Consider the following 137,856-nt stretch of genomic DNA (forward strand, 5'->3'; position numbering starts at 1 on the left):
CTAGTGGATCAGTGGAACAGGTAAAGTTCACAGGACAAAACAGTCAATGATAATAACAATCTAGTGTTAGACAAACCCAAAGACCCCAGCTTTTGGGATAAGAATTCATTTGACAAAAACTTCTGGGAAAACTGGAAATTAGGATGGCAGAAATTAGGCTTGGACCCACACCTAACACTGTATACCAAGATAAGATCAAAATGGATCCATGACCTAGGCATAAAGAACCAGATTATAAATAAATTGGAGGAACATAGGATAGTTTATCTCTCAGACTTGTGGAGGAGGAAGAAATTTGTGACCAAAGATGAACTAGAGACCATTACTGATCACAGAATAGAAAATTTCGATTATATCAAATTAAAAAGCCTTTGTACAAACAAGACTAATGCAAACAAGATTAGAAGGGAAGCAACAAACTGGGAAAACATCTTCACAGTTAAAGGTTCTGATAAAGGCCTCATTTCCAAAATATATAGAGAACTGACTCAAATTTATAAGAAATCAAGCCATTCTCCAATTGATAAATGGTCAAAGGATATGAACAGACAATTTTCAGAGGATGAAATTGAAACTATTACCACTCACATGAAAGAGTGTTCCAAATCATTATTGATCAGAGAAATGCAAATTAAGACAACTCTGAGATATCACCACACACCTGTCAGATTGGCTAGAATGACAGGGAAAGAAAAGATAATGGGGAATGTTGGAGGGGATGTGGGAAAATTGGGACACTGATGCATTGTTGGTGGACTTGTGAACACATCCAGCCATTCTGGAGAACAATCTGGAACTATGCTCAGAAAGTTATCAAACTGTGCATCCCCTTTGATCCAGCAGTGTTTCTACTGGGCTTAGACCCCAAAGAGATACTAAAGAAGGGAAAGGGACCTGTATGTGCCAAAATGTTTGTAGCAGCCCTGTTTGTAGTGGCTAGAAGCTGGAAATTGAATGGATGCCCATCAATTGGAGAATGGCTGGGTAAATTGTGGTATATGAATGTTATGGAATATTATTGTTCTGTAAGAAATGACCAGCAGGAGGAATACAGAGAGGCCTAGAGAGACCTACGTGGACTGATGCTAAGTGAGATGAGCAGAACCAGGAGATCATTAGATACCTCAACAACGATACTGTTTGAGGATGTATTCTGATGGAAGTGGATTTCTTCGATAAAGAGAGCTTTAATTGATCAAAGATGGACAGAAGCAGCTCCACCCAGAGAAAGAACACTGGGAAATGAATATAAACTGCTTGCATTTTGGTTTTTCTTCCCGGGTTATTTCTACCTTCTGAATGCAATTCTCCCTGTGCAACAAGAAAACTGTTCGGTTCTGCACACATATATTGTATCTAGGATATACTGCAACCCATTCAACATGTAAAGGACTGCTTGCCATCTAGGGGAGGGGGTGGAGAGAGGGAGGGAGGGGAAAAATCGGAACAGAAGTGAATGCAAGGGATAATGCTGTAAAAATTACCCTGGTATGGGTTCTGTCAATAAAAAGTTATAATTTAAAAAAAATAAAGTTGGAGCTGCTCAGAGCTCCCACTGGTCTTGGCGATCTCGGAGCTGCTCCCCCTGCCCTTCCCTGGGCACCCCGGCTCCGACACGAGCTGCCTTCTCAGAGCCCTGAAACCCACTGGCTCCGGGTCCTGACGCCGCTCAGGTTACTCCTTTCTCCCAAACTCGGGCAGTGCAGTCCGGCCCTTTCTTCCCCTCCTTTTCCAGCTCCTTCCTGCTAGTGAGAATCACACCCAAGGTAGGCTCTCCTGCAGAAGACAGAGATAGACAGAGACACAAAGAGAGATAGACAGAGACAGACACACAAGAGAGACAGAGACAGGGAGTCCGACACACGGACAGAGACAGAGACACCGACAGAGACAGAGAGACACGGACAGACAGACAGCTCCCTGGAGAGGCCCCCTGCCCCATCCCGCCCCGCGGCCTGTGCCCCTCGCAGTGCGCTCGGAGCTTTCCCCCAGAAGCAGAACAGGGACTCGAGGCCGTTCCCTTGGAGATCAGGGGCGGCTGCCTGTTGGAGGGAATTACTGACCCTGGGTCTCCCAAAGATGGGTTTGGGGGAGGCAGGCGCGACGTCTGGGTAAACTGGGCTAGTAAAGGAAACGAGGGGGGAGGGGCGCAGGGCTCTGTCTGCTTTTGCTTCTTAACCTTCCAGAGGAAACCCCAGGTCAGACTGAGGGCGCTGAGGCAGGATGGGCCAGAGTGGCGAGCCCCAGACTGGGGAGGCCGGAGGAAGAAGGGCCTGGTGCCCCGGGTGCTCCAGGTGGGGTGCTCCAGGTGCTCCAGGTGCTCCAGGTTCTCCGTGTCCCTGGCTCTAGGAAGAGTAGAGTGGGAATGGCTAAGCCTGTGCTCCGAGTGCCTTTCCGAAGCCTGGGGAGAGCAGAGAAGGGGCTGTAGGATCAGAGCGGGGCTGAAGGGCCCAGCCCCTGCCCTGGCCCACCTCCCCAGACAGGAAGGGAATGAAGCGCTGATGAGACCAGGGAGCTAAGTCCCTGCCAGGATTCATCTAGACCCCATAATCTTTTTTTTCTTTTTTTAATAAAAGTTTTTTTATTTTCAAAAAACATGCATAGAGAATTTTTTCTTTAATTAAAAGCTTTTAAATTTCTTTATTTAATTAAATTTATTTATTTATTTAACTAAAGCTTTTTATTTTCAAAATATCGACATGGATCATTTCCCACGTTGGCTCTCGCCAAGCCTTTTGTTCTAAGTTTTTCTCCTGCCCTCCCCTAGAGGCGGAGTCATCCAATATATGTTAGGCCTGGGCAAGTCCCCCATAGGCTTCCACATTTATCGCACAGCACAAGAAAAATCAGATCAAAAAGGGAAAAAATGAAAAAGGAAACAAAATGCAGTGAACACCAAAAAGAGTGAGAAGGCTGTTGTGCTCCCACGGTCCCCCCTGGGAGCGGACGGCTCTCCCCTCAGTGCCGTGCTCCCCGCCGGCCCCCACGGTCCCCCCTGGGAGCGGACGGCTCTCCCCTCGGTGCCGTGCTCCCCGCCGGCCCCCACGGTCCCCCCTGGGAGCGGACGGCTCTCTCCGCCACGGGACCATGGGAACTACCCTGGATCCTCATCGTTGGAGAGCCACGTCCCTTAGAACTGGTCCGGGGATGACCTTGCTATTGGGGACAGTGACCCCTGGTCCTGCTCATTCCCTCAGTCTCCGCTCCTGGGAGTGTCCCCGGGCCCAGGGTGTCTCACAGAACATTGTTCTGCCGCCCCCACGGACCGGCAGCCACCCAGTTTCCAGTTTTCCACATGTGGGAGCCCCCCGATTCTTAATGTGGGGTTGCTGCCCCCTGTGGGGTCTTGTGGGGGTTCTTATTGGTAAAGGTTTACTGTGTCTCCTTTATCTACTGATATATTTGGGGTCCCCCGGATTTCTCAGGCCAAAAAGGGCCTTTCTCGCAGCCTCTGCTTTTGATCTGATTTTTCTTTCACAAAATGACCACTGGAAATATGTCCCCAGTGCTTGCCCACATAGAGCCTCCGCGGGCCCCACGGGAGGGGGGGGGGTGCTAAGGGAGGGGAAGAGCAAAGGGAACACCAAATCTTGCAAAAATGACGCTGGAAAATGGTCGTTGGTGTGATTGCCAAAGTCAGATGGTGTCGGAGCAAACCGAGAAGCGCAGTCCGGCAGGGGTTTCCAAAGTGGGGGGGGGGCGGTGGTCCCCGGGGGCCGCGGGCTTTTGGCAGGAGCAGCTGGGCCCAAAGCGGGGAGGGTGGGGCCGGAGCCAGGAAAACCTGGGGTCAGATCCAACCGCCCCCTCCCGGGGGTGATCCTGGGCCAGCCGGCAGCAAAAGAGGGAGACTAGTGGTCCCCGGGCCGGGGAGGAGGGGAGCAGCTTCTGGACCCTCTGGGCTCTCCCCAGGGGGACCCTCTCCTCCCATCCGAAAGCCCAGGGGGCCGCCAGGGCCCTCCGCCGTCCGCAGGGCCCTCTCCTTCCTGGGCTGGGGTCTGGGCCCCTGAGGCCCCGGGACAGGAAGTGGCCGGCGCCGCCGGGCCCTGGGGCCCTCTCTGGGTCTCCACTTCCTCTTCTCTCAAACGTGGGGGACGCGGATGACCTCAAAGGGCCCTGCAGGGGCTGTGGTGCCGTGATCTATGGACGCTCTCTGATCCATGATCGATGGGCCTGGGCCGGCACAAAGGAAGCCCGGCCCGTGTTTCCATTGAAATCGATACCGTGCTGGAAGGGGAGAAATCAAGGGGATTGATGTTGGGGCCGGCCGGGAGGGAGGGAGGAGCCGGGGGCTGCAGATTTTTCAGAAGGAGAGGAGACAGCTGGTGCCCCGGCAGCTGACCCGAGCCGGGCCTGGCTTTGGGCAGGAAGATGGATGGCTGACCTGCCCTCCCGGGGCCGGCCCTCCCCAGCCCAAGCCGCCCGGCTTCCCAAGGACCGCCAGCCTCCCGGAGAACATGATTTTTCAGAGAGGAAGAGGAATGGGTCGTAAAAGTGTCCGGGGCCCCCGCCGCCTCTGAAATATGAGCGGGGAGCGGGCGGCCGAGGCACCAGGGAGGCTGGCCGGGCTGCTGGGAATGGCGAGCATTTGGCCGACCGTTCGGGGCCAGTGACCTGCCCCGCTGAGATCCCGGCCGGGGGCGGGGGGAGGAGGAGGCTGCGGCTTCGGACAGATGCTCTGAGGCTTCAGGGGGCACGGGGCGGGGGTGGGGGGCTCCTGCCCCTGAAGCTTGTGAGCTCGGCCCTTGGTCCATAGGCAGGGGGATGGGGGCTGTTCCCCACCGAGCCCCCCAAGGTCGGCGGGGCCGGCAGTGCTCCCCGTCTGTGCTCCTGCCAGGGAAAGGCTTACCCGCAGAGCTCAGGCCCAGGCCCAGGCCGGAGGTGACGGCGGTCCCGGCCCAGCTAAGGGCCCCTGGGCCCCTCCGGCCTTCCCCAAGCTTTCCCAGCTCCTCAGGAGCAGCTGTGGTCCCGGTTGGGACGGCCTGAACGGCCCCTTCTTTCCTACTTTGTGGGGCCCACATCTGGCCTCCTGGGGATGGGGGCAGAGAGACCCGAGAGCCCGGGGGATCCTCCGAGAGGAGGCTCAGGCCCGCGGGGCCTCGGCTGAGGGAGGACGGTGGTCAGTCTGGACGGAGGCCCGGAGGTGGGGGAGGGGCTGCCCCCAGAAAGCCAGCGGGGCCCCAGCTGCACGTACACTAGGAACGGGAAGAGGGGCCGAGGGCTGGGGAGCCGGGGTTCATCTTCGGGGGGAGAGGGAGCCCCGGGACTCGGGAGCAGGGCAGCCACACGGTCCCGACTGGGACCTCAGGCCTCCGAGGAGCTTCTCTGTGTTTGCTGGGCCAGGGTCGGACGATGGGGTGGAGGCCAGGAGGGATGGAAGCGGGGCAGGCAGCAAAGGCCGGGGCGGCTCCGAACGCCGTCGAGGGGAGCAACCGGGGAGACTCGGCTTGCGTAAATGGGGGGCTGTCTTCCCAGCGATACCCGAGATGGGCCCAATGGCCTCGGGGGGGGGGGTCAGCACCCGGGGGGGAGCCAGGGAGCCTGGACACGGGATGCAAGCGGGCCAGCGCCGCCCCTTCTGTTGGCTCCCTCTCCCTCTCCCGCCCTGTTTCCCCTTTGGGTCCAATTTTTCTTTCACAACATGACAAATAGGGAAATGTGTCCAAAAGGCCCCCGCGTGGCCCCCCTATATCGGGCTGCCTGCTCTCTTGGGGACGGGGAGACGGGAACTCGAAATCTGACAAAAATAAGCGTGGAAAACGATCTTGGCACATATTGGGGAAACTAAACACCGAGGAAAAAGGGGCTGTGGGGGCTGAGGGGGAAGGCAGATCCCGGGGGGGGGGACAAGCGGGTGCCTTCCGTTGGAGGACCACTGGGCATGAGACGGCAGGAAGTGGGGCACGCTGGGACCTCCCAGGAAGAGGGGAGGGCAACGTGCTGACCCCTAGCTCAGGGAAGACGGAGCCTGGGGAGAAGTGTAGGGTCATGAGGACGGGGAACGCCACATACAACTCCACAGGTCCTCAGTTTACAATGAAGGAAAATTTTTTTTTCCCCAAGGAAATGCTAAATGAACTGGTACAAGGTCCACAGATCCCAAAGTGAAGAGTTAAATTGGGCTGTAAACCTGGTTCATTTAGGTCCAAATAATCAATGTTCCAAATACAACACGGGGAAAGACCCCCAAAAAGAATCTGGGGTCTCAGCAGACCTCAAGCTCAGTTGGGATCAGCCCTGTGATAAAACCACCGTCAGTTAGAGTGCTCGGGGCACGGAGGGGGGCCTCCCGCCCTCGGCTCCGGCCGGCACTGGCCGGCACTTCTGGGAGGAATTCTGAGGGCTCAGAGGCGGGGCCAAGGGCCCCAAGCCCGGTGAGAGCCCGAAGGTTGGGGCCTGTCTGCCCCTGGAACTGGGACTGGGGGGAGGGGGAGGAGGGGGCGGAAGCCAGCTTCTTCCTGCCCTTCGAGGCTGCCCTGGTCAGCACTACGGTCGTGCCCGCTTTGTGCCCTCCTGGGGGCACCGAGGCAGAGCCCCCACCCTGGGAGGGGAGGAGGAAGGGAGAACAAAGAAAGAGAAAGAGCCGAGCCACCTCCAAGGGGGGTCAGAGCTCATTCCTCTGAGGGGAGGGGGCGCTGCGAGACGGGAGGGGGTCTCTGCGAGACGGGAGGGGCCGCTGTGAGACGGGAGGGGCCTCTGTGAGACGGGAGGGGCCGCTGTGAGACGGGAGGGGGTCTCTGTGAGACGGGAGGGGGCGCTGTGAGACGGGAGGGGGCACTGTGAGACGGGAGGGGGCGCTGCAAGACGGGAGGGGGTCTCTGTGAGACGGGAGGGGCCGCTGTGAGACGGGAGGGGGCGCTGTGAGACGGGAGGGGCCTCTGTGAGACGGGAGGGGGCGCTGTGAGACGGGAGGGGGCACTGCCAGACGGGAGGGGGCACTGTGAGACGGGAGAGGGCATCTATGAGACGGGAGGGGGCGCTGCGAGACGGGAGGGGGCGCTGTGAGACGGGAGGGGCCGTGCTGGGGGAGGAAAGGCTTTCCTGTCAGAGGTGCGGAAAGAAGCCTGGGGTCTGCGCCAGCCTGAGGGGTGGTAAAGGCTAAGGGAGGGGCCCTGAAGGTTGAGAAGGGGGTGGCCTTCAGCCCTCTCAGGCCTCTGAGGAGCTTCTCTGGTGTTTGCTGGGCCAAGGCCGGGGGGCCTGGGTGAGACCTGTGCCTTGGGAAGGGGGCTTGGCCAGAGAGGAGGGGCCGGGCTCGGGGTCCAGGCTTGAGGCGAAGAGGGGCCGCCCTGGCCCGTGGCTGGGTGAGCGCAGGGAGCCGGTGGCTAAGGAGCCTTGGTGCTCTTGGCAGGGCTCGGGCTTGGGCAGTGTTGGAGTTCTTGGTCTTTAAAATACAATGATGGTTCTCTCTGGGAGAGCAGGTTTCTTGGGGGGGTTTTCTGGAGGCAGCCTTAGTTTCAGTTCAGAGTAATAATCACCCAAACGCAGCCCAGCGCTAAAAATGCAAACGTTTATTTTCTCCTTCCGAAGTAGCCGGTTAGTTGAGGCCGCTCCCTGCTTGGTTCCAAGAGCTCTGGCAGCTTGTCCTTTGCTTCTGCCTCTGCTTTCTTCAGCCTCCAGAGCCGGCACCAAGGTGGAAGATGGAATGAATCTCTCTTGCCTCCGAGAGAGGGCTTGTGGCTCTCAATGTCCCAGAGTGCTCTGTGTCTGTCCCAGAGTGCTCCTCTCCAGTCTAATTCATCTGAACTCCCCTGACTGGGCTTAGATATGACTCTTCTGAGAGAGTGGGATTGTGTGGAACTAAGCCCCAAAGTTGTCACACAAAGCCCTTTGATCCAGCAGTGTTTCTATAGGGCTTATACCCCAAAGAGATACTAAAGAAGGGAAAGGGACCTGCATGTGCCAAAATGTCTGTGGCAGCCCTGTTTGTAGTGGCTAGAAGCTGGAAAATGAATGGATGCCCATCAGTGGGAGAATGGCTGGGTAAATTGTGGTATATGAACGTTATGGAATATTATTGTTCGGTAAGAAATGACCAGCAGGATGAACACAGAGAGGCCTAGAGAGACCTACGTGGACTGATGCTAAGTGAAATGAGCAGAACCAGGAGATCATTATATATCTCAACAATGATACTGTTTGAGGATGTATTCTGAGGGAAGTGGATCTCTTCCATAAAGAGAGCTTTAATTGATCAAAGATGGACAGAAGCAGCTACACCCAGAGAAAGAACACTGGGAAGTGAATATAAACTGCTTGCATTTTTGTTTTTCTTCCCGGGTTATTTATACCTTCTGAATCCCATTCTCCCTGTGCAACAAGAGAACTGTTCGGTTCTGCACACGTATACTGTATCCAGGATATACTGTAACCTATTCAACATGTAAAGGACTGTTTGCCATCTAGGGGAAGGGAAAAATCGGAACAGAAGCGAGTGCAAGGGATAATGTAAAAAATTATCCTGGCATGGATTCTGTCAATCAAAAGTTATTTAAAAAAAAAAAGAGAATGGGATTGTGGGATATCTCCCAGAGGGCTCTCTGGCCCTAAGAGCTTCAGGGGAGGTGTGAATTCACAAAGTTACAAAGTTTACTTTGTGACTCTCCCATACATGTGAACTCCAATGAGTAAAGGTGCAAACACAAGCCTTGTATCAATTAGTTGTACTTAGTACCTGGTTTTAGGTTCTGGCCCAAAACATCTTCTTGTAGGATCAGATCAGTGATACCGAACCAGGCTAAATTAGGTCATTATTGTCTCTATCAACTCTAATGACTTAACAGTTTGTAAAGATTCCAAGAGGGAGGCCCGAGGGGGCGGGGCTCAAGCTGTGAGTCCCAGGGTCGGGGGATCCCATAAGCCACGTGCCTCTGTTTCCTCAGCTGTAAAACGAGGGGGGTCGGCCTCTGGGATCCCCATCGTTTCTGAATCGGTGATCTCTGGGTAATTTTGAGACTCCTGGGTGAGGGAGGGTGGCGGCACCCCAACAGGGGAAGGACGTGTCCCAGACAGGGTCCCCCAAAGACAGTGCGGGGCTGCCCCCTTCTAGCCCCCTCCCCCTCCCTGATCTAACCTCACTCTGCTTCTGTTTGAAGGGGTCGAGGAGGGGGTGGACACGTGATCTCACTGCGAGGAGCGCCCCAGCTCCCAGACACCTGCCGGCCACAGCTCACTGGGCGGGCTCTGGGCTCTGCCGGCCAAGGTCCCGTGCCACAGGCGGCACGTGGGGCAGAGCGGCGGGAGCTTTGAGAACCGTGGAGTCCCTGAGCCCCCGCACCCCAACTTGGCAGCCCAGGAATCGGCTCCGGGACTCCGAAAGGCTCTAGGAAAGCCTGAGAGGGTCGGTGGCTCCATCTGGGAGCATCAGGCTGGTCTGGTGGAGCCTCAAAGGAGATGGATTTTGAAAGCCCCCCCCCCCCACAGCCCTTCCCCCTCCCCACAGGGCAGCCCCCATGCAGGGAGGAGGGATGCTGAGGAGCTGCTCAGCTCTGGGGGGGGCTGGCAGGGAGAGCGTGGGGGGGGCGTGGGAAGCACCCCATAGGGGAGGGCCTTCCGTGGGGGGGGGCATGCTGGGCCTTTCTTGGTGTTTTCTCCCAAAAGCAGCTGAATGTGCTTGAGCAGAGGAGAGCATGAGGTCTCAGTTTCCCCATCTGTCCCATGAGCCATCTCAAAGCCCCTTTCTGCTCCAGACTTTGTCCCTCCCGTGGAGCCGAGGGGTCAAGGGGGCCAGGGCTGCCACACCCCCACTTCCAGGGGGAGACCCTTTGAGGCAGAGAGATGGGAAGACTCCCCTAGGCCCTGGTACACAGTAAGCACTTACTAAATGCTTGTTGACTGACTGGCCCTCCCCCAAATCAGCTGCCCCGGGATGAGGGTGGAGGTTGTGTGTTGCTCCATGGGAGGCAGGCAACACGTGTGGGGGGGTAACTCTCTCCCTGGCCGTCTTCCCCTCAGAGGCTCCGTTTGCTGGCCGGTTGCCTCAGCTTGTTTCTCTGGGTTTTTTCCATCTGTCTGTCACCGACTCTCAGGACCTGCTTCTGGCTCTGCCCGGCATTCGCTGCCAGTCTCTCTCTGTCCGACAACTTTTTTGTCTTTCTGTGGGTCTGTGGCGGCCTGAAGGGGGAGCCCAGCTAGGGATAGGTAAGTGACAGTCCCTCTGGCCTCTGCTCCGGGGAGCAGATGCCCATCCCCCCATCCTGAGCCCCTATTCTCCCATCTTGATCCTCCTATCCTTCCCTCATCCTGACCCTACTGTCCTTCCTTCATCCTGAACCCCATTTTGAGCCCCACCCCCATCCTGAGTTCTAGACCCCCCCAAACCCTTTCATCCTGAACCCCATTTTGAGCCCCACTCCCTTGTCCTGAGCCCATTCCCTCTGTTCTGAGTCCCCACCCCCTCAAGCCCCCAACTCTTCCTCATCCCGAGGATTTAGGGGAGTCTGTGTGAGGGACACTGATGAGGATGGGGAAAGGTCTCATGAGCCGCCGCTGAAGGTCGGGGAATGTTTATTTAGCCTGGAGAAGACTAAGGGCAGAGAGAAAAGAACCAGGCATTTATTAAGCACCTTCTGTGTGTGAGGGACAGTTAAACACTTCTCAACCCGATCCCTTTGGATCCTGCTCCGGCCCTGGGGCGATGTCCTCCTCCTCCTCCTGCCTTTCCAGCTGAGGAAACAGGTCATGGAGCTAAAGGGTCTGAAGGAAGCCTCTGACTTCAGGTTTTCTGGATTTTTGACCTTGCTCTGTGACTGTGGCGCCACCTTGTGGCTGTGTCGGAGGGAATGTCGGAAGGGGAGAAGTCGGGCTCAGTCGGGCTCAGTCGGGCCCAGCGCTTGCCCGGGCTCGACAGGGACGACAGCTCCTCCCCGTGGGTTGGGGGCGCCAAACTTGCCCCCCGGGAAATCCTTCCTGGAGCCTCGGTGCCTTCTGTCCATTCCTCCTCTCCTCCAACCCACCTCTTTCAGCCCCCCGTCCGTGTTATTTCCCCCCATTAAAATGCTGTGTTTGAAGGACTGAGTTCGCGTTGCTGGTGTTTGTGCCCCTTCGCTTGGCGCGGGCCCGGCTCGTTGTGGTTCCGTCCTTTCAGACTCCTCAAGGCCCCGTTTGAGTTTCCTGGGCAGGCGGTTTGCTACCCGCTTCCCCAGTTTTACAGATGAGGAAACTGAGGCAGCCCCGGCCTGAGGGACGTGCCCAGGGCCACCAGCCAGGAAGGGTCTGAGGAGAGATTCGGATCCTGGCCTAGCCCCCTCCCGCTGCACCGGCCCGCTGCCTGGCACCCGCCCCTCGCCCGCCCCAGTGCCCAGACCTCCTTCTGTCCGTCGCTTGGGAGCCCTGGCCCTGGGAAAGGCCGCGCTTCCCCGGAGCTGGCCGGGACTAGTTCGGTGCGGACATGGGAAGGATGAACCGGAGACTTGGGCCTTTTGAACTGAGTCAGGGCATTTCTCCCGGGCCAGAATGGGGGGAAAAGCTTGATTGTCTTTTAACTGCTGCGGAGGAGGGCAAAAGGTGGGCATCCGGTGCAAGGGCCTCGGGGCCAGGAGCGGGGGCTGGAGCAGGGAAAGCTGGGGAGGGCTGGAGAGCGCAGGGAGGAACCGGGGCCCAGAGGGGCAGCGACAGGCAGGAGGGAAGGGGCTGGGGGTCAGGAGGAGCTTGTTGAGGGTCGTTGATGCTGTGAGAAAGGTGAGCTCAGGAGAGAACGGGGAGCTTCAAGGTCACCGAGGGAAACTTGGATTAAGAGCAAGAACTAGGGTGGGGGAGTCATGAGCCCCCCCTTCACTCAGGAACTTCGGGGGCCCAAAAGTGACGTGACCTTTCACTCAGGAAGTGAGTGGTGAGACTGCAGGGAGGTCAGTGAGAGGGCTGAGGGAAGGATCGGGGAGGGGACATTCAGCATGGGGGAGGGATGAGGGGGTTCAGGATGAAAGAGGGAAGGAGGATGGGGAAGCTGGGGCTCGGGATGAGGCTCAGGATGAGGGAGAGGGGGATAGGGGCTCAGTCTGGGGGGGGAGGCTCTGGATGAGGGAGGGAGGGGGGATGGGGAAGGCTGGGGCTCGGGGCTCGGGAGGGATGAGGGGGATGGAGGAGGCTGGGGCTCGGGATGAGGGGGGAGGGGGGAGGGATGAGGGATGCGGCAGCGGGGCGCGGGGCTGGGGCCGCCCGCGGGGCGAGCGCCCCTCCTGGGCCACAGGCACAGCTGCTGCTCTCGGGGCCAGCCCGGATTGCAGAGCTGAGCAGCGTCGCCACCGCGGGCGCGGGGAGGGGGCGGGGGCGGAGGCGGAGAAGCGCCTCCCTCCGCTCTCGCCGCGGCCCTGGGGCCCGGCCCCCGCCCCCGCGGCCGCCGCTCAGTCCCGAGTCCGGAGTGAGCTCGCTGACAGGTGACAGGTCCCGGCGCCAGGGAGGGAGCCTTCGGGCAGCCCGGGGATGGGAGGGCCGGGCGGGAAGGGCGGCGGGAGGGAGGAGGGAGGAGGGAAGGGGGAGGAGGGAGGGGGAGCGGAGCCGGTTCTGCCGCAGACGGTCCGTCAGTCCCGGCTCGCTCGCTGACTGGCTCGGGGAGGGCTCCGGCCGCCGCCAGCCCCAGGCTCGGGAGGCCTGGGAGGGAGGGACTGAGGCCCGGAGCGGACGCCGGACCCCGGGGACCAGGGGGTGGGTGGGCTTCTTGGGGGGAGACCGGCCTTCCCTCCCCCACTGCCCCCCAGCTGGGGCGGTTAGGGGCTTGGCTGCTCCTTCCCTGCCCAGGCGTCTGTGAGTGAGTGTGAGTGTGTGTTTGTGTGTTTGTGTGCCGGCTGCCCCGGGATGTCCCTGTGTCAAGGAGGGCGTCTGTGAGTGTTCCGAGTGCGCTGCGTGGGGAGGGGAAGCTCGGGGTCGCCGCGGGGAGGGGGGAGGGCACTCCTTGTGTTGTGTCCGAGCGCGGCCGCTGAGGGATTGCGCCTGTCAGGGCCTGGGGACCGAGGGTGTCTGGGAGGACATGGCCTGGGTTTGAAGATGTCATTGTGAGGGATGAGAGGGGAGGGGAAGAGTGTGCGTGTGTGTGTCTAGGGATGTCATCAGTGGGTCTGAGTGGGGCTTTGTGTCCCAGATATGGAGACTATTGTGTCATCGTGGGCTTGGGGGTGTCCGTGTGTATCTGATGATGTTTGTGTGTGTGTGTGTGTGTGTGTGTGTGTGTGTGAGTCTGAGTGTGTGGAGAGAGGGAGGGAGGGGGAATAACAGACTCCAGAATAGCGACAAGCCCCCCCACTGCCGGGAAGGCACAGGACTGCAAAGTCCTCTGGCAGCCGAGCTTGGAGGGGGGAGGTGGGAGCAAGAGGGAAGTGGGAGGGATGGCAGTGGCCATGCTGCAGGCCCGGGGTGGCCAGGCAGGGCTGGCTCATCCCTGGACAGGAGAACTGTAGCAATGATCTCAGTGAGCACTGAGGAGGCCAGGAGGGGCCACAGGCCGGCCGAGGCTCCGAAGGGAGGGCAAGATTGCAGGGAAGAAGGGGAGAAGCCCAGAAGCCGGGGGCCCCCTTGGGGCCAGGGCCCCGCCCCGGTCCCCAGTGTGAATTCTGATTTGTGTTCCCTTTCCTTCTCCCCTCTGCTCCCCCTCCCGCTCTTACAGGGCTGCCCCGGCCAGTCCTCGGCTCCACGTCTGACCCCAGCCGGCACCACGGAGGGCCCTCAGGAAGCCCGGGTGACCCCGTCCTGCCCCCTGGACGGGGCCTTCTGGATCCCCCGGCCTCCCGGCGCCCCCCCCAAGGGCTGCTTTGCCTGCGTGTCCAAGCCCCCGGCCCTGCAGCCCTCGGCGGCCGGCTCGGCCGCCGCGCAGGGCCCGGCCCCCAGCCTGTGTCCCATGGAGGCCAAGAGTTGCAAGGCCGACAGCGTCCGGACCGGCACGGGCTCGGGGCCCGGCAAGCACTCGGCTGAGAAAAAGACCATGACCAACCCCACCACGGTCATCGAGATCTACCCTGACACCACCGAGGTCAACGACTATTATCTCTGGTCCATCTTCAACTTCGTCTACCTCAACTTCTGCTGCTTGGGCTTCATCGCTCTGGCCTACTCCCTGAAGGTGGGTGAGACCCCTCTGCGCCGGGCTGGACCGCAGGGAGGCTGGGAGGGACTGGGCGGCACTGGGGCCTCCCCAACCGGGAGTGGCTGGGACGGGGCTAGCCTGCACCCAGAATGGGGGCTAGCCTGTGCCAAGAAGGGGGCTACCCAGAATGGGGGCTAGCCTGCACCAAGATGGGAGCTAACCTGCGCCCACAACGGGCCCCAGCTCTCCCCTAGGCCCCGGGCCAGGGACCCCTCTTCAGCTTACTCTAGGCCATGATCCCGGACCGTAACTCAGGGCTTCCTGCCTGATTCAGGCCGAGCCAGGGGTAGAGCTGGGCCCAGGAAGGGACGCTCAGGGCTCAGCACCACGGTGGACAAGACCATCTCCCTTCCCCCCATCCCAGGGTCGGGACAAATGCTGTCTCTGGCTTCTTGCTGTCTCAGGAGGGGGGAGGCCCTGATCCCTTCTTCCAGGGCTCCACTCCCCAAGGGGAGGGCAGCTGCCAGCAAAAGGGCTGTCTCTGTACCTTGGGCCAGTGAGAAACCAGGGGCCTACACAGGGATCACTACTTTCCTTCGACAGGCAGCAGGGGGACAGAGGGGGTGACTCTCGGAGACTGGGGGGGCTTGGGGCCCAGAGCCCGGGGTGTCAGAGCCAGGAGGGGCCTTCCACCCAGCCCCTCTCATCTAAGGAGCTGACATGTGAAGAAAGGGCCCTTCACGAGCTGGTCCCTAAGCACTGGAGGCTGAGTCTGGGCCGGGGCAGGGCTGACTGCAGTGGTCAAGCAAGCTTGGTTGGCCACCTGCAGAGGATTTTCTGGCAAAGGAAGGAAGGGAGTGTCCGGGGCAAGCAGGACCAGAAGCCTGAGCTTGGCGAGCCCCCGGATGCCTCCAGCTCCGGCCGGAGCGTGGCCAGCAGAGGGGTCCGTTGCTCTGAGGGGGACATTTGGTCATCTGGCCAAGGGAGCGGGAGCCTCGTGGGCTGAGCCGCAGGCAGTCACAGGGTGGGAGCCAGCAGCCTTTGGGAGGAAAGGGAAGCTCAGGAGGAGAAGTAGCGCGATCCGGGCAGGCAGAGAGGAAGCAGCAGGAAGTAGCTGGTGGCCGGGCCCAGGCCTGCGAGGGCCAGGGCCGGCTTTTGCCTGGGAAGCTGTGGCCGCCGTCACTGTCTCAAAGGGCAGATCGAATGTGATCCAGAGCACAGAGCTCGGCGCCCACGGGGCCTGGGAAGAGCCTCCTGGCCCGGTCGTCCCGGGCTCAGACACTGTCTCCCTCCGCCCATCCCCCGGCTCTCATCCCTCTCAGAGACGGGGGACCCACATGCCTTGGCTCAGGACAAGCTAGCTCATCACTTTCCCCAGAACTCTACTGCCCCGCTTGCCAGTTCAGCTCCATTTCCCTTCCTCCCCCTCCCATGACTCTGTGTGTGTGTGAGTGTGTGTATGTGTGTGTGTGTGTGTAAATGTGAATATGTGTGTATGTGAGTGCGTGTGAGTGTGTGTGTAAGTGTGTGTGAGTGAATGTGTGTATGTGTGTGTGAGTGTGTGTGTGAGTGTGTGTGGGTGAATGTGTGTGTATGTGAGTGCATGTGTAAGTGTGAGTGTGTATGAGTAAATGTGTGTGAGTGTGAGTGTGTAAGTGTGTGTGAGTGAGTGTGTATGAGTGTGAGTGAATGTGTGTATATGTGTATGTGAGTGTGTGTGTGTGTGTGTGTGTATGTGAGTGTGTACATGAGTGAGAGTGAGTGTGTGTGTGTGTGTAGCAGATGGGCACTGGAAGGAAGGGAGGGGAGTACTGGGGGAGAAAGGAGCTAGCGGTAAAATCTGGGGGAGCGGGGGCCAGAGGCCCATCTCCTTGCATCCCCCTCCTCTGCTCCCCTCAGCTTCTCCTGTCCCCAGGCGGCCAGTTCCCAGCATCCTCAGTTTGCTCAGACCTCCCCTCCCCTCCATGCCGGCCCCCATGCCAGTCCTGGCTCCTCCTCTGCCCGGGCCAGCCCCGCGGTTGGGGAGAATCATTCCCTGCTTTCTCCCATGCCCACTGCCAGGGTCTGCTTCGATCCTTGGCCCTGAAGCACAAAGCTCCCAGTGCGGGCAGTGCCCCTGGTAGCCGGTTTCTGTCTCCGACTTGCTGTGTGACCTTGGATAAATCAGGGCTCTCCTCTGGCTGCAAGCATTCCCATCTCTGAAATGAGATGGTTGGGTCAGGGTCTGATGCTCTGCTTCTCAGCTTCCCGGGGGAGCCCCCCAACCCAGATCCTTAAGGGGGCAGCTTCCAGAGGGCCCTGAGGGAGCTCCTGTCAGGAAGAGGACCAGGGCCCAGGAGCTGCCCTTCCTTCTCCAAGGACTGTGCCAGGCGCGCTGGCTCTGGCCGGGCAGGGTCCATCTGCTGGGCCGGGCACAGGTGGCCTGGCAGCCGGCTTGTAGCTAGGTCACAGATTTCTGGTCAGTGCCCGATCAGGGACGAGAAGGGGAGGCACAAGGTTAGTGCTTGCTTAGCGTGGGAGCTGCCCCTCTGGGCTCGTGCCCTGCCCAGGGGAAAACCTGGCTTGATTCGGTAAAAAGCCTTGTGTTTGGAGGCCAGTTCTCCCTCCCTTCTGGCCCCCCGAGTGACCCTTGGCCAGTGCCCCCTGTTCTCCGAGTCTCCATTTTCCCATTCGTAGGACTGGGTGGTCTTTCCTGGGGAGGCCTCCCATGCCCAGTCCCGACTCCGTGTCCCGGGCAAGCCCCCTTCTCTTCTCCGGCCCTCAGGTCCCACTCCTGGGGAACGGCCCGGTTTCGGGGCTCAGGGAATAATAGCCGGGGGCTAACCTAGCCAGGGTCACTGTGGGCTGTTCTCTGGCGCCATCTCGTGGCCAGAGGAGCCCACACCCCTGCCGGCAGGGAGAGCTGTCCAGCCCGCACTTTGCTGAAGCGCCAGAGGCAGCCCCAGCCAAGTGAGCTGGGTCCCGGGACTGGTCTGGTTCCGGTAGGACGCGGGCCCATCCCCACGAGCCCCTGCCCGGGCTTCGGTTGGCTGTCTGCAGACAGGATCGGGAACAGTCCTCGAGCTGCCTCTGCTCCCATCACCACTTTGCACAAAGGGACCGCGGCTCGGGCAAATGGGGGCGGTGAGCCAGGAAGCATCAGAGGCCCCTGGGGATGGACCAGGAGCTGGCCTTGACCGGCTCGGCCCCGGTGGGCGGAAGTAGGGAGCCACAGGGCAGATGGGATCGAGGTAAGAAAAAGCTCCTAGATGCTCGTTCTCAGAACCCCCTCGGGCATCGTGGGTACGCCGTCTCCAGTCTCTCGCCACTGTGGCCGACCAGGAAGTATCCCTTCCTTCACACGGACGGAATTCCCTCTGACTGTTGGTGTAGGGGGAGCTGCAGGAGTTGTGGGGGGAGCTGCCCGGCAGAGTGGATAGAGCAGGACCTTAGGCTGCCCCCAACACTTGCCAGCTCTTTGACACTGAGCAAGCTACTTTAGCATTGCCTGCCTCAGTTTTCCCATCTGTAAAATGGGAGCTGGGCTGACTAACAGCACTGGCGTGCACAACCATCCGGCATGGCTGGGAGGATCACATGAAATCATGTACGTGTAGAGCTAGAGACATGTGAGTTCTTTCTAGAAAGACTAGAGAGAGCTACAAGTATTTGGTCTCCAGAAGCCAGACTAGGGAGAGAATACAGAAAGGGACCCTACTGAGGATCTCCCGAGTCAAAATCAGGGCCCTAGGAGTGGCAGATGGGCACTGTCCCTTGGGCTCTGAATGAGAGGAACGGGTAGCTCTCGGCTGCTCTTTAGCACCCTCCCCCCCTAACGAGGGGTCCTGCCATTCCAGAAGGCCCTGCTAAGATGCAGAGCTGATTCTTCCCTCCCTCCATCTCTCGTTGAGTCTGCAGCCCCAGCATGACTGCTTGGTGGAGGAGATGTGGACCAGGTGATCTTGATTCTCAGCCCTGCTGGAGCTGATGGGGGCTAGTCAGGGCAGCAAAGCCCCTTGTGTGACCTTGGGAGGCTCCCCCCCCCCAGCCTCAGGTTTTTTTATCTGTAAAATAAAGGGATTGAAACTGTGAAATCTACAGTACATGGGTCCTATGATCCTATATGGGGGAGGGGGCTCTGGGGAGAGGGCTCTAGGGAGGGCTGGGATTAGACCAACTCAAGAAACCTGCTCTAAGGGCCAAGATGGCCAGCTGGGAGGGGGGATCTTAGCAGCCCCTGCCTCCAAACCCTCCATTTTGACAGATGGTGAAGGGCAGGTAGAGGAAGGGCTCGCCCCAGGCTTCACAGCTAGTCAGAAGCAGGGCAAGGGCCACACACCAGGCTGGGCCCCACAACACGACGACTCTGGGCTCTGGGAGCCTGCTCCCTCAAGAGCCAGCAAAGCCTATTTGGAAAGAGGAAAAGAACAAGGCAGGCAGCCTGTCCCGGGCCGCGGGGGTCGGGGTGGGGGGTAAAGGCTGTGGCAAGTCAAGCATGGGCGACAGCAGAGTGGAGAGAGGGAGAGGGAGCGATGGACAGACAGGCAGACACACAGGCAGATGGGTGGACAGACTGACAGTCGAGCAGATGGGTGGATGAACAGACGGACTGATGGATGGACGCATAGACAGGGAGAAAGATGGACGGAAAGGCGGGCAGAAAGATGGGTGGGTAGGCAGATAGATGGACAGACAGACGGAGGGGTGGGCAGCCAGTTGGCTTGATAGGCAGACAGTGGATGACAGACAGAGGCAGACAGGCAGGTAGATTGCCGGGGAGGGCCGAGCTTGCAGCCCCAGGATGGCCCTGTGGGGGGGGTCATGGGGGCAGCCCTGGCTGGACCTCCTTCCCGGCCCACCTTCCAGGGGTCTCAATCCTTCTTTCTTGGCTTCAGGTTCGAGACAAGAAGCTACTGAACGACCTGAATGGGGCCGTGGAGGACGCCAAGACGGCTCGCCTCTTCAACATCACCAGCTCCGCTCTGGCCGCTTTCTGCCTGGTCCTCATCTTCATTTTCCTGCGGTACCCCCTCAATGACTACTGAGGGGGGAGGGAAGCCCCGGCACCCCGCCCCCCCATCCCGCTGAACTGTCAGGGGGAGAAGAGCGTTTGGCTTGGACGTTTTTACAGGGGAATTAATCATTTAAAATATTTATTTTCAATATAAAGGGAGGGGAGGGAGCCAGAGAAGGACAGGGGGGAAGCCAGGGTGGGGCTGCCAAGGCCGGCCGAGTCCTGGCCGGACACCACGATGGAGTGGGAAGCGGGAGAAGGGGATGAGTGGGGCCCTAGGGGGCCCTGCTTCTGTCCCACACGCTAGACAAGGCCCTCCCCACCCAGGGCCTCGCCCCCAGACCCACCTTCTCCTTGGGTTCGCTTCAGCTACACCCGCAACCCCGTCAATCAGCGGCCTGGCCTGTCAGCACCCCCAGCCCCGCATCCCCCCGCCCCCGCCTAAGGGCACAGCCCCAAGCACCCGGCAGAGCTGCCCCGGGGCAGGGCAGGATGGGGGTCATTGCTTGGGGCCGTCGCCCCGCTTAGAGCTGCCGAGATCCGGTGACTTTGCTGTGAACCACCTCTGCCCGGCCGCCGGAAGCCCGATTTCTAAGGTTGGGACCGCGGAGGAAGGCCCTGGAGAGGCCGGGCTCCCCCCCTCCCCGGGCTTCGGAACGCCTCCAGGGAACCAGATGGATGTGCTTGGGAGGGGAGGACGCAGGGCATGGTCCCATCCCATTGCTTAGGAAACAGGTTCTCAGACAGGGGAGGGGCTTTGCCAGCTCCCCTCCCCCCCATGTCAATCACCAGTGAGAAACCAAGGACTGCCAGAGGGATCCTTCCCCACGTGCTCGGGCAGAATGGCCCCGCCCTCAGGGAGGGGCAGAGGGGCGGGGCCCAGACTCACCTGGAGAGGAAGGAGGCGGGACGGCTGTTGTGAGGAACCTTACTATACTCAAACACTGTGACTTGAAATTCTGTGTGAGTGTGTGTCTGTGTCTCCGTGTGTGTGAGTGTGAGTGTGTCCCCGTTCACACCTGCTCCTGTGCTGCTGCCCGGCCGGCTCCTCCCTCAGGCTGGCTCCCCGGCTCCGGGAGCTCGCCCTCTTCTCGCGGGCTGTTGCTGAGCGGCGCTGGGGCTTTCCCCGCTCTGCCCACTTGTTGGCAGGATGGCTTTGGACTAGTCCTTGGCCTCCCAGGCTGAGGTCGCGGGCTGGGTCTGCCAGCCCTTCCTGCCGCCTGAGTGAATATTGAAGCGGAGAGAGAGCTCACGGCTAAAGAAAAGCAAGCCCCGAGGCTCTGGGGAGAGCCGAGGCAGAGGCAGCTGGCAGACCCTCCCCCTCCCCCAATCTACCTGCCCCCTCCCCCCCACGCCCCTGCTGGGACTTTGGCTGGTCCGGAAGGAGAGTCTCGGGGCGACTGTAGGGAAAGGGGCTGAAGTTCAAGGGAATAGGAAGAGCCTCTGACCGCCGGGGACCGCCGGGGAGACGCGTGTGGGACTGAACCGAGGGGGCCGGCCTCCAGAGCAGAGGCCAGCCTTCCTCTAGGGACAAACAGCACAGAAAGGACCCGGGGCCGCTGAGCCGAGTCCCACGGGGTTTGTGGCAGCAGCCCCACAGCTGGAGCCAGAGCAGCCCGCGGTTCTGGGAGTTCGGAGGCCATGGGCGTCCACAGCAGCACTGGCACCCGGAGCCCCGGGTCCAGGACCTGCCCGGGCTTGGCCACTTGGATCAGGGCTGAGGGAGCGGGTAGGGACGCTTTTCGCTGAATTGGCACGCCCCTGGTACCCTCGGTCTCCGGACACACTTCCCAGTGGGCAAACAGTAGCCCCGAGTCACTCCCTTCCCTCTTCCTAAGGCAGCTCTCCCAGCTAGGTCCCGGCCTTGCCTTTGGCCCGGGCTGGGCCCCCGCTGCCTCTTCATCCAGCTCCCACCACTGCCATGTTCCAAAGGGCCTTTTGTTCTGGTCATGTTCATAGGTCTCTCCTATTCTGAGAGATTTCCTCAATTCCGGGTCTGGGAGGGGCACAGCTCCTGCTCCTGCCTTCCTGGGGTGACCCACCTCTGAGCTAGGAGCTGGGGCACCTGGCTTTGGTTACCCATGTGACCATGGTCAGTTCTTTCCCCTTCTGGGCCTCAGTTTCCCCATTTGATCCCTCATTTCCCCATGCCAGGCTCAGGATGAAGGAGGAAGGAGCAGAGAGGAGAGGAGAGGACAAGGCCCCGGTACTCCCATTTGTGAGTTCTGAGCCATCAGGACCATGGGTGGATGTTAGGCAGGGCCTGAGCTAGTACAGCGACTCTGGGGCTCTTCAAGGGGCTCGGGGTCCAGGATCAGGAGTCTATTTTCCCATCTCTGAATCCCACTGAGCCCCAGCAGCATCTAGGGAAGTTGCTGCAGCGGCCCAAGGGCTAGAGGGGGCCATGATTCCTGCCTTTCTTCAAGGCTGAGCTCAGGGGTCATCTGCTCTAGGTCGTGTGCTGGTGAAGGTGAGCACTTCCTGTCTGGATTCTCCCAGCTGTCCCTGAGGCGAGGGGCTTCCTGTGCGCTCTCCACTCCCACTCTCCCTTGTAACTTGTCTAAGCCTTGAGTTCCCTCCTCCCCCTGTGCTCCTCGCTGACAGAACCTGTGAACTTTATCTGTCTGTCATTTATCCTCTTGCCCAGCTCAGGGCCTTGCACACACTCGGTGACTAATAAATGTTTGTCTAACTGAACGGAATGGAGCTTTTCTGTCCCATAGTGGAGGCAGTGAACAGCATAAGCCTGGAGTTCTGCAGGCCCTGAGCATGTCTTGGCACAGTCTTGCCCTGAGCATGTCTCGAAACAGGGCAGGTATAGACAGAGCACCGACCCGGCTTGTTCAGGCTGCAAAGGGCTGCCTGCCCGCTCCAGCCAGAATCCTGCGCCTCTGTCTCACCTCACCTGCTTGGTCCAGCTCCTGCCAGTCCCTTCCTGAGAGGGGCTTGTGGACAGGATCCATCCTGGTTGACACCTGGCTCCATCCCAGGGAAGTGCTGGTACTGAAGATTGGTTTCCCATCGCCCTGTCCCCACCCCTACACCATTGTCTCTGGGCTTTGACCCAGCACCTGGGGCCAGAGGAAGTTAGGGGTCATTGGAATTTAGTCTGTGGGGGCTCCTGTGGGTCTTTTATCTAGTTACCTTCTTGGGGGGGGGGTAAAAGAAGGACGAATGAGCCAAATTCTGAGGGTCTCTAGAACTAAAGAGAGCGACTGAGCCTGGGTCCCAGAATCCAAGAGCGTGGCCAGACAGGAACACTCCTGTGCTTGTTCTGTTTGTCTGAGTGGGTGCAGCCCTTGCTGGGGAAATGAGGAAGGAGCATAGGGGAGAGACCTGCTGCCTGCAGAGCTACTTGCTGCCCAGCCCTTCTTGGGGTTTCATTGTTACCTGAAGAGAAACTGTTGCTTCTTTGTCTGCCTCAGGGAAGAGTGGAAAGAGTGTTTGCTCTTAGGCCTTGGCAGGCTGGAAGTTTTTCTTCTTGGCCTACTAGCCTATTGGAGCTGTGACTTGGGCCCATTCATAGTTTGAGGGATCCTAGGCCCTGGGCTAGAGAAGCCATGACCTCCTTCTCTGGAGAGGTGACTTTGCCTCCCCTTTCCTTTCTTCTTCCCTCCCTGCTTTCCCTTTTCTGGTTGCTATGATTAGCCTTTCTAAGACACCTGCCCTAGGAGAGCAGAGGCACAGGCCCACAGCTGATGGGGAAATCTTCCAGGTTTTCCCCATTCCCAATGGTGCTGGCACTTGGTCTGAGGTGGGGGGTCTGTTGAAAACATTCCAGAAAAGAGCTTTTCTTCCTCCCCTTTTTGGGGCTCTACCAAACTGAAGAAGCAGGTGCGCTCTCTTAGCCACGGCCATTCTCCTCTGTATGACCATATATTCTCAGTGGGGCTTCTCTTCCCAACTGATAGTTGATGTAAAGAGATTTTCTCTCTTTCTAGATAATGGACAAAATTTTCAGGGAACAGTTTTTGCATTCTGCAAACAGGGGTCACTGCATATATATGAAAGACTGCCTGCTTCTTTGGATTTCCTTTTTTTTTTTCTGCTTGATTTTTGATGGTTTTTTCCTGAAGGTTTACAATAGTTTTCTTTACCTATCCTATCCGTCACAGGTTTTGTTATCAGTACAATAACAGTCATCTTCTTGATGAAAAATTTGGTGAAATGCAAACCCCCAAACTAACTTTCTGTCTCTCTCTGTCCTTCTGGGTCAGTCTCTTGTCTCTCAGTTTCTGTGTCTCTGTGTGTCCTTTTCTTGTCTAACACAATATGTGCATTTCCCCCAAACATGGTAAGTAGGCCTGTATCCTGACACCAAGGAGGGCAGCACAATTAGTCGCCTGGAAGAGAGTCTCAGACTGTTCCCCAACACATGGAGAGCCAACACCCGAATGGATGTAACCAGATCTAGTTCAGCAGAAATCAGGAGAAAGTACAGACCTTCCTGAAGTGCTGATACTCAAGAGCACTCCTTCTAGGTGGAGGGAGTATGGCTTCTTTGTGGTTGTCCAGGGGCTGCGTCTGCTCAGGGAATGCAAGAGCATTTGGATCAGTTGGAGAATTGGGAGGCCATTCCTCTACCTGCATCCTTCTAAAGCCCAGGCTGACTGGACAAAGGCAGGCAGGAGATATTGGGGCAGCCTCTTAAGCCATTGAGAGTTTTCCTTGGAAAATGGAGGCCCAACTCCTTCGAAGTCAAGTGCTGTGTGCCTGGAATGGGCTCTAAAAGTTTGAGCTCTTCTCCCTTGGAGAAGTCACTCAGTGTTGATCGAAGGCAAGAGGAATGTGGCAAAGGAACCAGTTCTGGGGCCAGTGCCCCCCATATCCCACTGTGACAGACCAAGAGCCCCAGATGTACCTGCCTATGAAAAGGGCTGACTAAGTGCTCAGAGCACAGACTGCAGATTGCCCCAAGAGATTTGTGAAGGAAAGCAAGATATTTTCAGGGTTAAGGATAATGTTTATTGAAACAAAATGATTTCCCTGGTTTCCAGGGACAGCCAAAGGAGCCCAAAATAAGCAAAGAGACCCTTTGGAGGAGAAAGTTGGGGAGTCCAGGAATGAAGGCTGTTGGGAGGCAACTCAGCAATCTGCAATGATGGCCCCACATTTGGGGGCAGGGCAGATGATCCTTGGAGATGACCTAGAGGTTCCCCGGGGGGTCTGCATGGTTTGCTGGGCAGCCCTTTGCCGGTTGTTCTTGGCAGGGTGATGTCTCCTTGGCTAAGGAGGTGGGAGAGCATATGAAGGATGGGAGGATGAGGATATGGAGTGCTCCTGTGGCAGGGCTGTTTCCTGGCTAAGAAAGGAGATCAGGAAATCCCAGACTCAGGGTTCCCTGATGGTCCTGGGGTCTAGGTCATCAGCAAGGATGCTGAGACAGGAGCTGTGGGTGGGAGCTGGGAGTGGAGGAGGTGTCTTGTTGAGGCAGGGCAAATTTTCCTCACGGTTGAATGGAGAGGGGATTATGGGAGCCTCAGATCTTACACTGGCAGCAAATCTTACACTGGACTAGCAGCAGCAGGGCTTGCAACAGCTGGACTGGCAACAGCTGGGCTTACAGCAGCTGGACTGGCAGCAGCTGGATTGGCTGCAGCAGGGCTTGCAGCAGCTGGACTGGCAACAACCCCCACAGCCTCCACCACAGCTGGAACAGGAGCAAACAGGCACACAGCAGCAGACAGGCTTGCAGCAGCTGGACTGACAGCAGCTGGATTGGCTACAGCAGGGCTTGCAGCAGCTGGACTGGCAACAACCCCCACAGCCTCCACCACAGCTAGAGCAGGAGCAAGCAGGCACACAGCAGCAGACAGGCTTGCAGCAGCTGGACTGGCAGCAGCTGGATTGACTACAGCAGGGCTTGCAGCAGCTGGACTGACAGCAGCCCCCACAGCTGGAGCCACAGCCTCCTTTGCTGCCTCCACCACAGCTGGAGCAGGAACAGGCTGGCACACAGCAGCAGACAGGTTTGCAGCAGCAAACGGGCACACAACAGCTGGAGCCACAGCCTCCCTTGCAGCCTCCACAGCTGGAGCCACAGCCTCCCTTGCAGCCTCCACCACAGCTAGAGGACGAGCATGCTGGCACACAGCAGCACACAGGTTTGCAGCAGCAGACGGGCACACAGCAGCTGGAGCCACAGCCCCCACAGCTGGAGCCACAGCCTCCTGAACAGCCACAGCAGCTCATGATGCTGAGAGATTGGAAGAGATTGGTGTCCACAGGGGAGGAAGGTCTCAAGAGAGAGAGGAGTCAGTGGGTTGTGGTAGCCCCTCTCTGCTCCCGGCTTTTATACTGTGGTGCAGCTGCACTATCAATAACAAAGGACACGTGCTCACTTCCTCCTTAAAGTTTACAGCTATCCCTTGTAGCTGTCCTTAATTTGGTTGCTAGTCTTTAGGCTATAGACTGCCCTAGGCTCTAGCCCAAATAGGCTTTAATTTCTTAAAAAAACCAAAAACTCATTTAATCTTTTTTCTTTTTAATTTTGAGTTCCAATTCTCTCCTTCCCTACCAGCCTATCCTTTACTCACCGAGAAGACAAGTAATATATCAATTATATATGTGAAATACAAAACAATTGGCATATTAGCCTTATTTTTTTTAAGTAAGAAAAATAGAGTAAGACGATTATACAAGTTCCAATTCTTTGTCACCACTAGGAGAGTTGCTACACATATTTTTACACATGTCTTTTTCCTTTTCTTTTTTTATTGAAGTTTTTTATTTTCAACATTTGACCGTTGAAAAACTTTGTGTTCTAATGTCCCCTCCTTACCCCCACCCCCTCCCCTAGATTACATTGGCATATAATCCAATATATGTAAAACATGGTAAAATATATGTTAAATCCAAAATAGGCATACATATTTATACAATTCTCTTGCTGCACAAGAAAAATCAAATCAAATTTTAAAAAATGAGAAAGAAAATAAAATATAAGCAAACAACAAAAAGAGTGAAAATACTATGTAGTGATCCACATTCAGTTACCACAGTTCTCTCTCTGGTGTAGATGGCTCTCTTCATCACAAGATCACTGAAACTGGCCTGAATTATTTCATTGTTGAAAAGAGCTGTGTCCTGGTTCTGCTCACTTCCCTCAGCATCAGTTCCTGTATGTCCCCCCAGGCCTCTCTGAAATCATCCTGTTGGTCATTTCTTACAGAACAATAATATTCCATAACATTCACATATCATAACTTATTCTCCAATTGATGGGCATCCCCTCAGTTTCCAGTTTCTTGCCACTAGAAAAGGGCTGCCACAATATTTTTGCATATGTGGGTCACTTTCCCTCCTTTAAGATCTCTTTGGAATACAGGCCCAGTAGAAACACTTCTGGATCAAAGAGACTACACAGTTTTATAACGTTTTGGGCATAGTTCTAAATTGCTCTCTAGAATGGTTGGATCCATTCACAATTCCACCAACAATGCATTAGTATTCAGTTTTCCCACATCCCCTCCAATATTTGTCATTATTTTTTCCTGTCATCTTAGCCAATCTGAGAGATGTGTAGTGATATCTCAAAGTTGTCTTAATTTTCATTTCTCTGATCAATAGTGATTAAGAACACCTTTACACACGACTAAAATGGTTTCAACTTCTTCATCTGAAATTTGTCTGTTCATTCTTTTTTCTTTTCTTTTGACCTTTTTGAGATATAGACCTAGTAATGGTATTGCTGTGTCAAAGAGTATGCACAATTTGCTATTCCTTTGAGCTTAGTTCCAAAACTAAGTGCAACAGTGCATTAGTGTACCTATTTTTCCCTCATCCCCTCTAGCATTTGTCATTTCTGATAGATTTGAGATAATATCTCAGGGTGATTTGCTTTGCACTTATCCAATGAATAAACATAAAAGCATTTTTTTTCATATGACTATAGCTTTAATTTCTTCCAAAAATTACCTGTTCATGTCCTTTACCATTTATCAATGTGGGAAGGGCTCTTAATTTTATAAGTTTTACTCAGTTCTATATTCAACATATATTTGAGAAATTAAGTCTTTTAAAAATATTAAGTGTTTTATTTTTTCTGGTTATATATGTATTTTAATTTTTTAAAATCCACATTTCCTTATGAATCATGTTGGGAGAGAAAACTCAGAACAAAAGAGAAAAACCACAAGAGAGAAAAAACAGAAAAAAGAAATGAACAAAGCATGTGTTGATTTACAATCAGTCTCCATAGTGGCATTTTCTATCCGAAGTTTATTGGAATTGCCTTGCATCACTGAAACACTGAGAAGAACCAAGTCTTTCATAGTCAATCATCACACAATCTTGCTGTTACTATATACAATGTGTTGGAATACATGGGAGAGCTGCTGAAATACACGGGAGCCATTTGACAATGGCTGCTGGAGATCCATCCCAGAATGGATCCCATCTTGTGAGAGGATGATACAAGGAGACTGAGAGGCCATTGCTGCAGAGAAGCCTCTCTGACTGAGAGGCCATGCATTATCTGATCTCCCTCCTCCTCCCCCCTCTGCCTCCAATTTATTTCATTCCCAGTCCACAACACCTGTGTCAGCAAAGGCTCCTCTGCAACTCCTTCAGACACTATGATCCACAGCTGTGGAATCTCTCAGAGAATTGACTGTCCCTTAACACAATGGATTCCTGGTTCTGCTTATTTTGCTCAGAATCAGTTCATGTAACTCTTTCCAGGCCTTTCTAAAATCAGCTTGTTCATCATTTTTTATAGAATAATAATATTCCATTATCTTCATACACCACAACTCGTTCAGTCATCCCCCAACTGATGGACATCTACTTATTTATCAATTCTTTGTTACCACAAAAAAAAAAAAACTGTTTCAAACATTTTTGCATCTGTGGGTCCTTTTCTCTCCTTTATGATTTACTTGGGAAACAGACCCAGTAGTAACACTACTGGATCAAAGGATATGTACAGTTTTATACCTCTTTGGGCACAGTTCCAAGTTTTTCTCCAGAATGGTTGGATCAGCAAAATGAGGTCTTCATGAGAGAAACTTGCTGTAAAAAGTACGATCTTATTTCATTGTCCATGGCGCCTTTTAGCAAAATGTAGTTTCCCTAACTATCCCTTTTAATTAGACCTATTTTTGCTTTTGTTTTGTCTTAGGTCATTATCACTATCTCTGCTTATTGGGTTTTTGTTTTTTCAGCTGAAGCATAATAGATGTGCTTCAGCACTTTATTTTAATTCTGTGTGTCTCTATGTAAACCCCGTTTAAATGCCTTAATAGTGGTCAAATTCATAGGAATTACATATATCATGTTCCCATATAATAATATAAACAGTGTAACTTTGAGTCCCTTGTGATTTCTCTTTATTTTTTACTTTTTTATTCTTCTCTTGAGTCTTGTGATTTAATGTCAGATTTTCTATTCAGCTTTACTTCATTAAATATCCATTTCCCCCTGAAGGATTACTCTCAGTTTTACTTGGTAGGTGATTCTTTATTGTAATCCTAGCTCCTTTATCCTCTGGAATATCATATTTCAAGCCTCTATTTCCTTTACGCAGACTGTGTATGTGTAATAAAGTAGAAGATGTATTTAAAATAATATAGAAGAATCTTATGTAATTCTAACTGTGGTTCTATGACATTTGGAGTATTTCTTTCTGGCTGGTTAAAATATTTTCTTTTTGATCTGGGAACTCTGGAACTCTTCATTTTGGTATCTGTGAATTCTTTCCATTTTTATTTTACTCTCTGATTCTGTTTTGTCAGGACAGTTTTCCTTGATAATTTCTTGAAATTTGTTGTCTAATCACTTTTTCTCTTTTTAAAATCATAGATTTCAAGTAGCCCAATAATTTTAAAATTATCTCTCCTTGATCTATTTTCTAGGTCAGTTATTTTTTCCATTAAACTATTGAACATTTTCTTCATCTTTTTATTCATTTGATTTTGTTTTATTGTTTCTTGATGTCTCATGGAGGCAATATCACCCACTTGCTTAATTCTAATTTTTAAGAAGGAAATTTCATTTTATTTTAGCTTTGGGTTGTGTGTGTGTGTGTGTGTGTGTGTGTGTGTGTGTGTGTGTAGCAATTGTGACTTGCCCAGGGTCACACAGCTATAAGTGTTAAGTGTCTACGACCAGATTTAAATTCAGGTCCTCCTGACTTCAGGGTCAGTATTCTATCCAAAAAATGTTCTTTGGTGAGATTTTTTTCCAATATTTGATTGTTCCAGTTAGATATAATTTAAAAAAACATTTATATTTTCAAATTTTGAGTTTCTCTCTCCTTCTTTTCCCAGCTCATTGAGTAGGCAAGCAATTTTATATAACATATATACTATGCAGTCATGTAAAACACATTTATATAGTAATGTGTGAAAGAAAACAACCCCAACCCCCCCCCAATAAAAATATAATTTAAAAAAATCTGCTTAAGCATAGATTCTGGGAAGATGGCAGACTAGGTTGGTAAATTTCAGACTCTCCTGATTCCTCCCCAAATAGAACAAATTTATGCCTCAGGATGGAGGTTCATGAAAATAGACTCATATGAAAAATCAAGAAAACTAGGTACAGAACAGGGGTCCTTCAGATATAACCTGAGAATATCCCAAGAAGAAAGATCCAGGACTGGGATTAACCTGTCCTAAATGCAACACCTCTGGGCTAGTTTCCCAGAAACACCAAGTGGGGAGCCCCTGGGTGAGCTGGATGTGACTGGAACTTTAGGAGGAACTTTCAACTCCTGAACTTTTTGTGGAGTTAGGATCTGAGTCTGGGAAGACTGAGGGAATCTCAGCTAATTCAGAACACCAGGCCCAGCTGTGCTTCTGAGACAGCTGTGCTGTCTTGGATGAGAGGGAACCAGCACACTGCTGAGTGCAGAGGCAATGGGGCACACTGCTGGGTGCAGACATTTGCTGGAGGTTGGAGTTCTTGGTTTGGAGTTCCTGGCCAGAGGGAAGAGCTAAAGAGTAAAGAGGGAAGTGGTCAGAGGACTCCCCCCACCCCCACAGGATTAGAGGTGCTTACACTAATAACTCTTATTTTTTAAAAATGAACTTGCAAAGAAGAAAGAACCCCACCATAGAAACATACTATGGTAACAGGGAAGGCCGGTGTTCATCTTCAGAAAAGGTCACCGAAGTAAAAAAAAAAAAAAAAAAAAAAAAAAAAAAAAAAAAAAAAAAAAACTTCCACCTCAAAGAGTAATATAAAATGGTTCCCTGCCCAGAGGGAATTTATCAAAGAACTCAAAAAAGAATTTAGAAGTCAAGTGAGAGACACTGGGGAAAAACTAAAAAAACCAAAACAAATAAACAAACAAGCCAAAAACCATCCAAGAAAAACTAGAAGATTATGGAAAAAAGTTAAGAAAGATTGGGGCAGAGTTAAGGTAAAAATAGCAATTATGTCACACAAATGAGGTGCAGAAGAATAGGCACAGAAGCATTAGTGGGGGAGAAGACTTGTAGTTCTGAAAATATACTCATATAGGGAATGGGTTAAATAGACAACACTACATATATATTATGAAGGCTATAGCACCCTCCAAAATCTATAAAGAGATAAGAGGGTAAGAATACATGGACAGGGAAGCAAAGGGGAGGGAAGAAGACAAGGGAAGAATCAATGGATGGAGCGGGGCGTTAAGTAATAGCAAGGCAAGTTAGGGGCTGAATTAAAGCAAAGCGTCAACAGGGATAGGAAAGATGTCTGTGTCTATGTGTGGGGGTATTTGCGTGTGTGTGTATGTATATGTTTGTACATATCTAATATGTTTATATATAAATATATCCTTTCTTAACTATAGCCTGCTTGGGGGTGGGGAAGTTGAAAGGGGGAAAATAAAAACAAAGCAAAAAAAGGTCCACAGCAGGGAACAAAAGAACACTTTACAAGGAAGTAAAAAAAAAGATGGACACTCATGAATATAATTTTTTCTACTGATATATATATATATATACTGATGTTCTCTCTCTTTTTTTTCTTTTTCTGTTTCTTTAAATAAAATAAATTTGGGAAAAATATGCTTTAATCTGCATTCAAGCTTCATCAATTTTTTCTCTGGAGGTGGACAGCATCTTTCATGATGAGTCTTTTAGAATTGTCTCACCTTCAGTGAAATTTTGTACCTTCTTTTCCACTTGGCCAATTCTGTTTGTTAAGGCATTCTTTTCTTTGTTTTTGTTTTTTTGGATAAACAATTAGGGTCAAGTGACATAGTCACAGAGCTAGGAAGTCTAAGTTCCTGAGGTCAAATTTGAACTCAGGTCCTTCTCACTCCTGGCCTGGTACTCTATGCACTGTGCCATCTAACTACTCCAACATTCTTTTCTCAGCAAATTTTTGTGCCTCTTTTACCATTAGATCAATTCTAGTTTTTAGGATATTATTTTCTTTATTTTTTGTGCTTCTTTACTAACTTGTTAATTCTTCTGTTCATAATTTTCTTGCACCATTCTTATTTTTTCCTCAGTATTCCTCTAACACTTTTGAAACTCTTCTAAGAATTCTTGTTGTGCCTTGATCCAATGAGAATTTTTCTTTGAGGTCTTGTTTGTAGCTGCTTTCATATTTTTTGTCTTCTTCTGAGTTAATGTCTTGGTATTTGTTGCCACTTTGATAGTTTTTAATAATCATTTAAATTTTTTTGATGTTTGTTTATTTTCTGGCCTATTTCTTTACTTTCAACTTTAAGTCAAAGCTGGAGTGGAGGGAGGTACTCTCCTTAGCTTCAGGCTTTTTCATGCTGCTCTTTTCTGATCCAATTCTGGAGGTCAACAAGTTTTTTAGAATTTTTAAGTAGTATCATCTTGGAAGAGATGTGATCACTACTGTCTTGGTCTGTGATCTGATCTTTATTAAGGATGGTCCTTTGATGTCTTGCTTCACTCACCAAGTGTTCTTCTCTGTGAATCTGAGACCAGGGCTCCCTTGCTTGTTTGTTTTTGTTGTTGTCAGGTTTTTTTCTTTTTCCCAGCTATCAGAATTGAGCCTAGATAGTCTAGAAGTCCTCAGTCTTCCTGGAAAGAGTATCTTTGACAACTGAAAGAATGGTCAGTGGCAAGGTGGTGGAATTGAAAGTTATAGGACATGGTTTGATATTTTCTCTTTGCCATTTGGGAGTTATGTGACCTTGAGCAAGCATCCCTCAGTTTCTTCATCAGTAAAATGGTGAAGTTGAAAAGAATGATCTTTAAGTTATTTCCATTTCTGGTTCTCTGACCTAACTTTGGTCAGTATTGAAAGAGAGATTTTTTTTGGTAAAAATGAAATCTCAGAATCTTGAAATATTGAAATGAGGGACTTATTCATTTCATCCCAACATCATGCCATGCCATATAATGTAATTAACACTTTGTAGGATTAATTTAGGCCCGAAATTCACTTTCAATAAGCAGACTTAAAAAGATGAAATACAGACGTTAATTACTGCTCAGAAACTTAATTTAAACAAGATATAAGAAAAAGAGGAAACATAGCATAAAAGTAATATGCAATTAACAGAGACAGTGATTACCAAGACAATTTAAGAAACAGACAATAGACAACATACAACATACCTCTTCCCTATTTTGAGGAAGCTTCAACATCTGGACTCCAACAGCTGGGAGAGCTAGAGTCTCCACTAGGGCACAGGTATGTGTCCCTAACTGAGCTCTCTTCCTAACTGAGCTCTCAAAGTCCCTTTCCATTAAGGGTTTTTGGTAGGCTGAGAACAAAGAAGGAATTGTGCCAAATATTCCCATTTGATACATAAGCCTTGATATAGAACAGCCTTCCTCAGATACAGAATGTTTTATTGCAGGAGGTTCACTAAGAGAATATTTGTTTTTATTCCTTTAGGAGAACTCTTTGCTCCAGGAATTGGCCAGGTTCTGGGGCAATCATGGGCCTACCATTAAGGATGTTCATTAAGAACCAGAAAGATGGCCAGTCCTCCCACTGCCTCCTGAGCTTTATTAGATGGCAAGGAGTGTGTCCAAAGTTCTCAGCAAGTAACTTTACACAAAGGCATACCCAAGATTTACGGGCATTCCTCATTAGGATTCCCTACACTCCTATTTGCTGCCTACTATCTATATGGCACTATGGTAGGTGCCAAGGATAAGGACATAAAAACGAAAGTCCCTGACTGCAAGATATGTACATATATAACCAAAGCCACAGGCTGTGAGTTTACACAGCTTGGATTTTGTACTTTCAGAATTCTTGAGAGCTAGCTCTTTGGCATGGGCCCCTCCCCACGTTTGATTCTCACAGACATTTGAATTTAGCTCATTATTTGCCCTCCCTCCTGGGTATTCCATTCTTCAGCAAGCATCCAAGCACAATAGTATGATTCATGGGGAATGGGTATCTCACACAACAAAGGATATCGTTAAAATCCCACCTTCTACTGGAAGCATTTCCCAATCTCCCTTCATGCTTATTGCCTTCCCCCTAGTGAATAGCTTCAGCCCCCTCCTTTATACTGTAAGCTTTTCATGGATGGTGACTGTCCTTTGCCACTCTTTGTAACCCTAAGATTTAGCCTGGTGCCTGGCAGATAGTAGGTGCTTATTCAGTTCTTAGGTGCCTTGACTGGATTCAGGTACTTGTGTAACTGTGCTTACTGTGCTACTCTGAGATTTGAAAATCTGGAAAACAAGAAATTAGGGTTCCTAAAGAACTGGCCAATCTTCCTAAATCCATTCTGTCCAGTTTGCTCGTTCCAGGGACAACGGAGTCCATGTTCTATCTCCAGACCTTGGCGCTCCTTGAGTTTAGACCTCCCCTGATCCTTGAGTCTTGAGTTGCCTGCTGGGCTGATCCCTTGATGTGGAGGGGGCCATTCCTCCACTGCTGCTGCAGCTGCTCTCCTTCTCTCCACCTTCTTGAACCAATTTTCTCCCTTTTTTGCACATATTTGTGGCTTGGAATTTTTCTGGTCTCATCCAAGTTCTGGCTCAAGGACCTCCAGAAACTCTTCTTCCTCTAGGATCCAACCTCCTTTGCTCGGCTTTTAAACCGCATGATGAACTGACGCTAGCTGACCTTTCCAGCCTTAATGCAAACCACTCTCTTCCAGGTACCCCCTGGTCCTTCCAAAGTGGCTCAAACGTTCTGATGAACAGCATCTCTCTCTCCATCTCATTATCTTTATCCAGACTACCTCCTCTTCCTGGGAATCCCCTACTCATCTCCATCTCTTAGAACTTTTTGTTTCTTTTCAAAACTTGGCTCCTACATGAGCCTTTCCGGATTCCTTCCTCCTTTGTGCCTGGCACACAGTAGGTGCTTAATAAACGTTTGTTGAATTGAATTGTCTGTTTCACACTGTGCTGCTCAGTAGGGACTTCTTGAGAGTGGGGACTGCTTTTAATGTTGTAATTATAGCCCCAGACCTCTCACAGTGCCTGTTACATAGTAGAACCCGAATACATTTTGGTTAGATTGTATTAGACGGGCTATTCAAGATGGAGTTGTATTTGAGCTTAATCCTTCAACTTCTCCCTTGGGGCTTGGCCGAGCCCGCAGGCTGTGAGGTTCCCACTCAGTCTTCCCAGCTCAACTTTTTCATTCCCAGCTGGGTTAGGGTAAGGAAGTTAGGGGGCAAGAAGCGTGTGTCCATCTGGTCAACCCTTCTTCCTGAGTCCTTTTCAGATTAGGGGAAAGCATGGGAACTATTTTCTCCACCTTTCCGGCTCCCATTAGAGGATTGTAGCTTCGGGGCCAGAAGGAGCTTACCTCATGTCACAGAGAAGGAAACTGAGTTCAGAGGAAGGATTCCTTGTCACCTGGGTGGGGCGGGGCAAGAAAACCTGTGTCTGTGGATGAGCCCTCGGCCCGGACCTCATTCGCAGCAGAGGGCGACAGAGAGCAGCCCACGCTCTGCTCCGACCACGTGTGTCCCACGCACTTGCGAGGTCCCTCCTTTATGTGGGCGCTCCCGGGATGGTGTGTCCTACATGGCACCGGGACCATGTCCTTGTTGGCAGGACCGGCAGGACCTCGGGCTGGCTGGACACGGCAGTCAGAAGCCAGTTCTGAAGGGGGGCTCACCCACAGAGTTGCTGCCTGGGCCATTTTTTTTGGGGGGGCGGCGCATTCAAAATTTCGCATCCAGCACAGTCACAATCTACGTGCTCAGAAGACAGAAGGAACCGAATTGTCTCAATGATTGGGAGGTGGGTGTGGGGGAACACAGAAGCCAGTGTGAGCATGGACATCTTGGAAATCAACAGATGCTGCAAATCAAGGCCTGCTCCATTGGGGTTTTAAAAAATTGAATAGTTTTAAGAAAGTGATAGGGCAGCTAGGTGGTGTCATAATGGATACAGAAGTGGGTCTGCAGTCAAAAAGCCTCAGTTTCCTGAGTTCAAATCTCGGCTCAGACACTTCCTAGTTAGGCAAGTCACTTAACTCTCTTTGCCTCAGTTTCCTCATCTGTTAAATGAGCTGGAAAAAGAAATAGCAAGTCATTAAAATATCTCTGCCAAGAAAACTTCAAATGGGGTCAATGAGACACAACTGAAAAATGGCTAAACAACAAGAAAGTGATGGAGAAAAGTTAACAGACTGTGCTTAAAAGGGTGTCAAGTGTTATTTATTTACCATATTACTATTATGGAAGGCAGGAAAGATCCAGAAGATAGACAAAGTATGTACCAAAAAAATTGAAAATAATATTGAGCTTGGGGGGGGGGTAGGAAGGAGGAAACAGAGAATCTAGGATATAGTTAAAGGATTTAAGCAAGATTAATTAACACTTGGAAGAAATAAAAAGCAAGAAGAAAATGTAAACATTAAAAACACACAGGAAAAACAAAGCATGAATATTGAAATACTCAACAAAAAGACTGAGAGGAATGGGGGGGGTGACTGCTAGGAGGACTATAATAGGAAATTTGAAAAAAAATCAACAGGACCAACAACAGACTGTAAATTAAGACTTTAGACGACAGACAAGCTAAAAACAAAACAAGCTCAGAAAATGACTCGACAACTGAGAGAAATGGGAAACCTGCAGACGCAAGTGTCAGACCTATTTGAGACAGAAATGCTGCCACCCAAGGATCACTGACGGCCCAGGACATTTAGCCAAAGGAAAGCATAGGAACATTTTGTTCCATGAAACAATTCTGGAGACCTTTCTAGAAATTTAAAAAAAGATAGCTATCCACCTGGAATTGGGACAACAGGTCATCCTTCCTACTTGGCTTTGGTCATGGATCTCCTCAGGTGCCAGGCTCTGCGCTATTCCTGGTACACTCAGCCCAATGCCATCTGCAGAACTCTGATGCCATTGGACCTGGCCATCTTCCCTGACAGGGGCATTCACCTGGGGTGAGCATATGTCTTCCTGTTTCCTTCTTCCTATCCCCCGCCCCCATCATGTTATTATTTGCTATTTATTTGGCATGTACTTTGTCTATTTAGCCAAGTGTATTTTTTTAGTACCATTTCCATGTCTTCATGTATTGCAGCACATGAAAATAATCCCAATGTACAATTACAGATAAGATTTTTCTGAAGCCCCCACACCCAGGGGGCTATGCTGCAACTCCCACTCAAAACTCATGGAGCGTCTTGGGGGTCAATTGCCTTTTTGCCATTCAGGATTCTAGAGGGAACCAGGAAGGACTGAGAAGGACTCCCAATGGCTGCGTTTTCCATTGATTATTAGTCTTTTGGTACTAATTAGCTTGACAAAGCTAATTAAAATTATTTACTAAGGTATGATAGGAAGAATCATGTTCCCACAAAGTCTGGGACTCATTTTCCCACAAGTATATACAGAAGTTGGGGAGATGAGCCTGAAACTTAGAGAATGGGGTAACTGCCAGCTCTTGGTTATTGGGAGTCATTTTCTGCCTTTATGAAGCCCGCAGGAACTTTCCCTTTGCTTGATGACTCTTATTTGGGCTCCAGGTGTCAGTGAGTCTGCAGAGTCCAGAGGGTGCTTTTTCTTGGTCTTTCTGAGCCATATTTGAGGGACTTCAAATGATTACAAGTTTACGGTTAGGAAAGGAAAAGATAAAATAGGAGTCATTATTCACAGCTGAAGTTTACCTGGTGAAAAACATCCCCCTCAAAACAGGAGACTGAAAGGGCCCAGGAAATGCTTCCCACCATAATCCTTTCATCTCTTTGCCAAGTGAAATGATGGGTTATGGCAGCCAAGGACAGCTGTTTAGAATACAGATTCATTGGTAAACTGGTATGGATGAAGAGGGTGGAAAATTATAAATGCTGGCCTCATAAAATGTTGGGGACCAGGAGAGGGAAAACAAATTTTCAAAAGGCTTGGAAAATGACCCAGCCAAGCCAAATGACCCATTGCCAATGGCATTGGGGAGGAAAGTGGGAAATATTTGTAAATAAAAGATGAGGAATCCCACAATCACAAGACATTCCAGATTCTGGTATTTCTATCAGGTAAGAGGCTCTATTTGCTTGAGTTACACAATCAATTGAGTTACCCACTCAATGGGTCATTGTTGCTGTTCAGTCATTTTTTTTCCGTAGTGTCCAATTTTTCATGGTCCTTTTTCAGGTTTTCTTGGCAAAAATGCTGGGTGATTTGCCAATTTCTTTTTCAGCTCATTTTATAGATGAGAAACTGAGGTAAACTGAGGTGTCCAGAGTCACACAGCTCCGAAATGTCTGAGGCCACATAAACTGGGAAGTGAGTCTTTTGATTCCAAGCCCAATGCTTTGTACACTACAGCGCCGCCTAGTAGCAAAAAGTTACTTGTGAAAAATTCCCAGGCTATTCTGCTGAACCAATCAAAGGGATACAATAGCAGTAAGCATACTTATGAAAGCATACAATGTAAGTCTTGTGGCTGGGTGGGAGAAAAGAGGTAATGCCTTGGAGGACTTGGATAAAGCAAGGGGTCAGTTTGGAATCCGGCGTTCCAACACCTCAGTAGGAGGAGGCTGGTTCCAGACAAGCTCTCCAGTGGGAATAAATTCTTTGGGGATAGCAAAGAAAGGGAGGCAAGAGCTTTTCTCTCCATCTTTCCCTTAATTGAAAAATGAACTTCCTTTGTGGACATCTAAAGGTCAAAGGATGTGAAATCCCGACAGACATGGGTAGTAATGTCCCCAAATGAGCAGGGGCAGCTGACAGCAGCATGAGTAGTAGAGGACAGCCAGACAGAAGAAAGGCAGTTCAAAGCCTCTGAAAGGACTCCAGACCTTGAAAACCTGAAAGATAGTGAAAAACACCAAAAGAGCATTCGATGAACTTAGCAAAGGGAGAAAAGGAATTCTACAAACCACAAACTGAGGATTACCGCTTCACCACAGGTCCCCAGGGGCCCACTCTCCCAAGGGATCGCAAATGTACAAGGCAAAAGAGCATGACGGACAGGGGGAAGATGCCTTTGCAACAATTATTCTTAGAATATACCACATTAATAAGAGCCGATGTAAAAAAATTAATGAACCTCAGCCAGCTAATCAATATCAACAGGTTTATTAGTAAATTCAATAAACCGTTATTTAATGAATAAATTCGTTAAATATGCTATCCTGCTGTCCTGGTGACTTCTTGTTGGGACTTACCAATTGATCCATATCTGCACATGTGATTTGCTGGCACCTCATCGAGGCATTCAAATCCTGATATCTATAGAACTGCCATAATACAGCAATGATTTCTCTACCTACGTCCACAGACTATCTTTTGATGTCTTGTTTCTCCTATCAGTCAGTTATTGGGACTATTATATAACCCGTTTCTTGCCTCTTATCTCCTGTCCTAGAATGATTTCATATGAGTATCCGATAGCAAATTGTTAACCCTTCCATGGAGGTGAAAGGGAAATAAAGGAAGAAAAGAAGTTGCAGCTCAAAACTGGAAGCAGTAAATGGCAAGGCTGCTTCTACAAATAACTGAGGAAAAATAAAACGTTATTTGAAAAATAGCTCCAATGAATACTCTCCTCATTGCCAGGGACTTGGTCAGTACCAGGGGTCTGTAAGGACTAAAGAAAGCAAGTTCCAGGTCTCTGCTATGACAGAGATTTAGAAATGCTAGCTAGCTATAGCAACCGGACAAGGAAAAGCAAGAGAGGGAGGAAGAAAGGCAATGATGGTTGAGCTGCCTCCCAACAACCTTCATTCCCGGATTCCCCAGACTCAGGGTTCCCTAATGGTCCTGGGATCTGGGTCATTAGTAAGGATGTTGAGACAGGAGCTGGGGATGGGAGCTGGGAGTGGAGGAGGAGTCTTGCTGAGGCGGAGTAACTTTTCCTCACAGTGGAATGGGAAAGGATGAAGTGAGCCTCAGATCTTACATTGGCAGCAAACGGGGGCACAGCAGCTGGACTGGCAGCAGCAGGGCTTACAGCAGCTGGACTGGCAGCAGCAGAGCTTGCAGCAGCTGGACTGGCAGCAGCAGGGCTTGCAGCAGCTGGACTGGCAGCAGCAGGGCTTGCAGCAGCTGGACTGGCAGCAGCAGGGCTTGCAGCAGCTGGACTGGCAGCTAGTACTAGTATTGTACTTAGTAAAGCTAGTACTTTTATTGAAATTTATTGAATTTTATTTAAGGAGCCCACTATCTTTTGCCAGGCACATGCCTGCTGGCACCTGCTCCCAGATCTCTAGGAAGCTTCTACTTCTTCCCTGGGCTCTCACCATCTCCTTGTCAGCTGGGGCTGCTCTCGGGGAGTCTGGAGACTTCTGCCCTAAGCTTCCAGAATGTGTGAATGTGAGTGTGAGTGTGTGAATGTGTGAGTGAGTGTGAGTATGTGTGTGTGAGTGTGTCTGTGAGTGTGTGAAAATGTGTGTGAGTGAGGTTCTTGTGACCAGGTCCCTGTGACTAGGGCCAAACAAGCCCATTTGCCAATCCAGATGCCTGGTGCTTCCAGGTGAGTCATGTACACTATGGCCTGCTCTCTAAAAACCAAAGGCTGACCCTGTGGCAGTCAGGGGGCCAGGGGGCCTGCTCCTGCTTCTGCAGGGGGTCTGCAGAGGGGCTGTGGGCACATGCCCAGGACTGCTCCCGGGGCTGCACCACAGTATAAAAGCTGGGAGCAGAGAGGGGCTTCCACAACCCACTGACTCCTCTCTCTTGAGACCTTCCTCCCCTGTGGACACCAATCTCTTCCAATCTCTCAACATCATGAGCTGCTGTGGCTGTTCAGGAGGCTGTGGCTCCAGCTGTGGAGGCTGTGGCTCTAGCTGTGGGGGCTGTGGCTCCAGCTGCTGTGTGCCCGTCTGCTGCTGCAAACCTGTGTGCTGCTGTGTGCCAGCCTGCTCCTGCTCTAGCTGTGGTGGAGGCTGCAAGGGAGGCTGTGGCTCCAGCTGTGGAGGCTGCAAGGGAGGCTGTGGCTCCAGCTGTGGGGGCTGCAAGGGAGGTTGTGGCTCCAGCTGTGGAGGCTGCAAGGGAGGCTGTGGCTCCAGCTGTGGAGGCTGCAAGGGAGGCTGTGGCTCCAGCTGTGGAGGCTGCAAGGGAGGCTGTGGTTCCAGCTGTGGGGGCTGTTGTCAGTCCAGCTGCTGCAAGCCCTGCTGCTGCCAATCTAGCTGCTGCAAGCCTGTCTGCTGCTGTGTGCCTGCTTGTTCCTGCTCCAGCTGTGGCGGAGGCTGTGGGGGTTGTTGCCAATCCAGCTGCTGCAAGCCCTGCTGCTGCCAGTCCAGCTGCTGCAAGCCCTGCTGCTGCCAGTCCAGCTGCTGCAAGCCCTGCTGCTGCCAGTCCAGCTGCTGCAAGCCCTGCTGCTGCCAGTCCAGCTGCTGTAAGCCCTGCTGCTGCCAGTCCAGCTGCTGTGCCCCCGTTTGCTGCCAATGTAAGATCTGAGGCTCACTTCATCCTTTCCCATTCCACTGTGAGGAAAAGTTACTCCGCCTCAGCAAGACTCCTCCTCCACTCCCAGCTCCCATCCCCAGCTCCTGTCTCAACATCCTTACTAATGACCCAGATCCCAGGACCATTAGGGAACCCTGAGTCTGGGGTTTCCTGATCTCGTTATTTAGTCAAGAGTTAACTGGGTCACAGGAGCACCTCCTATCCTCATCCCCCACCATCCTTCACACACTCTGTTAAAAGGACATCACCCTGCCAAGAACACTCGGCAAAGGGCTGCCCAGCACACCATGCAGATGCCCAGAGGAACCTCTAGGTCATCTCCAAGGATCATCTGCCCTGCCTCCAGATGTGGGGCCAGTGTTGGGGATTGCTGAGCTGCCTCCCAATAGTCTTCATTCCCAAACTCCCCAACTCTCTCCTTCTGAAGAGTCTCTTTGCTTATCTTGGGCTCCTTTGGCTGTCCCTAGAAATCCAGGCAATCAATTTGTTTCAATAAAAGCTACTCATAACTCTGAAAATGTCTTGCTTTCTTTCACAAATCTCTTGGGATGATCTACCACCAGGGCCCTGATCACTTAGTTAGCCCTTTTCACAGGCAGGTGCATCAGGGGCTCTTGGGCTCTGGGTCTGCCACATTCAGATATCAGCATATATTGACCTAGAACTGGTCCCTTTGCCACATTCCTCTTGCCTTTGATCAACACTGAGTGACTTTTCCAGGGGATGAGCTCAATTTCAAGAGCTCAAGCTTTTAGAGCCCATCTGGGCACACAGCACTTGGTTTTGAAGGAGTTGGGCCTCCATTTCCCAAGGGAAACTCTCAATGTGTAGGGCTTAAAGAGCTGCTCTGATATCTGCTACCTTCCCTTGTCCAGTCAGCCTGAGCTTTAGAAGGATGCATGTAGAGGAATGGCCTCCCCATTCTCCAGCTGACTCCAAATGCTTTTGCATTCCCTGAACAGACTCAGCCCCTGGCCAACCACAAAGGAGCCATGCTCCCTCCACCTTGAAGCAGTGCACTTGAGTATTAGCACCTCAGGGAGACCACAGCTTTCTACTGATTTCTGCTGAACTAGATCTGCTTACCTCCATTCGGGTGTTGGCTCTCCATGTGTTGGGGAACAGTCTGACTGAGACTCTCTTCCAGGTGACTAATTGTGCTGCCCTCCTTGGTGTTGTCAGAATACAGACCTACCTACCATGTTTGGAGGAAATGCACATATTGTGTTAGACAAGAAAAGGACACACAGAGACACAGAAACTGAGAGAGAGACTGACCCAGAGGGACACAGAGAGACAGAAAGTTAGTTTGGGAGTTTGCATTTCACCAAATTCTTTCATCAAGAAGATGATTGTTATTGTATTGATAACAAAACCTGGGAGGGATAGGACAGGTAGAGAAAACTAAACTTTTGTGAACCTTCAGGAAAAAAACATCAAAAATCAAGTGGAAATAAAATGGAAACCAAAAGAAGCAGCCATTCTTTCATAAATATGCAGTGGCCCCTGTTTGCAGAATGCAAAAACTGTTCCTTGAAAATTTTGTCCATGATTTGGAAAGATAGACAATCTTTTTGCATCAACTATCAGTTGGGAAGAGAAGCCCCACTGAGAATATATGGTCATACAGAGGAGAATGGCCTTGGATAAGAGATCGCACCTTCATTTGCACCTAAAATCTGATATCTCCAATCAATGCTAGAGCTGGCTGATCTATGGATCGGGAAATTACTGACCACCCAACAGGATCCAGGGAGCATGCTGAAATATGTAAGAGGAGCATTTAGATTAAGTGACATTCAAAGGGATTTGCCCAAACAAAACCAAATCAACACTAATTGGAACAAAACACACAAGTGGAGGTAGGGCTGGGCTTCTTTGTATTACCTCAAATAACTCTGCTTCAGCTATTTCTCCAGTAGAGAGAGAACTGGGTCAAAGGGATGAGAATCCTAGTCATTCCCCAGTTGACCAATGGTCAAATGATAGGAAGAAGCTGTTTTGAGACAAAGAAATCAAAGGAAGTTCTAATCTTACACCAAAATGCTCTGTCAATGTGGATCAAAGAACTGCAAGTCAAACACTTCAGAGCTCCTACCTCAGACCTATCAGATTGGTCCTTGGGAAGAAAAAAGGAAAACAATAGCTTCTGAAGGACCCCTGGGAAAACTGGGACATGGATACTTGTTGAATGAAGCTGCGAATTGATACACACATTTAGGAAAGACATTTAAAACTATGCCCAATAGCCCTTTTTGTAGTGGCGGGAAAGTGGAAACTGAATGGATGCTCATCAATTGGAGAATGGTTGAATAAGTGATCGAATATGAATGCTATGTAATACAATTGTTCTGTAAGAAAGGACCAGCAGGATGATTTCAGAGAGGCCTGGAGAAACTTATAGGAACCGATGCTGAGTGAAGTGAGCAGAACCAGGAGATCATTATACATGGCAACAACAATTCTGATGGACTTGGCTCTTCTCAACAATGAGATGATTCAAACCAGTTCCAATTGTTTAGTAATGAAGAGAGTCAGCTACAACCAGAGAGAGGACTATTGGAAATGAGTATGGACTACAACATAGCATTTCCACGCTTTCTGTTGTTGTTTACTTGCATTTTGGTTTTCCTTCTCAGGTTTTTTTTCTTTCTAAATCCAAATTTTCTTGTACAGCAAAATAACTGTGTAAATATGTATACATATGTTGGATTTAACATACACTATAACATATTTAACAAGTATTGGACTACGTGCCAGCTAGGGGATGGGGTAAGAGGAAAGAGGGGAAAAGTCGGAACAGAAAAGTCAATGTTGAAAAATTACCCTTGCATATGTTTTGTAAAAAACAAAACAAAACAAAAACACACAAAAAAATCTAGAATGATGATAAAAATTTAAATTAACTAACAACTATGCCCAAATGCCTATGGAACTCAGAATACATTTTGAGGTTGTAGAACCATTATTTGTTCTGTATTCCAAAGAGACTTCAGAAAGAACCTCTCAGTACCCAATGTTTGTAGGAGCTCTTTGTGGAGAGGCTCAGAATGAGGAATGAAGGGAATGGACCTCATTGGGGACCAGCTCAACAAGCTGTGCCATTCTATTAGGGGGAACTCTCACTGTGCTCTGAGAACATAACCAGCAGGATGATTTCAGAACAACCTGGAAACATGGACAACAACTGATGCAGACACAGGCCCAGAACCAGAGAACATTTTCAACAGTAAAGCGGAACTGTGGGTTAAACAACTGGAAATGACTTCCCTGATCTCAGCAACCCAATGATTTTAGAGAACCCCAAAGGACTCATGAGGTAGCAGAGTCATCAGAGAAAGAAATCTAGGTATCTAAGTAACGAACAAGCATATGATTGGAACTTCCCTCCCTCCCTTCCTCCTTCCCTTTATCCCTCTCTCCCTCCCTCCTTCCTTCTTTCCCTCTCTCCCTCACCCCTCCCTCCCTTCCTTCCTCCCTTCCTTCCTTCTTCCCTTCCTTTCTTTCTTCCTTCCTTCCTTCCTTCCTTCCTTCCTTCCTTCCTTCCTTCCTTCCTTCCTTCCTTCTTCCTTCCTTCCTTCCTTTCTCTTCTTTATGCTTCTTTCTTTTTTCTCGCCTTCTTTCTCTAATTCATCCACTTTGCTTCTTTCTCTTTCTCTTTCTTTCTTTTCTTTCTTGTTCAAGGACTTTTCCCACACAATTATGAATATTCAAATTATATATGCTTATGCTACAGCAAACTCTGTTTCTTTTCTGCGAGGTCAGAGAGAAATAATGACAGAAGATACTTGGGAACTCAAAACTTCAAGCAGGAAATGTCAGGCATGGTTTTACATGTAATTGAAGGAAAACCAACATCATTTTATGAATAGCCACAGTGAATACCATCCCTTGCTAGCCCCCTGGTTAGGAACAGGGGGCTCCATGACCCAAAGTGGGTGAGTTTCTAGTCTTCAGGGCCCTGTCCAATTTTTAAAAATTTGATGTTAAAAGTCCTTTCCCTCCCTGCAGATTTTTCCTAACATCAAGGTCTGAGTGAGCTTTCTCTGCCTTACCCCGACCTCCATGAGTGCCAGGAGTCATGGACACAATGCTCCCCATCTTTGCTCCTGATTCCACAAGAGGTGCAGCCCCCTCGCCCGTGATCCCAGATCCCTCACCAGTTTCCCCCTCCTGCTGTTCTCTTTTGTAGGAAAGGGGGCAACCCAGGATCCATCTCTGCACAGGAAGGCAGAAATGAGTCCCAAGTCTCATGGATGGACTCCCAGGAATCTGCCTCCCCTGGCCTTGGTCCCCTCAGGATCCTGCTCCCAAGCCCAGCTCCTTCATTTCTGCTGGGTCAGGCACTCTTTGCTCAGCTGGCCATTTGGGCCAGGCCTTCTTCTCCCTCCCTCCCTTCTCTAGGCATCCATTCCCTGATCCCCTCTCACCTGACACAGCACAGGATCATGGTCCCTGGAGCCCACCTGTGGTCTTGCCCCCTTCATCCTTGGGTCATGGCTCCTTTGCCTTGTCTGCAGCAGCTTTCTCAGCCCTGCCTTGGGCCCGACTCCTCCCTCAGCCTGTTGCCTTAGGCATGGCCATGGGGCTCAGGAGCCCACCATCTTCTGCCAGGCACGTGCCTGCTGGCACCTGCTCCCAGATCTCCAGGAAGCTCCTGCTTTTGCCCTGGGCTCTCGCCATCTCCTTGTCAGCTGGGGCTGATGTCGGGGAGCCTGGAGACTCCTGCTCTGAGCTCCCAGAGGGTGTGAATGTGTGAGTGAGTGTGAGAGTGTGTGTGTGTATTGTGTGAAAATGTGTATGAGTGAGGTCCCTGGGACCAGGGCCAAACAAGCCCATTTGCCAATCCAGGCGCCTGGTGCTTCCAGGTGAGTCATGGCCACAAGGCCTGCTCCCAAACAAACCAAAGCCTGACCCAGAGGCAGCCAGTGTCCAACAACAGCCCAGAGAGCCAGGGGGCCTGCTCTTGCTTCTGCAGGGGGTCTGCCAGAGGGGCTGTGGGCACGTGCCCAGGCCTGTCCCCGGGGCTGCACCACAGTATAAAAGCTGGGAGCTGAGAGGGGCTTCCACAACCCACTGACTCCTCTCTCTCTTGAGATCTTCCTCCCCTGTGGACACCAATCTCTTCCAATCTCTCAGCATCATGAGCTGCTGTGGCTGTTCAGGAGGCTGTGGCTCCAGCTGTGGGGGCTGTGGCTCTAGCTGTGGGGGCTGTGGTTCCAGCTGCTGTGTGCCCGTCTGCTGCTGCAAACCTGTGTGCTGCTGTGTGCCAGCCTGCTCCTGCTCTAGCTGTGGTGGAGGCTGCAAGGGAGGCTGTGGCTCCAGCTGTGGAGGCTGCAAGGGAGGCTGTGGCTCTAGCTGTGGAGGCTGCAAGGGAGGCTGTGGCTCCAGCTGTGGAGGCTGCAAGGGAGGCTGTGGCTCCAGCTGTGGAGGCTGCAAGGGAGGCTGTGGCTCCAGCTGTGGAGGCTACAAGGGAGGCTGTGGCTCCAGCTGTGGAGGCTGCAAGGGAGGCTGTGGCTCCAGCTGTGGGGGCTGCAAAGGAGGCTGTGGCTCCAGCTGTGGGGGCTGCTGTCAGTCCAGCTGCTGCAAACCTTGCTGCTGCCAATCCAGCTGCTGCAAGCCTGTCTGCTGCTGTGTGCCTGCTTGCTCCTGCTCCAGCTGTGGTGGAGGCTGTGGGGGTTGTTGCCAGTCCAGCTGCTGTAAGCCCTGCTGCTGCCAGTCCAGCTGCTGCAAGCCCTGCTGCTGCCAGTCCAGCTGCTGCAAGCCCTGCTGCTGCCAGTCCAGCTGCTGCAAGCCCTGCTGCTGCCAGTCCAGCTGCTGTAAGCCTTGCTGCTGCCAGTCCAGCTGCTGTGCCCCCGTTTGCTGCCAGTGTAAGATCTGAGGCTCACCTCCTCCACTTCCAGCTCCCACCCACACAGCTCCTGTCTCAGTTTCCTTGATGATGACCCAGGACCCAGGACCATCTGGGAACCCCGAGTCTGGGATTTCCTGATTTCCTTACTTAGCCTTACAACAGCCCTGTCCAAGGAGCCCTCCCTATCCCCTTCCCCCATCCTCCTCAGGCTGAAAACCTCCCCCGCCAAGTGGACATCACCCTGCCAAGAACACCCAGCAAAGGGTTGCCCAGCACACCATGTAGACCCCCAGAGGAATCTCTGGGTCATTTCCAAGGATCATCTGCCCTGCTCCCAGATGTGGGGCCATCGCTTGAGATTGCTGAGCTGCCTCCCAACGGCCTTCATTCCTGGACTCCCCAACTCTCTCCTCCAAAGGGTCTCTTTGCTTATCTTGCCTACCTTGGGCTGTTCCTGGAAACCCAGACAATCATTTTGTTTCAATAAAAACTACCCTTAACCCTGAAAATGTCTTACTTTCCTTCACAAATCTCTTGGGGGTGATCTGCCGCTTGAGCTCTGAGCACTTAGTCAGCCTTTTTCACAGGCAGGTACATTCTGGGATCTTGGGCTCTGGGTCTGGCCCATTGGGAGATTGGGGGACACTGGCCCAGAACTGGTCCCTTTGCCACATTCCTCTTGGTCACTACTGAGTGATTCTCTGTGGGGAAGGGTGGGGCTGATCTCAATTCCAAGAGTTTAAGCTTTTAGAGATCATTCTTGGCACACAGCACTTGGCTGTCCAGGGAAACTCTCAATGTGTAGGGGTTAAGGGGCTTCCCCGCTGTCTCCTGCCTGCCCTTGTCCAATCAGCCCAGGCTTCAGAAGGATGCATGTAGAGGAATGGCCTTCCCAGTCTCCAGCTGATTCCAAATGCTCTTGCTTTTTCTGAGCAGAGGCAGCCCCTGGCCAAACACACGGGAGCCATGTTCCCTTCATCTTGAAGCAGTGTACTTGAGTATGAGCACCTCAGGGAGACCCCAGCTTTCTACTGATCTCTACTGAACTGGATCTGCTTACATCTATTCCGATGTTGGTGCTGCATGTGTTGGGGAATGGTCTGACTGAGACTCTCTTCCAGGGCACCAATTGTGCTGCCCTCCTTTCTGTTTTCCGAAAATAGAAAACAAACAAAAAACCTTACCATATTGGGGGAAAATGCACATATTGTGTGTTAGACAAGAAAAGGACACACACAGAGATATAGAAACCGAGAGACAGAAATTGATCCAGAGGGACAGAAAGAGAGAAAGAGTTAATTGGGTGTTTGTATTTCACCAAATTATTTCATCAAGAAGATGATTGTTATGGTGGTGATAACAAAACCTGGGAGGAATAAGATCGACTGAGAAAAGTATTGACAATCTCAGGAAGCAACCATCATAAATTAAGCGGAAATAAAATGCCAATCAAAACGAGCAGCCATTCTTTTATAAATATGCAGTGACCTCTTTGCAGAATGCAAAAGCGGTTCCCTGGACAGTTTGCCCATGATCTAGAAAGATAGAAAAACTCTTTGCATCAACTATCCATTGGGAACAGAAGTCCTACCAAAAATATATTGTCATATAGAGGACAATGGTCTTGGGTAAGAGATCCCACCTGCTTCTGCAGTTTGGTAGCACCTGCAAAAGGGGAGGAAAGAAAACTCTTTCCTGGAATGTTTTCAACAGTACTCACCTCATTGAGTACAGCACCATTGGTAAAGGGGAAAGCCTGGAAAACTTCCCCATCAGCTGTGGGCCTGTGCCTTTGACATGGTGCTATGCCTGGGAGAAAGGCTAGCTAGATATAGCAATCAGAAAAAGGAAAGGAAGGGAGGGAAGAAGAAAGGAAAGGGGAGGCAAAGTCACCTCTCGAGAGAAGGTCATGGCTTCTCTAGCCCAGGGCCTAGGATTCTTCCAGTCATGAATGGGGCCAAGTCACACCTTCAATAGACCAGCCAGTCAAAAAGAAAATCTTCCAGTCTGCTAAGGTTGACAGGGTGTCAATGTGCATCACAGAGTGCTAAATGTCCAAACAATCTCTTCATCCTTAGGATGATGTAGAGGGCTAGGTCAGAGGAAGAGACTTGGGACATGGGACACTATCTCATGATCCTACCTCAGGCCCATCTGATTGGTCATAAGGAAGAAAAAGGGTCTGGAGGACCCTTGCAAAAACTGGGACATGAATACCCATTGAGTGAAGGTGTAAATTGATCCAGTCATTTTGTAAAGACATTTAAAATTGTACCCAAAGGGCCAGGAAACTTAGAATATAATTTGAGGTAGCAGAACCATGATTTGGATTATATCCCTAAGAGATTTCAGAAAGAACCTCTCTGTACCCGATGTTTGTAGAAGCTCTTTGTGGAATGGCTCAGAATGAGCCATGAAAGTTATGCAACCCATTGGGGACTGGCTCAACAAGCTGCGCAATTCGATTAAAAAGAACTCTCAGTGTGCTCTGAGACATAATCAGCAGGACGATTTCAGAACCACTTGGAAACATGTACAACAACAGGCCTAGAACCAGAGAACCTTTTCAACCGTAACAGTAGAACTGTGTGTTGAACAACTGGAAATGATTTCCCTAATCTCAGCAACGCAATGATTTTAAAGAATCCCCAAGGATGGGGGTAGGACCTTGTCCCACAAACCTCAGACTAGTTACCAGATTTAACCTCTGAACTAATTTTGGACTTGCAGAACCCACAAATATTGGGATTGCTACAAATTACCAGCAGAAGATAATTTTGAAAGGTCTGCTTCAATTGTGTGGGGAGGGAGATGGGCCAAGTGCAAGGCTGAGCACAGACACCAGTGTAGGCAGCACACAGATTGGGGCAGTGTGGGCTGAAAAGGTAAAATATACATTGAAAGAATTGACCAAACACCTCCTGAAAGAGTCCCCCAAATTAAAACTCCAAGGAATATTGTGGCTAAATTTCAGAACTGTCAGACTAAGGAAAATTTTTTTAAGCAGCCAGAAAAAACAATTCAAATACAGAGGAATCACAATAAGGATTACCCAGGACCTAGCAGCTTCCACCTTAAAGGATAGAAGGGCCTGGAATCTGATATTCCTGAAAAGGTAAAGGAACTTGGAGTGCAGGAGGTATTGGACTACCCCAATAAACTGAGCATTTTCTTTCAGGGACATTCAACTAAACAGGTGAATTCCATTTATTTCTGATGAAAAGACCAAAGCTACACAAAAAAATTGACCTCCAAATATAGAACTCAAGAGAAGAATAAAAAGGCAAAGAGAAAAGAACTCTTGAGACCTGTATTTCTCTTATGGACATACAGAGTGCATATATAATTTGATTTTCCTGTTATAATATAAAAAAGAAACTAGAGGTGGAAAGGGGCTTGTACCAGAAAAAGGGGAAAGTGGAAGTAAAGTGAGGGAAATCAATCTCACAAAGAGGCAAAGAAAACCTATTATAATTGAAGGAAAGAAGGGAAGCGGATGAACATTGTGCGAATCTTACTCTCATGAGGATTGACACAAAGAGAGGATATTAAACATGTTTGGTTTTACAGAGAAACTTCTCTCACCTTATAGGAAAGTGGGAGGGGAAAAAGGAAAAGGGAAGATATAGACCAATAGAAGGGAAAACAAATAGTAGAGGAAAGGTACAAGAAAGGGGGAGGTGCTCAACAGGGGAAGGGCTGCTTCAGGCAAGTGGTTCTCATAAGTAAGGTACTGGGGAAAAGGAAAAGAAAAAAAGGAAAGAGAAAAGTATAATTTGGGGTAAATAAAAATTTTGGGGTAAAAAAAATAAAAAAATTGGGAAACACAGGATCAGTAGTTTTAATGATAAATGTGATTGGGGTGAACTCTCCCATAAAGTAGAAGCAGATGGCAGACTGGATTAAAAGCCAGAATCCTCCAATATGTTGTTTACAAGAAACACATTTAAAGCAGAGTGTAAAGGTAAAAGGCTGGAACAGAATCTACTATGCTTCAGGTGAAGTCAAAAAAAGCAGGGGTAGCCATCCTGAATTCAGATCAAGCAAAAGCAAAAATTGATCTAATTAAAAGAGATAAGTAAGGAAACTATATCTTGCTAAAGGGTCCCATAGATAATGAAGCAGTTCCAGGACTAAATATATATGTACCAAGTGGCATAGCGTGAAAATTCCTAAAGGAGAAGTTGAGAGCTGCAAGAAGAAATAGACAGCAAAACTAAAATAGTGGGAGATCTCTCTCAATCTTGCTCTCTCAGAACTAGATAAATCAAACCATCAAATAAATAACAAAGAAGTTAAGGAGGTAAATAGAATACAAAAAAAGCTAGGTCTCATAGATCTTTGCAGAAAATTGAATGGAGACAGAATGGAGACACACTTTTTTCCTAAACAATTCATGGAACCTACACCAAAACTTGACGATATATTAGGACATAAATTTCTCAAAATCAAACACAACAAGGCAGAAATAGTAAATGCTTTTTTTTTCAGATCACATTCAATAAAATGCCAGGGGAAAATAGACCAAAAAGGCATTAGAAACTAAATAATCTCATCCTAAAGAATGTAATGGGTGAAACAGCAAATCACAGACACAATAATTTCATACAAGAGAATGACAATAATGAGACAACAAACCAGAATTTGTGGGATGAAACCAAAGTAGTAATAAGGGGAACTTTTATATCTTTAGAAGCTTACTTGCATACAACAGAGAAAGAGAAGTTCACTGAATTGGGCTTGCAACTAAAAAAGCTAGAAAAAGAGAATCCCAAAGGCTAATGATGTAGCAGACTCTCCACCACTAAAGAAAGAATTCCAGCATCTGAATAATGACCAAAGCATATGATTGAAACCTCCCTCCCTCCCTCTCTTCCTTTTTATCTTCCTCCTTCCTTCCATCTTTCACTCTCTCCATTCCTTCCTTCTTTCTTTTTTTCTTTCTTCTAGGCTACTTCCTTTTTTCTTTCCTTTTTTCTCTTTCATCTTCTTTCCTTCTATCTCTTTTTCTTTCTGTCTTTTTGTTTTTGAAGGATTTATGCACATAATTATGCATACTCAATCTTGTTTATATATATGTATATATATATATATTTATGCTACACAAACTGTGTTTCTTTTCTGTGAGGTGAGAGGGAAATAAAGGCAGAATAGGTTTTAGAACTCAAAACTTCAAGGTAGAAATGTCAGGCATGGATTTCCATGTAATTGAGGAAAAACCAATATGATTTTACAAATAGCCACAGTGAATATCCTCTCTCTTGCCAGCCACTGGGTTAGGACCAGGGGGCTCCTGGGCCAAAGTGGGTGAGTGCTTGGTTTTCAGGGTCCTGTCCATTTTTTTCTTTATCAGATGATAAATGTGCTCTATCTTCCAGCAGATTTTTCCTCACATCAAGGTTTGAGTGAGCTTTCCCTGCCTTACCCCAACCTCCATGAGTGCCATGGACATAATGCTCCTGATTCCACCAGAGGTGCAGCTCCCTGACATCTGACTCCCAATTCCCAATCCATTTTCCCCTCCTGCTGTGGTCTTTTGCCTGGAATGGGTCAAGCCAGGATCCATCTCCCCAACAGGAAGGCAGCAATGAGCTTCAAGTCTCATGGATGGACTCCCAGGAATCTGCCTCCCCTGGCCTTGGTCCCCTCAGGATCCTGCTCCCCAGCCCAGCTCCTTCATCTCTACTGGGTCAGGCACTCTTTGCCCAGCTGGCCATTTGGGCTGGGCCTCCTTCTCTCTCCCTCCCTTCTCTGGGCACCCACTCCCTGATCCCTTCTCACCTGACAAAGCACAGGACCATGGTCCCTGGAGCCCGCCTGTGGTCTTGCTCCCTTCATCCTTGGGTCATGGCTCCTTTGCCTTGTCTGCAGCAGCTTTCTCAGCCCTGCCTTGGGCCTGACTCCTCCCTCAGCCTGTTGCCTTGGGCAGGGCCATGGGGCTCAGGAGCCCACCACCTTCTGCCAGGCACGTGCCTGCTGGCACCTGCTCCCAGATCTCCAGGAAGCTCCTGCTTCTTCCTGGGCTCTCACCATCTCCTTGTCAACTGGGGCTGATGTCGGGGAGCCTGGAGGCTCCTGCCCTGAGCTCCCAGAGTGTGTGAATGTGTGAGTGAGGTCCCTGTGACTAGCCCATTTGCCAATCCAGGCACCTGGTGCTTCCAGGTGAGTCATGGCCACAAGGCCTGCTCCCAAACAAACCAAAGCCTGATTCTGTGGCAGTCAGGGGCCAGTGTCCAACAACAGCCCAGGGAGCCAGGGGGCCTGCTCCTGCTTCTGCAGGGTGTCTGCCAGAGGGGCTGTGGGCACGTGCCCAGGCCTGCCCCCGGGGCTGCACCACAGTATAAAAGCTGGGAGCTGAGAGGGGCTTCCACAACCCACTGACTCCTCTCTCTTGAGACCTTCCTCCCCTGTGGACACCAATCTCTTCCAATCTCTCAACATCATGAGCTGCTGTGGCTGTTCAGGAGGCTGTGGCTCCAGCTGTGGGGGCTGTGGCTCCAGCTGTGGGGGCTGTGGCTCCAGCTGCTGTGTGCCCGTCTGCTGCTGCAAACCTGTGTGCTGCTGTGTGCCAGCCTGCTCCTGCTCTAGCTGTGGTGGAGGCTGCAAGGGAGGCTGTGGCTCCAGCTGTGGGGGCTGCAAGGGAGGCTGTGGCTCCAGCTGTGGAGGCTGCAAGGGAGGCTGTGGCTCCAGCTGTGGAGGCTGCAAGGGAGGCTGTGGCTCCAGCTGTGGAGGCTGCAAGGGAGGCTGTGGCTCCAGCTGTGGGGGCTGCAAGGGAGGCTGTGGCTCCAGCTGTGGGGGCTGCAAGGGAGGCTGTGGCTCCAGCTGTGGGGGCTGCAAAGGAGGCTGTGGCTCCAGCTGTGGGGGCTGCTGTCAGTCCAGCTGCTGCAAACCTTGCTGCTGCCAATCCAGCTGCTGCAAGCCTGTCTGCTGCTGTGTGCCTGCTTGCTCCTGCTCCAGCTGTGGTGGAGGCTGTGGGGGTTGTTGCCAGTCCAGCTGCTGCAAGCCCTGCTGCTGCCAGTCCAGCTGCTGCAAGCCCTGCTGCTGCCAGTCCAGCTGCTGTAAGCCCTGCTGCTGCCAGTCCAGCTGCTGCAAGCCCTGCTGCTGCCAGTCCAGCTGCTGCAAGCCCTGCTGCTGCCAGTCCAGCTGCTGTAAGCCTTGCTGCTGCCAGTCCAGCTGCTGTGCCCCCGTTTGCTGCCAGTGTAAGATCTGAGGCTCACCTCCTCCACTTCCAGCTCCCACCCACACAGCTCCTGTCTCAGTTTCCTTGATGATAACCTAGGACCCAGGACCATCTGGGAACCCCGAGTCTGGGATTTCCTGATTTCCTTACTTAGCCTTACAACAGCCCTGTCCAAGGAGCCCTCCCTATTCCCTTCCCCCATCCTCCTCAGGCTGAAAACCTCCCCTGCCAAGTGGACATCACCCTATCAAGAACACCCAGCAAAGGCTTGCCCAGCACACCATGTAGACCCCCAGAGGAATCTCTGGGTCATTTCCAAGGATCATCTGCCCTGCTCCCAGATGTGGGGCCATCGCTTGAGATTGCTGAGCTGCCTCCCAACGGCCTTCATTCCTGGACTCCCCAACTCTCTCCTCCAAAGGGTCTCTTTGCTTATCTTGCCTACTTTGGGCTGTTCCTGGAAACCCAGACAATCATTTTGTTTCAATAAAAACTATCCTTAACCCTGAAAATGTCTTACTTTTCTTCACAAATCTCTTGGGGGTGATCTGCCGCTTGAGCTCTGAGCACTTAGTCAGCCTTTTTCACAGGCAGGTACATTCTGGGATCTTGGGCTCTGGGTCTGGCCCATTGGGAGATTGGGGGACACTGGCCCAGAACTGGTCCCTTTGCCACATTCCTCTTGGTCACTACTGAGTGATTCTCTGTGGGGAAGGGTGGGGCTGATCTCAATTCCAAGAGTTTAAGCTTTTAGAGATCATTCTTGGCACACAGCACTTGGCTGTCCAGGGAAACTCTCAATGTGTAGGGGTTAAGGGGCTTCCCCGCTGTCTCCTGCCTGCCCTTGTCCAATCAGCCCAGGCTTCAGAAGGATGCATGTAGAGGAATGGCCTCCCCATTCTCCAGCTGACTCCAAATGCTCTTGCTTTCCCTGAGCAGAGCCAGCCCCTGGCCAAACACATGGAGCCATGCTCCCTCCACCTTGTAGGAATGCAGTTGAGTATTAGCACCTCAGGAAGTTCTGTGCTTTCTATTGACCTCTGTTGAACTGGGTCTGCTTACATCCATTCGTGTGTTGGCTCTGCATGTGTTGGGGAATGGTCTGATTGAGACTCTCTTCTAGGACACCAATTGTGCTGCTCTCTTTGATGTCCTTAGAAAACAGACCTACCTATCATGTTGGGGGTAAATGCACATATTGTCAGTTAGACAAGTAAAGGACATACAGAAACACCCAGATACTGAGAGATAGGGACTGCAGAGAATCACAGAGAAAGAGATTTTATTTGGGGCTTGCATTTCACCAAATTATTTCATTGAGAAAATAATTCTTATGGTAGTGATAATAAAACTTGGGAGGGATAAGGCAGGTAAAGAAAAATATTGAAAACGTCTAGGAAGGAACCATCACAAATGAAGAAAAATGGAATGAAAGCCAAAAAAAAAAAAAAAAAAGCAGCTATTCTGCCATAAATATGCATTGACTCCTGTTTACAGGATGCAAAAACAGTTCCCTGAACATTTTGTCCATGATGTAGAATGATAGAAAATCTCTTTCATCAACTACCAGTTGGAAAGAGAAGCTACACTGAGAATATATGGTCATATAGAGGAAAATAGCCTTAGCTAAGAGGTCCCACTTGTTTTTAAAGTTTGGTAGAGCCCCCAAAAGGGGAGGAAGAAAAGCTCTTTTCCTGAATGTTTTCAACAGACCCCACCTCAGACCAAGTGCCAGCAACATTGGGAATGGGGAAAGCCTGGAAGATTTCCCCATCAGCTGTGGGCCTGTGTCTCTGCTCTCCTAGGGCTAGAATGGCTAGGTAGCCATAGCAACCAGAAAAGGGAAGGCAAGGGAGGGAAGAAGAAAGGAAGGGGAGGCAAAGTCACTCTCCAGAGAAGGAGTTCATGGCTTCTTTAGCCCAGGGCCTAGGATCCCTCAAGCCATGAATGGGCTCAAGTCACAGCTCCAATAGGCTAGTAGGCCAAGAAGAAAAACTTCCAGCCTGCCAAGGCCTAAGAGCAAACACTCTTTCCATTCTTCCCTGAGGCAGACAAAGAAGCAACAGTTTCTCTTCAGGTAACAATGAAACCCCAAGAAGGGCTGGGCAGGAAGTAGCTCTGCAGGCAGCAGGTCTCTCCCCTAAGCTCTGTCCTCATTTCCCCAGCAAGGGCTGCACCCACTCAGACACAGAGAACAAGCACAGGAGTGTTCCTGTCTGGCCCACGCCACTTTTGGGAAAGGAAGTTGCTACTCAAGTGGCTGGAGAGCTGGGTATCCCACCTGTCCAATGAGCAAGAGAGACCTTGGAGCTGTGGGCAATGGAGTCACAAGCCACCTTTGAAGCACACCAAGAAATCACCAGGATCAGGGCTAGATAGAAAGAAGATGGGAGGAGGGGGGAGGGAGAGGGGGAGAAAGGGCTATCATGTCTGCAAGAGTGGGCCACTGACAACCTGGTAGTGCACAAGACAGTGTTGGAATCCTTACAAAGTGTAAAGTCATTAGAATTGATAGAGGCAATAATTATCTAACTTAGCATGGTTCAGTATGATTGATCTGATCTTACAAGGAGATGTTATGGGCCAGAACTTGAAACAAGGTACTAAGTGGAACTGATAGAAACAATGCTTGTGTTCACACCTTTAGAGAGCTCATATAAGCAAGAAGCTCTTAGGGCCAGAGAGCACTCTGGGAGGAAACCCATAATCCCACTCTCGGATCCCACAGTCCCACTCTCAGAGAAGGAGCATAAATAGAGCTTCAGTGAGTCAGTCAAGTTAGTTCAGCTGAAAAGATTGAGATGGGAGCGTCAAGTGAATTCAGAGAGAAGCCCTCTCTCAGAGGCAAGACAGATTCATTCCAACTAGACAGTAGAAAAGAAGATGAAGCAAAGAAAGGAGAGGACAAAGACCTCATTGTATCTAGACCATGGAGCCCCTGGGTTTTCAAGAAGCCCAATTCATGAAAAGGACTCCTCCCATCCCTTTTATGCCACAAGGCTTCTGAGGATTGTGGCTGGAGGGACAAAAAGAAACGAATTTCCCTCCATTTCTTTGGGAAGCTCCCTTTCGAGGTGGGGCTTGGGCTTGAATTCAGTCAGGAACCATGGGGCTTAGCGAGGAGAAGGTAGCCATGGGGTAAGATGGGCGGCACAGGGCTTGGTTTTGTGCCCAAGGATCTTCTTGCGAAGGGTTAGTGCATGTGGATGGTAGGGCAAAGATGGTGGTGAGGTGAGCCATGATGAGGGAAGACAAAAGTGCCAAAAGCACAGGCAGCTTCTCGGGACAGGTAGGGGGTGACAAGAGCAGAGCAGCAGAGTAAAGCAAGAAAGATATCTTCCTGTCCCCAGACCCCGAAGGCAGATGGGGTCTCTGAACAGGGGTCCTTTGGCTGGAGAACTACTTTTCAAACTTCCTGTTGACTGCAAGCCTTGTCCTTTGTCCTGGCCTGTCCAAGATGAAAAGTCCAACCTGGCAGGACCAAAGCAGCACAAGGACATAGAGAGGAGCCTTCCAGCCAAGGGAGGGATGCAAGTGTACAGTCACTGGAATCCTATGTGATCAGGTGTCAATGTGCATCATAAAGTGCTAAATGTCTAAACAATTTGTTCATCCCTAGGAACCAAAATAGAGGGATAGGGGCTGACAAAGAGACTCAGGTTATGGGACACTGCCTCATGATCCATCAGATAGGTCCTTAGGAAGAAAAAGGGAAATGGTAGCTTCTAGAGGATTCCTTGGAAACCTGGGACATGGCTACATTTTGAGTGAAGCTGGGAATTGATCCTGTCACTTTGGAAAGACATTTAAAAGTATACTTAAAGGGCTGGGACACCCAGAATACACTTTGAGGTAGGGGAACCATGATTTGGTCTATATTCCAAAGAGATTTCAGAAAAGATCTCTTTCTAACCGGCATTTGTAGGAGCTCTTTGTGGAGAGGCTCAGAATGAGCCATGAAGGGAATGCAACCGATTGGGGACTGGTTCAACAAGCTGTGCAATTCGATTAAAGGGAACTCTCAGTGTGCTCTAAGAAATAACCAGCAGGCTGATTTCAGAACAACTTGGAAACATGTACAACAACAGGCCCAGAACCAGAGAACATTTTTAACAGTAACAGCAGAACTGTGGGTTGAACAACTGGAATTGACTTCCCTGATCTCAGCAACACCATGATTTTAGAGAATCTCCAAGAATGGGGGTGGGATCTTGTCCCACAAATCTCAGATTAATTACCAGATCTAGCCTCTGAACTAATTCTGGACTTGCAGAACTCACAAATATTGGGATTGCTACAAATTACCAGCAGAAGATAATTTTGAAGATTGCCAGAAACGTTATATTTCAATTGGAGTGCAATTCAGTGCAGACAGCACACAGACTGGGGCAGTGTGGGCTGAAAAGGTAAAATATACATTGAAAGAATTCACCAAACACCTCCTGAAAGAGTCCCCAAAATTAAAACTCCAAGGAATATTGTGGCTGAATTTCAGAACTGTCAGACCAACGAAAAAATTTTCAAGCATCCAGAAAAAAACAATTCAAATACAAAAGGAATCACAATAAGGATTACCCAGGACCTAGCAGCTTTCACCTTAAAGGATGGAAAGGCCTGAAATCTGATATTCCTGAAAAGGTAAAGGAACTTGGAGTGCAGCCAAGAATAAACTACCCCAATAAACTGAGCATTTTCTTGCAGGGACATTCAACTAAACAGGTGAATTCCATTTATTTCTGATAAAAAGACCAGAGTTACACAAAAAAATTAACCTCCAAATATTGAACTCAAGAGAAGAATAAAAAGGCAAAAAGAAAAGAACTCTTGAGACCTGTATTTCTCTTATGGACATACAGAGTGCATATATAATTTGATTTTCCTGTTATAATATAAAAAAGAAACTAGAGGTGGAAAGGGGCTTGTACCAGAAAAAGGGGAAAGTGGAAGTAAAGTGAGGGAAATCAATCTCACAAAGAGGCAAAGAAAACCTATTATAATTGAAGGAAAAAAGGGATGAACATTGTGTGAATCTTATTTTCATGAGGATTGACACAAAGAGAGGATATTAAACATGTTTGGTTTTACAGAGAAACTTCTCTCACCTTATAGGAAAGTGGGAGGGGAAAAGGGAAAAGGGAAGGTATAGACCAATAGAAAGGAAAACAGAAGCAGTAGAAGAAAGGTACAAGAAAAGGGGAGGTGCTTTACAGGGGGAGAGCTGCTTTAGGCAAGTGGTTCTTATAAGTAAGGTACTGGGAAGAGGGAAAGAGGAAAAGGAAAGAGAAAAGTATAATTTGGGGTAAATAAAAATTTGTGGGAAACACAGGATCAGTAGTTTTAATGATAAATGTGATTGGGGTGAACTCTCTCATAAAGTGGAAGCAGATGGCAGACTGGATTAAAAGCCAGAATCCTCCAATATGTTGTTTACAAGAAACACATTTAAAGCAGAGTGTAAAGGTAAAAGGCTGGAACAGAATCTACTATGCTTCAGGTGAAGTCAAAAAAAGCAGGGGTAGCCATCCTGAATTCAGATCAAGCAAAAGCAAAAATTGATCTAATTAAAAGAGATAAGCAAGGAAACTATATCTTGCTAAAGGGTCCCATAGATAATGAAGCAGTTCCAGGACTAAATATATATGTACCAAGTGGCATAGCGTGAAAATTCCTAAAGGAGAAGTTGAGAGCTGCAAGAAGAAATAGACAGCAAAACTAAAATAGTGGGAGATCTCTCTCAACCTTGCTCTCTCAGAACTAGATAAATCAAACCATCAAATAAATAACAAAGAAGTTAAGGAGGTAAATAGAATACAAAAAAAGTTAGGTCTCATAGATCTTTGCAGAAAATTGAATGGAGACAGAAAGGAGTACACTTTTTTTCCTAAACAATTCAGGGAACCTATACCAAAACTTGACGATATATTAGGACATAAAGATCTCAAAATCAAACACAACAAGGCAGAAATAGTAAATGCTTTTTTTTTTTCAGATCACATTCAATAAAATGCCAGGGGAAAATAGACCAAAAAGGCATTAGAAACTAAATAATCTCATCCTAAAGAATGTAATGGGTGAAACAGCAAATCACAGACACAATAATTTCATACAAGAGAGTAACAACAATGAGACAACAAACCAGAATTTGTGGGATGAAACCAAAGTGGTAATAAGGGGAAATTTTATATCTTTAGAAGCTTACTTGCATACAACAGAGAAAGAGAAGTTCACTGAATTGGGCTTGCAACTAAAAAAGCTAGAAAATCCCAAAGGCTAATGATGTAGCAGACTCTCCACCACCAAAGAAAGAATGCCAGCATCTGAATAATGATCAAAGCATATGATTGAAACCTCCCTCCCTCCCTCTCTTCCTTCTTATCTTCCTCCTTCCTTCCATCTTTCACTCTCTCCATTCCTTCCTTCTTTCTTTTTTTCTTTCTTCTAGGCTACTTCCTTTTTTTCTTTCCTTTTTTCTCTCTTTCATCTTCTTTCCTTCCATCTCTTTTTCTTTCTGTCTTTTTGTTTTTGAAGGATTTTTGCACATAATTATGCATATTCAGACATGTTTATATGTGTGTGTGTATATATATATATGCTTATGCTACAGAAAACTGTGCTTCTTTTCTGCGAGGTGAGAGGGAAATAAAGGCAGAATAGATTTTAGAACTCAAAACTTCAAGGTAGAAATGTCAGGCATGGATTTCCATGTAATTGAGGAAAAACCAATATGATTTTACAAATAGCCACAGTGAATACCCTCTCCCTTGCTTTGGGCTCCTTGGCCCAAAGTGGGTGAGTTCCTAGTCTTCAGGGCCCTGTCCATTTTTTTCTTTATCAAATTGTCAGGGATGGGGAAGACCCTTACCCAAAATGACTACTCAGAGGTCATTCAGTAGAAGGCAGAAAAGTTGTTTATTGAAAACCTCCTGAGGATGAGCAGTCCCATTGTGAGATAAGAAAGAGAGAGCTCGTGATAGGAGTTATGTAACTTTTAAAGAAATAGTAAAGATACATAACTTTTATACAAGAAATTACATCACAAGTAAGAGAGCATTGAGAAGGGGATGGGGAAGCATCTAATTGGTTGTTGCTATTTGGAGGGATTGGAATGGAAGGTTTCTGTTTCTCTGAAACCTCCTGATTTCTAGGAAATAAAAAATCAGGCCTTCAAGTTTAATCAAACAGATAGTAGTCCAGCTAATAGACTAAATATCCATTAATGTCAAATATTGATAAATGTCATCAGCTCAGGTTAAGTAAATATGTTTCTAGCTGGCCAAGGCTCAAGTAAATATGAGCCTGCACATATTATACAGATCATAGGGGAAACGCAGAAATAATGAAAATAAAACACAGAAAAAGAATTCATACATTCCTCTAAGTTCTTCACCATATTTCTCTCTATTCCATACAAAATGATAAAAGTCCTTTCCTTCCCTGCAGATTTCCCCCCGTAAAGACCTTGCTGAGTCCAAGTCTTCCCTGCCTTACCCCAAAGTCCATGAGTGCCAGGAGTCAAGGACACAATACTCCCCATCTTTGCTGTTGATTGCATCAGAAGTTCAGGCTCCTGATCCCTGACCCATTTTCCCCTCCCGCTGTACTCTTTTGCCTGGAATAGGGCAAGCCAGGAATCATCTCCCCACAGGAAGACAGCAATGAGCCCCAAGTCTCATGGATGGACTCCCAGGAATCTGCCTCCCCTGGCCTTGGTCCCCTCAGGATCCTGCTCCCCAGCCCAGTTCCTTCATCTCTGCTGGGTCAGGCACTCTTTGCCCAGCTGGCCCTTTGGGCTGGGCCTCCTTCTCCCTCCCTCCCTTCTCTGGGAACCCAATCCCTGGTCCCCTCTCACCTGACACAGCACAGGACCATGGTCCCTGGAGCCAGCTGTGGTCTTGCTCCCTTCATCCTTGGGTCATGACTCCTTTGCCTTGTCTGCAGCAGCTTTCTCAGTCCTGCCTTGGGCCTGACTCCTCCCTCAGCCTGTTGCCTTGGGCACGGCCATGGAGCTCAGGAGCCACCACCTTCTGCCAGGCGTGTGCCTGCTGGCATCTGCTCCCAGATCTCCAGGAAGCTCCTGCTTCTTCCCTGGCTCTCGCCATCTCCTTGTCAGCAGGGGCTGATGTTGGGGAGCCTGGAGGCTCCTGCCCTGAGTTCCCAGAGCCCCAGGTCCCTGTGACCAGGGCCAAACAAGCCCATTTGCCAATCCAGGCGCCTGGTGCTTCCAGGTGAGTCATGGCCACAAGGCCTGCTCCCAAACAAACCAAAGCCTGACCCAGAGGCAGCCAGTGTCCAATAACAGCTCAGGGAGCCAGGGGGCCTGCTCCTGCTTCTGCATGGGGCCTGCCAGAGGGGCTGTGGGCACATGCCCAGGCCTGCCCCCGGGGCTGCACCACACTATAAAAGCTGAGAGCTGAGAGGGGCTTCCACAACCTACTGACTCCTCTCTCTCTTGAGACCTTCCTCCCCTGTGGACACCAATCTCTTCCAATCTCTCAACATCATGAGCTGCTGTGGCTGTTCAGGAGGCTGTGGCTCCAGCTGTGGAGGCTGTGGCTCTAGCTGTGGGGGCTGTGGCTCCAGCTGCTGTGTGCCCGTCTGCTGCTGCAAACCTGTGTGCTGCTGTGTGCCAGCCTGCTCCTGCTCTAGCTGTGGTGGAGGCTGCAAGGGAGGTTGTGGCTCTAGCTGTGGGGGCTGCAAGGGAGGCTGTGGCTCCAGCTGTGGAGGCTGCAAAGGAGGCTGTGGAGGCTGCAAGGGAGGCTGTGGCTCCAGCTGTGGGGGCTGCTGTCAGTCCAGCTGCTGCAAACCTTGCTGCTGCCAATCCAGCTGCTGCAAGCCTGTCTGCTGCTGTGTGCCTGCTTGCTCCTGCTCCAGCTGTGGTGGAGGCTGTGGGGGTTGTTGCCAGTCCAGCTGCTGCAAGCCCTGCTGCTGCCAGTCCAGCTGTTGTAAGCCCTGCTGCTGCCAGTCCAGCTGCTGCAAGCCCTGCTGCTGCCAGTCCAGCTGCTGCAAGCCCTGCTGCTGCCAGTCCAGCTGCTGCAAGCCCTGCTGCTGCCAGTCCAGCTGCTGCAAGCCCTGCTGCTGCCAGTCCAGCTGCTGTGCCCCTGTTTGCTGCCAGTGTAAGATCTGAAGCTCACCTCCTCCACTTCCAGCTCCCACCCACACAGCTCCTGTCTCAGTTTCCTTGATGATGACCCAGGACCTAAGACCATCTGGGAACCCTGAGTCTGGGCTTTCCTGATCTCTTTACTTAGCCTTACAACAGCCCTGTCCCAGGAGCCCTCCCTATCCCCTTTCCCCATCCTCCCCAGGCTGAAAACTTCCCCTGCCAAGAACACCTGGCAAAGGGCTGCCCAGCACACCATTCAGATCCCCAGTGGAACCTCTGGGTCATCTCCAAAGGATCATCTGCCCTGCCCCCAAAGTGATGGGGCCATCACTGGGGATTGCTGAGCTGCCTCCCAACAGCCTTATTCCCTGTCTCCCCAACTCTCTCCTCCAAAAAGTCTCTTTGCTTAATTTAGTCTACTTTGCCTATCCCCGGAAATCCCAAAAATTATTTTGTTCCAATAAAAGCTACTCACAATCCTGAAAATGTCTTGCTTTCCTTCATAAACCTTTTAGGGTGATCTGTTGTGTGTGTCCTGAGCACCTAGTCAGCCTTTTCACAGACAGGTACATTTGGGGTTCTTGGCTCTTGCTCTGGCCTATTAAGAGATCAGGGTTACACTGGTGCAGAACTGGTCCTTTTGCTACAATCCTCTTGCCTTCAACACTGAGTGACTTCTCTGGGGGGAGGGGTGGGGCTGATCTCAATTCCAAGAGCTCAAGCTTTCAGAGCCCATTCTGGGCACACAGTACTTAGCTGTCCAGGAAGTTGGGCTTCCATTTTCCAAGAGAAATACTCAATATCTAGGGCTTAAGTGGCTGCCCTAATACCTTCTGCCTGCCCTTCTCCAGTCAGTTCATCTTCAGAAGGATGCATGTAGAGAAATGGCCACCTCATTCTCCAGCCGATTTCAAATGCCCTTTTATTCTCTGTATTCCCTGAACAGGGAATACAGAGGCCAAGGCTTTCTATTGATCTCTACTGAACTGCATCTGCTAACATCGATTTAGGTGGTGGCTTTGCATGTGTTGGGGAACAGTCTGATTGAGACTCTCTTTCAGGGGACCAATTGTGCTCTCCCTGGTGTCTTTAGAATACAGACCTACCTACCATGTCGGGGGGAAATGCACATATTGTGAGTTAGACAAGAAAAGGACACATAGAGGCACCCAGAAATTGAGAGACAAAGACTGACAGAGAGGGATAGAGAGAGGAAGAGAGTTTGTTGGGGGTTTGCATTTAACCAAATTATTTCATTGAGAAAATGATTCTTATAATAGTGATAACAAAACCTGGGAGGGATAAGGCAGGTAGAGAATAATATTGAATACCTCCAGGAAAGAACCATCAAAATAAAATGAAAGCCAAAAGAAGCAGCCATTCTGTAATAAATTTGCCTTATTTCTTGTTTGCAGAATGCAAAAACAGTTCCCTGAACATTTTGCCCATGATCTGGAAAGAGAAAATCTCATTGGTCAACTATCAGTTGGGAAGAGAAGCTTCACCAAATAGATATGATCATACAGAGGAGAATAGCCTTAGCCAAGACATCTGGGATTTTAAGAAGCCCAGTTCATGAAAAGGACTCCTCCCATCCCTTTCATGCCAGAATGCTTCTGGGGATTGTGACTAGGGGGATGGAAGATTTGGGCTCCATCTCTTTGGGAAGCTCCCTTTCCATCTTGGCCTAGGATTGAATTCGACAAGGAACCATGGGGCTTGGCTGGAAGAAAGTGGCCATCGGGTAAGATGGGCAGCATAGGGCTTGGGCCTGTGGCCAAGGGTCTCTTTGTGAAGGGTTAGTGGATGCAGATGATAAAGCAAAGATGGTGGTGAGGTGAGCCATATGAGGGGAGAGAAAGGTGGCAGGGATACAGACAGCTTCTTGGGGGCAAGTAGATGGTGCCAAGGGCAGAGCAACAGAGTGAAAAAAAAGGAGAAAATCTTCCTGGGGATATTTACTCTCAAAGACAGGTGAGGTCTGGCCTTCCTGGCTGAGCTAGGGACCTTTGGCTGGGGAGCTAATCCTCTCCAACCTTCCTATTAGTTGCAGGCCCTGTCCTCAATCCTGCCCAATCCAAAAGGGAAAGCCCCACCTGAAGGGCCAAAGCAGCACAAAGAACAAAGAGAAGAGCCTCCCTGCCTGGGGTGGGATGCAAGAATGCAGCCACAAGAATCCTATGGGACCAGGTGTCAATGTGCATCTTAAGGTGCTAAGTATCCAAACCAGCTCTTCCTCCAAAGGAAACAAAGGGGAGGGCTAGAGCAGGGGAAGAGACTCGGGACACAGGACACTAGGAACTGTACAGTTTGCTGAACCCAAAGACCAAGCTTTGGGGATGAAACTCATTCCTTGACAAAAACTGCTGGGAAACATGGAACACAGGAAGGCAGAATGAAGGTGTAGACCAGCCTCTCTCACCACATGCCAAAAGAAGATGGATCCATCATTTAGTCCTAAAAGCTGATATCTCCAATCCATGCTAGAGCTGGCTGATCTATGGATCGGGAAATGACTGAGTACCCAACAGGATCCAGGAGCATGCAGACATGCAAGAGGGAACATTCGGATTAGGTGACATTCAAAGGGATTTGCCCAAAGAAAACCAAATCCGCACTAGTTGGAACAAAACACACAAGTGAAGGTGGGACTGGGCATATACCTCAGCCCCTATTTCTCCAATAGACAGAGAAATGGATTGTCATTCCCCAACTGACCAATGGTCAAACGATAAGAAGAAGCAGTTTTGAGATAAAGAAATGCAAGGAGGCTCATGTCTTATGCCAAAATGCTCTAAGTCAGCCTGGATCAGACAAGTGCAAGTCTAGAGCTCCCACCTCAGACTTATCTGATTGGTCCTTGGGAAAAAAAGGAAAACAATAGCTTCTGGAGAACCCTGGGAAAACTGAGACATGGATACATGTTGAGTGAAGGTGTGAATTGATCCACACATTTAGGAAAGACATTTAAATCTATACCCAACAACCCTTTTTGAAGTGGCTAGAAAGTGGAAACTGAATGGATGCCCATCAATTAGAGAATGGTTGCATAAGTGATGGAATGTGAATGTTATGGAATACTATGGTTCTGTAAGAAAGGACCAGCAGGATCATTTCAGAGAGGCCAGAACAGACTTACAGGAACCGATGCTGAGTGAAGTGAGCAGGACCAGGACATCATTATACATGGCAACAACAATTCTGATGGACTTGGCTCTTTCTGTTACTGTTTGCTTGCATTTTTGTTTTCCTTCTCAGGTTTTTTCTTTCTAAATCCAAATTTTCTTGTGCAGCAAAATAACCGTATAAATATGTATACATATGTTGGATTTAACATATATTATAACATATCTAACAAGTATTGGACTACCTGCCAGCTAGGGAATGGGGTGGAAGGAAGGAGGGGAAAAGTTAGAACAGAAGGTTTTGCAAGGGTCAATGTTGAAAAACTACCCATGCATATGTTTTGTAAATAAAAAGCCATCACAATAATAAAAACTAAAATAAAAAAATAAAAAAAACTATGTCTAAATGGCCATGGAACTCAGAATACACTTTGAGGTGTCAGAACCATGATTTGGTCTATAATCCAAAGAGATTTCAGAAAGAACCTCTCAGTACCCAGCATTTGTAGGAGCTCTTTGTGGAGAGCTCAGAATGAGGAATGAAGGGAATGCACCTCATTGGGGACCAGCTCAACAAGCTGTGCCATTCCATTAGGGGGAACTCTCAGTGTGCTCTGAGACATAACCAGCAGGATGATTTCAGAACAACCTGGAAACATGGACAACAACTGATGCAGACACAGGCCCAGAACCAGAGAACATTCTCGACAGTAACAGTGGAACTGTGGTTTGAACAACTGGAAATGACTTCCCTGATCTCAGCAACACCATGATTTTAGAGACTCCCAAAGGACCCATGATGTAGCAGACTCCACAACCAGAGAAAGAAATGCAGGCATCAGAATAATGAACAAGCATATGATTGGAACTTCCCTCCTTCCCTCCCTTCCTTCCTTCTTTTCTTCCTCCCTCCCTCCCTCTCTCTCTTCCTTTCTTCCTTTTTTCCTTCCTTCCTCCCTCCTCTCTTCCTTCCTCTCTCCCTCCCTCCCTCCCTCTGTCCCTTCCTTCCTTCCTTCCTTCCTTCCTTCCTTCCTTCCTTCCTTCCTTCTTCCTTCCTTCCTTCCTTCCTTCCTTCCTTCCTTCCTTCCTTCCTTCCTCCTTCCTTCCTTTCTCTTCTTTGTGCTTCTCTCTTTTTTCTTGCCTTCTTTCTCTCATTCATCCTCTTTCCTTCTTTCTATTTCATTCTCTTTCTTTCTGTCCTTTCTTGTTCAGGAACTTTTTCCACACAATTATGGATTTCGAAATGTGTTGTATATTTATATATGCTTATGCTACAATAAAGTGTTCTATGAGGTCAGAGAGAAATAATGGCAGAAGAGACTTGGAAACTCAAAACTTCAAGCAGGAAATGTCAGGCATGGTTTTACATGTAATTGAGGGAAAACCAACATCATTTTACAAATAGCCACAGTGAATACCATCCCTTGCTAGCCCCCCCGTTAGGACCAGGGGGCTCCATGATCCAAAGTGGGTGAGTTGCTAGTCTTCAGGGCCCTGCGCAATTGTTTTTAATTCAATGATAAAAGTCATCCCCCTCCCTACAGATTTTCCCTCACATCAAAGTTTGAGTGAGCTTTTCCTTGCCTTACCCCAACCTCCATGAGTGCCAGGAGTCAAGGACACAATGCTCCCCATCTTTGCTCCTAATTCCACCAGAGGTGAGCCCCCTGACTCCTGATCCCAGATCCCTCACCAGTTTTCCCCTCCTGCTGTTCTCTTTTTGGGGGAATGGGGCAATCGAGGATCAATGTCGCCACCAGAAGGCAGCAATGAGCCCCAAGTCTCATGGATGGACTCCCAGGAATCTGCCTCCCCTGGCCTTAGTCCCCTCAGGATCCTGCTCTCCAGGCCAGCTCCTTCAACTATGTTGGATCAGGCACTTTTTGCCCAGCTGGCCCTTTGGGCTGGGCCTCCTTCTCCCTCCCTCCCTTCTCTGGGCACCCACTTCCTAGTCCCCTCTCACCTGACACAGCACAGGACCATGGTCCCTGGAGCCCACCTGTGGTCTTGCCCCCTTCACTCTTAGGTCATGGCTCCTTTGCCTTGTCTGCAGCAGTTTTCTCAGTCCTGCCTTGGGCCTGACTCCTCCCTCAGCCTGTTGCTTTGGGCACAGCCATGGAGCTCAGGAGCCCACCACATTCTGCCAGGCATGTGCCTGCTGGCACCTGCTCCCAGATCTCCAGGAAGCTCCTGCTTCTTCCCTGGGCTCTCACCATCTCCTTGTCAGCTGGGGCTGATGTTGGGGAGCCTGGAGCTCTGAGCTCCCAGAGTGTGTGAGTGTGAGTGTGAGTGTGTGAGTGAGGTCACTGTGACAAGGTCCCTGTGACCAGGGCCAAACATGCCCGTTTGCCAATCCAGGCGCCCGGTGCTTCCAGGTGAGTCACGACCACAAGGCCTGCTCCCAAACAAACCAAAGCCTGACCCAGAGGCAGCCAGGGGGCCTGCTCCTGATTCTGCAGGGTGTCTGCCAGAGGGGCTGTGGGCACGTGCCCAGGCCTGCCCCCGGGGCTGCACCACAGTATAAAAGCTGGGAGCTGAGAGGGGCTTCCACAACCCATTGATTCTTCTCTCTCTTGAGACCTTCCTCCCCTGTGGACACCAATCTCTTCCAATCTCTCAGCATCATGAGCTGCTGTGGCTGTTCAGGAGGCTGTGGCTCCAGCTGTGGGGGCTGTGGCTCCAGCTGTGGGGGCTGTGGCTCCAGCTGCTGTGTGCCTGTCTGCTGCTGCAAACCTGTGTGCTGCTGTGTGCCAGCCTGCTCCTGCTCTAGCTGTGGTGGAGGCTGCAAGGGAGGCTGTGGCTCCAGCTGTGGGGGCTGCAAGGGAGGCTGTGGCTCCAGCTGTGGGGGCTGCAAGGGAGGCTGTGGCTCCAGCTGTGGGGGCTGCAAGGGAGGCTGTGGTTCCAGCTGTGGGGGCTGCAAGGGAGGCTGTGGCTCCAGCTGTGGGGGCTGCAAGGGAGGCTGTGGCTCCAGCTGTGGGGGCTGCTGTCAGTCCAGCTGCTGCAAACCTTGCTGCTGCCAATCCAGCTGCTGCAAGCCTGTCTGCTGCTGTGTGCCTGCTTGCTCCTGCTCCAGCTGTGGTGGAGGCTGTGGGGGTTGTTGCCAGTCCAGCTGCTGCAAGCCCTGCTGCTGCCAGTCCAGCTGCTGCAAGCCCTGCTGCTGCCAGTCCAGCTGCTGCAAGCCCTGCTGCTGCCAGTCCAGCTGCTGCAAGCCCTGCTGCTGCCAGTCCAGCTGCTGCAAGCCCTGCTGCTGCCAGTCCAGCTGCTGTGCCCCTGTTTGCTGCCAGTGTAAGATCTGAAGCTCACCTCCTCCACTTCCAGCTCCCACCCACACAGCTCCTGTCTCAGTTTCCTTGATGATGACCCAGGACCTAAGACCATCTGGGAACCCTGAGTCTGGGCTTTCCTGATCTCTTTACTTAGCCTTACAACAGCCCTGTCCCAGGAGCCCTCCCTATCCCCTTTCCCCATCCTCCCCAGGCTGAAAACTTCCCCTGCCAAGAACACCTGGCAAAGGGCTGCCCAGCACACCATTCAGATCCCCAGTGGAACCTCTGGGTCATCTCCAAAGGATCATCTGCCCTGCCCCCAAAGTGATGGGGCCATCACTGGGGATTGCTGAGCTGCCTCCCAACAGCCTTATTCCCTGTCTCCCCAACTCTCTCCTCCAAAAAGTCTCTTTGCTTAATTTAGTCTACTTTGCCTATCCCCGGAAATCCCAAAAATTATTTTGTTCCAATAAAAGCTACTCACAATCCTGAAAATGTCTTGCTTTCCTTCATAAACCTTTTAGGGTGATCTGTTGCATGTGTCCTGAGCACCTAGTCAGCCTTTTCACAGACAGGTACATTTGGGGTTCTTGGGCTCTTGCTCTGGCCTATTAAGAGATCAGGGTTACACTGGTGCAGAACTGGTCCTTTTGCTACAATCCTCTTGCCTTCAACACTGAGTGACTTCTCTGGGGGGAGGGGTGGGGCTGATCTCAATTCCAAGAGCTCAAGCTTTCAGAGCCCATTCTGGGCACACAGTACTTAGCTGTCCAGGAAGTTGGGCTTCCATTTTCCAAGAGAAATACTCAATATCTAGGGCTTAAGTGGCTGCCCTAATATCTTCTGCCTGCCCTTCTCCAGTCAGTTCATCTTCAGAAGGATGCATGTAGAGAAATGGCCACCTCATTCTCCAGCCGATTTCAAATGCCCTTTTATTCTCTGTATTCCCTGAACAGGGAATACAGAGGCCAAGGCTTTCTATTGATCTCTACTGAACTGCATCTGCTAACATCGATTTAGGTGGTGGCTTTGCATGTGTTGGGGAACAGTCTGATTGAGACTCTCTTTCAGGGGACCAATTGTGCTCTCCCTGGTGTCTTTAGAATACAGACCTACCTACCATGTCGGGGGGAAATGCACATATTGTGAGTTAGACAAGAAAAGGACACATAGAGGCACCCAGAAATTGAGAGACAAAGACTGACAGAGAGGGATAGAGAGAGGAAGAGAGTTTGTTGGGGGTTTGCATTTAACCAAATTATTTCATTGAGAAAATGATTCTTATAATAGTGATAACAAAACCTGGGAGGGATAAGGCAGGTAGAGAATAATATTGAATACCTCCAGGAAAGAACCATCAAAATAAAATGAAAGCCAAAAGAAGCAGCCATTCTGTAATAAATTTGCCTTATTTCTTGTTTGCAGAATGCAAAAACAGTTCCCTGAACATTTTGCCCATGATCTGGAAAGAGAAAATCTCATTGGTCAACTATCAGTTGGGAAGAGAAGCTTCACCAAATAGATATGATCATACAGAGGAGAATAGCCTTAGCCAAGACATCTGGGATTTTAAGAAGCCCAGTTCATGAAAAGGACTCCTCCCATCCCTTTCATGCCAGAATGCTTCTGGGGATTGTGACTAGGGGGATGGAAGATTTGGGCTCCATCTCTTTGGGAAGCTCCCTTTCCATCTTGGCCTAGGATTGAATTCGACAAGGAACCATGGGGCTTGGCTGGAAGAAAGTGGCCATCGGGTAAGATGGGCAGCATAGGGCTTGGGCCTGTGGCCAAGGGTCTCTTTGTGAAGGGTTAGTGGATGCAGATGATAAAGCAAAGATGGTGGTGAGGTGAGCCATATGAGGGGAGAGAAAGGTGGCAGGGATACAGACAGCTTCTTGGGGGCAAGTAGATGGTGCCAAGGGCAGAGCAACAGAGTGAAAAAAAAGGAGAAAATCTTCCTGGGGATATTTACTCTCAAAGACAGGTGAGGTCTGGCCTTCCTGGCTGAGCTAGGGACCTTTGGCTGGGGAGCTAATCCTCTCCAACCTTCCTATTAGTTGCAGGCCCTGTCCTCAATCCTGCCCAATCCAAAAGGGAAAGCCCCACCTGAAGGGCCAAAGCAGCACAAAGAACAAAGAGAAGAGCCTCCCTGCCTGGGGTGGGATGCAAGAATGCAGCCACAAGAATCCTATGGGACCAGGTGTCAATGTGCATCTTAAGGTGCTAAGTATCCAAACCAGCTCTTCCTCCAAAGGAAACAAAGGGGAGGGCTAGAGCAGGGGAAGAGACTCGGGACACAGGACACTAGGAACTGTACAGTTTGCTGAACCCAAAGACCAAGCTTTGGGGATGAAACTCATTCCTTGACAAAAACTGCTGGGAAACATGGAACACAGGAAGGCAGAATGAAGGTGTAGACCAGCCTCTCTCACCACATGCCAAAAGAAGATGGATCCATCATTTAGTCCTAAAAGCTGATATCTCCAATCCATGCTAGAGCTGGCTGATCTATGGATCGGGAAATGACTGAGTACCCAACAGGATCCAGGGAGCATGCAGACATGCAAGAGGGAACATTCGGATTAGGTGACATTCAAAGGGATTTGCCCAAAGAAAACCAAATCCGCACTAGTTGGAACAAAACACACAAGTGAAGGTGGGACTGGGCATATACCTCAGCCCCTATTTCTCCAATAGACAGAGAAATGGATTGTCATTCCCCAACTGACCAATGGTCAAACGATAAGAAGAAGCAGTTTTGAGATAAAGAAATGCAAGGAGGCTCATGTCTTATGCCAAAATGCTCTAAGTCAGCCTGGATCAGACAAGTGCAAGTCTAGAGCTCCCACCTCAGACTTATCTGATTGGTCCTTGGGAAAAAAAGGAAAACAATAGCTTCTGGAGAACCCTGGGAAAACTGAGACATGGATACATGTTGAGTGAAGGTGTGAATTGATCCACACATTTAGGAAAGACATTTAAATCTATACCCAACAACCCTTTTTGAAGTGGCTAGAAAGTGGAAACTGAATGGATGCCCATCAATTAGAGAATGGTTGCATAAGTGATGGAATGTGAATGTTATGGAATACTATGGTTCTGTAAGAAAGGACCAGCAGGATCATTTCAGAGAGGCCAGAACAGACTTACAGGAACCGATGCTGAGTGAAGTGAGCAGGACCAGGACATCATTATACATGGCAACAACAATTCTGATGGACTTGGCTCTTTCTGTTACTGTTTGCTTGCATTTTTGTTTTCCTTCTCAGGTTTTTTCTTTCTAAATCCAAATTTTCTTGTGCAGCAAAATAACCGTATAAATATGTATACATATGTTGGATTTAACATATATTATAACATATCTAACAAGTATTGGACTACCTGCCAGCTAGGGAATGGGGTGGAAGGAAGGAGGGGAAAAGTTAGAACAGAAGGTTTTGCAAGGGTCAATGTTGAAAAACTACCCATGCATATGTTTTGTAAATAAAAAGCCATCACAATAATAAAAACTAAAATAAAAAAATAAAAAAAACTATGTCTAAATGGCCATGGAACTCAGAATACACTTTGAGGTGTCAGAACCATGATTTGGTCTATAATCCAAAGAGATTTCAGAAAGAACCTCTCAGTACCCAGCATTTGTAGGAGCTCTTTGTGGAGAGCTCAGAATGAGGAATGAAGGGAATGCACCTCATTGGGGACCAGCTCAACAAGCTGTGCCATTCCATTAGGGGGAACTCTCAGTGTGCTCTGAGACATAACCAGCAGGATGATTTCAGAACAACCTGGAAACATGGACAACAACTGATGCAGACACAGGCCCAGAACCAGAGAACATTCTCGACAGTAACAGTGGAACTGTGGTTTGAACAACTGGAAATGACTTCCCTGATCTCAGCAACACCATGATTTTAGAGACTCCCAAAGGACCCATGATGTAGCAGACTCCACAACCAGAGAAAGAAATGCAGGCATCAGAATAATGAACAAGCATATGATTGGAACTTCCCTCCTTCCCTCCCTCCTTCCTTCTTTTCTTCCTCCCTCCCTCCCTCTCTCTCTTCCTTTCTTCCTTTTTTCCTTCCTTCCTCCCTCCTCTCTTCCTTCCTCTCTCCCTCCCTCCCTCCCTCTGTCCCTTCCTTCCTTCCTTCCTTCCTTCCTTCCTTCCTTCCTTCCTTCCTTCCTTCCTTCCTTCCTTCCTTTCTCTTCTTTGTGCTTCTATCTTTTTTCTTGCCTTTCTCTCATTCATCCTCTTTCCTTCTTTCTATTTCATTCTCTTTCTTTCTGTCCTTTCTTGTTCAGGAACTTTTTCCACACAATTATGGATTTCGAAATGTGTTGTATATTTATATATGCTTATGCTACAATAAAGTGTTCTATGAGGTCAGAGAGAAATAATGGCAGAAGAGACTTGGAAACTCAAAACTTCAAGCAGGAAATGTCAGGCATGGTTTTACATGTAATTGAGGGAAAACCAACATCATTTTACAAATAGCCACAGTGAATACCATCCCTTGCTAGCCCCCCCGTTAGGACCAGGGGGCTCCATGATCCAAAGTGGGTGAGTTGCTAGTCTTCAGGGCCCTGCGCAATTGTTTTTAATTCAATGATAAAAGTCATCCCCCTCCCTACAGATTTTCCCTCACATCAAAGTTTGAGTGAGCTTTTCCTTGCCTTACCCCAACCTCCATGAGTGCCAGGAGTCAAGGACACAATGCTCCCCATCTTTGCTCCTAATTCCACCAGAGGTGAGCCCCCTGACTCCTGATCCCAGATCCCTCACCAGTTTTCCCCTCCTGCTGTTCTCTTTTTGGGGGAATGGGGCAATCGAGGATCAATGTCGCCACCAGAAGGCAGCAATGAGCCCCAAGTCTCATGGATGGACTCCCAGGAATCTGCCTCCCCTGGCCTTAGTCCCCTCAGGATCCTGCTCTCCAGGCCAGCTCCTTCAACTATGTTGGATCAGGCACTTTTTGCCCAGCTGGCCCTTTGGGCTGGGCCTCCTTCTCCCTCCCTCCCTTCTCTGGGCACCCACTTCCTAGTCCCCTCTCACCTGACACAGCACAGGACCATGGTCCCTGGAGCCCACCTGTGGTCTTGCCCCCTTCACTCTTAGGTCATGGCTCCTTTGCCTTGTCTGCAGCAGTTTTCTCAGTCCTGCCTTGGGCCTGACTCCTCCCTCAGCCTGTTGCTTTGGGCACAGCCATGGAGCTCAGGAGCCCACCACATTCTGCCAGGCATGTGCCTGCTGGCACCTGCTCCCAGATCTCCAGGAAGCTCCTGCTTCTTCCCTGGGCTCTCACCATCTCCTTGTCAGCTGGGGCTGATGTTGGGGAGCCTGGAGCTCTGAGCTCCCAGAGTGTGTGAGTGTGAGTGTGAGTGTGTGAGTGAGGTCACTGTGACAAGGTCCCTGTGACCAGGGCCAAACATGCCCGTTTGCCAATCCAGGCGCCCGGTGCTTCCAGGTGAGTCACGACCACAAGGCCTGCTCCCAAACAAACCAAAGCCTGACCCAGAGGCAGCCAGGGGGCCTGCTCCTGATTCTGCAGGGTGTCTGCCAGAGGGGCTGTGGGCACGTGCCCAGGCCTGCCCCCGGGCTGCACCACAGTATAAAAGCTGGGAGCTGAGAGGGGCTTCCACAACCCATTGATTCTTCTCTCTCTTGAGACCTTCCTCCCCTGTGGACACCAATCTCTTCCAATCTCTCAGCATCATGAGCTGCTGTGGCTGTTCAGGAGGCTGTGGCTCCAGCTGTGGGGGCTGTGGCTCCAGCTGTGGGGGCTGTGGCTCCAGCTGCTGTGTGCCTGTCTGCTGCTGCAAACCTGTGTGCTGCTGTGTGCCAGCCTGCTCCTGCTCTAGCTGTGGTGGAGGCTGCAAGGGAGGCTGTGGCTCCAGCTGTGGGGGCTGCAAGGGAGGCTGTGGCTCCAGCTGTGGGGGCTGCAAGGGAGGCTGTGGCTCCAGCTGTGGGGGCTGCAAGGGAGGCTGTGGTTCCAGCTGTGGGGGCTGCAAGGGAGGCTGTGGCTCCAACTGTGGGGGCTGCAAGGGAGGCTGTGGCTCCAGCTGTGGGGGCTGCTGTCAGTCCAGCTGCTGCAAACCTTGCTGCTGCCAATCCAGCTGCTGCAAGCCTGTCTGCTGCTGTGTGCCTGCTTGCTCCTGCTCCAGCTGTGGTGGAGGCTGTGGGGGTTGTTGCCAGTCCAGCTGCTGCAAGCCCTGCTGCTGCCAGTCCAGCTGCTGCAAGCCCTGCTGCTGCCAGTCCAGCTGCTGCAAGCCCTGCTGCTGCCAGTCCAGCTGCTGCAAGCCCTGCTGCTGCCAGTCCAGCTGCTGCAAGCCCTGCTGCTGCCAGTCCAGCTGCTGTGCCCCTGTTTGCTGCCAGTGTAAGATCTGAAGCTCACCTCCTCCACTTCCAGCTCCCACCCACACAGCTCCTGTCTCAGTTTCCTTGATGATGACCCAGGACCTAAGACCATCTGGGAACCCTGAGTCTGGGCTTTCCTGATCTCTTTACTTAGCCTTACAACAGCCCTGTCCCAGGAGCCCTCCCTATCCCCTTTCCCCATCCTCCCCAGGCTGAAAACTTCCCCTGCCAAGAACACCTGGCAAAGGGCTGCCCAGCACACCATTCAGATCCCCAGTGGAACCTCTGGGTCATCTCCAAAGGATCATCTGCCCTGCCCCCAAAGTGATGGGGCCATCACTGGGGATTGCTGAGCTGCCTCCCAACAGCCTTATTCCCTGTCTCCCCAACTCTCTCCTCCAAAAAGTCTCTTTGCTTAATTTAGTCTACTTTGCCTATCCCCGGAAATCCCAAAAATTATTTTGTTCCAATAAAAGCTACTCACAATCCTGAAAATGTCTTGCTTTCCTTCATAAACCTTTTAGGGTGATCTGTTGCATGTGTCCTGAGCACCTAGTCAGCCTTTTCACAGACAGGTACATTTGGGGTTCTTGGGCTCTTGCTCTGGCCTATTAAGAGATCAGGGTTACACTGGTGCAGAACTGGTCCTTTTGCTACAATCCTCTTGCCTTCAACACTGAGTGACTTCTCTGGGGGGAGGGGTGGGGCTGATCTCAATTCCAAGAGCTCAAGCTTTCAGAGCCCATTCTGGGCACACAGTACTTAGCTGTCCAGGAAGTTGGGCTTCCATTTTCCAAGAGAAATACTCAATATCTAGGGCTTAAGTGGCTGCCCTAATATCTTCTGCCTGCCCTTCTCCAGTCAGTTCATCTTCAGAAGGATGCATGTAGAGAAATGGCCACCTCATTCTCCAGCCGATTTCAAATGCCCTTTTATTCTCTGTATTCCCTGAACAGGGAATACAGAGGCCAAGGCTTTCTATTGATCTCTACTGAACTGCATCTGCTAACATCGATTTAGGTGGTGGCTTTGCATGTGTTGGGGAACAGTCTGATTGAGACTCTCTTTCAGGGGACCAATTGTGCTCTCCCTGGTGTCTTTAGAATACAGACCTACCTACCATGTCGGGGGGAAATGCACATATTGTGAGTAAGACAAGAAAAGGACACATAGAGGCACCCAGAAATTGAGAGACAGAGACTGACAGAGAGGGATAGAGAGAGGAAGAGAGTTTGTTGGGGGTTTGCATTTAACCAAATTATTTCATTGAGAAAATGATTCTTATAATAGTGATAACAAAACCTGGGAGGGATAAGGCAGGTAGAGAATAATATTGAATACCTCCAGGAAAGAACCATCAAAATAAAATGAAAGCCAAAAGAAGCAGCCATTCTGTAATAAATTTGCCTTATTTCTTGTTTGCAGAATGCAAAAACAGTTCCCTGAACATTTTGCCCATGATCTGGAAAGAGAAAATCTCATTGGTCAACTATCAGTTGGGAAGAGAAGCTTCACCAAATGGATATGATCATACAGAGGAGAATAGCCTTAGCCAAGACATCCCACCTATTTCTAAAGTTAGAGACCCTAAAAGAGTAGAAAAGAAAGCTCTTTCCCTGAATGTTTTCAACAGAACCCACCTCAGACCAAGTGCCAGCACCATTGGGAATGGGGAAACCCTGGAAGATTTCCCCATCAGCTGTGGGCCCGTGCCTCTGCTCTCCTAGGCAGGTGTCTTAGAAAGATTAGGTAGCCATAGCAACCAGAAAAGGAAAAGCAAGGAAGGGAAGAAGAAAGGAAAGGGGAGGCAAAGTCACCTCTCCAAAGGAGGAGTTCATGGCTTCTCTAGCCCATGGCCTCGGATCCCTCAAGCCATGAATGGGCCCAAGTCACAGTTCCAATAGGCTAGTAGGCCAAGAAGAAAAACTTCCAGCCTGCCAAGGCCTAAGAGCAAACACTCTTTCCACTCTTCCCTGAGATAGACAAAGAAGGAACAGTTTCTCTTCAGGTAACAATGAAACCCCAAGAAGGGCTGGGCAGGAAGTAGCTCTGCAGGCAGCACATGGCAGTAGGTCTCTCCCCTATGCTCCTTCCTCATTTCCCCAGCAAGGTCTGCACCTACTCAGACAAACAGAACAAGCACAGGAATGTTCCTGTCTGGCCCACACCAATATTGGAAAGGAAGTTGCTAGTCATGTTGATGGTGAGTGAGCAGATGAAGTTTTCTCAAAAAGTCTATGAGATAGAATGATCACACTAGTCCTAAGTCAGGGTCATCCTTATTCCCAGAAGTCTGCAGAGCCTGACTAGCAGTCTTTGGGCCCAGGTTATAGGAAGTCACATGATTTCTAAGCCTACAGGTCTCTAAAGGGCCTAAAGACCCCAAGACAGCTTCATGAAATGAGAGAAAGTGACGTGACCCACAGGAAGTAGATAACATTGGTGACCATTTGTTAATCATTGTCACTTGCTTTTTAGTTCATTCAATGAAAAGACTTGGGTCTTTTCTATTTAACCAGCTTTACTACTTCCTGTTTGCCAGATGAGGCACATATTTGTGAGTTGAGATGCTTTCTCTTTTTACCTGAAGATATCTCTGATTAGGTAATTTGGGGGCTTGTCTGTGATCTTAACTTCCCAGAGAGATTGCTGCTATTCTGATTCAAGGTAGGCACCAGGTTGGGTTTTCTCTGACTGTCCTTGAGCTAAGACTCTCAACCTCCCTCTCTGTGAAGTATAGGCCTAGGAGAGACACTGAGATACAAATGAAACACAAGTACTGGAAGAAGAAGAAGGCCGAGGGCAAGTGTGAACAGCTGGGTAATGTATGTGTAATCCAGGGATAAAAAGGGAAGGGGCAGTGGAGCTGCTCTCTCCAGGGCATGGTCTGTGTCCTTGGGCTGTCCCTAGGCAGCAGTGAGCCCTGGGATCACCAAGGCTTGTTGATCCAGTGTCAAGGGATGAGCCAGAAGGAGGTCCTGATAAACAACACAAAGCAGGGCTACCCTTGTTGGCCAAGAAGGTAAGTGACTTCTGGGCTTAATGGTCAGATTTGAGAAATCAGCTATGTGTAATACAGGAGGTTAAACCATGAAATAGGATGTTCTCCCCAGAGAGATTTGATGATCCAGTGTTGTGGCCCAGAACTTGAAACAATGGATTCTTACAAGGTACTAAGTCATTGGAATTGATAGAGACAAAGGTTATCTAATTTAGCATGGTTCAGTATGATTAATTTAATCCTACAACAAATAATGGTTTCCTAGTGATATAATGATTGATTTATACACACTATAGAACATATAAGGAAGAAGCTCTCAGGGCCAGAAAAGACAAGTGCACTAGAATCTCTTGGAGGCTGAGACAGATTCATTCCATTGTCCACCTTTGTGGTAGCTGGAGGCAAACTTTTGGATTCGGAGAGATTCAGAGGCAAGAGAAAACAGGCAAGAGCTCAAGCTCTCAGAACCAAAGAGACAGGTAGGCCTCTAAGAAAGCTAACTGGGCCCCAAGAAAGGAGACAAGACTTTGAGGGAGACAATAAAGGATTTGGACTTTAGCCCCTGGCTACTCGTGTGGTGATTACTGAACTGAAACGAAGGCTGCTCCCAGAGATCCCAAGGAAACTGAACCAAAGAGAACATCACAATCCAGTGTCAAGGAGTAGTCCTAGTAGGGGAAACTGGGATCATCAAAGGGAGGGAGCAGCCCAATTCAAATGTTTGGTGCAAAAAAAAAATGTGTTTGAGGAGGTATATCTGTTGTGTGTAGGAAAGGGATAGTACTCTTCCATGTAATTTTTGTCTGGGTTTGTGTCTTTGTGTAGACTGTCAATGTCATGTCTGTTCTGCAAGCTAGAATTTATTAAAAAGAGAAAACGGTCTGACTTTCCTGTAGAAGCCAACTCTGGCCAAAGTTGGAGCTGCAGGAAAATTGTTGAGAGTAACGATTGGGTAACTTGGCAATTGGTCATTTCAAGATTCCAAAGTGCTTCGCATAAAGCAAATCTATCTGAGTGTTCACTTCTTTATTGGATTTAATTGCTTCATATTTGGTAACTTTACATGGGTGTTTAGATGTGACCAAAATACAATACCAATGTGGAGATAACTGAAGTTTGTATGTGTGGGTAAAGTCATTTGGAAGCAAATTCAATTAAATTAAGGCCTCCTGGAGAAGAATAGTACATAGAGTAAAGAGAGTCTCTTTTTCTTCCTCTTCCCCCATTCCCTGACTGCATCAGGGACATGTGGGAAGAGCAGGAGAGAAAGAAACTACGCTCAACCAGTTCAATGAAGTTTGTTATTTGAGACATCATAGTAAAAAGCACTTTTATATAAATCGTAATCCTATTGCACTGACTTTGGAAAAAAATTTTTTATTATATGAGACAATCACTATTTAATTTTATGTGCTAGAATTGTGGATTGGTTTACTTTAAGCACAAGATCTTAGAAATTTGTGTGCAAATATTGAAATTTAAAGCTGTATTTGATTTGATTTTAAGGTAAAATGTTGGTTATTAAAACAAAGTTCTGATAGCTTACCTTAGAGGAGGTCACATGTTTGTATCCCCTAATTAGATAGCATTTTGCTTTCTAAAGGACATATTGGGGGGGCAGCTAGGTGGTGCAGTGGATAGAGCACCAGCCCTGAAGTCAGGAAGACCTAAGTTCAAATCTGGTCTCAGACACTTAACACTTCTGGCTGTATGATCCTGGGCAAATCACTTAACCCCAATTGCCTCAGGGGAAAAATATATATATATTTGGTAATTTGTAAAGTTATGAGTTATGCCTTAAAATTTTGTTAGTTCTGCTGGATATATGAGCAAATTTTATGAAATCTGATCCAGAATTATTTCATTGTGAATCTTAAAGTTTAAGGGGGAAAAAAGTGGTGATTTTCAAGACAAGGAACAAGAAAGATTGATTTGCAAAAGCAATGAATAGTTTGAATGGTACATCTAGTCAGAATATCACTGTTGAAATATTGAAACCTGAAATTGTTAAGGGTTATTGGTTTGGGAGCATGTTAGAGAAAGAGAAATAGTATGTTGGAGAAAGAGAGAGAATATATTGGAACCAGGAGGAGAGAGAGATGGGATGTGTTACAGGGGGAGAGACAAGTGTGTTGGAAATAGGGAGAGAGAGAGACAGAGAGACAGGGTGTCACAATGGCCATGAGGCCCCAGACCTTCACAGTGCTGTAGTTCTGTGGTTGCCAGACCCTAATCTGTTGCTTTGTGATGACTGGTTTCTAAGACAAGTGGTGGGAGTTGGTGGACATGGAGTCTCTGCCTCCTGCTTATTGTTTTAAGCAGCAATATGCATCCTTAGAATAGTTCAAGACAGCTAAAAAGGGATTCGAGAGAAAATTCCAGGCATCTGAATAATGACCAAAACATATGATTGGAACCTCTGTCCTTCCCTCTCTTCCTTCCTCCTTCCTTCTCTTATTCTTCCTTCCTTCCTTCCTTCCTTCCTTCCTTCCTTCCTTCCTTCCTTCCTTCCTTCCTTCCTTCCTTCCTTCCTTCCTTCCTTCATCTTTCCTTCCTCTTCTTTATGTTTCTTTTTTTCTTTCCTTCTTTCTTTCATCCTCTTTCCTTCTTTCTCTTTCTCTCTATTCATTTTTGTTCAAGGATTTTTTCACACAATTATGGGATATTGAAACGTGTTATATATGTATTATGGGATATGTAACGTGTTATATATGTATGTATGTATATATATATATGGTTATGCTACAGTAAACTGTGTTTCTTTTCTGTGAGGTGAGAAGGAAACAATGGTGGAAGAGACGTGGGAACTCACAATGTCAAGCAGGAAATATCAGTCAAGGTTCTACATGTAATTGGGGAAAAACCAATATGATTTTACAAAAAGCCATAGTAAATACGTTCTCCCTTGCCTGCTACTGGGTTACGACCAGGGGACACCACGACCCAAGGTGGGTGAGTTCCTAGTCTTCAGGGCCCTGCCCATTTTTTTTCTTTATCAAATTATAAAAGTCCTCTCCTTCTCAACAGATTTTTCCTCACATCAAGGTCTGGGGGAGCCTTCTCTGCCTTACCCCAATCTCCATGAGTGCCAGGAGTCATGGGCACAATTCCTTATCGTTGCTGCTGATGCCACCAGAGATGCAACCCCCTGAACCCCCTGATCTCTGACCCAGTTGCTGCTGTGGTCTTTTGCCTGAAATGGGTCAAGCCAGGATCCATCTCCCCACAGGAAGACAGCAATGAGCTCCAAGTCTCATGGATGGACTCCCAGGAATCTGCCTCCCCTGGCCTTGGTCCCGTCAGGATCCCGCTCCCCAGCCCAGATCCTTCATCTCTGCTGGGTCAGGCACTCTTTGCCCAGCTGGCCCTTTGGGCTGGGCCTCCTTCTCCCTCCCTCCCTTCTCTGGGCACCCACTGCCTGGTCCCCTCTCACCTGACACAGCACAGGACCATGGTCCCTGGAGCCCGCCTGTGGTCTTGCCCCCTTCATCCTTGGGTCATGGCTCCTTTGCCTTGTCTGCAGCAGCTTTCTCAGCCCTGCCTTGGGCCTGACTCCTCCCTCAGCCTGTTGCCTTGGGCAGGGCCATGGGGCTCAGGAGCCCACCACCTTCTGCCAGGCACGTGCCTGCTGGCACCTGCTCCCAGATCTCAGGAAGCTCCTGCTTCTTCCCTGGGCTCTTGCCATCTCCTTGTCAGCTGGGGCTGATGTTGGGGAACCTGGAGGCTCCTGCCCTGAGCTCCCAGAGCCCCAGGTCCCTGTGACCAGGGCCAAACATGCCCAATTGCAATCCAGGCGCCTGGTGCTTCCAGGTGAGTCATGGCCACAAGGCCTGCTCCCAAACAAACCAAAGGCTGACCCTGTAGCAGCCGGAGACCAGTGTCCAACAACAGCCCAGGGAGCCAGGGGGCCTGCTCCTGCTTCTGCAGGGGATCTGCCAGAGAGGCTGTGGGCACGTGCCCAGGCCTGCCCCCGGGACTGCACCACAGTATAAAAGCTGGGAGCTGAGAGGGGCTTCCACAACCCACTGACTCCTCTCTCTTGAGACCTTCCTCCCCTGTGGACACCAATCTCTTCCAATCTCTCAACATCATGAGCTGCTGTGGCTGTTCAGGAGGCTGTGGCTCCAGCTGTGGGGGCTGTGGCTCCAGCTGTGGGGGCTGTGGCTCCAGCTGCTGTGTGCCCGTCTGCTGCTGCAAACCTGTGTGCTGCTGTGTGCCAGCCTGCTCCTGCTCTAGCTGTGGTGGAGGCTGCAAGGGGGGTTGTGGCTCCAGCTGTGGGGGCTGCTGTCAGTCCAGCTGCTGTAAGCCCTGCTGTAGTCAGTCCAGCTGTTGCCAGTCCAGCTGTTGCAAGCCTGTCTGCTGCTGTGTGCCTGCTTGCTCCTGCTCCAGCTGTGGTGGAGGCTGTGGGGGTGGTTGCCAGTCCAGCTGCTGCAAACCCTGCTGCAGCCAGTCCAGCTGTTGCCAGTCCAGCTGCTGCAAGCCTGTCTGCTGCTGTGTGCCAGCCTGCTCCTGCTCCAGCTGTGGTGGAGGCTGTGGGGGTTGTTGCCAGTCCAGTTGCTGCAAGCCTGTCTGCTGCTGTGTGCCAGCCTGCTCCTGCTCCAGCTGTGGTGGAGGCTGTGGGGGTTGTTGCCCATCCAGCTGTTGCAAACCTTGCTGCAGCCAGTCCAGCTGTTGCCAGTCCAGCTGCTGCAAGCCTGTCTGCTGTTGTGTGCCTGCTTGCTCCTGCTCCAGCTGTGGGGGAGGCTGTGGGGGTTGTTGCCAGTCCAGCTGCTGCAAGCCCTGCTGTAGTCAGTCCAGCTGCTGCAAGCCCTGCTGCTGCTAGTCCAACTGTTGTATCCTTTTTGCTACCAGTTTAGTATCTGCTGCTCACTCCATTCCCTTCCCTTCGACCTTAATTTAAAGCAGTCTGCCTTCAGTAAGTTCCCTCCTCCACTCCCAGCTCCCACCCACAGCTCCTATCTCAGCATCATTGCAGATTACCCAGGACCCAGGACTCAGGACCATTTAGGAACCCTGATTCTGGGATTTCCTGATCTCCTTAGCCTGGAAACCACTGAGTCACAGGACTGCTCCCTATCCCCTTCTCTCCAACCTCCTTGCCAAAAGGGACATCACCCTGCCAAGAACATCTGGCAAAGGGCTGCCCAGTATACCATGCAGACCCCAGTGGAACCTCTGGATCATCTCCAAAGGATCATCTGCCTGCTCCCAGATGTGAGGCCATCACTGCTGATTGCTGAGCTGCCTCCCAACAGTCTTCATTCCTGGATGCCCCAACTCTCTCCTCCAAAGGGTCTTGTTGCTTATCTTGGGCTCCTTTGACTATCCCTGGAAACCAGGGAAATCATTTTGTTTCAATAAAACGTACCCTTAACACTGAAAATATCTTTCTTTCCTTCACAAATTTCTTGGGGAGATCTGTTTTCTGTGCCCTGATCACTTAGCCCTTTTCACAGACAGGTACATTCAGGGTTCTTGAGCTCTGGGTCTGGCCCATTGTGAGATTGGTGACATTGGTCCAGAACTGATCCCTTTGCGATGTTATTCTTGCCTTTGATCAACACTGAGTGACTTCTCTGGGGGGTGATCTCAATTCCGAGAACTCAAGCTTTTAGAGCCCATTCTGGGCACACAGCACACTTTGACTGCCAATGGAGCTGGGCCTCCATTTTCCAAGGGAAACACTCAATGTCTAGGGCTTAAGTGATAGCCCCATTATCTCCTGCCTGCCCTTCTCCAGTCAGACTGGGCTTCAGAAGGATGCATGTAGAGGAATGGCCGCCCCATTCATCAGCTGACTCCAAATGCTCTCGCATTCCCTGAACAGACCTAGCCCCTGACCAATCACACAGGAGCCATGCTCCCTCCACCTTGAAGCAGGGAGACACAGATTTCTACTGATCTCTACTGAACTGGAGCTACTTACATCCATTTGGGTGTTGGCTCTGCATGTGTTGGGGGATGGTTTGACTGAGACTCTCTTCCAGGTGATTAATTGTGCTACCCTCATTTCAGTTCTCAGAAACCAGAAAAAAAAAAACAGAAAAATCTCTCATGTTGGGGGAAATGCACATATTGTGAGTTCGACAAGAAAAAGGACACACAGATAACCACAGAAACACAGATACACACACAGTGTGTGAGTGACACAGACTGACACAGAGGGACAGAGAGAGACAAAGAGTTAGTTGGGGGTTTGCATTTCAGCAAATTGTTTCATCAGAGAAGATTACTGTTATGGTAGTGATAACAAAACCTGGGAGGGATAAGACAGAAAAGTATTGAAAAACTCCAGGAAGGAACCATCCAAAAACCAGCAGAAATAAAATGGAAACCCAAAGAAGCAGGCAGTCTTTCATAAATATGCCGTGACCCCATTTTGCAGAATTCTTTGAGCATTTTGTCCATGGTCTGGAAAGACAGAAAATCTCTTTGCATCAACTATCAGTTGGGCAGAGAAGCCCCACTGAGAATATATGGTTATACAGAGAAGAATGGCCTTAGCTAAGAGATCCTGCCTGCTTCTGCAGTTTGGTAGAGCCCCTAAAAGGGAAGGAAAACAAGCTCTTTTCCAGAATGTTTTTGACAGACCCCCCCCACCTCAGACCAAGTGCCAGCACCATTGGGAATGGGGAAAACCTCATGACTTCCTTATCAGCAGTGGGCTGTGGGCCTGTGCCTCTGTTCTCCTAGGGCAGGTGTCTTAGAAAGGCTAGGTAGAGCAACCAGAAAAGGGAAAGCAAGGGAGGGAAGAAGAAAGGAAAGGGGAGGCAAAGTCACCTCTCCAGAGAAGGAGTTCATGGCTTCTCTAGCCCATGGCCTAGGATCCCTCAAGCCATGAATGGGCCCAAGTCACAGCTCCAATAGGCTAGTAAGCCAAGGGAAAAAAAAAAAAAAAACTTCCAGCCTGCAAAAGCCTAAGAGCAAACACTCTTTCCACTCTTCCCTGAGGCAGACAAAGAAGCAACAGTTTCTCTTCAGGTAACAATGAAACCCTAAGAAGGGCTGGGCAGGAAGTAGCTCTGCAGGCAGCAGGTCTCTCCCCTAAGCTCTGTCCTCATTTCCCCAGCAAGGGCTGCACCTACTCAGACACAGAGAACAAGCACAGGAGTGTTCCTGTCTGGCCCACGCCACTTTTGGGAAAGGAAGTTGCTACTCAAGTGGCTGGAGAGCTGGGTATCCCACCTCTCCAATGAGCAAGAAAGACCTTGGAGCTGTGGGCAATGGAGTCACAAGCCACTTTTGACGCACACCAAGAAATCACCAGGATCAGGGCTGCATTGAAAGAAGATGGGAGGAGGTGGGGGAGAGGGGAAGGAGGGGCTAACATGTCTGCAAGAGTGGTCCACTGACAACTTGGTAGTGCACAAGACAGTAGAAAAGCAGATGAAGCAAAGTGAGGAGAGGGACAAGTCCTCATTGTATCCAGACCATGGAGCCCCTGGGATTTTAAGAAGCCCAGTTCATGAAAAGGACTCCTCCCATCCCTTTCATGCCAGAATGCTTCTGGGGATTGTGACTAGGGGGATGGAAGATTTGGGCTCCATCTCTTTGGGAAGCTCCCTTTCCATCTTGGCCTAGGATTGAATTCGACAAGGAATCATGGGCTTGGCTGGAAGAAGGTGGCCATCGGGTAAGATGGGCAGCACAGGGCTTGGGCCTGTGGCCAAGAGTCTCTTTGTGAAGGGTTAGTGGATGCAGATGATAAAGAAAAGATGGTGGTCAGGTGAACCATGATGAGGGGAGAGAAAGTGGCAGGGATACAGACAGCTTCTTGGGGGCAAGTAGGTGGTACCAAGGGCAGAGCAACAGAGTGAAAAAAAAGGAGGAAATCTTCCTGGGGATATTTACTCTCTCTCTTTTTTTTTTTTTAAATTTTATTTTATTTAATAATAACTTTGTATTGACAGAATCCATGCCAGGATAATTTTTACACGACATTGGGATATTTACTCTCAAAGACAGATGAGGTCTGGCCTTCCTGGCTGAGCTAGAGACCTTTGGCTGGGGAGCTAATCCTCTCCAACCTTCCTATTAGTTGCAGGCCCTGTCCTCAATCCTGCCCAATCCAAGAGGGAAAGCCCCACCTGGCAGGGCCAAAGCAGTACAAAGACAAAGAGAAGAGCCTCCCTGCCTGGGGTGGGATGCAAGAATGCAGTCAAAGAATCCTTTGGGACCAGGTGTCAATGTGCATCATAAGGTGCTAAGTATCCAAACCAGCTCTTCCTCCAAAGGAAACAAAGGGGAGGGCTAGAGCAGGGGAAGAGACTCGGGACACAGGACACTAGGAACTGTACAGTTTGCTGAACCCAAAGACCCAAGCTTTGGGGATGAAACTCATTCATTGACAAAAACTGCTGGGAAACATGGAACACAGGAAGGCAGAATGAAGGCGTAGACCAGCCTCTCTCACCACATGCCAAGAGAAGATGGATCCATCATTTACAACTAAAAGCTGACATCTCCAATCCATGCTAGAGCTGGTTGATCTATGGATCGGGAAATGACTGAGTACCCAACAGGATCCAGGGAGCATGTAGACATGCAAGAGGGAGCATTTGGATTAGGTGACATTCAAAGGGATTTGCCCAAACAAAACCAAATCCGCACTAGTTGGAACAAAACACACAAGTGAAGGTGGGACTGGGCATATACCTCAGCCCCTATTTCTCCAATAGACAGAGAAATGGGTTGTCATTCCCCAACTGACCAATGGTCAAACGATAAGAAGAAGCAGTTTTGAGATAAAGAAATGCAAGGAGGCTCATGTCTTATGCCAAAATGCTCTAAGTCATCCTGGATCAGACAAGTGCAAGTCTAGAGCTCCCACCTCAGACCTATCAGATTGGTCCTTGGGAAGAAAAAAGGAAAACAATAGCTTCTGGAGAACCCTGGGAAAACTGAGACATGGATACATGTTGAGTGAAGCTGTGAATTGATCCACACATTTAGGAAAGACATTTAAAACTATGCCCAACAACCCTTTTTGAAGTGGCTAGAAAGTGGAAACTGAATGGATGCCCATCAATTGGAGAATGGTTGAATAAGTGATGGAATGTGAATGTTATGGAATACTATGGTTCTGTAAGAAAGGACCAGCAGGATCATTTCAGAGAGGCCAGAACAGACTTACAGGAACTGATGCTGAGTGAAGTGAGCAGGACCAGGACATCATTATACATGGCAACAACAATTCTGATGGACTTGGCTCTTTCTGTTACTGTTTGCTTGCATTTTTGTTTTCCTTCTCAGGTTTTTTTCTTTCTAAATCCAAATTTTCTTGTGCAGCAAAATAAGTGTATAAATATGTATACATATGTTGGATTTAATATATACTATAACATATCTAACAAGTATTGGACTACCTGCCAGCTAGGGGATGGGGTGGAAGGAAGGAGGGGAAAAGTTAGAACAGAAGGTTTTGCAAGGGTCAATGTTGAAAAACTACGCATGCATATGTTTTGTAAATAAAAAGCCATCACAATAATAAAAACTAAAATAAAAAAAAAAAAAACTATGCCTAAATGGCCATGGAACTCAGAATACACTTTGAGGTGTCAGAACCATGATTTGGTCTATAATCCAAAGAGATGTCAGAAAGAACCTCTCAGTACCCAGCATTTGTAGGAGCTGTTTGTGGTGCGGCTCAGAATGAGGAATGAAGGGAATGTACCTCATTGGGGACCAGCTCAACAAGTGGTGCCATTCCATTAGGGGGAACTCTCAGTGTGCTCTGAGACATAACCAGCAGGATGATTTCAGAACAACCTGGAAACATGGACAACAACTGATGCAGACACAGGCCCAGAACCAGAGAACATTCTCGACAGTAACAGTGGAACTGTGGTTTGAACAACTGGAAATGACTTCCCTGATCTCAGCAACACCATGATTTTAGAGACTCCCAAAGGACCCATGATGTAGCAGACTCTCCACAACCAGAGAAAGAAATGCAGGCATCAGAATAATGAACAAGCATATGATTGGAAGTTCCCTCCCTCCCTCCCTTCCTTCCTTCTTTTCTTCCTCCCTTCCTCCCTCTCTCTCTTCCTTCCTTCCTTCTTTCCTTCCTTCCTCCCTCCTCTCTTCCTTCCTCTCTCCCTCCCTCCCTCTGTTCCTTCCTTCCTTCCTTCCTTCCTTCCTTCCTTCCTTCCTTCCTTCCTTTCTCTTCTTTGTGCTTCTATCTTTTTTCTTGCCTTCTTTCTCTCATTCATCCTCTTTCCTTCTTTCTATTTCATTCTCTTTCTTTCTGTCCTTTCTTGTTCAAGGACTTTTTCCGCACAATTATGGATATCGAAACGTGTTGTATATTTATATATGCTTATGCTACAATAAACTGTTCTGTGAGGTCAGAGAGAAATAATGGCAGAAGAGACTTGAAAACTCAAAACTTCAAGCAGGAAATGTCAGCCATAGTTTTACATGTAATTGAGGGAAAACCAACATCATTTTACAAATAGCCACAGTGAATACCATCCCTTGCTAGCCCCCCCGTTAGGACCAGGAGGCTCCATGACCCAAAGTGGGTGGGTTCCTAGTCTTCAGGGCCCTGCGCAATTGTTTTTAATTCAATGATAAAAGTCCTCTCCCTCCCTACAGATTTTTCCTCATATCAAAGTTTGAGTGAGCTTTTCCCTGCCTTACCCCAACCTCCATGAGTGCCAGGAGTCAAGGACACAAAGCTCCCCATCTTTGCTCCTAATTCCACAAGAGGTGCAGCCCCCTGGCCCGTGATCCCAGATCCCTCACCAGTTTCCCCCTCCTGCTGTTCTCTTTTGTAGGAAATGGGGCAATCCAGGATCCATCTCTGCACAGGAAGGCAGCAATGAGCCCCAAGTCTCATGGATGGACTCCCAGGAATCTGCCTCCCCTGTCCTTGGTCTCCTCAGGAGGCTGCTCCCCAGCCCAGCTCCTTCATCTCTGCTGGATCAAGCACTCTGCCTAGCTGGCCATTTGGTCTGGGCCTCCTTCTCCCTCCCTCCCTTCTCTGGGCACCCACTCCCTGGTCCCCTCTCACCTGACACAGCACAGGACCATGGTCCCTGGAGCCCACCTGTGGTCTTGCCCCCTTCATCCTTGGGCCATGGCTCCTTTGCCTTGTCTGCAGCAGCTTTCTCAGCCCTGCCTTGGGCCTGACTCCTCCCTCAGCCTGTTGCCTTGGGCACGGCCATGGGGCTTAGGAGCCCACCACCTTCTGCCAGGCACGTGCCTGCTGGCACCTGCTCCCAGATCTCCAGGAAGCTCCTGCTTTTGCCCTGGGCTCTCGCCATCTCCTTGTCAGCTGAGGCTGATCTTGGGGAGCCTGGAGGCTTCTACCCTGAGCTGCCAGAGCCCCAGGTCCCTGTGACCAGGGCCAAACAAGCCGCCTGGTGCTTCCAGGTGAGTCATGGCCACAAGGCCTTCTCCCAAACAAACCAAAGCCTGACCCAGAGGCAGCCAGGGGGCCAGTGTCCAACAACAGCCCAGGGAGCCAGGGGGCCTGCTCCTGCTTCTGCAGGGTGTCTGCCAGAGGGGCTATGGGCACATGCCCAGGCCTGCCCCCGGGACTGCACCACAGTATAAAAGCTGGGAGCTGAGAGGGGCTTCCACAACCCACTGACTCCTCTCTCTCTTGAGACCTTCCTCCCCTGTGGACACCAATCTCTTCCAATCTCTCAGCATCATGAGCTGCTGTGGCTGTTCAGGAGGCTGTGGCTCCAGCTGTGGGGGCTGTGGCTCCAGCTGCTGTGTGCCCGTCTGCTGCTGCAAACCTGTGTGCTGCTGTGTGCCAGCCTGCTCCTGCTCTAGCTGTGGTGGAGGCTGCAAGGGAGGCTGTGGCTCCAGCTGTGGAGGCTGCAAGGGAGGCTGTGGCTCCAGCTGTGGAGGCTGCAAGGGAGGCTGTGGCTCCAGCTGTGGAGGCTGCAAAGGCGGCTGTGGCTCCAGCTGTGGGGGCTGCAAGGGAGTCTGTGGCTCCAGCTGTGGGGGCTGCAAGGGAGGCTGTGGCTCCAGCTGTGGAAGCTGTAAGGAAGGCTGTGGCTCCAGCTGTGGAGGCTGCAAGGGAGGCTGTGGCTCCAGCTGTGGGGGCTGCAAGGGAGGCTGTGGCTCCAGCTGTGGAGGCTGTAAGGGAGGCTGTGGCTCCAGCTGTGGGTGCTGCAAGGGAGGCTGTGGCTCTTGCTGTGGGGGCTGCTGTCAGTCCAGCTGCTGCAAACCTTGCTGCTGCCAGTCCAGCTGCTGCAAGCCTGTCTGCTGTTGTGTGCCTGCTTGCTGCTGCTCCAGCTGTGGTGGAGGCTGTGGGGGTTGTTGCCAGTCCAGCTGCTGTAAGCCCTGCTGCTGCCAGTCCAGCTGCTGCAAGCCCTGCTGCTGCCAGTCCAGCTGCTGCAAGCCCTGCTGCTGCCAGTCCAGCTGCTGCAAGCCCTGCTGCTGCCAGTCCAGCTGCTGTGCTCCCGTTTGCTGCCAGTGTAAGATCTGAGGCTCACTTCATTCACTCCCCATTTGAGGAAAACTTGCTCCTCCTCAGCAAGACCTCTCCTCCACTCCCATCTCCCATCCCCAGCTCCTGTCTCAGCATCCTTGATGATGACCCAGGCCCCAGGATCATCAGGGAATCCTGAGCCTCGGATTTCCTCATCTTCTTTCTTAGCCAGGAAACAGCAGTCACTGCTGTGACAACTCCCATCCTCTCATCCTTCACACACTTCACACACTTACCTACTCTGCCAAGGGAACATCATCTTGCCAAGAACACCCGGCAAAGGGCTGCCCAGCACACCATGCAGACCCCCAGAGGAACCTCTGGTAATCTCCAAGGATCATCTGCCCTGCCCCCAGATGCGAGGCCAACATGGGGGATTGCTGAGCTGCCTCCCAATTGCCTTTATTCGCGGACTCCCCAACTCACTCCTCCAAAAGGTCTCTTTGCTTATCTTGGCTACCCTGAGCTGTCCCTGAAAACCTAGATAATCATTTGTTTCAATAAAAGCTACTCATAATCATGAAAATGTCTTGCTTTCCTTCACAAACCTTTTAGGGTGATTTGCCACCTGTGCCCTGAGCACTGTCAGCCCTTTTCATAAGTAGGTGAGTTCGGGGGCTCTTGGGCCCTTGGCCTGCCCAATTGGGAGATCTGGGGACATTGGCCTCGAACTGGTTTATTTGCGAGATTCCCTTAACCTCAATCAACACTGAGTGACTTCTTTGGGGGGAGGGGTGGGGCTGATCTCCATTCCAAAAGCTCCCTCAATATCCTCGTCCAGTCAGCCTGGGCTTCGGAAGGATGCATGTAGAGGAATGGCCGCCCCATTCTTCAGCTGACTCCAAATGCCCTTGCATTCCCTAAACAGACCCAGCCCCTGGCCAACCACACAGGAGCCATGCTCCCTAAATCTGTAAGCTGTACACTTGAGTATTAGCACCTCAGGGAGGCCTGTGCTTTCTACTGATCTCTGCTGAACTGGATCTGCTTACACCCATTCAGGTGTTGACTCTCCATGTGTTATGAAACAGTTCTGACTGAGACTCTCTTCCAGGTGACCAATTGTGCTGCCCTCCTTGATGTCCTCAGAAAACAGGTGTACCAATCATGTTGGGGGTAAATGCACATATTGTGTGTTATACAAGAAAAGGACACACACAGAGAAACAGAAACTGAGAGACAGAGACTGACCCAGAAGGACAGAGAGAGACAGCAAATTAGTTTGGGGTTTTGCATCTCACTAAATTATTTCCTCAAGAAGATGATCATTATGGTAGTGATAACAAAACCTGGGAGGGATAAGACTGGTAGAGAAAAGTATTGAAAACCTTCAGGAAGCAACCATCAAAAATCAAGTGGAAATAAAATGGAAACCAAAAGAAGCAGTCATTCTTTCATAAATATGCACTGACCCCTGTTTGCAGAATGGATGAACAGTTTCTTGAACACTTTTTCCATGATCTGGAAAGATAGAAAATCCCTTTGCATCAACTATCAGGGGCTTCTTGAAAACCCAGGGGCTTCATGGTCTGGATACAATGAGGTCTTCCTCATCTCATCTCTGTCTGGCCCATGTCAATTTGGGGAAAGGAAGTTGCCACTCATGTGACTGGAGAACTTGATCTCCCACCTCTCCAATAAGCAAGAGAGACCTTGGAGCTGTAGGCAATGGAGTCACAAGCCACCTTTGAAGAACACCAAACGATCACCATCATCAGGGAAAATTTGAAAGAAGATGGGAGGAGATGGGAGAGGGGGGAGAAGAGGCTATCATGTCTGCAAGAGTGAGCCACCCAACAATCTGGTAGTGCACAAAACAGTAGAAAAGCAGATGAAGCAAAGAGATGAGATGGGCAAGACCTCAATGTATTCAGACATTGGAGCCCTTGGGATTTTAAAAAGCCCAGTTCATGTAAAAAGGACTCCTGCCATCCCTTTCATGCCATAAAGCTTCTGAGGATTGTGGCTGGAGGGAGAGAAAGAAACAATTTTGGCTCCATTTCTTTGGGAAGCACCTGTTCCAGGTTGGCTTAAACATGAATTTGACGAGGAGCTATGGGGCTTGGCAAGGAGAGTGCCCATGGGGTAAGATGGGATACATGAGGCTTGTGGCCTAGGTCTTCTTGTGAAGCGTTAGTGGTTGCAAATAGTAAGGCAAAGCAGGTGGTCATATGAGTCATGATGAGGGGAGACAAAAGTGCTAGCAGCACAGACAGCTTCTTGGAACATGTAGATGGTGCCAAGGGCAGAGCATTTGATAAAAAGACACAGGCCCAGAAACAGAGAATATTTTCTTTTCTTTTTTTTTTAAATAACTTTTTACTGACAGAACCCATGCCAGGGTAATTTTTTTTTTTACAACATTATCCCTTGCACTTGCTTCTGTTCTGATTTTTGCCCTCCCTCCCTCCACCCTCTCCCCTAGATGGCAAGCAGTCCTATATATGTTAAATATGTTGCAGTATATCCTAGATATAATTATATGTTTGCAGAAGTGAACAGTTCTCTTATTGCACAGGGAGAATTGGATTGAGAAGGTAAAAATAACCCAGGAAGAAAAACAAAAATGCAAATCGTTTACATTCATTTCCCAGTGTCCTTTCTTTGGGTCATTTCTTACACAACAATAATATTCCATAACGTTAATATACCACAATTTACCCAATTATTTTCCAATTGATGGGCATCCATTCATTTTCCAGCTTCTAGCCACTACAAACAGGGCTGCCACAAACATTTTGGCGCATACAGGTTCCTTTCCCTTCTTGAAAAGTATCTCTTTGGGGTATAAGCCCAGTAGAAACACTGCTGGATCAAAGGGGATGCACAGTTTGATAACTTTTGGGGCATAATTCCAGATTGCTCACCAGAGAATATTTTCAACAATAATAGCAGAACTGTGGGTTGAACAACTGAGAATGATTTCCCTATTTTCAGTAACCCAATGATTTTGGAGAATCACAAAGGATTCTTGATGTAGCAGACTCTCCACCCCAGAGAAAGAATTTCAAGCATCTCAATAATGATCAAAGTATATGATTCGAACTTCCCTCCCTCCCTTTCTTCCTTCCTTCTTCCATTGTTCCTTCCTTCCTCCCTTCCTTCCTTCCTGCTTCCCTCCCTTCCTCTCTCTCTCTCTCTCTGACTCTCTTCCTTCCTTCCTTCCTTCCTTCTTTCTTTTTTCTTTCCTTCCTCTACTTTATGCTTCCTTTTTTCTGTTTTTTTTTTTAATAACTCTTTATTGACAGAACCCATGCCAGGGTAATTTTTTTTACAACATTATCCCTTGCACTCACTTCTGTTCCGATTTTCCCCCTCCCTCCCTCCCTCCACCCCCTCTCCCAGATGGCACAGTCCTATACATGTTAAATAGGTCACAGTCTATCTTAGATACAGAAGTTAGAAATAACCCGGGAAGAAAAACCAAAATGCAAACAGTTTACATTCATTTCCCAGTGTTCTTTCTTTGGGTGTAGCTGCTTCTGTCCATCATTGATCAATTGAAACTGAGTTAGATCTCTCTGTCAAAGATGTCCACTTCCATCAGAATACATTCTCATACGATATCATTGTTGAAGTATATAATGATCTCCTGGTTCTGCTCATTTCACTTAACATCAGTTCATGTAAGTCTCTCCAAGCCTCTCTGTACATCCTGCTGGTCATTTCTTACAGAACAATAATATTCCATAACGTTCATATACCACAATTTACCCAACTATTTTCCAATTGATGGGCATCCATTCATTTTCCAGCTTCTAGCCACTACAAACAGAGCTGCCACAAACATTTTGGCGCATACAGGTCCCTTTCCCTTCTTGAAAAGTATCTCTTTGGGGTGTAAGCCCAATAGTAGCACTGCTGGATCAAAGGGTAGGCATAGTTTGATAACTTTTTGGGCATAATTCCAGCTTGCTCTCCAGAATGGTTGGATTCATTCACAACTCCACCAACAATGCATCAGTGTCTGAGTTTTCCCGCATCCCCTCCAACATTCATCATTATTTCTTCCTGTCATCTTATATGCTTCCTTTTTTCTTGCCTTCTTTCTCTCTTTCATCCTCTTTCTGTTTTTTCTATCTCTTTCTCTCTATCCCTTTTTGTTCAAGAATTTTTTTTCCACACAAATAGGAATGTTGAAATGTGTTATATATTTATATATGCTTATGCTACAGCAAACTCTGTTCCTTTTCTGTGAGGTGAGAGGGAAATAAGGGCGGAAGAGACTTGAGAACTCAAAACGTCAAGCAGGAAATATCAGGCATGGTTCTACATGTAATTGAGGGAAAACCAATATTATTTTACAAATAGCCACAGTGAATACCGTCCCTTGCCAGCCACTGGATTAGAACCAGGGCACACCATGGCCCAAGGTGGGTGAGTTCCTGGTGTTCAGGGCCCTGCCCATTTCTTTCTTTATCAAAGGATAAAAGTCCTCTACCTTCCTACAGATTTTTCTTCACGTCAAGGTCTGGGTGAGCCTTTCCTGCTTTGTACCCCAATCTCTATAGTACCTGGACTCATGCACACAATGCTCCCCATCTTTGTTCCTAATTCCATCTGAAGTGCAGGCCCCACTTCACTGACCCCTGATCCTTGACCTGTTTTCCCCTCCTGCTGTGCTCGTTTGCTTGGAAAGGGGCAAGCCAGGATCCATCTCCCCACAGGAAGACAGCAATGAGCCCCAAGTCTCATGGATGGATTCCCAGGAAACTGCCTCCCCTGGCCTTAGTCCCCTCAGGATCCTGCTCCCTAGCCCAGCTCCTTCATCTCTGCTGGGTCAGGCACTCTTTGCCCAGCTGGCCCTTTGGGCTGGGCCCCCTTTTCCCTCCCTCCCTTCTCTGGGCAGCCACTCCCTGGTCCCCTCTCACCTGACACAGCACAGGACCATGGTCCCTGGAGCCCTCCTGTGGTCTTGCCCCCTTCATCCTTGGGTCATAGTTCCTTTGCCTTGTCTGCAGCAGCTTTCTCAGCCCTGCCTTGAGCCTGACTCCTCCCTCAGCCTGTTGCCTTAGGCATGGCCATGGGGCTCAGGAGCCCACCACCTTCTGCCAGGCACGTGCCTGCTGGCACCTGCTCCCAGATCTCCAGGAAGCTCCTGCTTCTTCCCTGGCTCTCGCCATCTCCTTGTCAGCTGGGGCTGATGTCGGGGAGTCTAGGAAAGAGAGGACTTTTATCCTTTGCCTTGACCTCCCAGAGCCCCAGGTCCCTGTGACCAGGGCCAAACAAGCCCGTTTGCCAATCTAGGCACCTGGTGCTTCCAGGTGAGTCATGGCCACAAGGCCTGCTCCCAAACAAACCAAAGGTTGACCCTGTAGCAGCCGGAGACCAGTGTCCAACAACAGCCCAGGGAGCCAGGGGGCCTGCTCCTGCTTCTGCAGGGTGTCTGCCAGAGAGGCTGTGGGCATGTGCCCAGGCCTGCCCCCGGGACTACTGCACCACAGTATAAAAGCTGAGAGCTGAGAGGGGCTTCCACAACCCACTGACTCCTCTCTCTCTTGAGACCTTCCTCCCCTGTGGACACCAATCTCTTCCAATCTCTCAACATCATGAGCTGCTGTGGCTGTTCAGGAGGCTGTGGTTCCAGCTGTGGGGGCTGTGGCTCCAGCTGCTGTGTGCCCGTCTGCTGCTGCAAACCTGTGTGCTGCTGTGTGCCAGCCTGCTCCTGCTCTAGCTGTGGTGGAGGCTGCAAGGGGGGTTGTGGCTCCAGCTGTGGGGCTGCTGTCAGTCCAGCTGCTGCAAGCCCTGCTGCTGCTAGTCCAACTGTTGCCAGTCCAGCTGCTGCAAGCCTGTCTGCTGCTGTGTGCCAGCCTGCTCCTGTTCCAGCTGTGATGGAGGCTGTGGGGGTTGTTGCCAATCCAGCTGCTGCAAACCCTGCTGCAGTCAATCCAGCTGCTGCAAGCCTGTCTGCTGCTGTGTGCCAGCCTGTTCCTGCTCCAGCTGTGGTGGAGGCTGTGGGGGTTGTTGCCAATCCAGCTGTTGCAAACCTTGCTGCAGCCAGTCCAGTTGCTGCAAGCCTGTCTGCTGCTGTGTGCCAGCCTGCTCCTGCTCCAGCTGTGGTGGAGGCTGTGGGGGTTGTTGCCAGTCCAGCTGCTGCAAGCCAGTCTGCTGCTGTGTGCCTGCTTGCTCCTGCTCCAGCTGTGGTGGAGGCTGTGGGGGTTGTTGCCAGTCCAGCTGCTGCAAGCCAGTCTGCTGCTGTGTGCCTGCTTGCTCCTGCTCCAGCTGTGGGGGAGGCTGTGGGGGTTGTTGCCAGTCCAGCTGCTGCAAGCCCTGCTGTAGTCAGTCCAGCTGCTGCAAGCCCTGCTGCTGCTAGTCCAACTGTTGTACCCTTTTTGCTACCAGTTTAGTATCTGCTGCTCACTCCATTCCCTTCCCTTCAACCTTAATTTAAAGCAGTCTGCCTTCAGTAAGTTCCCTCCTCCACTCCCAGCTGCCACCCACAGCTCCTATCTCAGCATCATTGCAGATTACCCAGGACCCAGGACTCAGGACCATTTAGGAACCCTGATTCTGGGATTTCCTGATCTCCTTAGCCTGGAAACCACTGAGTCACAGGACTGCTCCCTATCCCCTTCTCTCCAACCTCCTTGCCAAAAGGGACATCACCCTGCCAAGAACATCTGGCAAAGGGCTGCCCAGTATACCATGCAGACCCCCAGTGGAACCTCTGGATCATCTCCAAAGGATCATCTGCCCTGCTCCCAGATGTGAGGCCATCACTGCTGATTGCTGAGCTGCCTCTCAACAGTCTTCATTCCTGGATGCCCCAACTCTCTCCTCCAAAGGGTCTTGTTGCTTATCTTGGGCTCCTTTGACTATCCCTGGAAACCAGGGAAATCATTTTGTTTCAATAAAACCCTTAACACTGAAAATATCTTTCTTTCCTTCACAAATTTCTTGGGGAGATCTGTTTTCTGTGCCTGATCACTTAGCCCTTTTCACAGACAGGTGCATTCAGGGTTCTTGAGCTCTGGGTCTGGCCCATTGTTAGATTGGGGACTTTGGCCCAGAACTGATCCCTTTGCGATGTTATTCTTGCCTTTGATCAACACTGAGTGACTTCTCTGGGGGGTGATCTCAATTCCGAGAACTCAAGCTTTTAGAGCCCATTCTGGGCACACAGCACACTTTGACTGCCAATGGAGCTGGGCCTCCATTTTCCAAGGGAAACACTCAATGTCTAGGGCTTAAGTGATAGTCCCATTATCTCCTGCCTGCCCTTCTCCAGTCAGACTGGGCTTCAGAAGGATGCATGTAGAGGAATGGCCGCCCCATTCACCAGCTGACTCCAAATGCTCTCGCATTCCCTGAACAGACCTAGCCCCTGACCAATCACACAGGAGCCATGCTCCCTCCACCTTGAAGCAGGGAGACACAGATTTCTACTGATCTCTACTGAACTGGAGCTACTTACATCCATTTGGGTGTTGGTTCTGCATGTGTTGGGGAATGGTCTGACTGAGACTCTCTTCCAGGTGATTAATTGTGCTACCCTCATTTCAGTTCTCAGAAACCAGAAAAAAAAAAAACAGAAAAATCTATCATGTTGGGGGAAATGCACATATTGTGAGTTTGACAAGAAAAAGGACACACAGATAACCACAGAAACACAGATACACACACAGTGTGTGAGTGACACAGACTGACACAGAGGGACAGAGAGAGACAAAGAGTTAGTTGGGGGTTTGCATTTCAGCAAATTGTTTCATCAGAGAAGATTACTGTTATGGTAGTGATAACAAAACCTGGGAGGGATAAGACAGAAAAGTATTGAAAAACTCCAGGAAGGAACCATCCAAAAACCAGCAGAAATAAAATGGAAACCCAAAGAAGCAGGCAGTCTTTCATAAATATGCCATGACCCCATTTTGCAGAATTCTTTGAGCATTTTGTCCATGGTCTGGAAAGACAGAAAATCTCTTTGCATCAACTATCAGTTGGGCAGAGAAGCCCCACTGAGAATATATGGTTATACAGAGAAGAATGGCCTTAGCTAAGAGATCTTGCCTGCTTCTGCAGTTTGGTAGAGCCCCTAAAAGGGAAGGAAAACAAGCTCTTTTCCGGAATGTTTTTGACAGACCCCCCCACCTCAGACCAAGTGCCAGCACCATTGGGAATGGGGAAAGCCTCATGACTTCCCTATCAGCGGTGGGCCTGTGGGCCTATGCCTCTGCTCTCCTAGGGCAGGTGTCTTAGAAAGGCTAGGTATAGCAACCATAAAAGGGAAAGCAAGGGAGGGAAGAAGAAAGGAAAGGGGAGGCAAAGTCACTCTCCAGAGAAGGAGTTCATGGCTTCTCTAGCCCATGGCCTAGGATCCCTCAAGCCATGAATGGGCCCAAGTCACAGCTCCAATAGGCTAGTAGACCAATCGAAAAAAAAAAAAACTTCCAGCCTGCAAAAGCCTAAGAGCAAACACTCTTTCCACTCTTCCCTGAGGCAGACAAAGAAGCAACAGTTTCTCTTCAAGTAACAATGAAACCCCAAGAAGGGCTGGGCAGCAAGTAGCTCTTCAGGCAGCAGGTCTCTCCCCTAAGCTCTGTTCTCATTTCCCCAGCAAGGGCTGCACCCACTCAGACACAGAGAACAAGCACAGGAGTGTTCCTGTCTGGCCCACGCCACTTTTGGGAAAGGAAGTTGCTACTCAAGTGGCTGGAGAGCTGGGTATCCCACCTCTCCAATGAGCAAGAAAGACCTTGGAGCTGTGGGCAATGGAGTCACAAGCCACCTTTGAAGCATACCAAGAAATCATCAGGATCAGGGCTGTATTGAAAGAAGATGGGAGGAGGTGGGGGAGAGGGGAAGGAGGGGCTATCATGTCTGCAAGAGTGGTCCACTGACAACCTGGTAGTGCACAAGACAGTAGAAAAGCAGATGAAGCAAAGTGAGGAGAGGGACAAGTCCTCATTGTATCCAGACCATGGAGCCCCTGGGATTTTAAGAAGCCCAGTTCATGAAAAGGACTCCTCCCATCCCTTTCATGCAGAACGCTTCTGGGGATTGTGACTAGGGGGATGGAAGATTTGGGCTCCATCTCTTTGGGAAGCTCCCTTTCCATCTTGGCCTAGGATTGAATTTGACAAGGAACCATGGGCTTGGCTGGAAGAAGGTGGCCATCGGGTAAGATGGGCAGTAGGGCTTGGGCCTGTGGCCAAGGGTCTCTTTGTGAAGGGTTAGTGGATGCAGATGATAAAGCAAAGATGGTGGTCATGTGAGCCATGATGAGGGGAGAGAAAGTGGCAGGGATACAGACAGCTTCTTGGGGGCAAGTAGATGGTGCCAAGGGCAGAGCAACAGAGTGAAAAAAAAGGAGGAAATCTTCCTGGAGTTATTTACTCTCAAAGACAGATGAGGTCTGGCCTTCCTGGCTGGACCTTTGGGGAGCTAATCCTCTCCAACCTTCCTATTAGTTGCAGGCCCTGTCCTCAATCCTGCCCAATCCAAGAGGGAAAGCCCCACCTGCAGGGCCAAAGCAGCACAAAGAACAAAGAGAAGAGCCTCCCTGCCTGGAGTGGGATGCAAGAATGAAGTCAAAGAATCCTTTGGGACCAGGTGTCAATGTGCATCATAAGGTGCTAAGTATCCAAACCAGCTCTTCCTCCAAAGGAAACAAAGGAGAGGGCTAGAGCAGGGGAAGAGACTCGGGACACAGGACACTAGGAACTGTACAGTTTGCTGAACCCAAAGACCCAAGCTTTGGGGATGAAACTCATTCCTTGACAAAAACTGCTGGGAAACATGGAACACAGGAAGGCAGAATGAAGGCGTAGACCAGCCTCTCTCACCACATGCCAAGAGAAGATGGATCCATCATTTAGACCTAAAAGCTGATATCTCCAATCCATGCTAGAGCTGGCTGATCTATGGATCGGGATATGACTGAATACCCAACAGGATCCAGGGAGCATGCAGACATGCAAGAGGGAGCATTCGGATTAGGTGACATTCAAAGGGATTTGCCCAAAGAAAACCAAATCCGCACTAGTTGGAACAAAACACACAAGTGAAGGTGGGACTGGGCATATACCTCAGCCCCTATTTCTCCAATAGACAGAGAAATGAGTTGTCATTCCCCAACTGACCAATGGTCAAACGATAAGAAGAAGCAGTTTTGAGATAAAGAAATGCAAGGAGGCTCATGTCTTATGCCAAAATGCTCTAAGTCATCCTGGATCAGACAAGTGCAAGTCTAGAGCTCCCACCTCAGACATATCAGATTGGTCCTTGGGAAGAAAAAAGGAAAACAATAGCTTCTGGAGGAACCCTGGGAAAACTGAGACATGGATACATGTTGAGTGAAGCTGTGAATTGATCCACACATTTAGGAAAGACATTTAAATCTATGCCCAACAACCCTTTTTGAAGTGGCTAGAAAGTGGAAACTGAATGGATGCCCATCAATTGGAGAATGGTTGAATAAGTGATGGAATGTGAATGTTATGGAATACTATGGTTCTGTAAGAAAGGACCAGCAGGATCATTTCAGAGAGGCCAGAACAGACTTACAGGAACCGATGCTGAGTGAAGTGAGCAGGACCAGGACATCATTATACATGGCAACAACAATTCTGATGGACTTGGCTCTTTCTGTTACTGTTTGCTTGTATTTTTGTTTTCCTCCTCAGTTTTTTTTTCTTTCTAAATCCAAATTTTCTTGTGCAGCAAAATAACTGTATAAATATGTATACATATGTTGGATTTAATATATATTATAACATATCTAACAAGTATTGGACTTCCTGCCAGCTAGGGAATGGGGTGGAAGGAAGGAGGGGAAAAGTTAGAACAGAAGGTTTTGCAAGGGTCAATGTTGAAAAACTACGCATGCATATGTTTTGTAAATAAAAAGCCATCACAATAATAAAAACTAAAATAAAAAAATAAAAAAACTATGCCTAAATGGCCATGGAACTCAGAATACACTTTGAGGTGTCAGAACCATGATTTGGTCTATAATCCAAAGAGATGTCAGAAAGAACCTCTCAGTACCCAGCATTTGTAGGAGCTGTTTGTGGAGAGCTCAGAATGAGGAATGAAGGGAATGCACCTCATTGGGGACCAGCTCAACAAGCGGTGCCATTCCATTAGGGGGAACTCTCAGTGTGCTCTGAGACATAACCAGCAGGATGATTTCAGAACAGCCTGGAAACATGGACAACAACTGATGCAGACACAGGCCCAGAACCAGAGAACATTCTCGACAGTAACAGTGGAACTGTGGTTTGAACAACTGGAAATGACTTCCCTGATCTCAGCAACACCATGATTTTAGAGACTCCCAAAGGACCCATGATGTAGCAGACTCTCCACAACCAGAGAAAGAAATGCAGACATCAGAATAATGAACAAGCATATGATTGGAAGTTCCCTCCCTCCCTCCTTTCCTTCCTTCCTTCCTTCTTCCTTCCTTCCTCCCTGCTCTCTTCCTTCCTCTCTCCCTCCCTCCTTTCCTTCCTTCCTCCCTCCCTCTCTCTCTTCCTTCCTCTCTCCCTCCCTCCTTCCCTCCCTCCCTCCCTCCCTCCCTCTATCCCTTCCTTCCTTCCTCCTTCCTTCCTTCCTTCCTTCCTTCCTTCCTTCCTTCCTTCTTCCTTCCTTCCTTCCTTCCTTCCTTCCTTCCTTCTTTCCTTCCTTCCTTCCTTCCTCTTCTTTGTGCTTCTCTCTTTTTTCTTGCCTTCTTTCTCTCATTCATCCTCTTTCCTTCTTTCTATTTCATTCTCTTTCTTTTTGTCCTTTCTTGTTCAAGGACTTTTTCCACACAATTATGGATATCGAAACGTGTTGTATATTTATATATGCTTATGCTACAATAAACTGTTCTGTGAGGTCAGAGAGAAATAATGGCAGAAGAGACTTGAAAACTCAAAACTTCAAGCAGGAAATGTCAGGCATGGTTTTACATGTAATTGAGGGAAAACCAACATCATTTTACAAATAGCCACAGTGAATACCATCCCTTGCTAGCCCCCCCGTTAGGACCAGGGGGCTCCATGACCCAAAGTGGGTGGGTTCCTAGTCTTCAGGGCCCTGCGCAATTGTTTTTAATTCAATGATAAAAGTCCTCTACCTTCCTACAGATTTTTCTTCACGTCAAGGTCTGGGTGAGCCTTTCCTGCTTTGTACCCCAGTCTCTATAGTACCTGGACTCATGCACACGATGCTCCCCATCTTTGTTCCTAATTCCATCTGAAGTGCAGCCTCCACCTCACTGACCCCTGATCCTTGACCTGTTTTCCCCTCCTGCTGTGATCGTTTGCTTGGAAAGGGGCAAGCCAGGATCCATCTCCCCACAGGAAGACAGCAATGAGCCCCAAGTCTCATGGATGGATTCCCAGGAAACTGCCTCCCCTGGCCTTAGTCCCCTCAGGATCCTGCTCCCCAGCCCAGCTCCTTCATTTCTGCTTGATCAGGCACTCTTTGCCCAGCTGGCCCTTTGGGCTGGGCCTCCTTCTCCCTCCCTCCCTTCTCTGGGCAGCCACTCCCTGGTCCCCTCTCACCTGACACAGCACAGGACCATGGTCCCTGGAGCCCGCCTGTGGTCTTGCCCCCTTCATCCTTGGGCCATGGCTCCTTTGCCTTGTCTGCAGCAGCTTTCTCAGTCCTGCCTTGGGCCTGACTCCTCCCTCAGCCTGTTGCCTTGGGCAGGGCCATGGGGCTCAGGAGCCCACCACCTTCTGCCAGGCACATGCTTGCTGGCACCTGCTCCCAGATCTCCAGGAAGCTCCTGCTTCTTCCCTGGCTCTCACCATCTCCTTGTCAGCTGGGGCTGATGTCGGGGAGCCTGGAGGCTCCTGCCCTGAGCTCCCAGAGCCCTAGGTCCCTGTGACCAGGGCCAAACATGCCCATTTGCCAATTCAGGCGCCTGGTGCTTCCAGGTGAGTCATGGCCACAAGGCCTGCTCCCAAACAAACCAAAGGCTGACCCAGAGGCAGCCAGTGTCCAATAACAGCTCAGGGAGCCAGGGGGCCTGCTCCTGCTTCTGCAGGGGATCTGCCAGAGAGGCTGTGGGCACGTGCCCAGGCCTGCCCCCGGGACTGCACCACAGTATAAAAGCTGGGAGCAGAGAGGGGCTTCCACAACCCATTGACTCCTCTCTCTCTTGAGACTTTCCTCCCCTGTGGACACCAATCTCTTCCAATCTCTCAACATCATGAGCTGCTGTGGCTGTTCAGGAGGCTGTGGCTCCAGCTGTGAGGGCTGTGGCTCCAGCTGCTGTGTGCCCGTCTGCTGCTGCAAACCTGTGTGCTGCTGTGTGCCAGCCTGCTCCTGCTCTAGCTGTGGTGGAGGCTGCAAGGGGGGTTGTGGCTCCAGCTGTGGGGGCTGCTGTCAGTCCAGCTGCTGTAAGCCCTGCTGTAGTCAGTCCAGCTGTTGCAAGCCTGTCTGCTGCTGTGTGCCTGCTTGCTCCTGCTCCAGCTGTGGTGGAGGCTGTGGGGGTGGTTGCCAGTCCAGCTGCTGCAAACCCTGCTGCAGCCAGTCCAGCTGTTGCCAGTCCAGCTGCTGCAAGCCTGTCTGCTGCTGTGTGCCAGCCTGCTCCTGCTCCAGCTGTGGTGGAGGCTGTGGGGGTTGTTGCCAGTCCAGTTGCTGCAAGCCTGTCTGCTGCTGTGTGCCAGCCTGCTCCTGCTCCGGCTGTGGGGGTTGTTGCCAATCCAGCTGTTGCAAACCTTGCTGCAGCCAGTCCAGCTGTTGCCAGTCCAGCTGCTGCAAGCCAGTCTGCTGTTGTGTGCCTGCTTGCTCCTGCTCCAGCTGTGGGGGAGGCTGTGGGGGTTGTTGCCAGTCCAGCTGCTGCAAGCCCTGCTGTAGTCAGTCCAGCTGCTGCAAGCCCTGCTGCTGCTAGTCCAACTGTTGTATCCTTTTTGCTACCAGTTTAGTATCTGCTGCTCACTCCATTCCCTTCCCTTTGACCTTAATTTAAAGCAGTCTGCCTTCAGTAAGTTCCCTCCTCCACTCCCAGCTCCCACCCACAGCTCCTATCTCAGCATCATTGCAGATTACCCAGGACCCAGGACTCAGGACCATTTAGGAACCCTGATTCTGGGATTTCCTGATCTCCTTAGCCTGGAAACCACTGAGTCACAGGACTGCTCCCTATCCCCTTCTCTCCAACCTCCTTGCCAAAAGGGACATCACCCTGCCAAGAACATCTGGCAAAGGGCTGCCCAGTATACCATGCAGACCCCAGTGGAACCTCTGGATCATCTCCAAAGGATCATCTGCCTGCTCCCAGATGTGAGGCCATCACTGCTGATTGCTGAGCTGCCTCCCAACAGTCTTCATTCCTGGATGCCCCAACTCTCTCCTCCAAAGGGTCTTGTTGCTTATCTTGGGCTCCTTTGACTATCCCTGGAAACCAGGGAAATCATTTTGTTTCAATAAAACGTACCCTTAACACTGAAAATATCTTTCTTTCCTTCACAAATTTCTTGGGGAGATCTGTTTTCTGTGCCTGATCACTTAGCCCTTTTCACAGACAGGTACATTCAGGGTTCTTGAGCTCTGGGTCTGGCCCATTGTGAGATTGGTGACATTGGTCCAGAACTGATCCCTTTGCGATGTTATTCTTGCCTTTGATCAACACTGAGTGACTTCTCTGGGGGGTGATCTCAATTCCGAGAACTCAAGCTTTTAGAGCACATTCTGGGCACACAGCACACTTTGACTGCCAATGGAGCTGGGCTTCCATTTTCCAAGGGAAACACTCAATGTCTAGGGCTTAAGTGATAGCCCCATTATCTCCTGCCTGCCCTTCTCCAGTCAGACTGGGCTTCAGAAGGATGCATGTAGAGGAATGGCCGCCCCATTCATCAGCTGACTCCAAATGCTCTCGCATTCCCTGAACAGACCTAGCCCCTGACCAATCACACAGGAGCCATGCTCCCTCCACCTTGAAGCAGGGAGACAGAGATTTCTACTGATCTCTACTGAACTGGAGCTACTTACATCCATTTGGGTGTTGGCTCTGCATGTGTTGGGGAATGGTCTGACTGAGACTCTCTTCCAGGTGATTAATTGTGCTACCCTCATTTCAGTTCTCAGAAACCAGAAAAAAAAACAGAAAAATCTCTCATGTTGGGGGAAATACACATATTGTGAGTTCGACAAGAAAAAGGACACACAGATAACCACAGAAACACAGATACGCACACAGTGTGTGAGTGACACAGACTGACACAGAGGGACAGAGAGAGACAAAGAGTTAGTTGGGGGTTTGCATTTCAGCAAATTGTTTCATCAGAGAAGATTACTGTTATGGTAGTGATAACAAAACCTGGGAGGGATAAGACAGAAAAGTATTGAAAAACTCCAGGAAGGAACCATCCAAAAACCAGCAGAAATAAAATGGAAACCCAAAGAAGCAGGCAGTCTTTCATAAATATGCCATGACCCCATTTTGCAGAATTCCTTGAGCATTTTGTCTGTGGTCTGGAAAGATAGAAAATCTCTTTGCATCAACTATCAGTTGGGCAGAGAAGCCCCACTGAGAATATATGGTTATACAGAGAAGAATGGCCTTAGCTAAGAGATCCTGCCTGCTTCTGCAGTTTGGTAGAGCCCCTAAAAGGGAAGGAAAACAAGCTCTTTTCCGGAATGTTTTTGACAGACCCCCCCACCTCAGACCAAGTGCCAGCACCATTGGGAATGGGGAAAGCCTCATGACTTCCCTATCAGCAGTGGGCTGTGGGCCTGTGCCTCTGCTCTCCTAGGGCAGGTGTCTTAGAAAGGCTAGGTAGAGCAACCAGAAAAGGGAAAGCAAGGAAAGGAAGAAGAAAGGAAAGGGGAGGCAAAGTCACCTCTCCAGAGAAGGAGTTCATGGCTTCTCTAGCCCATGGCCTAGGATCCCTCAAGCCATGAATGGGTTCAAGTCACAGCTCCAATAGGCTAGTAAGCCAAGGGAAAAAAAAACAAAACAAAAAACTTCCAGCCTGCAAAAGCCTAAGAGCAAACACTCTTTCCACTCTTCCCTGAGGCAGACAAAGAAGCAACAGTTTCTCTTCAGGTAACAATGAAACCCCAAGAAGGGCTGGGCAGCAAGTAGCTCTGCAGGCAGCAGGTCTCTCCTCTAAGCTCTGTTCTCATTTCCCCAGCAAGGGCTGCACCTACTCAGACACAGAGAACAAGCACAGGAGTGTTCCTGTCTGGCCCACGCCACTTTTGGGAAAGGAAGTTGCTACTCAAGTGGCTGGAGAGCTGGGCATCCCACCTGTCCAATGAGCAAGAAAGACTTTGGAGCTGTGGGCAATGGAGTCACAAGCCACCTTTGAAGCATACCAAGAAATCACCAGGATCAGGGCTGCATTGAAAGAAGATGGGAGGAGGTGGGGGAGAGGGGAAGGAGGGGCTATCATGTCTGCAAGAGTGGTCCACTGACAACCTGGTAGTGCACAAGAAAGTAGAAAAGCAGATGAAGCAAAGTGAGGAGAGGGACAAGTCCTCATTGTATCCAGACCATGGAGCCCCTGGGATTTTAAGAAGCCCAGTTCATGAAAAGGACTCCTCCCATCCCTTTCATGCCAGAACGCTTCTGGGGATTGTGACTAGGGGGATGGAAGATTTGGGCTCCATCTCTTTGGGAAGCTCCTTTTCCATCTTGGCCTAGGATTGAATTTGACAAGGAACCATGGGCTTGGCTGGAAGAAGGTGGCCATCGGGTAAGATGGGCAGTAGGGCTTGGGCCTGTGGCCAAGGGTCTCTTTGTGAAGGTTTAGTGGATGCAGATGATAAAGCAAAGATGGTGGTCAGGTGAGCCATGATGAGGGGAGAGAAAGTGGCAGGGATACAGACAGCTTCTTGGGGGCAAGTAGATGGTGCCAAGGGCAGAGCAACAGAGTGAAAAAAAAGGAGGAAATCTTCCTGGGGATATTTACTCTCAAAGACAGGTGAGGTCTGGCCTTCCTGGCTGAGCTAGGGACCTTTGGCTGGGGAGCTAATCCTCTCCAACCTTCCTATTAGTTGCAGGCCCTGTCCTCAATCCTGCCCAATCCAAGAGGGAAAGCCCCACCTGGCAGGGCCAAAGCAGCACAAAGAACAAAGAGAAGAGCCTCCCTGCCTGGAGTGGGATGCAAGATTGCAGTCAAAGAATCCTTTGGGACCAGGTGTCAATGTGCATCATAAGGTGCTAAGTATCCAAACCAGCTCTTCCTCCAAAGGAAACAAAGGGGAGGGCTAGAGCAGGGGAAGAGACTCGGGACACAGGACACTAGGAACTGTACAGTTTGCTGAACCCAAAGACCCAAGCTTTGGGGATGAAACTCATTCCTTGACAAAAACTGCTGGGAAACATGGAACACAGGAAGGCAGAATGAAGGCGTAGATCAGCCTCTCTCACCACATGCCAAGAGAAGATGGATCCATCATTTAGACCTAAAAGCTGATATCTCCAATCCATGCTAGAGCTGGCTGATCTATGGATCGGGATATGACTGAATACCCAACAGGATCCAGGGAGCATGCAGACATGCAAGAGGGAGCATTCGGATTAGGTGACATTCAAAGGGATTTGCCCAAAGAAAACCAAATCCGCACTAGTTGGAACAAAACACACAAGTGAAGGTGGGACTGGGCATATACCTCAGCCCCTATTTCTCCAATAGACAGAGAAATGGGTTGTCATTCCCCAACTGACCAATGGTCAAACGATAAGAAGAAGCAGTTTTGAGATAAAGAAATGCAAGGAGGCTCATGTCTTATGCCAAAATGCTCTAAGTCAGCCTGGATCAGACAAGTGCAAGTCTAGAGCTCCCACCTCAGACATATCAGATTGGTCCTTGGGAAGAAAAAAGGAAAACAATAGCTTCTGGAGAACCCTGGGAAAACTGAGACATGGATACATGTTGAGTGAAGCTGTGAATTGATCCACACATTTAGGAAAGACATTTAAATCTATGCCCAACAACCCTTTTTGAAGTGGCTAGAAAGTGGAAACTGAATGGATGCCCATCAATTGGAGAATGGTTGAATAAGTGATGGAATGTGAATGTTATGGAATACTATGGTTCTGTAAGAAAGGACCAGCAGGATCATTTCAGAGAGGCCAGAACAGACTTACAGGAACTGATGCTGAGTGAAGTGAGCAGGACCAGGACATCATTATACATGGCAACAACAATTCTGATGGACTTGGCTCTTTCTGTTACTGTTTGCTTGTATTTTTGTTTTCCTCCTCAGTTTTTTTTTTCTTTCTAAATCCAAATTTTCTTGTGCAGCAAAATAAGTGTATAAATGTGTATACATATGTTGGATTTAACATATACTATAACATATCAAACAAGTATTGGACTACCTGCCAGCTAGGGAATGGGGTGGAAGGAAGGAGGGGAAAAGTTAGAACAGAAGGTTTTGCAAGGGTCAATGTTGAAAAACTACGCATGCATATGTTTTGTAAATAAAAAGCCATCACAATAATAAAAACTAAAATAAAAAAATAAAAAAACTATGCCTAAATGGCCATGGAACTCAGAATACACTTTGAGGTGTCAGAACCATGATTTGGTCTATAATCCAAAGAGATGTCAGAAAGAACCTCTCAGTACCCAGCATTTGTAGGAGCTGTTTGTGGTGCGGCTCAGAATGAGGAATGAAGGGAATGTACCTCATTGGGGACCAGCTCAACAAGTGGTGCCATTCCATTAGGGGGAACTCTCAGTGTGCTCTGAGACATAACCAGCAGGATGATTTCAGAACAACCTGGAAACATGGACAACAACTGATGCAGACACAGGCCCAGAACCAGAGAACATTCTCGACAGTAACAGTGGAACTGTGTGTTGAACAACTGGAAATGATTTCCCTGATCTCAGCAACACCATGATTTTAGAGACTCCCAAAGGACCCATGATGTAGCAGACTCTCCACAACCAGAGAAAGAAATGCAGGCATCAGAATAATGAACAAGCATATGATTGGAAGTTCCCTCCCTCCCTCCCTTCCTTCCTTCCTTTCTTCCTCCCTCCCTCTCCCTTTCCCTTCCTTCCTTCCTTCCTTCCTTCTTTCCTTCCTTCCTCCCTCCTTCCCTTCCTCCCTCCTCTCTTCCTTCCTCTCTCCCTCCCTCTCTTCCTCTCTCCTTCCCTCTCTCCCTCCCTCCCTCCATCCCTCTCTGTCTCCCTCCCTCCCTCCTTCCCTCCCTCCCTCTCTCCTTCCCTTCCTTTCTTCCTTCCTTCCTTCCTTCCTTCCTTCCTTCCTTCCTTCCTTCCTTCCTTCCTTCCTTCCTTCCTTTCTCTTCTTTGTGCTTCTCTCTTTTTTCTTGCCTTCTTTCTCTCATTCATCCTCTTTCCTTCTTTCTATTTCATTCTCTTTCTTTCTGTCCTTTCTTGTTCAGGAACTTTTTCCACACAATTATGGATATCGAAACGTGTTGTATATTTATATATGCTTATGCTACATTAAACTGTTCTGTGAGGGCAGAGAGAAATAATGGCAGAAGAGACTTGAAACCTCAAAACTTCAAGCAGGAAATGTCAGCCATAGTTTTACATGTAATTGAGGGAAAACCAACATCATTTTACAAATAGCCACAGTGAATACCATCCCTTGCTAGCCCCCCCCCCACGTTAGGACCAGGGGGCTCCATGACCCAAAGTGGGTGGGTTCCTAGTCTTCAGGGCCCTGCGCAATTGTTTTTAATTCAATGATAAAAGTCCTCTCCCTCCCTACAGATTTTCCCTCACATCAAAGTTTGAGTGAGCTTTTCCCTGCCTTACCCCAACCTCCATGAGTGCCAGGAGTCAAGGACACAAAGCTCCCCATCTTTGCTCCTAATTCCACAAGAGGTGCAGCCCCCTGGCCCGTGATCCCAGATCCCTCACCAGTTTCCCCCTCCTGCTGTTCTCTTTTGTAGGAAATGGGGCAATCCAGGATCCATCTCTGCACAGGAAGGCAGCAATGAGCCCCAAGTCTCATGGATGGACTCCCAGGAATCTGCCTCCCCTGGCCTTGGTCTCCTCAGGAGGCTGCTCCCCAGCCCAGTTCCTTCATCTCTGCTGGATCAAGCACTCTGCCTAGCTGGCCCTTTGGGCTGGACCTCCTTCTCCCTCCCTCCCTTCTCTGGGCAGCCACTGCCTGGTCCCCTCTCACCTGACACAGCACAGGACCATGGTCCCTGGAGCCCGCCTGTGGTCTTGCCCCCTTCATCCTTGGGCCATGGCTCCTTTGCCTTGTCTGCAGCAGCTTTCTCAGCCCTGCCTTGGGCCTGACTCCTCCCTCAGCCTGTTGCCTTGGGCACGGCCATGGGGCTTAGGAGCCCACCACCTTCTGCCAGGCACGTGCCTGCTGGCACCTGCTCCCAGATCTCCAGGAAGCTCCTGCTTTTGCCCTGGGCTCTCGCCATCTCCTTGTCAGCTGGGGCTGATGTCGGGGAGCCTGGAGGCTTCTATCCTGAGCTGCCAGAGCCCCAGGTCCCTGTGACCAGGGCCAAACAAGCCACCTGGTGCTTCCAGGTGAGTCATGGCCACAAGGCCTTCTCCCAAAAAAACCAAAGCCTGACCCAGAGGCAGCCAGGGGGCCAGTGTCCAACAACAGCCCAGGGAGCCAGGGGGCCTGCTCCTGCTTCTGCAGGGTGTCTGCCAGGGGGCTGTGGGCACGTGCCCAGGCCTGCCCCCGGGACTGCACCACAGTATAAAAGCTGGGAGCTGAGAGGGGCTTCCACCACCTACTGATTCCTCTCTCTTTAGACCTTTCTCCCCTGTGGACACCAATCTCTTCTAATCTCTCAACATCATGAGCTGCTGTGGCTGTTCAGGAGGCTGTGGCTCCAGCTGTGGGGGCTGTGGCTCTAGCTGTGGGGGCTGTGGCTCCAGCTGCTGTGTGCCCGTCTGCTGCTGCAAACCTGTGTGCTGCTGTGTGCCAGCCTGCTCCTGCTCTAGCTGTGGTGGAGGCTGCAAGGGAGGCTGTGGCTCTAGCTGTGGGGGCTGCAAAGGAGGCTGTGGTTCCAGCTGTGGGGGCTGCAAGGGAGGCTGTGGTTCCAGCTGTGGAAGCTGTAAGGGAGGCTGTGGCTCCAGCTGTGGGGGCTGTAAGGGAGGCTGTGGCTCCAGCTGTGGAGGCTGCAAAGGAGGCTGTGGCTCCAGCTGTGGGGGCTGCAAGGGAGGCTGTGGCTCCAGCTGTGGGGGCTGCAAGGGAGGCTGTGGCTCCAGCTGTGGAGGCTGCAAAGGAGGCTGTGGCTCCAGCTGTGGGTGCTGCAAGGGAGGCTGTGGCTCCAGCTGTGGGTGCTGCAAGGGAGGCTGTGGCTCTTGCTGTGGGGGCTGCTGTCAGTCCAGCTGCTGCAAACCTTGCTGCTGCCAGTCCAGCTGCTGCAAGCCTGTCTGCTGTTGTGTGCCTGCTTGCTGCTGCTCCAGCTGTGGTGGAGGCTGTGGGGGTTGTTGCCAGTCCAGCTGCTGTAAGCCCTGCTGCTGCCAGTCCAGCTGCTGCAAGCCCTGCTGCTGCCAGTCCAGTTGCTGCAAGCCCTGCTGCTGCCAGTCCAGCTGCTGCAAGCCCTGCTGCTGCCAGTCCAGCTGCTGTGCTCCCGTTTGCTGCCAGTGTAAGATCTGAGGCTCACTTCATTCACTCCCCATTTGAGGAAAACTTGCTCCTCCTCAGCAAGACCTCTCCTCCACTCCCATCTCCCATCCCCAGCTCCTGTCTCAGCATCCTTGATGATGACCCAGGCCCCAGGATCATCAGGGAATCCTGAGCCTCGGATTTCCTCATTTTCTTTCTTAGCCAGGAAACAGCAGTCACTGCTGTGACAACTCCCATCCTCTCATCCTTCACACACTTCACACACTTACCTACTCTGCCAAGGGAACATCACCTTGCCAAGAACACCCGGCAAAGGGCTGCCCAGCACACCATGCAGACCCCCAGCGGAACCTCTGGTAATCTCCAAGGATCATCTGCCCTGCCCCCAGATGCGAGGCCAACATGGGGGATTGCTGAGCTGCCTCCCAATTGCCTTTATTCGCGGACTCCCCAACTCACTCCTCCAAAAGGTCTCTTTGCTTATCTTGGCTACCCTGAGCTGTCCCTGAAAACCTAGATAATCATTTGTTTCAATAAAAGCTACTCATAATCATGAAAATGTCTTGCTTTCCTTCACAAACCTTTTAGGGTGATTTGCCACCTGTGCCCTGAGCACTGTCAGCCCTTTTCATAAGTAGGTGAGTTCGGGGGCTCTTGGGCCCTTGGCCTGCCCAATTGGGAGATCTGGGGACATTGGCCTCAAACTGGTTTATTTGCGAGATTCCCTTAACCTCAATCAACACTGAGTGACTTCTTTGGGGGGAGGGGTGGGGCTGATCTCCATTCCAAAAGCTCCCTCAATATCCTCGTCCAGTCAGCCTGGGCTTCGGAAGGATGCATGTAGAGGAATGGCCGCCCCATTCTTCAGCTGACTCCAAATGCCCTTGCATTCCCTAAACAGACCCAGCCCCTGGCCAACCACACAGGAGCCATGCTCCCTAAATCTGTAAGCTGTACACTTGAGTATTAGCACCTCAGGGAGGCCTGTGCTTTCTACTGATCTCTGCTGAACTGGATCTGCTTACACCCATTCAGGTGTTGACTCTCCATGTGTTATGAAACAGTTCTGACTGAGACTCTCTTCCAGGTGACCAGTTGTGCTGCCCTCCTTGATGTCCTCAGAAAACAGGTGTACCAATCATGTTGGGGGTAAATGCACATATTGTGTGTTATACAAGAAAAGGACACACACAGAGAAACAGAAACTGAGAGACAGAGACTGACCCAGAAGGACAGAGAGAGACAGCAAAATAGTTTGGGGTTTTGCATCTCACTAAATTATTTCCTCAAGAAGATGATCATTATGGTAGTGATAACAAAACCTGGGAGGGATAAGACTGGTAGAGAAAAGTATTGAAAACCTTCAGGAAGCAACTATCAAAAATCAAGTGGAAATAAAATGGAAACCAAAAGAAACAGTCATTCTTTCATAAATATGCACTGACCCCTGTTTGCAGAATGGATGAACAGTTTCTTGAACACTTTTTCCATGATCTGGAAAGATAGAAAATCCCTTTGCATCAACTATCAGGGGCTTCTTGAAAACCCAGGGGCTTCATGGTCTGGATACAATGAGGTCTTCCTCATCTCATCTCTGTCTGGCCCATGTCAATTTGGGGAAAGGAAGTTGCCACTCATGTGACTGGAGAACTTGATCTCCCACCTCTCCAATAAGCAAGAGAGACCTTGGAGCTGTAGGCAATGGAGTCACAAGACACCTTTGAAGAACACCAAACGATCACCATCATCAGGGAAAATTTGAAAGAAGATGGGAGGAGATGGGAGAGGGGGGAGAAGAGGCTATCATGTCTGCAAGAGTGAGCCACCCAACAATCTGGTAGTGCACAAAACAGTAGAAAAGCAGATGAAGCAAAGAGATGAGATGGGCAAGACCTCAATGTATTCAGACCATGGAACCCTTGGGATTTTAAGAAGCCCAGTTCATGTAAAAAGGACTCCTGCCATCCCTTTCATGCCAAAAAGTTTCTGAGGATTGTGGCTGGAGGGACAGAAAGAAACAATTTTGGCTCCATTTCTTTGGGAAGCACCTGTTCCAGGTTGGCTTAAACATGAATTTGACGAGGAGCTATGGGGCTTGGCAAGGAGAGTGCCCATGGGGTAAGATGGGATACATGAGGCTTGTGGCCTAGGTCTTCTTGTGAAGCATTAATGGTTGCAAATAGTAAGGCAAAGCAGGTGGTCATATGAGTCATGATGAGGGGAGACAAAAGTGCTAGCAGCACAGACAGCTTCTTGGAACATGTAGATGGTGCCAAGGGCAGAGCATTTGATAAAAAGACACAGGCCCAGAAACAGAGAATATTTTCTTTTCTTTTTTTTAAAAATAACTTTTTACTGACAGAACCCATGCCAGGGTAATTTTTTTTTACAACATTATCCCTTGCACTTGCTTCTGTTCTGATTTTTGCCCTCCCTCCCTCCATCCTCTCCCCTAGATGGCGAGCAGTCCTATATATGTTAAATATGTTGCAGTATATCCTAGATACAATTATATGTTTGCAGAAGTGAACAGTTCTCTTATTGCACAGGGAGAATTGGATTGAGAAGGTAAAAATAACCCAGGAATAAAAACAAAAATGCAAATCGTTTACATTCATTTCCCAATGTTCTTTCTTTGGGTGTAGCTGCTTCTGTCCATCCTTGATCAATTGAAACTGAATTAGCTCTCTTTGTCAAAGAAATCCACGTCCATCAGAATACATCCTCATACAGTATCATTGTTGAGGTATACCATGATCTCCTGGTTCTGCTCATTTCACTTAGCAGCAGTTATGTAAATCTCTCCAAGCCTCTCTGTATTCCTCCTGCTGGTCATTTCTTACAGAACAATAATATTCCATAACGTTCATATACCACAATTTACCCAGCCATTCTCCAATTGATGGGCATCCATTCATTTTCCAGCTTCTAGCCACTACAAACAGGGCTGCCACAAACATTTTGGCGCATACAGGTCCCTTTCCCTTCTTGAAAAGTATCTCTTTGGGGTATAAGCCCAGTAGAAACACTGCTGGATCAAAGGGGATGCACAGTTTGATAACTTTTGGGGCATAATTCCAGATTGCTCACCAGAGAATATTTTCAACAATAATAGCAGAACTGTGGGTTGAACAACTGAGAATGATTTCCCTATTTTCAGTAACCCAATGATTTTGGAGAATCACAAAGGATTCTTGATGTAGCAGACTCTCCACCCCAGAGAAAGAATTTCAAGCATCTCAATAATGATCAAAGTATATGATTCGAACTTCCCTCCCTCCCTTTCTTCCTTCCTTCTTCCATTGTTCCTTCCTTCCTCCCTTCCTTCCTTCCTGCTTCCCTCCCTTCCTCTCTCTCTCTCTCTCTCTCTGACTCTCTTCCTTCCTTCCTTCCTTCCTTCCTTCTTTCTTTTTTCTTTCCTTCCTCTACTTTATGCTTCCTTTTTTCTGTTTTTTTTTTAAATAACTCTTTATTGACAGAAACCATGCCAGGGTAATTTTTTTTACAACATTATCCCTTGCACTCACTTCTGTTCCGATTTTCCCCCTCCCTCCCTCCCTCCACCCCCTCTCCCAGATGGCACAGTCCTATACATGTTAAATAGGTCACAGTCTATCTTAGATACAGAAGTTAGAAATAACCCGGGAAGAAAAACCAAAATGCAAACAGTTTACATTCATTTCCCAGTGTTCTTTCTTTGGGTGTAGCTGCTTCTGTCCATCATTGATCAATTGAAACTGAGTTAGATCTCTCTGTCAAAGATGTCCACTTCCATCAGAATACATTCTCATACGATATCATTGTTGAAGTATATAATGATCTCCTGGTTCTGCTCATTTCACTTAACATCAGTTCATGTAAGTCTCTCCAAGCCTCTCTGTACATCCTGCTGGTCATTTCTTACACAACAATAATATTCCATAACGTTAATATACCACAATTTACCCAATTATTTTCCAATTGATGGGCATCCATTCATTTTCCAGCTTCTAGCCACTACAAACAGAGCTGCCACAAACATTTTGGCGCATACAGGTCCCTTTCCCTTCTTGAAAAGTATCTCTTTGGGGTGTAAGCCCAATAGTAGCACTGCTGGATCAAAGGGTAGGCATAGTTTGATAACTTTTTGGGCATAATTCCAGCTTGCTCTCCAGAATGGTTAGATTCATTCACAACTCCACCAACAATGTATCAGTGTCTGAGTTTTCCCGCATCCCCTCCAACATTCATCATTATTTCTTCCTGTCATCTTATATGCTTCCTTTTTTCTTGCCTTCTTTCTCTCTTTCATCCTCTTTCTGTTTTTTCTATCTCTTTCTCTCTATCCCTTTTTGTTCAAGAATTTTTTTTCCACACAAATAGTGTTGGAATCCTTACTAACTGCTAACTAATTAGAGTTGATCTAATCTTACAAGAAGATGTTTTGGGCAGAACCTGAAACAAGGTACTAAGTAGAACTACCCATAATCCCTCTCTCTGGAAGGAGCATAAATAGGCCAATGGGCCAGTCGGAGAGTTCTTGAGAGGAAGATGCTACAAGTCGAGATTTCACCGGAATGACATGAAGACTGGAGCTGGCTGGAGGCTGAAGAAAGCAGAGGCAGAGGCTGAAGGACAAGACCTTTGGATTTAAAGACATTCGGAGAGAGCTCTTGGAACCAAGCAGAGAGATAGGCCTCTAAGCTAACCGGGCTATATTGGAGATAATAAAAGATCTGAACTTTTATCACCTGGCTGCGTTTTGAGAAGAAGAAGATCACAACAAATAGGAATGTTGAAATGTGTTATATATTTATATATGCTTATGCTACAGCAAACTCTGTTCCTTTTCTGTGAGGTGAGAGGGAAATAAGGGCGGAAGAGACTTGAGAACTCAAAACGTCAAGCAGGAAATATCAGGCATGGTTCTACATATACTTGAGGGAAAACCAATATTATTTTACAAATAGCCACAGTGAATACTGTCCCTTGCCAGCCACTGGATTAGAACCAGGGCACACCATGGCCCAAGGTGGGTGAGTTCCTGGTGTTCAGGGCCCTGCCCATTTCTTTCTTTATCAAAGGATAAAAGTCCTCTACCTTCCTACAGATTTTTCTTCACGTCAAGGTCTGGGTGAGCCTTTCCTGCTTTGTACCCCAATCTCTATAGTACCTGGACTCATGCACACAATGCTCCCCATCTTTGTTCCTAATTCCATCTGAAGTGCAAGCCCCACCTCACTGACCCCTGATCCTTGACCTGTTTTCCCCTCCTGCTGTGCTCTTTTGCTTGGAAAGGGGCAAGCCAGGATCCATCTCCCCACAGGAAGACAGCAATGAGCCCCAAGTCTCATGGATGGATTCCCAGGAAACTGCCTCCCCTGGCCTTAGTCCCCTCAGGATCCTGCTCCCTAGTCCAGCTCCTTCATCTCTGCTGGGTCAGGCACTCTTTGCCCAGCTGGCCCTTTGGGCTGGGCCCCCTTTTCCCTCCCTCCCTTCTCTCTCTCTCTCTCTCTGACTCTCTTCCTTCCTTCCTTCCTTCCTTCTTTCTTTTTTCTTTCCTTCCTCTACTTTATGCTTCCTTTTTTCTGTTTTTTTTTTAAATAACTCTTTATTGACAGAAACCATGCCAGGGTAATTTTTTTTACAACATTATCCCTTGCACTCACTTCTGTTCCGATTTTCCCCCTCCCTCCCTCCCTCCACCCCCTCTCCCAGATGGCACAGTCCTATACATGTTAAATAGGTCACAGTCTATCTTAGATACAGAAGTTAGAAATAACCCGGGAAGAAAAACCAAAATGCAAACAGTTTACATTCATTTCCCAGTGTTCTTTCTTTGGGTGTAGCTGCTTCTGTCCATCATTGATCAATTGAAACTGAGTTAGATCTCTCTGTCAAAGATGTCCACTTCCATCAGAATACATTCTCATACGATATCATTGTTGAAGTATATAATGATCTCCTGGTTCTGCTCATTTCACTTAACATCAGTTCATGTAAGTCTCTCCAAGCCTCTCTGTACATCCTGCTGGTCATTTCTTACACAACAATAATATTCCATAACGTTAATATACCACAATTTACCCAATTATTTTCCAATTGATGGGCATCCATTCATTTTCCAGCTTCTAGCCACTACAAACAGAGCTGCCACAAACATTTTGGCGCATACAGGTCCCTTTCCCTTCTTGAAAAGTATCTCTTTGGGGTGTAAGCCCAATAGTAGCACTGCTGGATCAAAGGGTAGGCATAGTTTGATAACTTTTTGGGCATAATTCCAGCTTGCTCTCCAGAATGGTTAGATTCATTCACAACTCCACCAACAATGTATCAGTGTCTGAGTTTTCCCGCATCCCCTCCAACATTCATCATTATTTCTTCCTGTCATCTTATATGCTTCCTTTTTTCTTGCCTTCTTTCTCTCTTTCATCCTCTTTCTGTTTTTTCTATCTCTTTCTCTCTATCCCTTTTTGTTCAAGAATTTTTTTTCCACACAAATAGTGTTGGAATCCTTACTAACTGCTAACTAATTAGAGTTGATCTAATCTTACAAGAAGATGTTTTGGGCAGAACCTGAAACAAGGTACTAAGTAGAACTACCCATAATCCCTCTCTCTGGAAGGAGCATAAATAGGCCAATGGGCCAGTCGGAGAGTTCTTGAGAGGAAGATGCTACAAGTCGAGATTTCACCGGAATGACATGAAGACTGGAGCTGGCTGGAGGCTGAAGAAAGCAGAGGCAGAGGCTGAAGGACAAGACCTTTGGATTTAAAGACATTCGGAGAGAGCTCTTGGAACCAAGCAGAGAGATAGGCCTCTAAGCTAACCGGGCTATATTGGAGATAATAAAAGATCTGAACTTTTATCACCTGGCTGCGTTTTGAGAAGAAGAAGATCACAACAAATAGGAATGTTGAAATGTGTTATATATTTATATATGCTTATGCTACAGCAAACTCTGTTCCTTTTCTGTGAGGTGAGAGGGAAATAAGGGCGGAAGAGACTTGAGAACTCAAAACGTCAAGCAGGAAATATCAGGCATGGTTCTACATATACTTGAGGGAAAACCAATATTATTTTACAAATAGCCACAGTGAATACTGTCCCTTGCCAGCCACTGGATTAGAACCAGGGCACACCATGGCCCAAGGTGGGTGAGTTCCTGGTGTTCAGGGCCCTGCCCATTTCTTTCTTTATCAAAGGATAAAAGTCCTCTACCTTCCTACAGATTTTTCTTCACGTCAAGGTCTGGGTGAGCCTTTCCTGCTTTGTACCCCAATCTCTATAGTACCTGGACTCATGCACACAATGCTCCCCATCTTTGTTCCTAATTCCATCTGAAGTGCAAGCCCCACCTCACTGACCCCTGATCCTTGACCTGTTTTCCCCTCCTGCTGTGCTCTTTTGCTTGGAAAGGGGCAAGCCAGGATCCATCTCCCCACAGGAAGACAGCAATGAGCCCCAAGTCTCATGGATGGATTCCCAGGAAACTGCCTCCCCTGGCCTTAGTCCCCTCAGGATCCTGCTCCCTAGTCCAGCTCCTTCATCTCTGCTGGGTCAGGCACTCTTTGCCCAGCTGGCCCTTTGGGCTGGGCCCCCTTTTCCCTCCCTCCCTTCTCTGGGCAGCCACTCCCTGGTCCCCTCTCACCTGACACAGCACAGGACCATGGTCCCTGGAGCCCTCCTGTGGTCTTGCCCCCTTCATCCTTGGGTCATGGTTCCTTTGCCTTGTCTGCAGCAGCTTTCTCAGCCCTGCCTTGAGCCTGACTCCTCCCTCAGCCTGTTGCCTTAGGCATGGCCATGGGGCTCGGGAGCCTACCACCTTCTGCCAGGCACGTGCCTGCTGGCACCTGCTCCCAGATCTCCAGGAAGCTCCTGCTTCTTCCCTGGCTCTCGCCATCTCCTTGTCAGCTGGGGCTGATGTCGGGGAGTCTAGGAAAGAGAGGGCTTTTATCCTTTGCCTTGACCTCCCAGAGCCCCAGGTCCCTGTGACCAGGGCCAAACAAGCCCGTTTGCCAATCTAGGCACCTGGTGCTTCCAGGTGAGTCATGGCCACAAGGCCTGCTCCCAAACAAACCAAAGGCTGACCCTGTAGCAGCCGGAGGCCAGTGTCCAACAACAGCCCAGGGAGCCAGGGGGCCTGCTCCTGCTTCTGCAGGGTGTCTGCCAGAGAGGCTGTGGGCATGTGCCCAGGCCTGCCCCCGGGACTGCACCACAGTATAAAAGCTGAGAGCTGAGAGGGGCTTCCACAACCCACTGAATCCTCTCTCTCTTGAGACCTTCCTCCCCTGTGGAGACCAATCTCTTCCAATCTTTCAACATCATGAGCTGCTGTGGCTGTTCAGGAGGCTGTGGTTCCAGCTGTGGGGGCTGTGGCTCCAGCTGCTGTGTGCCCGTCTGCTGCTGCAAACCTGTGTGCTGCTGTGTGCCAGCCTGCTCCTGCTCTAGCTGTGGTGGAGGCTGCAAGGGGGGTTGTGGCTCCAGCTGTGGGGGCTGCTGTCAGTCCAGCTGCTGCAAACCCTGCTGCAGCCAGTCCAGCTGTTGCCAGTCCAGCTGCTGCAAGCCTGTCTGCTGCTGTGTGCCAGCCTGCTCCTGTTCCAGCTGTGATGGAGGCTGTGGGGGTTGTTGCCAATCCAGCTGCTGCAAACCCTGCTGCAGTCAATCCAGCTGCTGCAAGCCTGTCTGCTGCTGTGTGCCAGCCTGCTCCTGCTCCAGCTGTGGTGGAGGCTGTGGGAGTTGTTGCCAATCCAGCTGTTGCAAACCTTGCTGCAGCCAGTCCAGTTGCTGCAAGCCTGTCTGCTGCTGTGTGCCAGCATGTTCCTGCTCCAGCTGTGGGGGAGGCTGTGGGGGTTGTTGCCAGTCCAGCTGCTGCAAGCCAGTCTGCTGCTGTGTGCCTGCTTGCTCCTGCTCCAGCTGTGGGGGAGGCTGTGGGGGTTGTTGCCAGTCCAGCTGCTGCAAGCCCTGCTGTAGTCAGTCCAGCTGCTGCAAGCCCTGCTGTAGTCAGTCCAGCTGCTGCAAGCCCTGCTGCTGCTAGTCCAACTGTTGTACCCTTTTTGCTACAAGTTTAGTATCTGCTGCTCACTCCATTCCCTTCCCTTCGACCTTAATTTAAAGCAGGCTGCCTTCAGTAAGTTCCCTCCTCCACTCCCAGCTGCCACCCACAGCTCCTATCTCAGCATCATTGCAGATTACCCAGGACCCAGGACTCAGGACCATTTAGGAACCCTGATTCTGGGATTTCCTGATCTCCTTAGTCTGAAAACCACTGAGTCACAGGACTGCTCCCTATCCCCTTCTCCCCAACCTCCTTGCCAAAAGGGACATCACCCTGCCAAGAACATCTGGCAAAGGGCTGCCCAGTATACCATGCAGACCCCCAGTGGAACCTCTGGATCATCTCCAAAGGATCATCTGCCCTGCTCCCAGATGTGAGGCCATCACTGCTGATTGCTGAGCTGCCTCTCAACAGTCTTCATTCCTGGATGCCCCAACTCTCTCCTCCAAAGGGTCTTATTGCTTATCTTGGGCTCCTTTGACTATCCCTGGAAACCAGGGAAATCATTTTGTTTCAATAAAACCCTTAACACTGAAAATATCTTTCTTTCCTTCACAAATTTCTTGGGGAGATCTGTTTTCTGTGCCTGATCACTTAGCCCTTTTCACAGACAGGTACATTCAGGGTTCTTGAGCTCTGGGTCTGGCCCATTGTTAGATTGGGGACTTTGGCCCAGAACTGATCCCTTTGCGATGTTATTCTTGCCTTTGATCAACACTGAGTGACTTCTCTGGGGGGTGATCTCAATTCCAAGAACTCAAGCTTTTAGAGCCCATTCTGGGCACACTGCACTTGACTGCCAATGGAGCTGGGCCTCCATTTTCCAAGGGAAACACTCAATGTCTAGGGCTTAAGTGATAGTCCCATTATCTCCTGCCTGCCCTTCTCCAGTCAGACTGGGCTTCAGAAGGACGCATGTAGAGGAATGGCCGCCCCATTCATCAGCTGACTCCAAATGCTCTCGCATTCCCTGAACAGACCTAGCCCCTGACCAATCACACAGGAGCCATGCTCCCTCCACCTTGAAGCAGGGAGACACAGATTTCTACTGATCTCTACTGAATTGGAGCTACTTACATCCATTTGGGTGTTGGCTCTGCATGTGTTGGGGAATGGCCTGACTGAGACTCTCTTCCAGGTGATTAATTGTGCTACCCTCATTTCAGTTCTCAGAAACCAGAAAAATAAACAGAAAAATCTCTCATGTTGGGGGAAATGCACATATTGTGAGTTAGACAAGAAAAAGAACACACAGATAACCACAGAAACACAGATACGCACACAGGGTGTGAGTGACACAGACTGACACAGAGGGACAGAGAGAGACAAAGAGTTAGTTGGGGGTTTGCATTTCAGCAAATTGTTTCATCAAAGATTACTGTTATGGTAGTGATAACAAAACCTGGGAGGGATAAGACAGAAAAGTATTGAAAAACTCCAGGAAGGAACCATCAAAAATCCAGCAGAAATAAAATGGAAACCCAAAGAAGCAGGCAGTCTTTCATAAATATGCCGTGACAAATCCAGCAGAAATAAAATGGAAACCCAAAGAAGCAGGCAGTCTTTCATAAATATGCCGTGACCCCATTTTGCAGAATTCCTTGAGCATTTTGTCCATGGTCTGGAAAGATAGAAAATCTCATGAATACATTTTGAGGGAAGGAAGGTGTGAATTGATCCAGCCATTTTGGAATTATTTTTAAAACTATGCCCAAAGGGCCAGGATACTCAGAATACACTTTGAGGTAGCAAAGTTCTGTATTCCAAAGAGATTTCAGAAAGGACTTCTGTCTAACCAGCATTTGTAGGAGCTCTTTGTGGAGAGGCTCAGAATGAGCAATGAAGGGAATGTAAACCTTGGGGATCAGTTCAACAAGCTGTGCTATTAGATTAGGGGAAACTCTCAGTGTGCTCTAAGACATAATCAGCAGGATGATTTCAGAACAGCCTGGAATCATGTACAACCAATGCAAAGACACAGAACATTTTCAACTGTAACAGTGGAATGGTGGGTTGAACAACTGGAAATGACTGCCCTGATCTCCACAACACAATGATTTTCAAGAATCTCCAAGAACTCATGTTGCCACCAGAGAAAGAATTACAGGCCTCACAATAATGACCAAAGCAAATGATTGGAACGTCCCTCCCCCTCTGTCTTCCTTCCTTCTTCCCTTCCTTCTTCCTCCTTCCTCCTTCCTCCTTCCCTTATTCATTTATTTGTTCCTTCTTTTTTTCTTCCTTCTTCCCCTTCTCTTTCCTTCCTTCCTTCCTTCCTTCCTTCCTTCCTTCCTTCCTTCCTTCCTTCCTTTTTCTTCTTTATGCTTCTATCTTTTTTCTTGCTTTCTTTCTCTCATTTATCCTGTTTCCTTCTTTCTATCTTTTTCTCTTTCTTTCTGTCTTTTTTTGTTCAAGGACTTTTCCCACACAAATATGAATGTTGAAATCTGTTATATATTTATATATGCTTATGCTGCAGCAAACTCTGTTCCTTTTCTGTGAGGTGAGAGGGAAATAACGGCAGAAGAGACTTGGGAACTCAAAACTTCAAGCAGGAAATTTCAGGCATGGTTTTACATGTAGGGGGAAAAACCAATATTATTTTACAAAAAGCCACAGTAAATACATTCTCCCTTGTCAGCCACTGGGTCAGGACAAGGGGGCTCCTTGGCCCAAAGTGGGTGAGTGCTTGGTCTTCAGGGTCCTGTCCATTTTTTTCTTTATCAAATGATAAATGTCCTCTACTTCCCTGAAGATTTTTCCTCCTATCAAGGTCCGGGTCTTACCTCAATCTCCTTGAGTGTCAGGAGTCATGGACAAAATGCTCCCCATCTTTGCTCCTAATTCCACCAGAGGTCCAGGCCTCTGACCACTGATCCCTGATCCCTGACTGGTTTCCCCCTCCTTGTTCTTTTGCTTGGAAGGCACAAGCCAGGATCCATCTCTGCACAGGAAGGCAGAAATGAGCCCCAAATAGCATGGATGGACTCCCAGGAAACTGCTGCCCCTGGCCTTGGTCCCCTCAGGAGACTGCTGCCCAGCCCAGCTCCTTCATCTCTGCTGGATCAGGCACTTTTTGCCCAGCTGGCCATTTGGGCTGGGCCTCCTTCTCTCTCCCTCCCTTCTCTGAGCACCCACTCCCTGGTCCCCTCTCACCTGACACAGCACAGGACCATGGTCCCTGCATCCCACCTATGGTCTTGCTCCCTTCATCCTTGGGTCATGGCTCCTTTGCCTTGTCTGCAACAGCTTTCTCAGCTTTGCCTTGGGCCTGACTCCTCCCTCAGCCTGTTGCCTTGGGCACGGCCATGGGGCTCAGGAGCCCACCACCTTCTGCCAGGCACGTGCCTGCTGGCACCTGCTCCCAGATCTCCAGGAAGCTCCTGCTTCTTCCCTGGGCTCTCACCATCTCCTTGTCAGCAGAGGCTGATGTCGGAGAGCCTGGAGGCTTCTGCCCTGAGCTCCCAGAGCCCCAGGTCCCTGTGACCAGGGCCAAACAAGCCTGTTTGCCAATCTAGGTACCTGGTGCTTCCAGGTGAGTCATGGCCACAAGGCCTGCTCCCAAACAAATCAAAGCCTGATTCTGTGGCAGTCAGGGGCCAGTGTCCAACAACAGCCCAGGGAGCCAGGGGGCCTGCTCCTGCTTCTGCAGGGTGTCTGCCAGAGGGGCTGTGGGCACGTGCCCAGGCCTGCCCCTGAGGCTGAACCACAGTATAAAAGCTGGGAGCAGAGAGGGGCTTCCACAACCCACGGATTCCTCTCTCTCTTGAGACCTTCCTCCCCTGTGGACACCAATCTCTTCCAATCTCTCAACATCATGAGCTGCTGTGGCTGTTCAGGAGGCTGTGGCTCCAGCTGTGGGGGCTGTGGCTCCAGCTGTGGGGGCTGTGGCTCCAGCTGCTGTGTGCCCGTCTGCTGCTGCAAACCTGTGTGCTGCTGTGTGCCAGCCTGCTCCTGCTCTAGCTGTGGTGGAGGCTGCAAGGGAGGCTGTGGCTCCAGCTGTGGAGGCTGCAAGGGAGGCTGTGGCTCCAGCTGTGGAGGCTGCAAGGGAGGCTGTGGCTCCAGCTGTGGGGGCTGCAAGGGTGGCTGTGGCTCCAGCTGTGGGGGCTGCAAGGGAGGCTGTGGCTCCAGCTGTGGGGGCTGCAAGGGAGGCTGTGGCTCTAGCTGTGGGGGCTGCTGTCAGTCCAGCTGCTGCAAGCCTGTCTGCTGCTGTGTGCCTGCTTGCTCCTGCTCCAGCTGTGGTGGAGGCTGTGGGGGTTGTTGCCAGTCCAGCTGCTGCAAGCCCTGCTGCTGCCAGTCCAGCTGCTGCAAGCCCTGCTGCTGCCAGTCCAGCTGCTGCAAGCCCTGCTGCTGCCAGTCCAGCTGCTGCAAGCCCTGCTGCTGCCAGTCCAGCTGCTGTAAGCCCTGCTGCTGCCAGTCCAGCTGCTGTGCCCCCGTTTGCTGCCAGTGTAAGATCTGAGGCTCACTTCATCCACTCCCCATTTGACTGTGAGGAAAACTTGCCCTGCCTCAGCAAGACTCCTCCTCCACTCCTAGCTCCCACACAGCATCCTTGCTGATGACCCAGGACCCAAGATCATCAAGGAACCCTGAGTCTGGGATTTCCTGATCTCCTTTCTTAGCCAGGAAATAGCAGTGTCATAGGAGCCTTCTCAACCCTCATCCTCCCATCCTTCACAAATTCTTCTACCTACTCTACCAAGGGGTCATCACCCTGCCAAGAACACCCAGCAAAGGGCTGCCCAACACATTATGCAGACCCGCAGTGCAACCTCTGGTAATCTCCAAAAGATCATCTGTCCTGACCCCAGATGTGGGGCCAGCGCTGGGGATTGCTGAGCTGCCTCATTCCTGGACTCCCCAAGTCTCTCCTTCTGAAGTGTCTCTTTGCTTTTCTTGGGTACCTTTAACTGAACCTGGAAATCCAGAAAATCATTTTCTTTCAATAAAAGCTACTCTTAACCCTGAAAATGTCTTGCTTTCCTTCACAAAACTCTTGGGGTGATCTGCTGCCTGTGCCTTGAGTACTTAGTCAGCCCTTTTCACAGGCAGATACATTCGGGGCTCTTGGGTTCTTGGCCTGGCACATTGGGTGATCAGGGGACATTGGCGGAGACTTGATCCCTTTGACATATTTCTCTTGCCTTAAGTCAACACCGAGAGACTTCTCAGGAGGAGGAGCTCAATTCCAAAAGCTCAAGCTTTTAGAACCCATTCTGGGCACAAAGCAGTTGACTTTGAGGGAGTTGAGCCTCCATTTTCCAAAGGAAACAGTCAATGTCTAGGGCTTAAGGGGCTGCCCTAATGTCTCCTGCCTGCCCTTCTCCAGTCAGCCTGGGCTTCACAAGGATGCTGGTAGAGGCATGGCTGCCCCATTCTCCAAATGCTCTTGCTTTCCCTGAGCAGACCCAGCCCCTGGTCAAACACACAAGAGCCATGCTCCCTTTATCTTGAACCAGTGTACTTGAGTATGAGCACCTTAGGGAGACCACAGCTTTCTACTGATCTCTACTGAACTGGATCTGTTTACATTCATTCAGGTGTTGGCTCTGCATGTGTTGGGAAACTGATTGAGACTCTCTTCCAGGCGACTAATTGCACTGCTCTCCTTTATGTTCTCAAAAAACAAAACAAAAAACAACAACAGTAATTTAAAAAACCAGAAAAATCTATCATGTTGAGAGAAATGTATATATTGTGAGTTAGACCAAAAAAAAGGACACACAGACACACAGAAACTGAGAGACAGAGACTGACTGAGAGGCACAGAGAGAGACACACAATTAAATGGGGGTGTGTCTTTCACCAAAGTATTTCCTCCAGAAGATTATTGCTATGGTAGTGATAACAAAACCTGGGAGGGATAAGACAAACAGAGAAGTATTGAAAAATTCCAGGAAGGAACTGTCAAAAATCAAGCAGAAATAAAATGGAAAACCAAAGGAGCAGCCATTCTTTCATAAATATGCAGTGACCCCTTTTTACAAATTGCAAAAAACAATTCTCTGAACATTTTGCCCATGATCTGGAAAAAAAGAAAATCTCTTTGCATCAACTATCAGTTGGGAAGAAAAGCACCACCAAGAATATATAGTCATGCAGATGAGAATGTCCTTGGCTAAGAGATCCCACCTGCTTCTATAGTTTGGTAGAGCACCTAAAAAGGAAAGAAAGAAGGTCTCTCCCCTATGCTTTATCCTGTTACTCAGAAAGGTCTGCACCTACTCAGAGAAGGAGAGGAGTGTTTCTATCTGGCCCATGCCAATTTTCAGAAAAAAAGTTGCTACTCAAGTGGCTAGAAAGCTGGTATCCCATCTCTCTGAAGAGCAAGAAAAACCTTGGAGCTGTAGGCACAAGACGCTTTTGAAGAACACCAAAAGATCACCAGGATCAGGGTTAGATTGAAAGAAGATGGGAGGAGGTGGGAGAGAGGGGGAGAAGAGGCTATCATGTCTGCAAGAATGGTTCACCTGACAACCTGGTAGTGCACAAAACAGTAGAACAGCAGATGAAGCAAATAGATGAGCAGGGCAAGACCTCATTGTATCCAGACCATGGAGCCCCTGGCTTTTCAAGAAGCCCAGTTCATGGAGAAAGGACTGTTCTCATCCCTTTCATGACAAAAGGCTTCAGTGGATTGTGGCTGGAGGGATAGAAAGAAACGAGTTAGGTTCCATCTCTTTGGGAAGTTTGCCTTCCAGGTGAGCCTAGGCTTGAATTGATGAGGAGCCAGGGGGCTTAGCAAGGAGAAGGTGGCCACGGGGTAAGATGGGCCACAATGAGCTTGGGTCAGTGGCCAAAGGTCTTTTTTTGAAGGGTTAGTGGATGCAGATGGTAAGGCAAAGATGGTGGTCAGGTGAGCCTTGGTGAGGAGATTCAAAAGTGGCAAAGGCAGAGGCAGCTTCTGGGGACAGGAAGGTGGTGCCAAGAGCACAGCATTTGAGTGAAGAAAGGAGCAAATCTTCCTGGGGATCTTTCCTTTCAAAGGCATATGGGGTCTCACCTGACTGGCTGAGTTAGGGACCTTTGGCTGGGAAACGAATCCTTTCCAAGCTTCCTATTGGCTGCAGGCCCTGTTCTCAATCCTGACCAGTCCAAGATGGAAAGCTCAACCTGGCAGGGCCAAAGCAGCACAAGGAACATAGAGAGGAGCTTTCCAGCCAGGGGAGAGATGCAAGAATCCAGTCACTAAGTACTATGGGACCAGGTATCAATATGCATCATAAAGTGCTAAGTATCCAAACAATCTCTTCATCCCTAGGAGCCAAAGAGGAGCACTAGGGCAAAGGAAGAGACTGGGGACATAGGACACTAGGAACAGTATGATTTGCTAAACACAAAGACACAAGCTTTGGGGACAAAACACATCCTTTGAGAAAAACTGCTAGGAAACATGGAAAACAGGAAGGAAGAATGAAAGTGTAGACCAACCTCTCACACCACATGACAAGAGAAGATCCATACATCATTTACACCTAAAAGATGATATCTCCAATAAATGCTTGAACTGGGGTAGGGAGATTATTTACTACCCAACAGGATTCAGGGAGCATGCTGAAATGCAATAGGGGACATTCTGATTAGGTGACATTCAAAGAAATTTGCCCAAAAGTGGAGGTGGGGCTAGGCCTATGGCTCAGCCCCTATTTCTCCAATAGACAGAGAAATGGGTCAAAGGGATGATAATTTGGACTTCCGGTGCGGAGCCAAGATGGCGGAGCAGGCACACACAACTCTCTAAGCTCCTCTCATTCCCCTCATAACCAACTACTTAATCCAGCCTCAAAAATAGCTCTTCACTGCTTAAATTCATGAAGATGAGAAGCACTACAACTTACCAGCCGAAGTCAATCCGGAAGCTCGCCAGGAAAGGTTTGTCCTGTGGGGCCAGGAACAGACTAGCACAGGTAGTGAGAGACTAGTGTCCTGAGCAGACCAGGGGCGGGGGTGATCTCTGTGGCTAGAGAAGTTATAGAGACGACTCTGCTATAGGCTAACTGCTCTGCCTTGATTACAGAGCAGTAAACTGGCAGAGAAATTAAAGCCTAAAACAGAGGGAACTCTAAAAAACGCCAGAACCTAACGAGATCTGGCTGTAACCCCTCAAACCTGGAAGTGACTTAGGCAGACTGTAAGGCAGCCCTGCAGCCACGTCCTGCAGTTCGGGGCTTTTGCGAGGGCAGTTACAAATCTGCACGGCAAGGAGGCACAGCCTGGGCAGCCTCTAATCGGCAGAGTGGGGGGCTCAACCTGGGGCAATAGAACTTCCCCAGCTGACTGTGCTTCGGGGCAGACACTTCCAGTCCCAGCAAATCCATTCACTGCTCAGCTGCTAATACCCACAGTCCCAGGGCGGGATTTGGCTTGGGAAGTAAAACTCTCACTGCTCAGTGTCTAGCCCCAGGGCAGTCGTTATCTCACACAGCGGGGGTTCTTTGCAGGGCACTTTCCCAGCTCTGCCCTGCAGGCCTGAGTTACTCCGGGGTGGGGAACTCTTTCCCAGAGCACTCCAGTACCTCGCTGCTTTTTGGAGCCGGCTGGCAGGACAGCTACCCATCCATATACCTTTCACTGCTCTGCAGAGGAAGCTGGTAATCTCCTGGCCCTGAAGGCAGACCTTACAGTCTTTAACAAAATGAGTAAAAAAAATCAAAAGAACGATTGATAGTTTCTATACAGAAAAAGAACAGCTTTTCAACCCTGAAGAGACTAATAGCAGACAGTCTCCAGACAATTGGTCTCCAATACAAAAGGCTCTCCTAGAAGAGACTATTAAAAACCTTAAAAGAGAGCTAGAAGAGAAATGGGGAAAGGAAAGAGAAGCTATGCAAGAGAGCAACAACTTCCTGAAATGTGAATTGGAAAAGATAAAAAACTCCCAAGAAGTGCAGGGAAACAGAATTTGCGAATTGGAAAAAGAAAATAACTCACTAAAAAAAAAAAAAAAATTAGTGAAATGGAAAAAAATTCCATAGAGCAAAACAACTCAATTGGACATATACAAAAAGAAGTAAAAAAAGCTAATGAAGAAAATAACTCATTAAAAATCAGAACTGAACAAATAGAAATGACTGATTCATTGAGACATCAAGAATCAGTCCAGCAAAACCAAAAAAAATGAAAGATCGGGGAAAAATGTCAAAGATTTACTTGGAAAAACAACAGACCTGGAAAATAGATCTAGGAGAGATAACCTGAGGATCATCGGACTACTAGAAAATTATGACGAAAAAAAGAGCCTAGATACTATTTTACAGGAAATCATCAAAGAGAACTGCCCAGAAGTAATAGAACCGGAATGGAAAATAGGCATTGAAAGAATTCATCAAACACCTTCTGAAAAAGACCCTAAAATAAAGACTCCGAGGAATATTGTGGCCAAACTTCAGAATTTTCAGACTAAAGAAAAAATTTTACAAGCAGCCAGGAAAAAACAGTTCAAATACCGAGATGCCACAATAAGGGCTGCCTCAGCATTAAAGGATCGAAGGGCCTGGAATCAGATATTCTGAAAGGCAAAAGAACTTGGAATGCAGCCAAGAATAAACTACCCAGCTAAGCTGAGTATTTTTTTTCCACGGAAGAAGATGGACATTTAGTGAAACCGAGGAATTTCATCTGTTTCTAAGGAAAAAACCAGACTTAAACAAAAAATTTGATCTCCAACAACAGGAATCAAGAGAAGTAGAAAAAGGAGAAACTAGACAACATAGTAAAGTAAGAGAATAGAGTTCAACACAACTCCTCCTACAAGTACTTCAACAAAGATGAGAAACTGAAGGATACACTGCAAGACTCAAGTGTTTCATTCAAGTCCTCTATCTTCAGAGTCGATGTTCTTTTTACTTGCCATTGTGCTTCCCATGGTCAGGCACACTGTAACATGCCCTTGACTCCTGTGTCTCCAAATGCTGTATTTGGAGTGACCAAATAAATGTCTCCTCCCCAACCCACTCACAAAAAAAAAAAAAAAAGATGGAGCACAGGACCTGGAGTCAAGAAGAACTGAATTCAAATCTAGCCTCACATCCTGCCTAGCCCTGGACAAGTCATTTTACCTCCGACTATCTGACAAAATGGATCCACTGGATCCACTAGGGAAGATCTCTGTCAAGAAAAGGCCAAATGGGGACAACAAGGGCTGGACATGGCTGTCACAATTGAGCAACAACCAGAGAGAAGTTTTCCTGATGCCAGGCCCAGCCTTCTAGCCACTGTGCCACCCAAAATGCCCTTATTAATATGCCTATTAGCAACCTTTGTGTTATATATGTTTATTTTAATATGTGCCTATTAACACTTTTGTGTTATATATTATGTGTTAATTTTAATATGTGCCTATTAACAATCTTTGTGTTATATGTTATATATTAATTTTAATGTGTGCCTATTAACAATTTTGTATTATCTTAATTTTTAACATATACCTATTACAATTTTTTGTTTTATTAAAAAAATTCATATGATCAAAAAAAAAAAAAAGGGATGATAATTCTAGCTATTCTCCAACTGACCAATGGTCAAACAACAGGAAGAAGCTATTTTGAGACAAAAAAAACAAAAAAAGTTCTAATCTTACATCAAAATACTCTAAATCAGCCTAGATCAGAGAAATGCAAGTTAAATACTTTGGAGCTCCCATCTCAGACCCATCAGATTGGTCCTTGGGAAGAAAAAAGGAAAACAATAGCTTTTGGAGGACCTCTGCAAAAATTGGGATATGGATGCACTCTGAGTAAAGCTGTGCATTGATCCACACATTTGGGAAAACCATTTAAAACTATGCCCAAGGGCCAGGACACTCAGAATACATTTTGAGGTAGCAGAACCATGATTTGGTCTATATTCCAAAGAGATTTCAGAAAGAACCTCTCAGTACTCAATGTTTGTAGGAGCTGTTTGTGGCATGGCTCAGAATGAGCAATGAAGGGAATGCACCTCGTTGGGGACCAGCTCAACAAGCGGTGCCATTCCATTAGGGGGAACTCTCAGTGTGCTCTAAGACATTCAAAGGATATGAACAGACAATTTTCAGATGATGAAATTGAAACTATTTCCACTCATATGAAAGAGTGTTCCAAATCACTATTGATCAGAGAAATGCAAATTAAGACAATTCTGAGATACCACTACACACCTGTCAGATTGGCTAAGATGACAGGAAAAAATAATGTTGTATGTTGGAGGGGATGCAGGAAAACTGGGATACTGATGCATTGTTGGTGGAGTTGTGAACGAATCCAACCATTCTGGAGAGCAATCTGGAATTATGTCCAAAAAGTTATCAAACTGTGCATACTCTTTGATCCAGCAGTGCTACTATTGGGTTTATACCCCAAAGAGATACCTTTTCAAGAAGAGAAAGGGACCTGTATGTGCCAAAATGTTTGTGGCAGCCCTGTTCGTAGTGGCTAGAAGCTGGAAAATGAATGGATACCCATCAATTGGAGAATGGCTGGGTAAATTGTGGCATATGAATGTTATGGAATATTATTGTTCTGTAAGGAATGACCAGCGGGATAAATACAGAGAGGCTTGGAGAGACTTACATGAACTCATGCTAAGTGAAATGAGCAGAACCAGGAGATCATTATACACTTCAACAACGATACTGTATGAGGATGTATTCTGATGGAAGTGGAATTCTTCGACAAAGAGACCTAACTCAGTTTCAATTGATCAATGATGGACAGAAGCAGCTACACTGGGAAATGAACGTAAACTATTTGCATTTTTGTTTTTCTTCCTGGGTTATTTTTACCTTCTGAATCCAATTCTCCCTGTGCAACAAAAGAAGTGTTCAGTTCTGCAAACATATATTGTATCTAGGATATACTGCAACATATTTAACATATATAAGACTGCTTGCCATCTAGGGGAAGGGGTGGAGGGAGGGAGGGGAAAAAATCAGAACAGAAGCAAGTGCAAGGGATAATGTTGTAAAAAAAAATTACCCTGGCATGAGTTCTGTCAATAAAAAGTTATTATAAAATTTTAAAAAAAGAATAAAAGAAATGTGTTTTTCAAGCAAAAAAAAAGTTTTAAAGTTTGAAACACAGTTTTGCAGGGATGAATGTTGAGAGCTATCTATGCATGTATTTAAAAAATAAAAAGCTAAAAAAAACTAAAGACATAACCAGCAGGATGATTTCAGAACAACCTGGAAACATGGACAACAACTGATGCAAAGACACAGGCCCAGCATCAGAGAACATTTTCAACAGTAACAGCTGAACTGTGGTTTGAACAACTGGAAATGACTTCCCTGATCTCAGCAATCCAGTGATTTTAGAGAATCCCAAAGAACTCATGATGTAGCAGACTCTCTACCACCAGTGAAAATTCCAGACATCAGAATAATGACCAAAGCATTTGATTGGAACCTCTCTCCCTCCCTCTGTTCTTTCCTTCGTTCCTCCTTTTCTTCTCCTTTTTCTTTCCTTCCTTTATGCTTCCTTTTTTTGCCTTCTTTCTCTCTTTCATACTCTTCCTTCCTCCCTCCCTTCCTCCCTCCCTCCCTTCCTCCCTCCCTTCCTCCTTCCTTCCTTCCTTCCTCCTTCCTTCCTTCCTTCCTTCCTTCCTTCCTTCCTTCCTTCCTTCTTCCTTCCTTCCTTCTTTCCTTCCTTCCTTCCATTCTTCTTTTTTCTTGCCTTCCTCTATGCTTCCTTTTTTCTTGCCTTCTTTCTCTCATTCATCCTCTTTCCTTCTTTCTATCTTTTTTTATTTTTCTCTATCCTTCTTTGTTGTTCAAGGATTTTTTCCCACACAATTATGGATATTGAAACGTGTTGTATATTTTACGTGTGCTTATGCTACAGCAAACTCTGTTCCTTGTCTGTGAGGTCAGAGAGAAATAACGGCGGAAGAGACTTAGGAACTCAAAACTTCAAGCAGGAAACGTGAGGCATGGTTTTACGTGTAATTGAGGGAAAACCAATATTATTTTACAAATAGCCACAGTGAATACCATCCTTTGCCAGCCCCCTGGTTAGGACCAGGGGACACCAGGGTCCTTAGTGGGTGAGTTCCTGGTCTTCAAGGCTCTGCCCATTTTTTCTTTATCCAAGCATAAAATCCTCTCCATCCCTGCAGGTTTTTCCCCATAAAAGGCCCTGGTGAGCCCTTCTTCCCTGCCTTTCCCCAACCTTCATGAGTGCCAAGAATCAAGGACACAATCCTTAGCATATTTGCTCCTGATTCCACCAGAGGTGCAGCCACCTGACATCTGACCCCTGACCCTCAATCCCTGACCAATTTCCCCCTCCTGCTTTGCTCTTTTGCCGGGAATGGAGCAGGCCAGGATTCATCTTCCCACAGGAAGGCAGCTTATAGATGGACTCCCAGGAAACTGTCTCCTCTGGCCTTGGTCCCCTCAGGAGGCTGCTCCCCAGCCCAGTTCCTTCATCTCTGCTGGATCAAGCACTCTGCCTAGCTGGCCATTTGGGCTGGGCCTCCTTCTCCCTCCCTCCCCTCTCTAGGCATCCATTCCCTGATCCCCTCTCACCTGACACAGCACAGGACCATGGTCCCTGGAGCCCTCCTGTGGTCTTGCTCCCTTCATCCTTGGGTCATGGCTCCTTTGCCTTGTCTGCAACAGCTTTCTCAGCTTTGCCTTGGGCCTGACTCCTCCCTCAGCCTGTTGCCTTGGGCACGGCCATGGGGCTCAGGAACCCACCACCTTTTGCCAGGCACGTGCCTGTTGGCACCTGTTCCCAGATCTCCAGGAAGCTCCTGCTTCTTCCCTGGCTCTCGCCATCTTGTCAGCTGGGGCTGATGTCGGGGAGCCTGGAGGCTCCTGCCCTGAGCTCTCAGAGTGTGTGTGTGTGTGAGTGTGAGTGTGTGAGTGAGGTCCCTGTGACCAGAAAGAAACAAGTCCATTTGCCAATCCAGGCGCCTGGTGCTTCCAGGTGAGTCATGGCCACAAGGCCTGCTTCCAAACAAACCAAAGGCTGACCCTGTAGCAGCTGGAGGCCAGTGTCCAATAACAGCTCAGGGAGCCAGGGGGCCTGCGCCTGCTTCTGCAGGGTGTCTGCCAGAGGGGCTGTGGGCACGTGCCCAGGCCTGCCCCCGGGGCTGCACCACAGTATAAAAGCTGGGAGCTGAGAGGGGCTTCCACAACCCACTGACTCCTCTCTCTCTTGAGACCTTCCTCCCCTGTGGACACCAATCTCTTTCAATCTCTCAGCATCATGAGCTGCTGTGGCTGTTCAGGAGGCTGTGGCTCCAGCTGTGGAGGCTGTGGCTCCAGCTGTGGGGGCTGTGGCTCCAGCTGCTGTGTGCCCGTCTGCTGCTGCAAACCTGTGTGCTGCTGTGTGCCAGCCTGCTCCTGCTCTAGCTGTGGTGGAGGCTGCAAGGGAGGCTGTGGCTCCAGCTGTGGAGGCTGCAAGGGAGGCTGTGGCTCCAGCTGTGGAGGCTGCAAGGGAGGCTGTGGCTCCAGCTGTGGGGGCTGCAAGGGAGGTTGTGGCTCCAGCTGTGGGGGCTGCAAGGGAGGCTGTGGTTCCAGCTGTGGGGGCTGCAAGGGAGGCTGTGGCTCCAGCTGTGGGGGCTGCAAGGGAGGCTGTGGCTCCAGCTGTGGGGGCTGCTGTCAGTCCAGCTGCTGCAAGCCTGTCTGCTGTTGTGTGCCTGCTTGCTGCTGCTCCAGCTGTGGTGGAGGCTGTGGGGGTTGTTGCCAGTCCAGCTGCTGCAAGCCCTGCTGCTGCCAGTCCAGCTGCTGTAAGCCCTGCTGCTGCCAGTCCAGCTGCTGTAAGCCCTGCTGCTGCCAGTCCAGCTGCTGTAAGCCCTGCTGTTGCCAGTCCAGCTGCTGTAAGCCCTGTTGCTGCCAGTCCAGCTGCTGTGCACCCATTTGCTGCCAGTGTAAGATCTGAGGCTCACTTCATCCATTCCCCATTTGACTGTGAGGAAAACTTGCCCTGCCTCAGCAAGACTTCTCCTCCACTCCCATCTCCCACCCACAGCTCTTGTCTCAGCATCCTTGCTGATGACCCAGGACCCAGCACCATCAGGGAACCCTGAGTCTGGGATTTCCTGATCTCTTTACTTATCCTTACAACAGCCCTTCCAGAGGAACCCTCTTTATCCCCTTCTCCCCATCCTTCCCAGGCTCTCCAACTTCCCCGGTCAAGGGGACATCACCCTGCCAAGAACAACCGGCAAAGGGCTGCCCAGCAAACCATGCAGACCCCCAGGGGAACCTCTGGTCATCTCCAAGGATCATCTGCCCTTCTCCCAGATGTGAGGCCATCACTGGGGATTGCTGCACTGCCTCCCAACAGCCTTCATTCCTGGATTCCCCAACTCTCTCCTCCAAAGGGTCTCTTTGCTTATCTTGGGCTCCTTTGGCTGTCCCTGGAAACCAGGGAAACAATTTTGTTTCAATAAAAGCTACCCTTAACCCTGAAAATGTTTTGCTTTCCTTCATAAATCTCTTAGGGTGATCTGCTACCAGGCCCCTGAGCACTTAGTCAGCCCTTTTCATAGGCAGGTACATTTGGGGTTCTTGGGATCTTGGTCTGGCCCATTGGGAGATCAGCATACATTGACCTAGAACTGGTTCCTTTGCCACATTCCTCTTGCCTTCGATCAACACTGAGTGACTTCTCCAGGGGATGAGCTCAATTCCAAGTGCTCAAGCTTTTAGAGCCCATTCTGAGTACACAGCACTTGGCTTCGAGGAAGTTGGGCCTCCATTTTCCAAGGGAAACACTCAATGTCTAGGGCTTAAGGCTCCTGCCTGCCCTTCTCCAGTCAGCTTGGGCTTCAGAAGGATGCATGTAGAAGAATGACTGCCCATTCTCCAGCTGACTCCAAATGCTCTTGCATTCCCTAAGCAGACCCAGCCCCTGGCCAACCACACAGAAGCCATGCTCCCTAAATGTGTAAGCAGTGCACTTGAGTATTAGCACCTCTGGGAGGCCTGTGCTTTCTACTGATCTCTGCTGAATTGGATCTGCTTACATCCATTCGGGTGTTGGCTCTCCATGTGTTGGGGAACAGTCTTACTCAGACTCTCTTCCAGGGGTTTAATTGCGCTGATCTTAGAAAACAGGCCTACCTAACATGATTCTGGGAAATGCACATATTGTGAGTTAGAGAAGAAAAGGACACACAGAAACTGAGAGACAGAAACTGACACAGAGGGACAGAGAGAGACACAGAGTTAGTTAGGGGTTTGCATTTCTCCAAATTATTTTATCAAGAAGATGATTGTTATGGTAGTGATAACAAAACTTGAAAG

The 137,856-nt window shown here is 49.4% G+C and overlaps 10 protein-coding genes and 1 pseudogene across 20 annotated transcripts; 10 read left to right on the top strand and 1 right to left on the bottom strand.

The window, feature by feature from the left end:
- Window positions 1-13,268: 13,268 nt before the first annotated feature.
- On the top strand, window positions 13,269-21,698 carry IFITM10 (interferon induced transmembrane protein 10). The gene is made up of 2 exons (XM_051967289.1): window positions 13,269-14,044; window positions 18,883-21,698. The coding sequence occupies exons 1-2, from the start codon at window positions 13,388-13,390 to the stop codon at window positions 19,030-19,032; spliced, it is 807 nt and encodes a 268-aa protein (XP_051823249.1). The 5' UTR covers window positions 13,269-13,387; the 3' UTR covers window positions 19,033-21,698.
- Window positions 21,699-23,581: 1,883 nt separating this feature from the next.
- LOC127541941 (keratin-associated protein 5-5-like) lies at window positions 23,582-29,033 on the bottom strand. The gene has a single exon (XM_051967298.1). It carries the CDS (start codon window positions 25,191-25,193, stop codon window positions 24,516-24,518), a length of 678 nt encoding a protein of 225 aa, XP_051823258.1. The 5' UTR covers window positions 25,194-29,033; the 3' UTR covers window positions 23,582-24,515.
- Window positions 29,034-40,086: 11,053 nt separating this feature from the next.
- On the top strand, window positions 40,087-41,288 carry LOC127541943 (keratin-associated protein 5-5-like). Of its 2 annotated transcripts, XM_051967302.1 has the most exons (3): window positions 40,087-40,237; window positions 40,379-40,492; window positions 40,550-41,288. In XM_051967302.1, the coding sequence occupies exons 1-3, from the start codon at window positions 40,090-40,092 to the stop codon at window positions 40,759-40,761; spliced, it is 474 nt and encodes a 157-aa protein (XP_051823262.1). In that variant the 5' UTR covers window positions 40,087-40,089; the 3' UTR covers window positions 40,762-41,288. The 2 variants fall into 2 exon arrangements, with proteins under 2 accessions (XP_051823262.1, XP_051823261.1); XM_051967301.1 differs by having other exon boundaries at window positions 40,087-41,288.
- A 4,625-nt stretch (window positions 41,289-45,913) lies between these two features.
- LOC127541940 (keratin-associated protein 5-5-like) lies at window positions 45,914-47,133 on the top strand. Of its 3 annotated transcripts, XM_051967296.1 has the most exons (3): window positions 45,914-46,061; window positions 46,269-46,382; window positions 46,440-47,133. In XM_051967296.1, the coding sequence occupies exons 1-3, from the start codon at window positions 45,914-45,916 to the stop codon at window positions 46,649-46,651; spliced, it is 474 nt and encodes a 157-aa protein (XP_051823256.1). In that variant the 3' UTR covers window positions 46,652-47,133. The 3 variants fall into 3 exon arrangements, with proteins under 3 accessions (XP_051823256.1, XP_051823257.1, XP_051823255.1); XM_051967297.1 differs by lacking the exon at window positions 46,269-46,382 and having other exon boundaries at window positions 45,914-46,199; window positions 46,509-47,133; XM_051967295.1 differs by having other exon boundaries at window positions 45,914-47,133.
- Window positions 47,134-53,066: 5,933 nt separating this feature from the next.
- Window positions 53,067-54,306, top strand: LOC127541937 (keratin-associated protein 5-2-like). The gene has a single exon (XM_051967290.1). The coding sequence runs from the start codon at window positions 53,067-53,069 to the stop codon at window positions 53,832-53,834; it is 768 nt and encodes a 255-aa protein (XP_051823250.1). The 3' UTR covers window positions 53,835-54,306.
- A 7,998-nt stretch (window positions 54,307-62,304) lies between these two features.
- On the top strand, window positions 62,305-63,393 carry LOC127541947 (keratin-associated protein 5-5-like). Of its 2 annotated transcripts, XM_051967309.1 has the most exons (2): window positions 62,305-62,640; window positions 62,842-63,393. In XM_051967309.1, the coding sequence occupies exons 1-2, from the start codon at window positions 62,305-62,307 to the stop codon at window positions 62,926-62,928; spliced, it is 423 nt and encodes a 140-aa protein (XP_051823269.1). In that variant the 3' UTR covers window positions 62,929-63,393. The 2 variants fall into 2 exon arrangements, with proteins under 2 accessions (XP_051823269.1, XP_051823268.1); XM_051967308.1 differs by having other exon boundaries at window positions 62,305-63,393.
- A 5,262-nt stretch (window positions 63,394-68,655) lies between these two features.
- On the top strand, window positions 68,656-69,793 carry LOC127541945 (keratin-associated protein 5-5-like). Of its 3 annotated transcripts, XM_051967304.1 has the most exons (3): window positions 68,656-68,807; window positions 68,925-69,059; window positions 69,117-69,793. In XM_051967304.1, the coding sequence occupies exons 1-3, from the start codon at window positions 68,657-68,659 to the stop codon at window positions 69,326-69,328; spliced, it is 498 nt and encodes a 165-aa protein (XP_051823264.1). In that variant the 5' UTR covers window position 68,656; the 3' UTR covers window positions 69,329-69,793. The 3 variants fall into 3 exon arrangements, with proteins under 3 accessions (XP_051823264.1, XP_051823265.1, XP_051823263.1); XM_051967305.1 differs by having other exon boundaries at window positions 68,656-68,942; window positions 69,186-69,793; XM_051967303.1 differs by having other exon boundaries at window positions 68,656-69,793.
- Window positions 69,794-75,010: 5,217 nt separating this feature from the next.
- LOC127541931 (keratin-associated protein 5-5-like) lies at window positions 75,011-84,037 on the top strand. 3 transcript variants are annotated; one of them, XM_051967271.1, is made up of 4 exons: window positions 75,011-75,414; window positions 75,472-75,659; window positions 78,785-78,788; window positions 82,902-84,037. In XM_051967271.1, the coding sequence occupies exons 1-4, from the start codon at window positions 75,012-75,014 to the stop codon at window positions 83,474-83,476; spliced, it is 1,170 nt and encodes a 389-aa protein (XP_051823231.1). In that variant the 5' UTR covers window position 75,011; the 3' UTR covers window positions 83,477-84,037. The 3 variants fall into 3 exon arrangements, with proteins under 3 accessions (XP_051823231.1, XP_051823232.1, XP_051823233.1); XM_051967272.1 differs by lacking the exons at window positions 78,785-78,788; window positions 82,902-84,037 and having other exon boundaries at window positions 75,011-75,162; window positions 75,280-75,414; window positions 75,472-76,148; XM_051967273.1 differs by lacking the exons at window positions 78,785-78,788; window positions 82,902-84,037 and having other exon boundaries at window positions 75,011-75,297; window positions 75,541-76,148.
- Window positions 84,038-90,316: 6,279 nt separating this feature from the next.
- Window positions 90,317-97,979, top strand: LOC127541950 (keratin-associated protein 5-1-like; annotated as a pseudogene).
- A 6,270-nt stretch (window positions 97,980-104,249) lies between these two features.
- On the top strand, window positions 104,250-113,119 carry LOC127541938 (keratin-associated protein 5-6-like). 2 transcript variants are annotated; one of them, XM_051967291.1, is made up of 3 exons: window positions 104,250-104,295; window positions 111,834-112,112; window positions 112,143-113,119. In XM_051967291.1, the coding sequence occupies exons 1-3, from the start codon at window positions 104,250-104,252 to the stop codon at window positions 112,613-112,615; spliced, it is 798 nt and encodes a 265-aa protein (XP_051823251.1). In that variant the 3' UTR covers window positions 112,616-113,119. The 2 variants fall into 2 exon arrangements, with proteins under 2 accessions (XP_051823251.1, XP_051823252.1); XM_051967292.1 differs by lacking the exon at window positions 104,250-104,295 and having other exon boundaries at window positions 111,809-111,959; window positions 112,143-112,293; window positions 112,489-113,119.
- A 22,692-nt stretch (window positions 113,120-135,811) lies between these two features.
- Window positions 135,812-137,013, top strand: LOC127541942 (keratin-associated protein 5-5-like). Of its 2 annotated transcripts, XM_051967300.1 has the most exons (2): window positions 135,812-135,962; window positions 136,113-137,013. In XM_051967300.1, the coding sequence occupies exons 1-2, from the start codon at window positions 135,812-135,814 to the stop codon at window positions 136,484-136,486; spliced, it is 525 nt and encodes a 174-aa protein (XP_051823260.1). In that variant the 3' UTR covers window positions 136,487-137,013. The 2 variants fall into 2 exon arrangements, with proteins under 2 accessions (XP_051823260.1, XP_051823259.1); XM_051967299.1 differs by having other exon boundaries at window positions 135,812-137,013.
- The last annotated feature ends 843 nt before the right edge of the window (window positions 137,014-137,856 follow it).

Source organism: Antechinus flavipes, chromosome 6 (assembly GCF_016432865.1).
Source record: "Antechinus flavipes isolate AdamAnt ecotype Samford, QLD, Australia chromosome 6, AdamAnt_v2, whole genome shotgun sequence".
Taxonomy (NCBI): Eukaryota; Metazoa; Chordata; class Mammalia; order Dasyuromorphia; family Dasyuridae; genus Antechinus; species Antechinus flavipes.

Bases quoted from the DNA above. Each gene is read 5' to 3' on its own strand.
- IFITM10 (XM_051967289.1), top strand. From the start codon at position 13,388: ATGATCTCAGTGAGCACTGAGGAGGCCAGGAGGGGCCACAGGCCGGCC. The intron at 14,045-18,882 runs GTGGGTGAGACC...TCTTGGCTTCAG, and splicing joins CTCTGGCCTACTCCCTGAAG to GTTCGAGACAAGAAGCTACT.
- LOC127541941 (XM_051967298.1), bottom strand. From the start codon at position 25,193: ATGAGCTGCTGTGGCTGTTCAGGAGGCTGTGGCTCCAGCTGTGGGGGC.
- LOC127541943 (XM_051967301.1), top strand. From the start codon at position 40,090: ATGAGCTGCTGTGGCTGTTCAGGAGGCTGTGGCTCCAGCTGTGGAGGC.
- LOC127541940 (XM_051967295.1), top strand. From the start codon at position 45,914: ATGAGCTGCTGTGGCTGTTCAGGAGGCTGTGGCTCCAGCTGTGGGGGC.
- LOC127541937 (XM_051967290.1), top strand. From the start codon at position 53,067: ATGAGCTGCTGTGGCTGTTCAGGAGGCTGTGGCTCCAGCTGTGGGGGC.
- LOC127541947 (XM_051967308.1), top strand. From the start codon at position 62,305: ATGAGCTGCTGTGGCTGTTCAGGAGGCTGTGGCTCCAGCTGTGGAGGC.
- LOC127541945 (XM_051967303.1), top strand. From the start codon at position 68,657: ATGAGCTGCTGTGGCTGTTCAGGAGGCTGTGGCTCCAGCTGTGGGGGC.
- LOC127541931 (XM_051967271.1), top strand. From the start codon at position 75,012: ATGAGCTGCTGTGGCTGTTCAGGAGGCTGTGGCTCCAGCTGTGGGGGC. The intron at 75,415-75,471 runs GCTGCAAGCCTG...GCTGTGGTGGAG, and splicing joins TTGCTGCTGCCAATCCAGCT to GCTGTGGGGGTTGTTGCCAG.
- LOC127541938 (XM_051967291.1), top strand. From the start codon at position 104,250: ATGAGCTGCTGTGGCTGTTCAGGAGGCTGTGGCTCCAGCTGTGAGG. The intron at 104,296-111,833 runs GCTGTGGCTCCA...GCTGTTCAGGAG, and splicing joins CTGTGGCTCCAGCTGTGAGG to GCTGTGGCTCCAGCTGTGGG. The intron at 112,113-112,142 runs GTGGCTCCAGCT...GCTGCAAAGGAG, and splicing joins TGGGGGCTGTAAGGGAGGCT to GCTGTGGCTCCAGCTGTGGG.
- LOC127541942 (XM_051967299.1), top strand. From the start codon at position 135,812: ATGAGCTGCTGTGGCTGTTCAGGAGGCTGTGGCTCCAGCTGTGGAGGC.